The sequence below is a fragment of the Trichoplax adhaerens genome, genomic scaffold (genome assembly GCF_000150275.1).
Source record: "Trichoplax adhaerens TRIADscaffold_7 genomic scaffold, whole genome shotgun sequence".
NCBI classification, from domain to species: Eukaryota; Metazoa; Placozoa; class Uniplacotomia; order Trichoplacea; family Trichoplacidae; genus Trichoplax; species Trichoplax adhaerens.
In genome coordinates, this window is record NW_002060949.1 from 4,512,844 (window position 1) to 4,639,999 (window position 127,156).

Here is a 127,156-nt window from a genome sequence, read left to right on the forward strand (position 1 = left end):
TAATGAGTGTACGACGAACATACGTACTCATTCCCATACAGTCGGGGCCTATAACTCTGATCAGGGCTAATGATTTTACTACTTTGAACAATTCTGAAGTACAATTTAAATTTAGTAGAAATCATTTGTACGTTGCATATGTCGAAAGAGTTGGGGATATTGTTGTTTAGGCGTACACTCAAAAAATGACTTTGGTATACATACGGGGGATACGAAAATACTGTCGTATTTTATTCCAATTTTACTTGGGAAGACTAAAATGTTGGTTATACGCACATTATAATTTAGACTGGATGTATAAATTTAAATCCTTATTGAAGCATATAAGGACGATATTAAAATATCCAGACTGGAAATTTTTACTTCTAAACAATACCAATTCATTTTAACAGGAACTGCTCGCATATTACTTTTTTCTTTCCAAAAATGCTAACGTTGTACGATAGTTGTCTTACTGATTGGTAAAAATTTCGATGCATTCATTTAAAAATTGGAAATTTTTCACAAAATGCTATTATAACTATAGTGGTTAACTTGAGTGAAATCGATAGTAAATGTGAAACTGCAATTGAGAGCCTACGCGTTAGTAACAGCATATTTTTTTTTTTTTTTGAACATATCAAGATACATTTTATATACGCGTATATGGGTCATTTTGCGTTTAAAGCTCTACGCCACTACGCGATCTCAAGTAGGTCATGGTAGAGCATATAAATGTATAGATTGTCAAAAGGGCCACGAACCTCAGAGGCAACATGGTATAGAGTAGTAACGGTACTGTAAGGTAGTATGTACAACAAAGAGGTATACCACCTATGGCATTGTTAGAAACATACCAAGAGCTCTGGTTTTTGGTTGGCAAGGATCTATTGTGAAATAAAATACGTACAGTAGAGTATTGTACTGTTTCACAACGTTGCACCTGTTCTCCGCGGATCATATACCCTCAGTTAGCCAGCGACGGCTTATTCTAGTATCTTACTAGTACTTTCCAATTTCTAAAGTTAACCAATATACAGTTTTATGAATCAGCAATCTGTGATAAATAACAAATATACTACTAGGGCGTTCAAATTGAGTGATGATTAGTTGTGATTACGTCCCACAAGTTAACACGTCATTAAACCTTTAACGCGTACGTTTTTACAATAATGGTATGTACGAAAAAGATCGCACAAGCGCAAACGGTTGGATAGAGGCTTTATGTCAAATTGGAATCTGTATGGTAGTAGTTGAATGGTAAACTTCTAGGCAATGTTCTACTCGTTTTGGATAATGAATCACTGAAATTTATAATCGTATATGCAGTACAGTAGAAATTTGACAGTGTGTATTTACTGTTAGCGACATAGCTCTTACATCTATTACTATGGTTAGCAACATTTATTTATGAATGTTTTTAACTTAATTGAAGCGATTTATTATAATTATAATAATAATCGTTCGTACGCAATTCCGATCAACTGACGGCAGTAGGCTGCTCTAAAATGTACATGTACTGTATTGGATTATGCAGTGCTGAATACTCGTCAGTGCGCGTTGTTGCAGGCCTTCTGCTACATCTGTGCCGTACTGCATCTTGGAAAAGGCTCTTTTCAGACGTCGAGTACTGTACTGAAGAAGCCCTAATCTTTGAGTGAACTGTATGGATAGAAATGGTTGTACTGTACTGTAGAGATAGCAATAAATTTCATTGATACTTTTATTACAATATCTGATACGAAAGTAACATTGCTGTACTGTATTAACAAGATATACCATGCTGATTTATCTTGTCTCTCACAGAGTCTCCCAAGAGTCTCCCAACTTTTCATTAGATTGTTAAAATAGAAAAAGAAAGAAATGAAATGGCAATCTGCCTACCGCAGCTGTACATACAGTACAATGGCGGTGTACAGTACTGGACTGTGGATACGGTATACTGTACTGTACAGTACAGGTGTTACAGCTCTGTCAACTTCTGTGACTTGTGCCCGAATAAAGCGCGACGTGACGGTATCGGTAGTGGTATCGTACCCAACAGACCGTACAGTACAGTATTTCATAAAACTGAGCAGTCTCAAATCTCGACTTCATTCATTGTGAAGGAAACTGTTGCACGGTACGGTACGGGACAGTACGGTACAGTGCTGCTACTGCACAGTACATCTTGTACTGTACAGTACTGTGTACTGTACATTGAGTCGAGTTTCTCTTCTGATAGTACTGTACTGTACTGTACCGTCTGTACGCTACAATCGTTAATGTGCGTACCGTCCGTGGGCACTGTTTGTACAATGTACATAGTTACCAAGGACGTGTGTCATTAAAAAGTCTTTTTATTGCTCACTGTCAGTGAAGAGTGAACACATTAAAATATATACGCTTTCATTTTTGATTAATATAATCGTACGTATAATCTATTGTACTGGGAATACAAGTCCTGAACCAAAATAAATATGGCTGATGGTTGGAAAATTAGAAAAAATATTATTACGGTAATGCTAATTAGAATATTGAATGTTATCATTGAATAACTGACTTGAAACGATATCCAAATACCCATATTGTACTGTATTTTAGTCGATGTTGAACTAGATAGGCGTGCGTTACGGTTGTTAAGTAGGTATACAGTACACTGAGTACAGTAGAAGGGTGTAGAAGATTCGGATGTCGTCGCATAAATTTTCATAGACAAGAGTCTCTGTCAACTGTAAAGCATGCATTTGTCATAGATCTTTGGATTTTGTAAAGCTGCTATCTACAATAGAAAAAGCGCCATATGATATTGCCTTATGACTGTCTTATCGTTCCGTTGATTTCTTTTACTTTTTACTTTTTTATTGTGCTGGATATTTTGGGATATTTTTACTATCCGGGGATTCAACAAACGTGGACTAGTAAGGTTGTACTGTACCATACTGTACAGTACACTTATACAGTGTACTATACATACTACTGTACACTGTACACTGTACACTGTACAGGACAGTATTCTCACAGTGCTGTAGTAAAGAGAGACACAATAGAAATTCTATAGTATTGCTGCTATTTTTGCGTCTACAAGTCAAAAGTGAAACGGCTTGATTTTTTTGTTGTTCAAGTTGGATACTTTTCCGATATTGTTTTAACTATAAGTACAGTATAAGAAAGCAGTGAACTCTACCGACTTGATGGAGATCGATGGATCCTTTTTTGTTATAAATGCTAGTCATAATTTTTAAATCCACCTTTAATTTTGAGAAGATACTGTACTTGTACGGGCTAATCGAAGGTTCTCCGACTTGACTGACTACAATATGCGTAAATGCTGCTCTGACACTATCTTCATAGGCATTGTGTAGGGATGAATTAGACGCGTGCCGTACTGTACATTGTACAGTATACTACCGTAGCGATTGAACGCGAAGTATTCAATTTACTACCATTTTATCATTCTCAAAATCTTTTGCCTTAGGCGGTCGTACAGTATGTATACCTTGATTTTCTCCAAAAGCAAATAGCTTCCAACGATAAACGTATGATTGTAAAGCTTCTACTGGATAGTATAACTGCCATGTTGAATGTGATCGCGATTTGTACTTTTCACAGGCGTGCTATTGTACACTACTCGTATGGACGCGTACTACGCAGGAATAAACTGTTAATAATTATTGAAGATTTTGCTGATGGTGTGATGCAAATACTTCATAATTCTTTTATACACCCTAAAATAGGACAACTGTTCTGCATTTTTATCTAGCCATAGGTTGCTGAATTTTGTCAGTACAATCATGATATGAGAATACCAATAGACTATACTGACTAAGAATTACCAATACAGTACTGAAGATACATGACTAGTAATATAGTGCAATGCCTAAAAGATGCATCTTAGAGCAGCTAGGTTTCGTAATACCCATCGTAAAACCGCTACAATCAAGTTACAATTCACTCACATAACTTACAAACTAGTAGTATTTCCTTCTACTACTATACGACGTGATCCGATACATGGGATATCAAAATTTTTGCATCAATTTGTACAAAATGTATCGCAAATGCATGGTTTGAATATGTATTGGTCTTTGTTAAGCGTTTTACTTATAGTTTTTACTATTCAATCATATCGAAGAAAACGGATCACATTGTACATAATACTGTACAGATACTGTACTAACTACTACACTGCCTACACAACATGCAATATTAAATTTGTATCAATATGTATATACCAACAACGTACTGGAGATGTACTCTGCTTTAGAAATGAAATTTCGGACGACTACGTGTAGATTTTCACTTTTTATTGCCTTTTTCATCCAAGCTCCACCATTAAATATCGCTAGCAATATATTCGTAAAAGTACTCGTATACTGTACTATCGTACAATACTGTATGCTATACCTGTATAGTACAGGTATACTCTTATATATAGTACTGTACATGTACAATATATAGTTTACTTTATCCAAGTATCAAGAAATGACCCGTTTACCGGATAAGACTACGACTAGGAAATCCTTATATTTCTAGGATTTCTCTCACACACTAGTTTACGTGATAGACAGACACTTATGACATTTGTGGTTTTCTTTTTTGTCCAGTTTATAGCGTCATTACTTTTCTTCTTCTATGCTAAGGTAGTGTTACCAAGAAAATGATCTTACGATATCAAAGTTGATCGATGATTAATTAAAAAAAGACCAATAATTTTATTCGACTTCGGTGCTGAGTTATTTACTTATCGTATGTAATTTTCAATCATCCTTTTAAGAGATGAGTATTTCGCAAAAGTTGAGCCTAAAAAAGGATTACCGATATACGTTTTTTTCACTGAACAGCTGTCTGGACTGATGCCAACTTTATTTAATCAGAAGCAGTCGATTACTAAAACGGCGTAAAAACCGATGCATTTTATGTATTGCTTTGTGTCTAACGTAAATTGAAGGGTCAGAAAGAATTGATTCTAGCTAGTCTTTTTTCGATAATAATTGCACTGGTTGTAATTATAAGCAGTTATCTTATTTTATTGCAAATTCAATGTTATAAGATTGCCTGTCGCCTTTGGATTATGCTATTCTTTATCAATTTGAATATTAAAAAATATAATAACGCCAACTTTAATACGATAATTATAGAGGGAAATGTAGTATTAATAGTATTGTATATATCTACATTTTTAAAACATGCCTTGTCATCCGTCTTAGGAGAATAATGGTGCTGCACATTTTTTTATTTTAAACTCTCTTCAGTTTAAATGCCACGTTGACTCTTTAGTATCAAACAATAGACCGTATTACAGTATAATCGTTATATTCAAGAGAAACGTGATATATTTTTCTTAGACTGCTATGTGATGGAATCGCTTAAAATAGACATACACATAAGGTAGCAGTACAAGCTATTCGTATTATTTAACAAATATTAAGTTATGCCTTTTTTGCCATATTTTGTGGTTGTTGAATAATGATCAAGTTGTATAATATGGGTTGGATGCCCTATCGCAATATATACGGTATTTCCCTTGATATATTATATTATATGTAGTATACGCATAAGATTTGCCTTTTTTGTCTTTCGCTTATAATTTATTACTTCCCACTCCTTCATCGTCAATTAATTCAAATTAATAGTAATTCAAGTGTGAAAAAGATCGCTGATTGGAAGATATCTCGAGGGAGAAAATGAAAGTAAAACGAGTGCCGATTGTCTCAATCTTTAAACAATTTAACTGTCGAGGTCTGCATATGAAGGAAGTTAATATAGAGGTGTAACGTAAACATCGAGTTTGTAGGGGAAAAGGATATACCCGTATTTAATATGACCTTATTTTATCGGAAAGGAGGGAGGATTTATTATATGGCATTGAAATAGTACAAATAGACGTTCTATTGGATGTTAAGCTCTACATACCAGCTGTTCGAACAAAATTGTCTAATTGATTAGGCCTCTTACCACTATACAGTATATAACATGACAAATAAGATCTATTTTAGCAGATCTAGTGCTGCAGTTGTACCCTCTGACTTAAATGAAAAAGAGAAACGATATTCCCTTTGAGGGTAAAGATACTTTATCTTTTTCTTAATTGTAAACCTAGTCTACTTTAGGCTATTAAACAGTTATTACTAACTGGCCATTAAAATGAGCGGACATTAATAACTAGTTAAGTCAGGAGTTCATTTTTAACTTGAATTTTTACTCGTCGTCTTCTCTGTGATGGGTCCTTCTCTCACAGTTGTATGGCATTGTTCGGACTAAAATTTTTATACGGTACGGAAATCATTGAATGAATGATAAAAGTACCTATTTTCTGATAATATTATGATTGTTGTGCGATCAAAGATCAAAATTTATTCCAGTCAAATCACTCTTGTAAGAGGAATTTTTTCGATCGTTAGTTGGGTTGATTTAATTATATGTGCAAAGAGGAATTAATATGTCATTTTTCTTATCCAAGGACTTTAAATTGATATAATTGTAGATTGTAATCTTGATATAATATTATCCTGATGGGAAATCTGTTGGTCTTAGAAGTGATTGATGAAGCTGTAAGTGCGTATCTGATAAAGTATCACGAAGCGAGTAATGTAGCATTAAAAATAGCTTTGATGAGGCAAAGGTTTAATTTTTGATAGTAGATTCTCTAAGAGTCCGTATAATCAGGTATCCACCGGGTGTGTACATATATGTTATAAAGAACTACGTACTTGGAGATATGCTAGAGAATTTTCTACTGACAATGATAATTCCACACCATTTTTATCTGTTGACCTCTTTTTCTTGACTTATTCATTTCGACATTTTATGAATATCGAAATACCTGCTTATGTATTTGTACATTTGTATTCGTATGTATGTTTAGTTATTAGATCGGTTTAATTATGAATTTTTTTACTTATCGATTCTTCTCGATACCATTTTTCGACTTTTTAAACAATCCAGATTAGAGAAGATGTAAAAAGATGATAAAAATTTATTATTTCTATGTCATACAGATTTAAATTAAAAGCACCGTATGAGAAAGTAAACAATGCTGACGATATTAGGCCAAGAATACGTATACAAATGTTATGCGCCTAGACATTGACAAACAATTTCATTGTCTATCTTTCACTCTCTTACATGGTAGTAGAGATACTGCAGACACTGACATTAATCAAATCGTATATAAAGCAATACCAAAAAAGAATTGCTTTTAGCATTCAGATTCAGATTTGTGTATATAATATGGGATAATGCACTATACATATACTTTTAAAGCACAACTAATATTGCATTATACTACAGTATATATAGGCGGTTTATCGAAACTGTGTACAGTACGTAGTATACAGCACTGTAGCATGAACTACAGTACAGTTGATGAATATTAAAAAAATAAACGAAAATGTGTTGCCAAGGCAATCGAAAATACCAATACAATAACACTCCATATCTTCGATTTTAGTAGGGAAAGGAGTGCTTTACAATATTCTCTTGTAATCATTTTTATTGTATTTCAAGTACAGTATAGGAGAAAAAGGTCTACAGAATTTTTCTTACTTTTTCTCTCTCGATCGTCGCTTTATAGTATTATCTATCAGTTTATTAGTGACATATTTTATGATCGGCTAACTTACTAGTTGTTGAATTAAATTGGAGGTTATGGATATCAACAAATTTTATTTTTTTATTATCTCCCATTTCATCCATCATCAAGATAGAAACTGATTAAAAAATATACCAAGTCCTCACTGACCTTTTTATCTTGGCATGGTCCTAAGTCATTCAACCATTTCGTTTGACAACGGTAAAAATTTTTTGCAATATTATCTTAAACACTACCAATACTGTAACTAAGTAGGTAAAATTAGGCCACCACATTGAATATTTTTCGAAACCGTAAAGAAGTTTATCCCATTTTTGGAAATTCTTGAGTTTTTTGTGCTAGATTTTGGTATATTGTTCTTGTAGTGTGCCTTTTGTCAAATTTTATTTTATACGTGTTTTTTTTCCTTTTAGCTATTTTCTTTAAAAAAAATTTGATGATAAGAAAAACAAAAAATTAACGTCGATACGACCAAGGCAAATATAAATTCATTTTCTGCCATGTAAAAGGAGCAGAAAGTGTATGCTTTGCATCCCTTAGTCCTGTTAAATTTTATATATTTTTACATTACAATCCTACGGCTATGATTTTACTTTAGCTGGCTTTTTCTTTCGTTTCTAACACATAAATACTGCTATTTATTCATTTCGCCTTATCCTTGCTGCAATTATTAGAATAGTTCTTTACGATCACGAATGAAATTCGTTCAATTTTACTAGAATTTCAGAAATGTGCTATACGTATTCTATTTTTCTCTTTCATCATTACTCCTTACAGCTATTTCTTACTGTATTGCTATTCATATTTGACATCATTTTTCGTTATTGTTGTGCAGTCTAGGATAGTAGCAAAAGTATTTTAATTTTTTATTAGATAAAGATCTCAAGAAACATTTTATATTCCATTAATATCTTTAAGCGTATTTCAATCGATATCGATCTAAAAACGATGACGATAATCGACAATCATAACGATGATAATTTACTATTCGTGATTAATTTCTTTATTATCCATAAATTTAATGTTTAGCGTTAACTTTTACTAACTTATATATTCTCTTAATCCTTGTTAAAAAAAAGAAAAAATAACGGCACAATTAAGTCTATTAATGATAAAAAACAATGACGTTTTTAAATTATCAAATTAGATAACACGAATATTATTTTTTGACATTAATGTTCGATCGGTTTAAAAGGAAAGATATTCATATGAGATTCAACCGAATCGAAAGGACTGTTTAATATTTATACGGACAATTATTGAATCACCTAAATAAGAAATATTTGCCTGCATTGCCAATGTATTGTTAGTCATTTTTCAGTAATTATCATGTTTTTTTATGTCAATTCGACTTATTACCGCTTGTCTTATTACTTTACGTATTTATGTAGAATTTATAACAAAAAACAGGCACGTTAATATTTTAAGATATTGCTATTGACTTAGATAAAAATGTTACGTATAGATGAGTATTCCCTCTGTAAGGAAAAGGGCAGTTATTTATGTGTGTATATGTAATATATATCAAAATTTCTTGATATTCCGCTGAAAAAGAATTGCGGATAATATTATTAATTTCGGCTATGAACGTATTAACATTGATTATATAGTTAACTTAGCCAGTCGTAGACTTAACAACACAATCATAATTGACATTTTTTTACATCTTGTTTTATCATGATCTTCCTCACAACAAGTTAAATAGAACATTGATGTTATTATAAAAAAATTAATCTTAAGGAAAGTGGGTGTAATAGCACTTCGAATCAGACATTTCGTCATAATTTTTGACTGATTTATGAAATGCAGTACCTGTAATTGTAATTTTCTTGATATCGTAAATTAAGTTATATCGATTAGACATTCAGTTCTGTGCTGTAGTAGAGAATTAATAGAGCTAATTTCGAATTTGTGATGGTAAGTTATACGATAAATGAATAAAACTTAAGGTGATTTTCTTTTAAGATATGATATGTACCGTGCTGTAGCTCATAAGTATTTCAATCAAAAATTAAATAGGCATGTTTAAATGTCACGTAAAAATTTTATTTCTTATGCTGTTATGATTTAAAAGATCTGTAGCTCTATATTGCGATATTAACGTTCGCTTATTATTCATTTAAATTAAGCTTTCTTGTTCTTGAATAAGCTTACGATGTAAAATTTTTAAATTTTATTATAAGTTCCTTTAGGAGATTGACTAATCGTTAAACTTTATTTTTTATCCTTATGTGATCCAACTTTGTCGGCGTTGCTTATGGATTGGCATAAAATAGTAAATTATCTCCTACTTCATTTTACTATGTCAGTTGTTACTGCACCGGGTGGAGATGGGCATAATAGCCCGAAAGTGAAACGATGCAATAATTTTTTATGCTGCTGTGTAGTGTAAGTAATCAATATTTATATGAAATCATATAATCTTACAAATTATCATTTCAGCGGTTGTACTCTTTGTATAGAACTTCTGTGAATTATCATGCTAGATTAGCCTTGATTATCATGTCGGAATAGATTAGATTTTAAACAAACAATTTCAGAAAGACAGTTTTCTTAAAAGTAGAAGCAAGTAAAATATGCATTACGCTGTGACAAATATAGAGATGACACTTTGCAATTCAGTACGATTTTGTTTTATAGCACAACGCGTAAGCTCTTAGAACTCCAACAAAAATTTTAATATTAACTTCCTTTCTTTTAACTTTCCATTGCTGTCTTTTTATAGGACTAGTAGAGTAGCAATTGCATTTGCATGATGGTATAATTAAAATGATCTTTCTAACCAAAAAATTTTATCTATAACTGAATTAATGATATAACAACATTACATTCCCAAAGTCCTTTTTATCTATTCTTATGATGAAGTTTACTTTCTTAAAATCAACTTTTGGTATCTAATAGGTATATAATTTGAAATTTATATGAGATTGCCATATAGCTTACGAAAGGAGTCAATTAGTTATTATATAAGATAATCTAGTAGGCTATGATAGATAAATAGAGAATGATAGTATTAAGATTAGATAGCAGCTTTACTGTATGAATAGACAATATTTTAGATGTTATAATCGTAATTCTAATACTTGATTACTTTATAATATCAGATTCTTAACTACTAGATGGGTAGAGATGAGATTACTTATCGATTTTTTCTAGGACGTTATAATGTATTCGATCGTATATATAATTATTGACAGAAAGGGCGATTGAATCACTTCTTTGACGATTCTGGAGCTATGTTCATACGCTACGTTATTATAAAAGTTTCTTAGTTCACTTTCTATTAAATATAGTTAAACCCTTTCGTTGTCCCATATCTTTTAGAAAAGGCAAATTATACAAGCTTTTATATTTTTATTCGAACTTCCAGCCGTTACCAAGGCAACCTGTCGTACATTTATCGATTTTCAAATCACAATATTAATTGATGCTACATTATGATGTGATATCTGTTAATTACTATAAAACTTATATTTAATTTTCTTGCCTATTTAGTACTCATAACTATAAAATGTAGTTGTTATAAATAGTTAACGTTACCCTATTTTGCCGTCTATGCACAATAAAATTTAATACAAGCAATTTACATAACTAATTCATAGTTAACAATAAAAGACACCTATCTTTTAGTAGGGATTGTAGTGTATGAGTTTACTCGTGTTACTTCAGATTACTCCCCTGCCAGTTATATTTTCGTATCTATTGCTAAATTAATTACCATGTCGTTTAATTATTGCTTTTAAAATCTATCATTCTGACATTCATGTACGTACTAACGAAGTACTTTTATATTTCATTAGTGATACATATCAAGTAATGTATTGAATACTTCGATTAGATATTTGCTCTAATAAGATGAAGGATAGTAGGATACATACCAATTAAAAAAATCTCTATTCAGCTAGCAATTACAATATATGTGCAACAATATTAGACTTATCGTCAGTCTTAAAATACTTCATGTATTAGTAATAGTAACGATTATTTAACAGGATTCATTGTAATTAATAGTAAATAAATTTTACTTCATAGATCTTGTTACTTTTGACTTATAAAATATTTAAATTGTTTTCTTTACGGATGTTTTGATAGCTCTGATGATCCTACTCCCACACCACCTTCTCCAATTCCAGAAGTACCTAGGTAAAGAATGTTTATTTGCTGCGTGTGTATCATATATTACAAATATATTATAGATTTGGCTAACCCTGCAATCAATATTTCAGTTAATATGGGGTGGCATAAAGTAAAGAGTTAGAGCTTTTGATAAGATTCTCAAAATATATAGTAATGTTGAATGGACGTGAATGGTCACCGTTGATTAGAGTAGAAGTGCTAGAATCACCAAATTTCATATAATTGAGAATATTTCACCGCTAGTACTTGTTACTAGCAACAGTAATGACTCTTTTCAAATCTTGTTATTATCAGACCTACTCCTCTTGACGTAGAAAGCTGGAAAATATCATTTGATAGGTTGTTACATTGTGCAGGTAAGACAATGATAAGCATTAAGTGAATCTGTTATTTAGAAGTACTTTATGATATTTTTGCTCACAATCGATTAAAATGTACTAAAGAAAATGTCCTTTTCAAAATTTCTAATTCTACCATTAATTTGATAGCATCAGGCAGTTTATCTACTTTTACCACAAATATGTCAAATAAGATCAAGTTAATAATAAAAATGTATTATCGTTCTTTTTTCATACAGCTGGAATAAAGCATTTTCAAGAATTTTTAAAATCTGAATATAGTGAAGAAAATCTGTTGTTTTGGCTGGCCTGTGAAGATCTTAAAGAGGCATCAGAAAATGATATACACTATAAGACTAAAATAATTTATGATAAATTTATTTCAACATCTTCACCAAGCGAGGTAAATTGAGTGTACTTGTACTAATTATTTCTCAATTTATTTAGTGAGATACGATTAAGATGAGCTTTAGGATTTTTTTGATTAAAACTACACTTGTATTTTACCTCAATTTAATATAACCATTGATATAAATGCACGTACTCTTAGTTCACTACCCAAGAGATTGCATAATGATTTATAGCTTGCTAGAGCATATATTGAAGTTAGACATATTGACCTAATAAGTAGAGGCATTCAATCTTATTTCATTATTTGGTGCGATATAGGTAAGCTTAGATGGTCGTATGAGAGATGAAGTAATTAAGAATTTAATAGAGCCTGACAAGAATATCTATGATGAAGCACAGAGACATGTATATATGCTAATGAGATACGATTGCTATCCAAGATTTATGAAGTACATTACTCAAAAATTCATCAAAGCATAAATACAATAACTCTAATTAAAATTTTCCAAAGATTGACGAAGGTAACCTATGCTCACCAGATTTACAAGCGATTAACAAATTTTTAAGATAATATAGCAATCCAGAAGGACAATAACAAGGATAATAATAATAAGAAATTACTATACCGAATAAAAGCGATGCTAAATATCCCGTTGCTGTTGAGTGTTATGAAAATTATATCCGGCTTTTTATCACGGTCTATCATTTTAGTTATTAAATCAAGGAAGAAATCTGCGTTTATAGAAGAAAATTAAGTTCTATGCGTAATATGATTAAGTTAACTTAATTATTCAGTTTTTGCACCTAGTTTAATTTAATAGCTGTTGATCCAAAATAGTATATATATACATATATATGTACATATTGAAAGTATGAAATAACAAGCTTGCACTAAAGTCTTCGAATTACGGTGATTGTATCAAGCAGCAATTATATTATTGAGATGCGATGAATGATTTTGAATTTAGTAGTTTGATTCTATTGATAAAACCTATCTCATTTCTTATTCTAAATCGCGTAATTTAAACGTTATTCTTAGTTATAATAGTACCGCACTGCGTAAACTTGGTTAATAATATGTTGTAAGAGCGTTCGCTTTCTAAAGGGCGATCATAAAGGTCTTTCATTTGTATTTTTATCACTTATTACTTGCTCATAATAACGAATCTTACAGATCTTCTACTAAATGTAATATAACTAAAATTATCTGGTTATGATCCACGAGCGCCAGTATGTGCTTATGTGCGCGTATATTGGTTATCTATAGACTTAATGTTTTATGCGCGTTATGTGATAGTCTTTTAAGTTTATGGTGTTATCTATGAAGATTTGTACAGTACGATTAGATGAATGTGTTACTATTTTGCATTCTTCCAAAACACAGTATTTGCTTGATTCGTTTATAATGTACTGTATGGTTTGTGCTACTTTTAAAATTGCTGTATTATAATAATATCAGATAGTGTGATCATAACTAAAGAGTTAATCCGTAATAATAGTATGATATACAATATAATGAGAAATAGATATGTATTTACTGTACAAAAATCTCTGTAGATTTGTATTGCGATGTTATTACAAATGCGTACCGCATATGAATATATATGTATATATGTATAGATGATATATACGTTCTCTCTATATACAGTATAAACACATATACACTTATACATATTTATAATTATCGGTATCATTCAAATAAGATAGAGTTTCATGTTGTAGACAGCACCGAGGTTACAATTTACGTAAGAGTATGAACATGTTTTTATTATATCCTTAAAGATGTAATAATATTATCTAATAGTATAAAGAAAAGCTTTAGTGTACAGTATAAACATTCAATGGTTTGCGAATAACAAAGAAATATCAAACAGCAACAGTTTTAGTATATTAAAAAATTTTGACTTTCGATTAACTTATACTTGTATGCTATGACAAAAATGTTATGTTAGATCTTGGATACTGAAATTAATGATATAATACTATCCAACTATTTGAATTATAATTTACACAGTTCATGTGCTATATAGAAGAAAAGAAATTAACCTGTTTTTTGTTTTTGTTTGATTACTTGCTCACATCACCTGTTATTGTGTGTTTACATGCATAAGTATGCGCCGTATATTACATGTAAAATATGCGTACATATATATATATATATATATAGATATAGGAATTGTAAGATTCAAGTAATAATATTACAACCACATCAACTAATATTTGAATGACTCACTTTGAGTACATTGTTGTACCACCTAATTTTGTTGTCGTTGTCTTTTAAACTATATTCTTTGTTCCCCTCGCGCAAAAATCGGTTTTGAACTAATATTATAACACACAGACACACACACACTTACACATGTCACGCACGCATATACTTATAGAAACGTATATAAATTTGTTATATATATATATATGCATCACACAGATACACATACATGAACAAATTCAAACATAAACGTTCAGTTAGTTGATGTATGGTGGTTTTATTTAATTTTTGCACACTTGATTAAAAAGATGAGCACCATTGTTTAATTGATTTTACGGATTATAGGCGTACGTGTATTGAAATAGAATTAGATTTAAGAAATGAATGGAAAGTAAACCTGATACAGCATGATGCAGTCTTAAGCATTGCAATATAGAATAATATTCGCCTAAATACTATTATACGCGTACGTACAATCAATAAAATAAAATATTTGTTTTAAGAAGATGATATGAGCATCAAGGTCTATTATAATATCTCGTCACAAAGCATAGTTACAGTACTGTAGATAACGTATTACTTAAATTGTACGTTTTAAAGCCTAAATCACTTAAATTTCTTATTAAATATTGGTAAATTTGAATTATAAGAGTACAAGAATCTTAAAGTTTGTATGAATTTTACTTTTAAATTGGGTTATACTTAGCAAAATGAAATGATTCTTCTATAGCTAAATCTGTTACTACAAAATTAAAATTTTAATCGCCAATACACGTGTCGTTATGACGATATATATATTAGGTAGAAAAATTTGACAATTGAAAGGTGAGGTGAATGATCTAATTGCATAAAAGGTACATTCAGACGGTGAATTTTTTTCAGGACTACCACAACGACTCCAGTCAAATCCAGTATTTTTGTCTTCGTCAAGGACATGCGCTAAACGTGAAACAGTGTAGTAGACCTTTAATGCATGTGTATGTATGTGGTAAGTTTAGCGTAGTACTTGAAACAATGTTTAGCTTTTCTTACGAAGCCTAAATAGTAAAACTTTAGGAATTGTATTTCAACTTACTTATCGATAAAAATGTTCAGTCTACGATTTACGAAGACTTAAAAATCAATCTTTTATCCAATTAATCTAAGACTCTTTGTCCTGACCTCACATGGTTAACTAATAATAATATACAAGTAGAATCCACCAGAAATATTGTAATATTATAATTTATTTCACATAAAGTCGATATAGTACTATTAATTAAATATAAGTAATAATTGCTCAATCACATTATAATTCTAGTAGGTCTATTATAACATGTGCTAAAGTGTAGGTTCTTTCAGAGAAATTATAAACTGGTTAAAAGTTATTCTAAGTTGATAGATTCCAGGTTTGTCACTTGACTAGTCATCGCACCTGTAAATTTGTGTTACATGTACCTAAACACGTACTTGGAAATGCTAACGAAATTTCGTAATTTTAACATAAATAAGATATAGCAATTTATGTAGTTAGTTTTTATTCAAATTTTAAAAGGCAAAGAGCCTTGTTCTATATCTAATACAATTTTAGTTACTTAATGATATCAGATCATTCGAGAACGTAACAAGTGATGAAATTACTTAGTACGGTCAGTGCAATCAAAATTTCACGATAACTATTCGATAAATCTGATTCGAGCTACCAGGACTACAAATAAAATAATCCATAACGGTGGAATGCTTCCATTTATCTCATTACATCATATTCTGCTGTAGATACGGTATACAGTACGATCAAACAATATTTTAAAAGTTAGCATAGAACGTCAAGCAATGAAATCAATGCTACAACGAATGAAAGTCTTACTTGTATCTAAATGTATAATAATGTTCATAAGTATTAGTATAATTTAGTAAAAGCGGCCGAAAAGTCATAAAATGAAGGCTTTTAGCAATTTATGCAGGAAACAAACCCAGCATTATAATAATTCGTGACTGTAAATTACGATCATTCTACAATTTAGGAAAGATGTTATATTAAATTATTATAACATTTGTTCTACATACATATATATATAAGGTCTACGGTAGATTTTATGCTATAAATAATTTTTCTTTTAAGGTATAGCTATCAGCCGAAACGTTACATTTATCATTAAACATTTCAGCTACAGATATACTACAAAACCAATCGCTAAAAACCGCATATTAAAGTTGTACAGTATCGTCAAAAGTAATACATAGTGTGACATTTAGAATACTTGACTACCAGATTTAATGAGTAATACGTTATAAAATAAGAAAATGCCAAACTTGCTAGTAATTAAGATGAATATAATTCAAAATGCATCTCGTAGGTCATAATATGAAATTTACGTAATGATCGTACAGAATTTGAATTTATCTCAAAATTTTTGAAAAAACTTTCTCCAGTAGTGTCATTTAGGAAAAACTAATAGAAAATATTAATTCAGTCATTGGACGTACAGTATTTTATAATAATCCATAAGCAAGTTCGCTACAGTATTAAAATCTCATAGTAGCACGGTATAAATTCAAATATCTACAATTACGTAACATTCATGCTTATTAATCGAATCAAAAATTTGCATGTTTGAGTAAGTAATGGCTTTAACTTCTGTTCCCTTAAATTAATAGGAATGCAGATATGAACTAAATTTAGTAATATCGACAACAACTATATGGAAGAATCTCAAATGTAAAGTAATACCTGAGGGTGCCTCGATAAGTCGAATATTTCTCCAACTCTAGAATGAATAAGAACAAATGTATTCGTTTATAATTTTATCCAATCGGTACATGTTACGTAAAATTTAGTAAATAGTAAGGTAATAATCTTTATTTGCATTTTATTCCAACAATTTAATATCAAAATATATGGTAATTTAGAATAGAGGACAATAATAGTAGTAGCAGCAATGGCTAGCATAGTAATCCAAGCCTATCAACTACGATTGTGAATTTTGCTAACATTCATATCTATTGCGTCACGCAAATGACGTAATATACTACCGTAGATATATGTAAAAATACGAGAAGGCTGATATAAAATCACATAGACTCAAATAAAAATGCGCAATATGTGCGCGTTACTACATATGACACCAAATAACAATCATATTCTAAAATTTACCCTTCAGCCGTAATTCTAAAATTTTCTTTATCAAATTTCAATATCTTGACATTCTATAAATACAGCATTTTAATAGATAGATCGTTACTAAAGCCAATTCAAGAAAATCAAGTGAATTTACATTATCCATAAATTTCTAAAATTTACAGGAAATTCCGACGGCATTAACATATTAAGTAGCATTATGAAGTCATTATATATTGTCGTATTGTCTCATTAATCATTTAAAGATTATTAATAGAATTGCATCATTAATAAATTAAAAATTTTTTATCTTGAAGACTATTGATATTCTTTCAATGAATATGAACTAGACAAAAAAGACATACTATAATGATCAGATGGAGTAGTTATATAGTGCATATCATTAGTGAAGTAAGATGCTAAACTATCAGTGCATATTCTGTGAAAGATATTAAACTTTAAGCTCTTCATTAGAGTATTATCAGTTTATAGAATCGAAAATGCATGCTATTGGATACGAAACATAATAGTACACATAAAATTCGCACACTACAACTTTTAAAGAATTATATCGTATAGATGCTGTATTTGCTAATTTAGGAATAAAATTTTAGTTATTTGCATTGGAAAATAATAATGATCTACTTATACCTTTGCAATAAAGAATGGTTCAGCGCTGAATAGAAAGAGAAATTCGTCCAGGAAATGATAAAGAAGCGATTCTAAGTCGTGGCCTTTGGAATAAAATGGTATTACCAGCAAGATACTGAGAATTGGGTAGATACTGTTCCAGTAGATTTAATTTCAAAAAAACTTTATAATTTTACTGCAGAACTACAATAAACTGACATCAAAGATACCGGAGAGACAATACCTAATGAACATCGACTTACGATATTATGTAATATAATTAGTAGACTAAACCATTGGATAGTAATTCACTTACCTTCAGCTTCAATTTGTTGAGTCTTGATTGGTTCAACGCATCGAAGGTCAGTGATGTAAGCTAACATCCCTAAAGCTGCCTATAAAGACAAGTAAGCTAGCAATTAGCTATAAACATATGAGCAAAATATTATTGCACTGCAGTTCCTTTTTAATCTAGCATTTAAAGTAGCGTGCACAAATCATGTTCTATTACAAAAAAAAAAATCTAATTTATTTGTAAGAAATACAGTAAATACTGGTTTGTTGCACCTACTTGTTCAAATGCTTCGGTTATATCGTCACCCCCTTAATGTAGTGTAGGATAGAGTCAAGGAATAATAGATTTCGCTTAAAGAAAATACATTATCGATATCTAGTCATACTGTGCATTGCTTATTACATAACATCACAGGTGGAATTTATGCTTACAAAGCGTAGCACGTACACATTGTTGATATTAGTAGCGTAGAATTTCTACGACCTAAACTGTCCATGATCTATAACTTTCAATATTGATATGCGATACCATTAAATCTGTTGTTAGTATAGAGATATGAATTATCAATTCAACAAGATTGAACTGCTATGTTTATAATAATGAATACTCTGTTGCCTATGTACCAAAAACTGTTATAATTTATAATACTGAAACGCTACGGTATGCTAAGGTACATTAGTGATTATAATCAAAAACTATCTCCAGTAAATTGTTGGATTAGACATGAAAAAATACGAGCACAAAGCAGAATCCGTATATAGATTGCAGTTATAGACAGAGTAATCAGTAATCAATGATATTGCATATGATAAATATAGCAATTGTTAGCTAGTAAAATGAATTAAAACTTTTACACCAACAGACATCTTTTGAGACTAAAATTTCCACACCTAATACCATCATTTTAAATTGTACTACTCGAAATATCTTACAAAATCCAACAAAATTAGATTATGTGCGTTCTTTTAAATGTGAAAAATTGGAAACGCAACTCGTATTGCATCATGTTAATGTAGTAATTCTAGAAATGAATAAATCGATTTTTGCTAATCCATACATTAGTTCACCAGTACATTTCTATTCTACTTGGAATCGAATGAGAATAAAAACAACTAAACATCTTTAACACCAAGAATAAATGAAGATTATAAATGTAGCCACTGCATCGTAAGACAATGATAACTTTAGATCAAAAGACTATTCAGATGTTACAATAATATCAACTGGATCATTAGCATCCGATAAAGAAAGAACTCTTTTATCATTAATAGCGATTATGCCATCTATCTATTATTTAATTTTCGCTGCCATATAGTAGATTGCTGTTAGCATAAATCAATTATCTTCAATAGCGTAAGTGATAAAAGTAATTTCCTCATCAAGTAGAAAGTATTACTTTGTAGTTGCGATATCACTAGTATAGTGATTAATGTAAGATACTAATTTCAGTAATGCAACACTGATATCAGAAAGATAGTATGACAACATTGATAATGAAAAACATCGATTAAAATTGAATTATCACTTGAATCATAGTTAAACAGTTGCACAACATCTTTTAACAAACATATTTCGGTTGATAACAAATGGTAAGGATACAGGAATGGATCCTATTAACATGAATAAAAAAGCGTAAAAAGTGTTCAATAAAAATATCGTTAGTGAATTGGTTATACATATTTGTGTACACGTTAAAATGTTAATTTTACAGCAATGCATTACTATGATATCAATCATTATAATATTTGTCAGTAGCTGGTTGTGGTCTTTTATAATTATTGATGATTTACTGTACAATGACCGGTTTCATTTTAAGCTCAAAAGCGGTATGAGTAAGAGTTTCTTGATAAATTTTCATCTTTTACCGTAATAATCATGACTACATTTATAAACTATTTCAATTGCAATACAAAGCCAACCTATCCTATCTATTATATCATGAATAGAATAGAGTAAATAGAAGCTATTGTTTTGACTGCTACATAGATAGTAACGTAAATAAATATAATGGCAGCATGGTGGTGTGAATACGTTAGAGGGCGGCCATCTTCAACTCATTACTCTTGCTGAAAGAAATAATGGATGATAAATGATACCATGATATTACCATCAGCGCTAAATGAGCATAATGTAGTATTATAAATTCAAAAGGAAGCTACTTAACATAATTGATCTTAGGTTTTTAAGGATAGCATGCCTGCCTTTAGCAATGTGCTCTATCATGCCGATCGATGTCGGCTTTGTCCATTGATCAAACAACATCTATTTTTAATATGCAATATGTTACAGTGTTTCGGGCAGGATAACAAAGAGCAAGGATACATATTTCTGTCAGTATGGTAACGTTTAATATTTTTAATTCCTTCGCGTACAGTAGTTTGTTATCGCCAAATAAAACCAGAAATAATGTCGATGATAAGATGTAGTACTATATATAGTATGTGCATATCTAAAAGATTACAATAACACTGTAAGAAAACAGCATTAAACTCATGGATTAGTAGAGTTGTAAAATTCATCAACTTTATCACATTAGTCCTGATATCGTAGTTATAATTAATGTACCACCGTACAAATCCATATTGTAACCCGTACAAATTCATATTGTAACATTCTATCAATATGGTTCTTAATTTTAAATGCAAAAAATATTTAAATTCATGCAATATGCAATACGCGTCAGTTGACAGGATACTCGAGCAGCTAGCTACCTTCTCTTCGCAACTTTGGATACAGTATACGCGTAAATTGAAAAAACATTGCAACTCTACGGTCGTACTGAACTTTTAGAACGTTGAACAGGATATAAAATTCTCATACTGTACAGCTCGAACGGCCAGGTGCTATCATGTTATAATTAACACAATTTGTACTGTATACAGTATACGACTCTTGGTAGCATTTACTCGGTGTTAATCAAGATATTATACAGTACATTACAGTACAATATAAAGAATAGTACCCCTATAACATACGAGTATATCCTGTATAATTATTTTTGGATATTACGAAGGTATGTGATTCTTTGCAAATTTGTAAACGGCGTAAGAGATTACTTTTTTCACTCAATAAAATGTACTACCATCTACTAATTTCTGCGAGAATAATAAAGAGTAACTTTACGTCTTGTTGTAAGGGTGATAAATCATTAAAATGGAACCCCAAATATTAGTACCAATGTTTAACTGTAAGGTGAGGTGATCTTTAAAGCGATTATACGTATACTCTATATACTGTACAGTAGGTGTATTTCCATTTAGGTTTTCCATTATTGCTTTACTGGTGTATTGCATCTGATACTATCATTTGTTAATTAAATAGCTGGCGTTTTACTATAGTATCAATAATATATTTATCGTGTTTAAAGCAATGAAAAATGTTTCAAAAGAAAAAAGAAGGATAGCAATTAGGTTCAAAGAAATACGAGAATTCTCACCATATCATGAATTCAACTGGCACTATGATTATTTATCCTGACAGGCTATAAATTTGATCCATTTTACAAACAGATTATTAACTTATAGCAACAATAACTTACTGAATATCTGCAGGATGCTCCAAGTCTGCATTGGGGTAATAACAGCGATAAAAATGATATGACAGGAAAAAAAATTCAAAAAGTCATTTTTAGTACGCTTCAAACATTAGAATAGCAATGTTACTACTACAGTATCGTATTTCTCCACAATTCCGTGCTAACAGTAAATGCACGGATCATAACGCGCTACTAGAACAATTTCATTTCTCCTTTTCATAAAGTTACCATGATAAACCATGAACGTTTTAGATAGCACTAATTAATGAATTTAATTCGTATGATTAAATTAATCATAATTCTACTTCAAGACAGTATGTAGTGAATACTGTACACTGAGTGTACAGTAATGATAACGACAAGTAATCTTTGGACTACTAAATACTTTTTATAAACGAGTTCTTAATTTAAGTTAGGATAGAAATCGTCCATACTATCTACGTAGTAGTTTCATTGCCAATTTCTCAAATGATACTCAATATGGTAGAATTCATCTAACGCTATAAAGATTTAACTGCTATCTGTCCATCTTGTACAGTACTGACATCATTAGCATGGTATGCTAACAATGATTTCTAGTACAGTACAATTATGATAGAATGATGCAAAATCCTTAACGACCATTTGCGGAAGGTTTTCGACGATCATTTTCACCTGTATGCAGTACAGTAGAGACCCTGAAATCTTTTATGCTACTGTACAGTTTTGTATCATTAATAAGTCGGTCATTTCAGTCATTTGCTTGCAGTCCGCCAATTTAACCAGGCACGAATTTACGGGATAATACCCATAGTGAACTATCCTTACTTTGTGTTCATCCTTTTCGTTACCGGTCGATTTACAGTAAATGCATGAAGGCTAGAGCTACTGTATTAGGACAGCTACTAAACACGATTACAATGTATTTTTGCAGTACTGAGCACCTCTTCTAAAACAACTAAGTACAGTATGCTGCATTCACTGTCTATGACAGTAGAAAATTTCACTGATCACTTATCACCTATCCAGTGAAATTTTTTCCACTGTTAATTCAGAAATTCACTGCAACGACTAGAGAAGGTTTCAAATGTTTTGACTACTATTACAGTCGTAATAAAACTAGACAGAAAGAAAGGATTCTAAGTCAAACGATACCTGATCTACTGTAAGTGAACAGAGCACAAAATTACAACTGGAAATTGTTCAAACTTACATTCATATTTGACGGCAGTTTTAGCAGATGCTACCTCGTCCATGTCTTGAAGTCCGAGCTCACTTGTCTTCCTTCTTAGCCTGAGACGCTTCTTGCTTGACTGGAAGTACTGATCGGTTCTCACCAGTACAGTACGTAGTAGGGTGACAGCTCAGTGCAGTCAAGTCGCGCGGATCACTATACAGATTGACGAAAGCAATCTTGATCGATCGCTACTGTACTGTACACTGTAACTACTGGTGTACAGTCTGTACGCTTTTTTTCTTGAATTTTTCTACTAACGAATGGATACTGTAGAAGAAACTTAACTGGTGTACAGTACAGTATAGTCTGTACTCTTTTTTTCTTGAATTTTTCTACTAACAAATGGATAGAAGAAACTTAACTGGTGTACACTGTACAGTATAGTAATTACTAATGTCAGTCTCTACAGTGTACAGTATGTACAGTACAGTACTACTGTACACTACTGTACTGTAGACTGTAGCACCTACGGTACTGTATTACATCATCGTATTCTGCCGCATGTGCGTACAGACGGTATACTGTAGTACTCGAAAGAGAACATCTTTTATCTGGTTGGTATTTATACAGTACAAGAAAATGTTTCAAACGCTATCAAATCAAATACTTATCACGTAGATCTTGTAGTGAATTCTCATAGAAAATGGATGGCATGGACAAAAAGTATTTCTTAGTTTCAGAGAGATAGTACTATTCAAACCAAACATTTCTTCTTGTTGCGTACCTAATTGCTATTTACTGTAAATCTCATTATAGTAGACAGTACCGTAATTGGTATTCACAACGGCCGACGCCAGAGTTGGCTAGTTTTCACTGAAAATAGAAAATATAGCAAACGTATCGAACGGTAGTCCAATACACAACTTTCAGTTAAATCTCTGAGAAAATGGATCACATTCACTGTAAATATCATTAGTTTGACAACTACTGTACCAGTTCATGAATGGAAGCGATTGATCTCCTATCTAAGTACTGTTTCGGGTATTAATTAATATTATTAATATCGAGATCGACTAAAAGGATGTGATAAATTGTAACTTAATTACTCTCACATGATCTACTTACTGTATCTATGAATTCTAGCCAAAGGATCCACCCAGATCGAAGCATCTTTATTCTATACAAAATTTATGGGTATACACTACAGTATAGTCCCTTGCCCAAGTTTGGTTCGCATACCGTATCATATTTTACAAACATAACGGCATTTACTTCCAACATTCTCCCCTTAAAATGTGACATGCGCTTGATTATTTTAATCTAATTTAATTCATACTACTATACGAGTATATTATTAAGGACTACTTCCTGACAAGTTTTACTAGTCTTACGTAAAGTACTTAATTTGAGTTTGCTTTTACAGATTACTACCCTAATCTATCGTAAGATCTTGTAAGAATATTATACGGCTGCTATTTTATTGCATAGGGCACACAAACCGTAAAAATACGCGTAAGTTCGTGCCACTTTCTGATTTGAGCAAAGGAATAAGTAAATTATTAAATTCCTAGTTTAAAGATAGAAGATTGTACTATTATAGTAACAACTCTAAATATGCAATAGCTATCTACTGTGCGATCATACGATATATCGTCCTGTCGCTTCGCTGACAGAGATATCACGTTTCATGTCAGCCTAATAATGTAGAATTCAGCGGTACAATGCCAAGTTCAGCGAAACGGTAATTAATAATGATGAAAATCCGCACGGTCATTATTATCACTACGGAACTTTATATTATTGCTGCTGAAATACAATATGCGAGAAGTATAAAATTATTTAATGTACTGTATATAATCGTATAATACTACAAATAGAATTTACATTTATGGCTGCATGCAGCAGGAATTAATTTCATTTTATTTTATTTATCAATCATTTGAAGACCGATAGAATCTTCATCCACAGATTGGACCCTATTTGCTAGTGTGCATTGCACGCCGAGCCATAATGTTCGTATAGCGTGTTTCCTCTACTCCCACTCGTCGAAGATAAATTTACTTCTTTTTTAGAATCTTTTAGTTAACTTTCACTTAGATTGACCTTATTTCTAGTTTCGTGAGCTATCTATTGGTTGGGAAACGTGCATTTGTCCCGTCTTGGCATTTATACCGTGACATATAGAACAGAATAACACAGAAACATACTGCACCTGAATAGTATGTGCGAGAAAACTAACTTGTCTTGTGAACTACCCACTTTTCTACTCTGTAAATTCTAAAATCTTATTGTAGCCATAGTTGAAGATTTTAAAATTGTTAGCAGCAAGGTTATATGCGATTTAGTAATTCTTGTGCCCAAACATTGAGTAGTCCATGCTAAATGGATAGAGAATGAACGCTATTTATATAGTATTTTTATAACATGGTCTAGTGTATGGGTTAGTGAACTTTCGTCATGCGATACAACTGTTCAATAACGTACATATATGTTTATTTTTTGCTAGTAATTTACAGTTAATGATCTATGGTTTAATCTATGGTATAATGGCATAGGCTGCAACAAGATGATCGAAAAATAAGTTAGTGCTGATCGTGAATAGAAAGCTAATAAATGTTTTAGTCAAAGTTCGAATAGTCTCGTATTAAAAATACTGGTATGTATGAGTACATCCATTCTATCAAATTTACGCTCTTAAAATTGCTATCGGAATACAGTAATAAGACAAATTTCTCCTCCCCAAAAATAGCAATTATTTAGCGAATAAGGCTAACTGTAAATATTAGAGTGCTCTAATTCAGGAAGAAAATATTGTAAATTGATTATTTTACTTGTGCAGTCATAATAACGCGGTATACGCAAATAATTAACAAAATAGATAATAAAAAATTGACAAATGTGTATATATATATACAATGTATATGAATGAAACGCATAGAAAATTTCAAATATTTCTATACAAAGACAATTTCATTCTTGTAAACGCCATCCATAAATTATGCGTGCTGCTATAATTGTTACAATTCGTGAGTGTGGTCGCGTAAGTATTATACTGTAAAGTTACATTCTGCAGCCTCAACAGTTAAAAGTAAAACAGAGGCAAAAGTCAGAAATGCTGTATCATTCTTTCTATTATCCTTCTAATTTATTTTGTTAAAAAACTTTTGGCCAATCTTTTATAGAATAACAGCAATAAAATCGCGGTATTATTACTTCAGTAATTAAAATTGACTGATGATATTACCCTTTAGTACATGTTTTTGCAATTCTTTTAGTAGGCTGAAAACTTTCGATAACCTCTTCTATACTTTTATCCTTTGTCTCAGGTAAGATGAAATAAACCGTGAAAGCAACAATTAGGCAGATACTGCTGAATATCCAAAAAGAACCATTACTACCAACAGAATTAACCATATAAATGTAAATGTAAGACATGATAAAGAATAATGTATAAGAATATGCAGTTAGATAAGGTATAAGATTTCTTAAAAGACTTTTCGGTAGAATTTCAGGCAAGAGCACCCACGATACAGAAGCCCAGCCAAATGTGACAGAGATTGAGTATAATGCACCCCCTGCTACCGATAGCCAGTCTATTTGATAGCCGGGTATATTCATATGTGAAGCAGCTGTTTGAAAATATAAACCAAATATAAAACTTCCAACGCACATCCCTATGCCTGAGATGATGAGAATGATTCGTCTCTTAAAATGATTAATTAACGGTATTGCTAACAAGGCACCCAGAACTCTGGCAAAACATATGCCAAGATTGATTTTTAAACTAAAATCAAACCCCGCTTTAATGTAGATCAATGGACTATATAATAGTAAAATACTTGCTCCCATTAGCGGTACAAACGAAATGATAGCAATCAAAGCCAGAAATGGTCTTAACAGTGATTGTAAGCGTAACCGCCTCCAAGTAATGCGCTCACTTTCTTCAATCTCTTGTTCAATTTTTCTTATTTCTATTTCTACGTCAACATCTTGTCCATGCAATTGCCTATTAGTTTCAATGATGGAAAGGTATACAAAAGGTTATTCAACATTTTTTAAAGTATTTCATCCAGTTAGTATGTAAGTTATAGTGCAACTACAATGAGTATATTGATATCAAACATCTTCTGAATGTTCAACTAGGAATAATAAATCAAAGGTGCCAAATTTACTGTAATTAATTTATAATTTTACTATTATGATTTCATAGCTAGCTAAGATATGCATAATATCTATTGCCACCCACACATGGAACGATATAAATTATAGCAATATGAAATATTCCATAAATTTAGGCGTGATGCCTACAACTTAGGATATAAATGATAACAATAATAATAATCGGATTTATTAAAATATATACAGAACCTTAATGCTTTAGCTGCAATTTGTGGTTGGCCCTTTAAAATAAGCCATTTTGGTGATTGTGGCTGAAGGGATATTCCAATTGCATTGATCAAGGAACACGATGCACCTATTAGAGCCAAGTATCTCCAATGTAAGACTAAGGAGAGGCCACCACATACAGCACCTCCCAACATTGTTGCGACAGCCAGAGTATGAAGTAGAGGGCGCCTACTTGTCTCTGGTGAAACTTCTAACATATAAATCTAGAATTGAATCATTCCAACATATATATAGTACTATAGTCAATAGAAAGTATACACCAGCAATGAAGGAAATTGATTATCTATTTCTAAAGGTTTTAAGTTTTACTACAAATAGCACTTGCATTACGGTTACTATAATAGAAGTTTGTGTTAACGATAGAACATATTCTCTGTTAAAACTTAAAGACGAAACATCAATTTGTAATTCGTCAACATCCGGTTTAATATTTTTAAGCAATAATGTATGCTCGTGTATTGTAATGAGTGTCTATCGTAATGGCTATTTCAGCGATCTCCAGTAGTAGGAGAAAGAACGAATGTGTCCGGAATATTCTGTAACATACGCGTAATTCAATTTTTACTGCATTTTCCCTAACAAGTCTACCATGGCTGTATTCTATGCTATTTTTGTATACCGGTATAGAGCGAAATCGATGAATGAAGAAAAATTAAGGGAAAGAATTTGCTTCTTTCATTTTAAGTTAGTATGTGGTATAAACGGTAGTTACGAAACAAGCCGATAAATAAATATATGGTATAGTATATACAACTGGATTAGGATCAGAATTAGATACTATCTTGATTTAGATTATAATTGATGAGTTTAATATAGTTCATATTGGTGACTAGTCAAAATTTTTAAACTTTTAAAACTATTTATTAGTTTTAGTTATACCAAGTAGAGGGCATCGTTTATTTTACAGCTAAGCACCAATAGCAAGGCTAGTCTGTTTTATAAGACTCTCCTCGTGTAAATTTAACTTACTGTGGCTGCTGTAGTTGTCGTCCCAACAGCAGTGCCAACCATAAATCTTCCGCCAATTAACCACGATGGATTTGTTCCATAAACCATGAATAGCCAGCCAAATAAGTGTGGAACACAAGATAGAATCATCGTTGTTCTTCTACCTATCTGGTCTAGGAAGAAGCTAGCTATGATGGTGCCAATTGCCATCCCTAAGAAGATGATGGCCTAAGAACAAAAAAAAAAGGCTTATTATAATTATTATTGCTTATTGTAATTGTCAATAACGTTAATTTATTGTCGCTATATCGCAATTGATCTAATACTACCGTAGGTTTTAAGACTTTTTTATTCTATTCGTTCCTACATTTTACGTTATGTTCAATAGCATTTATAATACGATAAAAATCTCAAAAGCAACGTTCTTCAGTGCGAATTGCCTCTTGATAATTTAAAGAATAATCACGACACAGAAATCTCTATATTAAGCGCTACCGTAGATATCCTGTTTACAGTAAACTATTCACTTTGTCTAACCGATCTACAAAAAGTTTTCGTAGAAAGGATCAAAGGTACTTTATATGCTAAGAGGGCAAAAAAGTAAAGTAATTGTTTATGATATAGTAGAGAAAAATCAAAATAAAATCAAGAGTCAATTTATTTCGTTCTGAAAGTAGTTTAATACTGAATGTTAACTAATGTAAAATTTTCGGTATGATCATTACTTAAAAACGGGAGTTAATCATTCTTGTCAAGGAATATACATATTAGATTGAAAATCTCCCTTACCGAATACAGGTAAATCGCACTTTGTGACATCTGCACTTGAGCAGAATAATCTTTTTCCATTAATTTAGGTATAACAGGAGCTGAATAATGAACTGCATATCCTTCTAGTAGACAAGTACATAATATAATTGTTACGATCATCCATATCGACTGGCGGCAACAAGTGTTTTGATGGATGGAAAGATCGTGTCCTTGAATATTTTTGTTAACGAGGCGATCGGTATCCGACATTTTTATCGATCACTGTGATATTAACTAGATGATGTAGTAAAAGTGAGCATTTTTAATAGTAGTCTAATTTGATGTAAAATGAATTAGTGTTCTTATATCGCGCCGATAGACCTTTGGAAGTTATTTTCGTTGAATGAGAAAGCTTTATCTAATGGGAATTTTTATTGTCTCTAGCCTGCAATAGTCGCTGCGATACTATGGAAACGTAGGGTAGGTAAAACCCACTGTATTCCCAGTACGGCCTGAAAAAATTAAAAGCGTACAGTACGCCCATCCGCATATTTTACAACTAATGAATAACTTTTTCCCTTCTTGGGACACATACGCGTATACTCGTATATACTATACAGTACTCATATCACATACTGTACATGCAAATATACACCATTGTCATCGTTTTCTTTCTGTACATGCGAATATATGACAAGCTAAAAAATGTCTTATACGGTATTTATACGGAAACATACTATAACACGAACAATAGTTGTCCTATTTGTATAGGCCCATAAGTTTTCCTTTGAAAGTTTTTCACTACTCGTAAATTTGATTACTTTCGAAGTAGCATTAACGAAGTTTATTTATTTCTGTAGTCATACCAAAGCTTACGATTAATCGATTTGTTCCTTAAGTTATGTTTTCTAGAATTACATCATTTACAGTATACGGGTATAAATGATTTAGTTCTAGAAAAAAATAGTTTGAACGATAATTTATATCATTTGATCTTAATCTATCCAATGATCAATCAATCGTTATTATGCAAATCTATAAACTATATACGTAGTCTATACTTACTTTCTACATACAAATATTTATTGAATGAATAATAACGCAATCCGTAATTTAGTGTCTTATAGCGGTGAATTATGTTAATTTACGGTACCGTACGTATGAAGAATCGGTAGCCGGACAGCAGTTCGAGCGTTCAATCTGATTAATTAATGAATGAATGAATTGCCCAGGCAATCTTATAATGGTTCACAGGGATTTATGTTCCAAGCTCTCGTTCAGCGAGTACATTAACTATTCTTAATCATTTAACTACCTTGGTAGTGATTAATGCCGATTTATAAGAAACTAAATAGCAGGTAATCATACATGAGTATACAATTATTCAGCAAAGGGATCTTATACATGTATATGCAACGTACATTCGTATTTATAGTTACAATGTACTGCACTGATGGATAAATTCGATTCTTATTTTAGTTATATACTCGTACAGTACTAATGTTCAAGATTGAGAGCCAAGAGTAGGTAGATATTTCTCCTTTTGTCGTTCCTTCAATCGCTCGGCTTCGATCTGCCGACTAGATGAATTAAATTCCAAAAGAACGCTAAATGCAATAAATTTTCTAGTTCGCACTCTTACTACACTTATAAACTTATTTTCAAGAAACACACGCACCACCTATTGCACAGTCTGCAACAATGAACGCGGATCAAAGTTTATAATTCACTAGATCATTATATCCGTACACGCACACATGTATTCTTAAAGGACAATGTAGCTATTGATAGAGGTTTCCAAACTTTTCGTAAGTTGCGAATGATAACATCTAACGATCATTCAACTTCATATCATGAAAATACCCACGTGAATTTATTATTTACATTTTCAAAAATACACTTATAATCTAATTATACTGCGTTAATCATTCAGGATATCAATTAGTTCATCATGGGCGTGCTAAAAAATCACATTTTAACCGTATGCTAATTGAAAGATAAAAGGATTGCTACTGCTGTTATTACCAGCTCGAGACAATAATACTTACAATATTTAACTTAGAATCTTAGATTAAATTATCATGACATATAGTAACCATGGCACATATACTTTCTTGACCGAGCCGCTTATTTATAAGCGACAATAATATTGAAGACGAACATGGTCGATATCTTTACTACCTAATCTACAAATCGCAGTGGAATGTCAAAGGAAGTCAACGTGTTTACCGATGTCGACAAAAACATTTTAAATTAAATAGACGTCATCTTTGTCGTCAATCATAATTTTGTTGTCATTCTGCATAGAATGTAAAGCCTGTGACATTTCCGTGCCACTGAACTTTTCATCCTCATTTTGTTGATTGTTTACCCTACGACAAACTTCCTCGCGGCTTAAAAACTCAACGTATCCAGTCATAAATACAGCATTCAGAGCAGTTTCAAATATCTTTAACCTGTTTAATATAAAGAAGTTTTTTTAAAAACTAAAAAATCCCAGATTATATTCAAGACCGTAGCTAAATGTAAATTTTCATAAGTTTCCTATAGTGATGTATAAAACGAAAAACAAAGACGAATTCCATACCTATCACTAGATATTGGCTCCTGTGATTCTTCTTGTGTGTCGCCATCTTCTTCGGTTGCGCCTGATTGCCCCTCGGTACGCACAGCATTACTAGGGGATCTCGTTGAGTCTGGTTTTTAATTAATGTATATTGACAGTTAGATTAGAAATACGTAGGCAGAGCATGAATCTATCATCGTTACTATCTTGAATTGGTGGATATACGTATATAAAGTTTAGAATGTTTTACTAACCAATTCCTTCCATTTCGTTATCAAAACTGTACGGGTCATAGGAATCTTTCTTTTGCGAACTAATAGGTGAATTACTGTCAGAATCTTCATCAGAATCTTCATCGGATCTTTTCCTACGACGACGCTTTCTTTTGTCTTGTTGGCTAGGGCTCTCATCATCATCCTCGTCATCTGAGCCTTTCGTGACTTTACGCTTAGACTTTCTTTCAACCTATAAACGGAACGTAAATCTTCAATATCTCTAAAAGAATCATCAATATAGCTAACGCCATGTTGTCATCGAAATACGCTCTATAAGGTATTACCTTCTTGAAGTATGCATACATAATAGCGTCAATAGCAAATTCTGCATCAACCTAAAGATTAGAATGTTGATATAATCTTTAAGATATAACAACTGAAAAAGAGATAATATATTCTTACCTTATCAACCGTTGGACTCATTCTTGCTTTTGCATGAGCAGTAGCAAATCGAATCATGGTTTCTAGACTACGGGCAGTGACTGGTTGCGTCTATAAGGCAATTGTCTATAGTAAGTATTTCGTATGCAACTGCATGATTATATCTAATTCGCAGAGCACGCTTTACCTTAGCTTTGGTAGAGTCATATTCTTCGGTATTGCGTAGCTTAGAATATTCTTCAGCAATTAAGGTAGTAGCTTGCTGCGTTAAAGTAGGCTGAAAATAAAAATTGATCTCGTTAGAGAACGTACAGTATACTAACCCATTAGATTGTACAAAGAGCATAATAATAACAGTACGTAATGCTACAGCCAAGGTTAACAGTTAAAGTGAGGTATAACAGAAAATACCTTAATTTTCTTAGCAACGTGAATGTATTTTATAAGAAAGTCTTTCGAAACAATCTTGTTCTTGCCAGTCATTCGTTTGGAACCATGTAATAAATTGTCGTGTTTTTCATATATTACAGATTTACCACTATTATCCTTGGATAAGATTTCTTCGTCCGGATCAGTAGTAGCTAACATGTCGGCAGATTTATCGATACTTAAGACATCTCCATCCTGCTCACCAGGAAGACGATACCGATGCATTCGAAGCACATGCTCGGATATAGCACGATCATTATCAGGATCCGCCTAATGCAATAGGGAGTTTAGATTATGTACTCCATAAAATTACTAAAAATAGAGAGGTACATATATTATGACTAACCTGGTCAAGTACTACGAATATCAAATCAAATCTTGTTAACAGCGAATCTTGCATTCCAATATTGTCCATCGGTGGTTTAAACTCGTCATAGCGGCCATACACTGGATTAGCTGCTGCCAATACACTACATCTTGCGTTTAACTTAGCATGAATTCCAGCTTTAGATATGCTAACACGTCCTTGTTCCATGACTTCGTGGATGGCTGTACGATCAATATCGCTCATCTTATCGAATTCATCTATACAAACAATACCACGGTCAGCGAGGACCATTGCACCAGCTTCCAAGCGACGCTCACCTATCATATTCAATCCAAATTACGTATTAATTATATTATATAGGAAGGATTTTAGCTGTACAAATGCATATTTAAATTAAGCCATAGGGAGAGTGCAAAGTAAAACGACTTTTACCAGTTTCTTGATCAGTAGTAACAGCTGCAGTGAGACCTACGCCAGTAGAACCGCGCCCAGTAGTAGGAATTGCACGTGGTGCGATATGCAAGACATACCTGAATAACGTGATATAGTACAACGATTAGAAGTTATGACGATATTTAAATAAATTCTTCGACTTGATATCCTCTTACCTTAGAAGTTGAGATTTTGCAGTTGAAGGATCGCCAACTAAAAGTATATTGATATCGCCACGAAGGCGTGTTCCGTTTTCTAGCAATTTCTCGCAACCACCTAACAACATGCATAGGATCGACTTTTTGATATAGTCATGGCCATGAATTGATGGTGCAACTGAATTTGCTAGGATATTAAATACTCCTTTTTGATTTTTTTTGCTAAAGCGTCTAATCTGATCAAAATCCGCCTTGTCCAAATTTGGAATGACTTCTTTCGTTAGCACTAGGACGTTGTTTGCAATTATAATCGTTCTAATAGAAAACAATTTATTTTATGACCGTTATTATGGAATGTATCAGATTACATTCAGTGTAAGTATAGTTTTGATGTTCCTAGTATTAAATGAAAAAATTGATTAATTTGCACTTTATTAATACTGACCTAAAAGTACCATTAGTATAACCATTTTGTTTATTAGGTAAACATCGGTATATACCGATGACCTGAACTCTATCACCAGGTTTGCATGAATCTACTAAATCATCATCCAATACGATATCAATAGATCTTGGTAGCTGTCCCGCAGGAGCTTTTTCAGGCATTTCTTGTATCGTAATGGTTTGATGATCTTTATAAGTTGATAAGCCGTACTCTGTTTCCAAGGGGTTATTATCATCGTCCTGATTGAAGAAATACAATAAAATTATTAAAATTTGGTATATTGCAAATACACATATATAGAAATTTAAGGAAATGTTAACAGTGGAACAATCTTTTTAGACTTCAATTCGAAAACGCTTCTAATAAGTATAGTTAGCTACGTAATGGACGTCGTAAAGTTTTACCCTAGTTGGATAGACCGCAGCCGATGGAAATGCATCAAGAGAGGTCAGGTCGGTATAAGTACGCTCAATAACCTTTTTAGTTACAGGACAATAATGCACACTCCTAACAACTTTAGGTCTAACAAGCGACATTTTAGTTACTATGCCTTCCACACAGACCATATTACCAAGGAAACGTGCTGATAAAGTGCGGGGTGTAACGTGTTTGGCACCAAAACTGCCACGGAAGCCAACAAATAAATCGGGATGTTTGCCAACGTATGAAGGATCTACCATCTCTAGAAATTGTTTCAAGGCTTTCTGAAATGCAATAATTTCATCTACAGCATCCTCTAGTATCCTAGAATAAAATTTTGCAACATACGGTATCTATTATAAGCGACAGATACATTAAATTAATTTAAAATACTGTATTAATAATTCTATAATTGGACTATTTGGACGTTAGTAGTAAAACTGTCGGAAAATGATACTTTCTATAGTAGTGTATCGTTACGATCTCAGTATAGAGTATATCCTATTAGGATTGTGTTCTCTAATTACTTTACCTTGATGCACGTCTAGGCCTTTTAACACGTAGGTCATTCATATTGACGATCAATCTTTGCTGGCCTTTATTAATCATGTCTTTAACCATATTGTGATAAGCTCCCGAGTCAATCTATATGCCAAGAAAATCATATTACTGTATCAGTAAAAATATACAGTAAATACTTTAAATTATTTTTATGGTAACTATTGTGATCAAAGTGATGGTCACATTACAGTTCATATATTTAAATATTTAGCCCTTTTTCGCCATGTACTGTACTGTACAACTGAATCCTCAATCAGTCTAACTGGGAACTGTATTATCTAGATCTACTGTCAATGTGATTTGAAATGCTTGCATTTATCTGCCCGGTTATGAACGTTAGCATTCAGAAATTGTTTAGAATGAAAAAGTTTACCTTACTTAGTGAATGTGAAGTTTGTACATTATCCTATGCAATGATGTTACAGCTTAGGGCCTGCATGTTACGCAGACTACAATATATATCCGTTCCATCGTACGGCACTACAGTTGAAAAATTTTCATTTGCTATTGTGAAATTCAAAGTTAGCAGCATCCTACATAATAAGAGACCAACCTACAGCACAACTAACTACACGCGGATAACATCTAGTAAAAGTAAACCCGATCAATTAAACTATGGCAGCACCATTTGACTGTCACTGAAATTATCCCAAATTCTTAGACTTTCACAGATTACTGGAAAGAAGCCTCATAGTCCATGATGCAGTATGATCTGTTCACAAAGTTTGTTGCTGTATGCTCATTGCCAACGAGAGTAGAATTGTAATGTACGTCATCTTGTAGTGCTAGGAAAGTAACGCTTCGGTGCGGCCATTTCAAAAGATGTCACTAAACTGCTTGTTAACGTCTGGCCAGCTCAATCGCTAGTCATGGCAGTAACTTAAAAATACTAATTCATATAGCAGGTGCAGTCTAACTTAGCAATCCTATTAGCATGTTTAATTTTGAAAGGTCTTTGTTCTTTCTACAGTAAATATCATCAGTACTAGACTAAAAATTGATACAGGCAAAAGAGACCGAACCCTAGCTTCAAACTAACAAATTGGATGGACTAGTTCAACAAGGCCACTATAAAACGAGCTATCGATGCGCCATTATGACGTCTTCTTAAAGCAAGCTCTCTAAAAAATTTCAGCTTGATATCATCAACTTAAGCTAAAATGTTAATTATACTTCCATGCTTACATCGTCATCTAAGAAATTGACATATTCCTGTTGTATAGCGTTTCTTTCGTTATCAGCGGTAATATCCATGATGCAGCCGGTTGAAGTTGGACGAACACTTGTGTTTTGTGTGTGCTAATTTTGATGGGGCAAATGTATTAATATAATTCGATATAGCAGTCACCTATTGCCATGCAATAATGACCAACTTTGGCTGTCAGAATGGCAGAATTAACCTTATAGAACTGGTAAGGAAAGCCCAAAGTAAAGCTAGAGATAAATGTGAAATGCGATCACCTTGTGGACTGGATGCGGACCTTTAATTAAATGACTCTTGATTGTAAGTGGATGTATGGAGATGAAGGAAAAGATTGCGACGTCACTTGATCGATTCGATAGGCACCTTGGTGCACAACAAGAAGTGCTGATAGTGAACTTGATACAGTCTAATCCTTGACTAGTGTATCATGTTCTCTAAAGTCTTGATTGAGTATGAAGTATTCAACATAAGGCGATGTCTGGAAGCGAACTATCTCGCATCAACAAGCATCCAGCGATCCATTCTTCTCTTCGCGCCAAATTGAGTACCACGTGAAGATTAATCCAATCAATGATGGCCAAATAAACGCAAGCGCAGTCATTACACGGTGACCTCCTATTTCTGACTCAATTCCTGTTATTGTTTCCCGCCATCTAATACAATCACATCACGTGATAGGAGTGCTATACAAGCACCTCTTCAAGTGTCATGTCATTGGTTGAATTGATCTGGCGCAAAAATTAAAAATTCAAGACCTAACCACCAATTGCAGGAGCCTGCTGGAGGGTATAAGTTTGGTTGAGATTTGCAAATATATCGAAGAGAGTCGTGATTAGAATGCTAAAATTTGGCTAGATCATACTCAAATTAACTGGCAGGAAGGCGTTGAAGACAAGAATAATTTATCTTTGATAGAGGGCTTACTGGATATAAGTATAGAGGTTTGTAAATTGAGTAAACGTACTAGGTGAGCGACCAAATTAGCCCTTCCTCAGGCTTTATGTATGAACGCTTATGGGATAGTTTCCTCAACGATTAATACACGTATATGAATTATTTTCAAGCTATCCTATTTCAGAACGACCCTTGAAGTAGCAAATTATCATCGTATTAAATAGCTGATATCAAATTTTCAATGTAACTGAATTAATACGAAAAGAAATTGTATTGAAAAATTTTAATATTGGATTACTATTAATATTATTAATCGAAGATTGGACGTATATTACCTATTGCATATTAAGTTAACGTAAGGATGACCTCGAAATCTATCGACGATAGCCATAGTAAATATTCCAATGCAAATGAAAGCATCGATCGTCAGCAACACTGTCAAGACATAGATGATGACGTGATCGATGAAGAGAGTCATCACCAGTTGGTCGATGCTATTACACCCATTTATACTGCTAACTCGATGCAAAAAAATTATTATTATAGTACTAGTACACCTGAATGCTTTACACCGTCATATGTTGAAGACAGTTTCCATAAAAATGATTCAAGTAAGCGCAAACTAGTGGAATCGGAAATTGCAAGTAGTTGCTTGTCTTTCCGTGACAGCGGATATAACAGTCAAAGTCAAGAACTTATAAATAGCAAGCTTATAGGAAGTCGAATTGGCGAAGAAACCATTGACTTTATTACTGAATTAGCTAAAATTAATTGCTTCTACGTTTGCAACAAGATTATGGCTTTCTTGAATGAAAAGGACCTAGTTAGGTAAAAATTGACAAGAATTTACAATTAATTAATTTTTTCTTATTTGTCATGCATAACCATTGCGTATAGCCGTATTTCCGACTTGTTGATCGCTTGCAGCTAAAATATGTGAGATATCACTTAGGCTTGCAAAAAAGGTGTTTAGTATATCATTGACATCGCTAGAACAGTAAAAATACTTCCAAATAAACATTCATCTTGATTATGCCATACTGTACAAGTAGTTCATGCTAGGCTGACAAGATATATTTGCTGAGCAGAAAATAATACGGCGTACCACGATATCAATATATTCGTATACGTCGTAGTATCTATATTGATTGAATAATTCATGCAAGCGCTCATATACTGTACTATAAATTGCTGTCATAAACAACTCGTTTTACGTATTGCTGTATCGTTGATCTACAGGCGCCCTTAGATAGATGATCACTCCTCTAATTATAGTTATCGAACGAATATGAAGAAATAGTGTAATGTTTCATAATAATATTTAATAACGGTGCCTAAAGTATTTTGAACTATACCAATACTATAGATTGTAGAAAGAGTATCGCCGCAAGTAATGGAGTATTTGGATGACCACGAGGACTATTTTAGTAGTAATCGATGGTTGTAACTATTTACGTATCGTACGAACTATGTTGCTCATTTCGACAGTACATCCTTATTTAGAAAAAAAAATTACCTTTCAATGATATCGTCATCAACTACAGTACGAAAGCATCTTAGTATAACATGTAGAGACTATTACGTATGGTGACGGCTTAAGATTATTGCCACATTTGCATAAAAATGTTGGAAAAGGAGTTACCTTATAGTGTGGTCAATGCAGTAAAAGAAGATGATATCCGAATTAGTCAATCATGACTAATCATGACTGCTTTCATCGTCAAAGTTACAATCGTATAGCATTATAGTAAAAGTTATGAAAAACCTTCTAACTGTGAATTAATTCAAAAATTAAAACGACCATGATAACTTTATATGGAGTTTCTACTTGAAATAATTTTAACAAAATTTTTCTGTTATATTGGACTATTCTAGATTTGCAACTGTGAATCGAGATTGGCGACAGGTATGCTTACAAGATTATATAAGCAATAAGAAACGACGATTGTACCTTAGTCATAGGCGCCATAACAATCTTGGTGTAGAGAATTCTTTGGCTCGCATGAAATTATACAAAACACCTCAACCATTGATGACAACTCCAGTTGGAAATGAAAGAACGCCTTTAAGTGAGATACAATATTCGGCATTAAAGGAAAGTTGTACTGTTAGCAGCGAAAGATTTCAACGCAAGCCAGAAGTTAAATCGCCACTAGAAAGTTATCGTCATTGCCCTGGATGCAGTTCACCATCTTTAGAGTATGGCGATTATAGTCGATGCTCTCAATGTAATTTAGAATTTTGTAACAAATGTAGTAAAAATATGAAATTTCATGATCAACATACTTGTACAGCTAATCTAACACCTGGCCAATACTCTAGTATGCCTCAATCTAAATTGGCTAGAGCACGTCCGAAGGGAAATAAAGCAGTGATAGGAAGTAGTATTGTTAAAAAAAGACTTCGTCGTTTGTGATTAGGTTTATATATTTTCAAAGAACTAGCTGACTTTTATACAAAGGTAAATGATGACAGCAAAATCGTAATTGCTTTCAGTAAATATGCTATTTTCTATTGCGCAATGTTTATAATTATTTATATGTCTTCATAATTATTATCAAATTTTATTGTCAATGGTGATTAATTTAAAATAATGTATCATTTACATTGCATATTTTTTTTTCCAAATAAGGAATAAAGGAGCCAACAAACATAATAAAATGAAATTTTGCAATATTGTAGATATTTCATGTAGTAAATTTCTAAAATAATCGCAAAAGAACGCCTACAGTGCATCAGTAGGTGTAAGTAACATACGTGTCCCTGTATTAGCTGTATCTATATGACATTGTGTCTAACGTCGCTCAATTAGGAAATACAATTTACACCTAGTATTGCAAATTGAACTTGCGAGTATAAATATTTTGCATTATACTATATCTTTCATCAAAATCTCGTTTCCTGAGCAAAATAATCTTAGACTTATATATAGAGACCGATGTACTGTACTGTATACTACCATAATAATAATGAAGGGTATTCGTTCAGCACGATTTTCAAGTGCTAGAACTGTTCACAGCTCAGAAATTCTCCAATATACGGTATAATTAATTCTGGCGATAAATTTTCTAGATTTGCTTTAAACTAGAAGTTAGAATTCATCCATGGGATCTATAGTTATATGACGGACATTTTACAGCTTTCTAAACGGTATAATTGCATACTTTATTATAAGATATTTCTAAATCAATTGCTTTCTCGGTTTAATAGTGAATAAAAGTTTTCCTTTACATCAATATAATGAAATCAACAGACAAAAATCTCCTGATATAAAATCGAGTACAGTAATAATGTCGATACAGCATTAAAGATTGAAATTCAACTAGTAGAAATAGCAAAAACTACAGTTTTGACGCAAGAGCACAATATAGTTATGTAGCTCCGAAATCGTCTCATATTTTGCGCGTACATCAAATAGTTGAGCTGCTATTACTTGCAATATTTTCTGTCAATAAATTAGGCGATTGATTCTGTAACTAATACCTCTTTTTTATGTAATAGTGTATGTATATTAACTTTAACTGTGATGTATTAGTATTATCACAATAACTAAAGATACCTAACTTTAGATCGAAACGGATATATGATTAATATCAGTAGCGGAACGATAGCCGTTTCAGCATGAATTTTTTTATCTGTTCCTAAAAACCATATATATTATTTGATGAAAGAAAATAATCTATATAAACATTAAAATAACATCAATCTTAGTTTGATTCTCAGTAACACAGTAGCATATTTTAAATGTTTCTAATTGCTAGAACGTATACATGTGTATCTTACAATACTGATAATAAAAAACTTCTTAACAGTACTTTGGTAGCGGCGGGACCTCTGGCACGGAATACAGTGTAAAGCTATTAGCTAAGTATTGTTTAGTATCTTCTTCAGTGAGCTCAAAACTTGATTGTATACTCGTTTGGTTATTACCAACTGTAGGCTGGAGTGATTGTGGTGAATGGGTAAAATTTGATGGTTGTTGTGTTGGGCTCATCGTCGATTCTGGTTTTTGATTAAAAAATGAGCGATCTTGTTGAAGAAAGGATCCCATGCCTTGTTGCGTGTTATTACTTGACATGGAAGGTTGTATATTATTGACTGGCGTTTGTTGCAAAGTATTAACAGGATTGAAAGGATTGTTCTGTGAAATATTTGAAGAAAACATGGACTGTTGCTGCTGTTGACCAAACCCACCTAAATTTGGCGTCGTCTATTACGATTGTACAATAATTTCAAATTTTAAGATTTTAAAAGCATAGTAGTAAACAAATGAAGTATCCATAAAAACTTGACTATTTTAATATCAGTATGACGTATGACCTGATTAAATGGATTTTCTGATTTCTTTTCAAAGGGATTCTGAAGTAAATTTTTAACACCTAAATTAATTAGGGAACCGATATAACTACTTCGTCAAAACTGGCTACTAAGGTATAATATTGTAAGATCAATAAAAATGAAGTAATTCACCTGTAGTAGGGAATCCCCCCAAACTGCGTTGGTTATTATTATCAAATCTAGAGTTACTATCGCTTTCGTTAAATTTACTAGATCCAGCCAGCTTAACCTGAAACGTAATTCACTAAAATAAATCTGATATCCCTTCATACGAGATATTAGATGAACACAAATAATTTTAAAGGTATTGCAGATAATCTTACAACTCCGTCTTGGTCATTTTTGGGAATATTATGCAAATATTGTCTCTTCTCTTTTACTTGATTCATTAAATGCATTAGTACAGTTTGCTGCGGATACACAAACAATTTTACTATTAGAATCTCTAAGCAACTGCTAGGAGAGTTTATCTTTCCATCAAAAGAGTTCTAGCGCTAAGTTTATTATTTGCATGATATCGCCTTTATCTACATCTTACATATTGGCCAAAGTTGTTACTGGCATTGGCTACATAAGCCTCCCATCGTATCTCTTCCATTGAATATTCTGGGAATTCTAGTAGATTAATTATTCAATCAATCAGAATTGTTAGTACCAGTTGAGAATAGCACGTCCAGGAAACATCTACTTGGCACTAATATCAGACTTATCAGTGTGCATTTAAAGGAGTGTTTTTGTTTCAATAATTAATATACACGTAAAAAATTACCCGCTAAACAGGCTTTAGTTCCTACAAATGCATAGCAACTTAAAGGCCAGACGAGAGATTGATTTTGTTCGTCTATATCTTTCCTGATTGTTTGCCTATTAATCAATAGCCACGACAATATAATTTCTTATAAACGCTTACTTTTGAAGGATTTAGATATAATGGAAGCAGAAAGTAAATCTGTTTCCTATTTGACTTAGTTTTTACGTTGTAGACTAATAGTAAAACTGATATAATCCTACTTGCTGTAGTAACTATGCCATGAAAACACATCTATATCAAAACTGTTAGTTATAATACATAATAATAAGTACATTAACATCTTCACTTACAATACATTTTGCCTAGTGAAAAGTGAGTTGCCCGCAGCATCGTTCCTTTGATTGTCTCTACTATGGTCATAATTCTAGAAAATAAGAAGAAAAACAAATTACTTTTATAACTGTATATCAATATCCTTCTATTAGACACTAAGTCATAATTAATCCGCATACGCTACAGCTCTTTATGCTTACTCTATTATATGTATAGTTCTCGTTAGGTTTCTGTTGCGTGCCTTTGCTATATCCGCCTAGACATGATAACGATACAATTATAGAATTTCTAAGGTTAGACGAACTGTCGAACAGTAATATATGGCGATCGTAAAACGAAATTCTTATGTCGTCATATACTACTGTATATCGTATCTTCATTACATTACAGTAGTTAAATCCATCAATACTTTAGCAGCATTTTTCGAAGCATTGATAGTTTAATTTATTTAGGCTTATACTACAAATGCTTTAGTAACATCTGATTAGAGACGGCCATCACTACTATCAAGATGTTTGATAATAACGATAGTATTTTAATCGTTCCTCTGAGGTTTTTAGTGTACGCGTACATCTCTCAATTTCTAATCAAATCGGAAAACTTGCAAGTTATGCACCATAGTAACATTTTCACTGTTGCTAAATTATTTCATTACGCATGCAGCGGAAGATATTACATGTCGTGAAAATAGCACTTTTTTACTATCATCCAAAGTAACAATTTATACAGTTCTAGAAATCATCAAAATACCAACGTTAATAGGGTTTAACTCTGATTCATTCAGTAAATGTAAGGGTCGTAGTATAAGAATTTCAAATTGCAATTACATCAATAGCCAATGCATAATATAGTCATGCCAGCTAGAAATACTAATATGGGAAGTATTTCTAGCAGTTTACGGGGCGATTACTGCTGCCTGTAATACTAACTGAATATTTTTAAATGACTAGCTATTCATAATGAATAAAACTAGTTTTCATTTTAAAGTAAATGCTTGGATTTATTACTACAGTGCGAGTATATCATCTACTAGCATAGACTGCCACATTCAAGCAGTACCAATCGATGTACAGCCAGAAAAGGCATCGTATAGCACCTTCTATACCACGCCAACTAGTAGCTATCTGATGCTATCAATTAATTATTTATCTTTGCACTATTCTACCATCAGTCTTTTAAGTAGTGATGTACTGCATACCTAGTGATGAAAAGTAGAGTACGTCGATATTGATTAGCTATATCTAACCCTTGCAGCAAAGTTAGCCAATTTTAACGATTAATGATGAATAAACCCAACGAAATCTTATGATGAAAACGATTTGTATTCTTTTATTAAATCTAAATCCTATCCTAACTTATTCTTCATAGTCCTACATCTTTTGGCTATTCCTACCCACCTGGATGCTCGAATTTGCAATTATTACCAAAGCGGCAAAAGCCTCGCATGTAATACTTACATACGGTCATGATCGAATATTACACGTAGGAGAGTTAAAAATAGGAATTTGCCTAAATCAATTTGTAAATACAAGTGGATAGTAGGCCAGTCTACTACTTTATGTGTTATCCAATGAACTTGCAGCGGCCCAAGTCCAATTAATTATAGCAATAGAGGCAGGGACAGTCAATTAAAAGTAGACATAAGTCACTTTTAGCCCACAAAATCGAAACAAAACTCATCCAGACCTCACCGGCTCAAAGTTCAGGGAAATCCTTTCTGGGTTAAAGCATAGTACAGTACATACTGCACTACAGTAAGTGTTGGATAGCGGTTCGATGTACTGTACTGTACAGTGCTGTAGTCAGTCCAACAAACTACAATACTGTCCGCCACAGTCATCGAAAATCAAAGTACTGTACAGTAAGAATGCTACAGCGCACGCGTTACTGGACGACCGCACAGTACTTTTTTACTTTACTGTACTGTACTGTACTGTACAGTACTGTAAGTGTTGCATAGCGGTTCGATGTACTGTACAGTGTACAGTACAGTAGTCAGTCCAACAAACTACAGTACTGTACAGTACAGTGTACTGTCCGCCACAGTCATCGAAAATCACAGTACTGTACACTGTACAGTGTACAGTACAGTAAGAATACTATAGCGCATGCGCGACCGGACGACCGCACAGTACTTTTTTACTTTACTGTACAGTGTACAGTACATTTCACCATACTGTACTGTACTCTACTGTCAAAAACTACGGACTTCCGGCAGTCTGTGACAAAACCAACCCAGCGGCTCATTTGTTGCCTGCGCCTGATTTACTCAGCGCAATCAAGCTTCTTTTTCTAGAAAAACCCTACAGTTTCAAACCTAGAATAATATTATTATAATTGCATACCGTATGACTTTAGTCTCGTACGGTTCTGTGAAATAGCTTAAAACTCACATAGAACAGTTTAGAAATTCTCTAGTCATATATCAATACTCGTATATAGGAAAGTAGCAGCCGTTTCGAACTGTAAGCGTATGGACTACTAGAAGAAAATCTTCTTCTGGTGGTTCACTACTGAATCGCGCTATAGCCTATTCCTATGCGCGTACTCACAGGTATAGGAACTCGGAAAGCTTGAGGAGATAGAGTATAATCCTTGCGCACACACACACACATGGACATAAAACTTTTCTAGATCTATATACATATTTTGATGTAACATACAATACAGGAAAGGTTTTGGCGATTCTAGTCTCGTATGATTCTCATACAGAACAGTTTAGAGATTTTACGAAATAGCGCTATCATCATTCTTGCAATACATGCATTTCACATCTATGTAATTATTAATTACAAATGAATTAAATTCAATAACACAATTCACTATATATGCACATATATGCAAATGCAATTCACTACAAAAATACATTTCTTAATTTACTACTGCTTTACCGCTACATTTATCCGCTAATCAAGTAAAGGATAAAAATAATTTAGATCGTAATACTCGTAGATTTGACGACACGACAGCCTAAGTGAATTGTAATATATTTAAACGGTTTTATTCGTATATAATCCCAAATTAAACGATATCATTGATTTAGACGAACTAGATAGACAATCGATTTATGTTACTTTATTACGGATATTATCTAATTTGGATAGATTATGATAAAAATTTTAATGTAGTATAAAATTTAAAACCAATTACCACCCTTGTCTTGGTTAATTTTTATTTTATTATGCAGTTGTGATTGATATATACATAGCAAGATTGGACATAATATTTATGATGATTTAAATTTCATAATGGACTCGTGAGCTGAGTCTATCCTGCGATTGTACTGACGTTATTATTGCTGCATTACTGTAAGACTATCAAATTAAGATTGTTCTTATTTATAGCCAGTCCAAGGCTAATCATCGCCAGCAATTTATAATAGTTGTTGTTCTATGATCCATAAATTGAAGCAGATTCGAAATAGGATCATCCTGTATAGTTTTACGACTGACAATCACATTAAATTTCGTCAGCTACCCATGAATTAAATCAATCCTCTAGTTATATTAATATTGATTCCCATACTACCGGTCATGAGATAAATTGAATTTTAACTTTTAGCGAATAATTAATAACGAATAGTTCCAATTTTGTTTTTCTATGACCATTTTCGCCGCCTTAAAAGCTAATTCCAATTCTTTTATCCTATCTATAGTCAATTCCTACTATACAGTAGATACTATAAGCGTATATACTTTATAATAGCATCAATAAGAATCCCAAAGTTTATAGACTAAAGCTATTGTTTTAAGATGTTTATTTGCTTCTTCAATGGCATTTATGACATCATTATGCGGCGAGTGTTAATACAATTTAAAGCCTATTGATGTATTCATACCTCCTTGAATATTAATTAAGTTGTTGCTAAGGATTAGCTTGACAACAGCGTTTACATCTATTTGGTAGAGCCTCCTGCAAATTAGTGGTTGTCAAAAGTATATAGCAATTGAGAACGAAAAATGACTAAGATAATCGTTGTGCTTAGTACATCATACAGAGTTGCGTAGCATGATATCAGCTATTATATTAGCAAGAATAGGATACTACTGTAGTTAATCAGAGCTTAAAACACGAGTGCTGACTAATACATACAGGATAAGAAACAACCTGTAGCTAAGCGGAAACCATCAACGCTATCATTTTGTGTCCATTAGCATACAAATGATTCAACCCATATCTACCAGAAGTTACCAATCTTTGCCGTACTAATCGATTTCTGCATCGCATAGTGGGCATAATACTCCTCTCTCTCTATATATTGGAGTGTATGGTACACCATATTTATTGAAAAATCGCCTGGATATTGTTGTATTTTATTGGCAGAAGATTGATACTTTCGTACTATTGGAGTCAATCTCGACCAGTGGCCGGTTTTACTCCATAATTATTTGTTTCATCGAGTCTCTCTTCTTGTTAGTATTCGATACCTTCATTCCAATTAACATAGTTAAGTTTCTATTAAAAGAAGATCTGTAAAGCAATCATGTCAAGCGAAGAAGAAGAGGTTCGTTAATTGTTACTTATAACATAGCATAGTAAATATATACCTAAAATCAAATCAAAATTAATATCTAAATTAAAAGTGTTTGATATAAGTTATCACTATGTCTTTCTTATGTTACTCACGAAGTGAAAAACATGAAAGGGTGAAATAGCATTCGCTAATTTTTATTTAATATTTGAGTAATGATCGAATTATGTCTCGCTAGTCACAATCTTTATACACTAAAAATGAAATTCCGTAATTAAAATCAAATGATTACTAATTAGTGATACTGATAACATTACTGTCTTCTTGGTAAAGTTGTTAAATCGTTACTAACCAATATTCCTTACCATTAGCATGTTTTATGGCCATACTAAGTAACGCTATTTCATAAGGTTAAATCATTGAAGCTCTACCTCTACAATATTTTAAAACTTGTCGATTAGTTTCCTGAATATAGTCGAAATTTATAAAGTCATTAGATATTAAACATACTATGGATCATCTAGCATTAATGATTAATGATTTGAACATTGTTTGCCCAGAGTATAAGCCATTATTTTAACTCCAAGAGATAATTGCCACTTCACCTTTGCAATAGCTAACCAATTTGGTTCAGCAACGACATTAGATGAATAAGTAACATCTATTCAACTCGAAAATGGGGTTTTTAGCAAATTACTTGTATTTTTAGTTATTAGTATTATTTATTAGCAGATTTTTAGGCGTTAACTTATGATTAATAATACCCGATCCTTCTCCAAAATTATGTAGAAGCAATACCTTGTTGACAGTTATATTGATAGAATGTGTATAATGCTATTAAAATATGACAGCTTTCCAAAAGAGATATATCGTACCCCGTAACGTATATGATGGCATCTATAGTATCTCTTAATATTAATAAGCCACTTAACTGTTAACAAGTAAAAATTTCATTGCCATTAACATATATCTGCATATCATTCCGTTGCATACTATAAAATATTGTACAATACGTGCAGTATAGGTAGTATTGACATTTCAATTCAGATAGTCTTCCATCAAACTGTGCAAATAGGATCGTTCTTTGAAAGCTAAAGTATTATCATTAGAAAGAGTCAATGTTATGAGCCTGTTCAAGATGAGAGCAATTTAAGCAAGACATAAGTATAATATAACCCTCTGAGCAATATGATAATGTTACTAAGACACTGTGAACTTATTATAGGCTAATAGTGTTGTGGAAAGCACCAGCAATGACGAAGAAGTGCCTGTAACAAATGTTGATGGTGATGATAATCAAGAAAAACAAGCAAAGCCACAGAATAAAAAATCTGGTAAAAACTTTGATAAAAAGTGATTATTCATAAATAACGATAAATAATACCGCCATCATAAATAATATAATTGATAATTTATGTAAGCTGTCATTCTAAATTGCTAGTATTGCCAGACGTCCTAAGTTACTAAATTCAGTATCCCAACTTGATGTTTTTCACAAAGTATTAATTCATGGACTGTCGTTAGAAATAATAAATTTTTGACTTATGAAATTGATCGTAAATAAGCGATTTAATCATCATACATCTACCAAACTACTGCCTACTATAATAATTAATTCAAATAAATCATAATTACCTTTATCTGATTAACTCATGATAGAAGAATGATGATGAAAATATGTAACATCTATTTTAAGATAAAACTTAAGTAAAAAATGAAATGATGACGTTAATTAAGATTTATAGAAAGGAAAGCAGGACAATATAACATATTATAATAATCATTTATTTTAATATCGCAAGTAATTTCTTTCTCTTAATCTAATTTCAGGTAAAAAAGAAAGTAAACCACTTAAACAGCAAATTATCTCTAGGGATGATTATCATTCTCGAAGTACACGAGCTATGACTAAAGAATTAATCAGCCTAACCAAATCGTTGAAAAAAATGGCTAAAGAAAGACCCAAGACCGATTCGTAAGTCGTCTATAAGAAGAGTAGGATAAAGTCACTGTTTGATTGGTTCCTCACTAACATAATCAAACTCCAATGACTTCTTTACACCGAAAAATAGGAAACCTTTTACACCCAATATTTATAACAATTTGAAACCTTACTATAGTACTGATACAACATGGTTTCTGTTTAAACATGTAAGTTGTATTTTTTAGAGCACAATTAAAATTAATTTTAAAATAGAGAATATTCATAGATGTTATTGCTTGCTACTGCAGAATTTGAATTAGATCACAAATTAATTCATATAATGAAATTGTCAAAAAATAGTTTATAAATTAATTATTTGAAAAACGGTGAATAAATTAAGTGCTTACTGTACGCTAACGTTTTGATCTAGCCTGAACCATTCGAGTTAGCTGGTCATGGTCAACGTCCCACAGCGGTTGGCTTAGTTGGTAAGTTTAAAGAGAAGATAGACTTATTATCAAATAAATTTCGCTATTTGATTAATTCCTTAAACTTGATTCATTCTTTTGCAAAGATTTCAATTTTATGACTAAGCTGATTAAAAATAGATTTAATTTCATTAAAAACTTATTTCCTAATTGACTGATATTTTATCCCATATTCCACAGAACCAAGAATATCATTGAATATGGATATGTAAGTTATTTAAATCATAGTATCAAACAAGGCTTAAACGATTAGATTATATGCTGCCTCAAAAAGTGTTATGAAATTTGAAAATCTTAATATAACTTTAAGAATCGCTATTTAAGTCATTGACAATGTTGACTAATCATAAAAAATAATACTCAGGAAATTTGAATCTGTTGTTCGCACCGTTCATCCACAATATAAACGCCGCAAATCACCGTAAGACAATAATTAATAATCTTATAGATAAGCTATCTTAGTTTACTTGGCTAAGATTAGTATTTTGACGCAATAAGTTATCTATTAATTGATATTGTTAGGCGTAAGAAAGCCGACAGAGTTAATCTAGTTGATGATAAAGAATCGAGGTCTAATGGCGGTAGTAATATTATTCAGTTTCCTAAAATACAGCCAGCGACAATCAGTGTTCGTGGTCGCGGACAATATGTCGATTATAAGGATCTACCGAAGATAAGGTACCGTAATAGATAATTCATTCGAAAGTACCATTAGGTACCTACACTAAGATAAGCTGATATAGGACAGCTTACAGATGCATGGTCTTGTGGGCGTCTGCCGCCTGGTTTTTGTTATTTGATGATTGTTAGAGCGTATAAACATTAAAGAGAATTTTTCGATATTATTTAATGATGATCATTGGTTCATAAATTTAAATGTGAATAGATAATAATTATATCTAAATTTGTATTAATTCGCGTATAATAATTTAAAGAAAATTAATACAATCTCTAAGTTTTGATGAATAGTTAAATATTAGTGCTAGTTTAGCAACATCTTAATTTACTTTGGTATCATGTTGTCTATTTTCTACAGTCAACTAATAAATCGCAACCTGATTTTTTTATTACTGCTGAGCTGTTCAAAATATTACTGCTAGTTTATTACGGTACTTACTAAAATAAGATAGAATAGTATCCAAAATGGCTTTGTGAATGGGCTAGCGTAGCTATTCGGTAATGATAACTTATGGGGTATAACGGTCTCATCTTGGATTGTTAATATTCAATTAAAACCATTTCTATCGACATTATCATTAAAGGTTAACAGGCAAATTGTTGTTTACTTACTAAAAAAGCAATAGCGTAGTCGCTTCAAAGCTAATAGAATCCCATCATAATAGTCAGTATCATAAAGGAGCATTCTATTTTACAATTTGATACTATTACCCAGGGATGAAATGAGACGAGAATACAACCTTCGTCGAGCTAAGCGCCAACAGATTGAAGGCCAGAAAGTCATCGACGATTTTGAAAGATCGAAATTAAACGAATTAAAAACAAGAATATCTGCAACATCGCAAATGCAGTTGAGATCTGCTGTTGTTTCTTATTTTGGGCCACCATCCTCAGCAGGAACAACTAATAGTACGGCAGTATAGATACACTATATTCGAAGCACTATACCGCAGCATGAATAATATTTTTGTGCGTTAAAAACACGTGTGTACATCAACCATAATTTAAGGACTCATTTTTCGCGGTTCCTTTATACATTTTTCAATACTTAGTATATACAGATATGAAATATCCAGTATCTCTTCTCCATTTAACAATAAATACGCTATAAAATAGAGGTCCAGACAACAAATTGCTTTTTGCAACTTAACTCATGAATCAATATTTTCTAACAGCTTATTTTACTGCGTCATTGTACTAATATAATTATAAACCATACATCATTTTTAATCGGATAATGAATACGTACTTGTATAATCTAACTGAAAATTTTCTTGGCTTTAAATGTTTCCGATTCACGAATCTAAGCATTAAATAAGCTTACATATATATATATGTATTTTGTGTAGTTATTGCAGTAGCTTACGGGATATTTTACATACTGATTTGTAAAACTGTAACATTTGTGCTCATCTAATAGTTTGTTGCATAAAGTATATAAAGTCAACTCTATTATTGTTTCTATGCAGTGAAATTTACTCGACTAATTCATCAACTATACAGTCAAGACTAAATAAGCTTAATTACTGAAGAAATAAATGTCAATTAAAGGTTTCTGTACGTTAACCTGTTTAATTGTTTATAACTTCTACAGATTTTATCGAAAAATAGAGATGACAATTGTCAGCTATATGAATGAGTATTTAGCCTCAATATATACAATGTATTTCATATGAATAATACTATCAAGGTGTACTGAGTATTTACAAATAAATTTGGCAGGACGTTAGAGCTTACATTATTGCAATTACGTCAGGCTTCTATTAGTGATAAAGCAAACGAAGCTTAAATGTTAGATCGACTCGTATAATTTACTGTACAGTAGAATACTTTAGTACTGAAACTGAAATATGGAACATGGCATGCAAGACCCTTTAAGTTGAAGGATCTTTACTAGCTCGTTAAATTAATTATGTATAATATACTGTCTACATGAGGGATAGTATACAGTATACGATTGATTAGCAGTATCATAATCCTCATAAGGGTATTCATCCAACTTAGTTTGTTGACTATATACAAGCTTTAACACAATTTTTAATGTGTTTAATACTTCAATTTTACGATAGCTAACGTATTTTGAGCATCCTATCAGAAATGAACTTTAAGAAAATGATTATATTTCCTGATATTTTTCAGGATGTTTGTGCATGTATGTAAATTATCTAGTGGTTTAACGTCTACTATCCATATTTCACTATGATATCTGATCTATTTCTGTAGTTATAATACTTACTACATATTAGGTTGCCATACAACTAGTGATATTCGCACGCCTGTAGCAATGACGACACGAAGGCGAAAATTAAGCCTCTTAGGATTAATTATCTAAGGAACACAATCATAGAATCACCAATAATTCTGCCAATTTAATCTAGATATTGTCTATATTCAATTATAATTTACTAATTAAAAGAGTTTAATAGTTGTTATAATAGCTTGTGTAATGATCATAATTGAGAATAGTACGGCCATACAGTATAAAGAGTAAGGTATTACTACTTGGGTTGGTCTTCAATTGGTAGCACCTGTCTGCGATATGGCAATAATTTAGTTACACGTAGCTTTGATCATGTCATTGCATTAGAATATTATTTATTTAAGCAAGTTAAATTCCACCAGGGGTTGCAACAATAGCGCCTTATAATAGATATATTATGTGAATATGTTGCTGTAATATATAACTTATTCTTCTATTATTTCAATTTGCTAACTAGGGGTAAGATCTCCTATCTTTATTACGATTGTTTATAATTAAATAGTAATAGTCGAGGTTTTTTTCAAATTTTTACAGAGAGTAATTACAGTTGCTTACCACTTGAGAATTAATTAATAAACTTTTCTTTACTTCAATCTAGATATTATCATAAAGGTAATAGTCTACTTGTTTAATATATCTATCAGTAATGGCGATATTACTGAATGGCAATTCTGATCATGACTGCTATTTCCCCAAAGCTGTAGTTTCAATGGCTATGTTTGAATGATTGTTATAAGACATTCTATGTGCGCATATACATGTATATGAAACAGAAACATTGCTTCTAAGTGATGAAGGTGCATCATAGCAATTATATACAGACTGAAATCGACTGAAAACAACTATCGAAGCATAAATTAAAAGTTAATAAAAATATTTTCATTTTTCATTGCGTAATATTTTAAGAAGCTAACTCTCCCGCCATATCAATTTGCATTACTCTGGTTGGAGGAATCTCTAGTTCTTGATTAACCTATATGGAAGATGAATTGATAACTAATTAGTAGGTAATTTATATCCTACTATATCAATGAAAACGGTAGCACAAGTTTAATTTTCTTCAGATTATCATCGAATAAAGCACTTTGTACCTTAGATGACATGTATTGCTGCAATAGTCCTTTTAATTCACCGTTCTAATGAGCCATTGTGGAAATATCAATTAATTAATAATTAAAAAACGAATTATAATCAATTCTAATTAATCCTGATACTAACCTGGACTTGAAGTGAATCAACATCATTTAATAATGTTTCACGAGACTTTAGTACTTCGCTGTAAAATATCAAAAAATGAGATTTTTACTATTATTTAGAAGCCTCATTGCTAATTATTATAATAAGCGTGCTATCGCAATTAACCAAACATAAAGCAGGCATAAGCTTTCGATATAACAGTATAATTACTGCATTTACCAGTATTTTTCTAAGCCAGATTGTAATGCATTCCACTGCAATTCTCTTTCGCGAGGTATAATACGGGCTAAATAATTCCAAAATTCCTCATCTTTGCTATAAAAAGTAATAATATTGTACATAATGCAACATATATCTCTGAGAAGTATTTTCATGAATGCAATGATTATCTAATTTACCTAGCATCTCGAACAGGCATTGTGCCGAGCTTGAATAAATGTCTTTTTAATTGATCCCTAAACGAAAGATAGCATTAATAGCGACAACTCTTTCAATATTTGTAAATATACTACAGTACTGCATAGTTAGATATTCAATATCGATATTCTTTTAATCAGTTACTAGAACTCTTACTTCATGGGTTTACGCCTTTCCTCCATGAATGTGCGTAATATTTTGATGACTTCGTTTGGATGGATTAATTTAATTTCAGATTGCTTTCGTTTATCAAGTTCTCCGCTGTGATCTTCATTAGTCTATAAAAAATTAAAATAAGCCGAGATATAGTTAGAAATTGGATATTAAATAGCAGCATACAGTACGTTAAATTAACGTAGGAAGTGGAGATTTCATGTTACTAATGATAGATATTACCGCCTAATTATCTACTTAATAGAATTTATGAGAAGATAATCCTAATTGGATTATAGGCTAATAAGATAACTGATGCGAAAATAGGAATTGATAAATGATTAAAATAAAGATGCGGCTTTGGTAAAAACAGAACGTTCATTATGCTGTCCGCTAGCTAAAGGATAAGGTTTTATTGTCATAAATCTGGTAAATATCAATTCCTTTAAAAATTTTATTCTGCTTTATAAGGAAAGAATTCATTGGTTTATGATTTGTACATTAGTCTTACATCTGATTGCGCTGTTTCATTTTCCTGATCACGCGGTTCTGATTCCTCATCGGGACTTTCTCGATTTACGTTTTCAGTTGTCAGCTGATCTCCAGATTCGAGTATGAAAAAATCAGCTAGTTTTCGAATATCATTTTCGCTATCGATTCCCAGAGCCTAAATTAATACAAAGAAATAAATGAAACTCTGAATAGATTCTGTTACTCTTTTGACTTAAGTTTGTAATCGTCGATGCAATAGATTTAATATTAGCCATGCGTAAATTTATTTTTCTCACGTTAAATATCGCGTCCAACTGCATCAGTGATCGTTCATCCTTGTCTAATGGCGCTAAAAGCTTCTTTAGTTTAGATTCCACGAGGAATCCCTATTACGATATTATCAGGTGAATAAAATTAGAATTTGCAGTTGAAAGGTTCGAAATTTTAATTGTATAAGCGTATGAAAGTGGATTTCTACAACAACATTAGACTTACAGCTTCATCGCATAATACTTCCAAAATTCTCTTGATTGTTTTAACGGATAACCTCTTAGGAGCATTGGTTTGTGTGCCCGAATGAGTGCTGTGTTTACCTTCGCTTGTGATATCTACTTCTTTGTCATCGATATTTTGTTCTGTTTGTGCTGTACTACGACCTACAATAGGGTAAAACATAATTATAAATGCTTTTTTATCTAAACTATCGTACCGTAATTACCAATTTATGAATAAATTTAATGTACCACTCTCTCTCTATATAAGTAGTTATAGGTCTATATTATTAGTGACGAAAAATTATACAGAAGATTTATAAACTACCATCGCTGTTTTCAGCAGCTATAGCCTTAGCTAGAAATTCAGCTGCAGAAACACCCTGATATTCTTCTTCTGTATCAACGGGCCCTCGTATTGCAAAATCTCTAAAATTTTATATGAATGAAAAGAATTGAATTTTCTTTAGTAAATATGAGAACACGATCGTTTATTCATATGACTGATATGAGCATTGAATCTTATTTTTATAATATAGTATGTAATTTACACTTTAGGATGCATCCACTCCGATCCAAGTTGTTGTTCAGTTATCGCATGATCAATGTCTAGGACTTGTTTGACAAGATCTTTTGCTTTCTCTTCATTCATCATCCATACTTCACGAAATTTTTTAGCATCAATTGCTTGGAAATGTCTGATATATTACAAATGTTAATATTTAATTAGTGTTGTCGATAGAAAGCTTATTTACTAGATACTCATAAATTTTTAAGACAACCAAACGGATAATTACTAGAAATCTATATTACAATTTGGTGTACGGTCATTAAAATAGTTAATAGAGGTAGTTTTGAAGATTGAGCTAGAAATAGGCTTTTAAAGTAATTAGATTTACTAGTTACTATATCTACTACGATTGGCAGTAACAAAAAGGAACAGGTATACCTAGATTTTCTTTGTAATTCCCTGAATTGTTCAGTTAATCGCTTATAATCTTCGGTCAGTTGTGCATTTTCTTCCCTAAAATGAAATAAAGGAATAATATAGCAATAAGCACACCGCAATATGAATCAATTTAAAATTGTGATGGAAATTTAAAATTATCTATTTACTATACTTCAAACTGAACGTAGTCAACTATTATTAAGTCCATTATTACCTGAAGGATTTTTCCTGTTTACTTTGCTTAATTCTTAAATTATTAAGAACATCTTGTAATCTAATTGGGGTAATAAGAATATAAGTTAAATAGAAACCGATATTTTTGCTAAATATAGCTTATAATAGATTCTTTACAGCAGTAAAGTACGCAAATTGTAATATAAACCACAAAAGTAAGCATTTTTGGCTAGATTCTCTTGTATATTAGCTATAATGATCTTGCATGATATACTGTGACATATTTCAACAATCCGCTACACCAATTGAACTCCAATAGCTATTCTAACCTGGTAATCTTTCGCTTTTGTTGAGACTTAGTGACTGTATTCTCTTCGTCCCTTTTTTTCAAGACCTATTGCGAACGAGTATAGAATAATATAGAATAATCGATTTATGAATGAAATATTTCCTAGATTTTACTTTGATGTCTATTCATCAATAATGTAAAATGTTTAAACCTGAAAGTTATATTCCAACTTTTCTTGATTTAGTTGATATGTTGCGCGCATAGCCTGAAGCTGTTGTTCTAGCACTTGAACATCTGTTTCTAACTTTATTTTGACCATATTATATTCTTCAGCATCTTCTACACGTAAGTGCTGCAATTGTTGCTCGTAGTCTTCAACACGCTTTTCTCTCGCTTTCATATATTCCACCTAGCAGATATTTAAGTTTCAAAAAATTTGTAAATGTATAAGGAGACTATGCGTATTTTAAAAATATGAGAAAGTTATACGTCTGTTAATTACTTCTTTGTCACGACGCTGAGTCATTAGCTGCTCCCAGTTCTTGGTGTGAGCATTCATTATATCTCCCCTTTCTGCTACAAATGATTTCTGTGTAAGAGTGATAAGTGAGGTTAGATTTTTTAAACTATAGTAGTCAGATCTACGGGTGTTTACCGTTGTAACTAATGGAGTTAAGTTTATACATAATAGACCACGTAATTTAAAGAAATAATTTATACCTCAATTTGTAACAACTCTTCGCCGTATGCTTTTGTAAGGTTTTTAATCTGTTCCTCCATTCTGGTAATCATTAAATCAATATCTTCGGCCTGAAAAATTGTTATTGAGTGTTTTAGATTAAGAAATGTAAATTGAATTATTAACCTAAAACATGAATGACATATTAAGTAATACGATACCTGCTTACGTAGATCTTTAATATATAGGTCATCCTTTACCTTCAGTTCCTGATACGTTTTCATCGCAAATAACAAAAGTAATCACTTTAATATCAGGCAAAATACAGTATATTGCAATTGTAGAGATAGAAATAATCCTTATACGGTATTGGGCATGTTCAAAGCTTAACCTGTTGAAATTCGCTTATCAGTTTATCTTTTTCTTCAACCATGGCATCGCAAGCTGATCTTTGTTCTTCCAACATCTTTAGATTTTAATAAAATGATAGCTTTTATTACTTCTAAGGAAAATTATGTATTAAAATGTAGAGATAAACATCATAAAAGTATGATGCTTACGATATTAAGCTCCTGAGGAATTTTTTTAGCTAAAGCTACTTCCCACATTCCATTAATCTGCCAAAGTCCAATATAAAACTCTTGTAAATTTTAATTCAACATTTATAACTAATATCATTCGTTTTATGTACTAAATACCTCTTCAAATCTTTCGGATGCTGATTTTGCTTCAGCTTCTAGCTTTTCTCTCCTGTCAAATGACAACAGTTTAATACGTAAGTATTTTCATAAACAATGTAATAAGCACTACTATACATCAAAAATATTGGTATACTTTGCTCTAATTTTATTATCTTCTTCATTAACATGAGTCATTGTTCGGGAATCGGCCGCAATTTTAACATTGGATACTAACTCGGATCCATCAGAAATAAGCTTGGCCAATCTCTATATCATAAAAATGTAATGTTTAACGTTAGGCAATTTTGCGTATAATCCAAAAGGTAAATCTCAAGTAGTTGAATCTACGGTTGTACCAGGCGACTCTGCTCAACTTGCTTTCTGCTAACTGTTTGCTCTTTACTGGAATCGAGGGACTTTTTCTTTTTGCTATCATCCTCTGCAGCTTCTCTAAATAACGAATGATTAGGTATACGTCACCATGTAATAGTGTAAAGTATTTTGGTATTTTTAGTCAACTTGCAATTTATCTATAGTGATCTCGTGCATTAAAAATTTTGTTTAGCTTAGTGCTGTCTATTGATATCTACTTGTATCATAGAGGATTATTGATTACTTATACAGGAATGATACGCTAAACTACGATGCGTCATTTATATTTTATTTTATACTAATATAACTTTACATATTATAAGTAACCTTTTGGCAGCTTCTACTCTGGCTTTAATGCGTAATCGGCGAGCGGCAATTCTTTCTTGTAAATCAGCGGAATCTACGGATGGTCCTTCGAACTCCTTCTCTTCGATAGGGCTTCTTGGAGCGTCCATCTTTCTTCTCTTTTTAGTTTATATTCTTACAGGATACCAGTTGATTGGATGATGAAACTTGATAGCACAGTAGTATACTTGTTAGATTAACCTGATCGAAATTTAAAGCAGTTTTTAAAAGTACAATCCACTTTTTACTAACAATTTTAATATAGCATAATAAGCTCTAACGACTCGTTAGTGAAGTTGTACAACAATTTGTATGCTTTAGCATAGCTCTGTATGTTGTAACTGTCTCTGCTCGATAGCGTTTGGTTGTCATGGTAATTTTGGTCAACCCGTCTGTCCGTCGCTTGGAAAGAGCTTTGCACTACTGAGAGTGTAATGTCTGCAGAAGTGGGTTAGAGTGACTGTACGTTATCAAACGATACCTAATGATATAGCTTTCAATACAGGAAGATATTTTTGATATTCAACTTATATTTTAATAATCGTCTATCCTTTTAGATCAGATTGTGGAGTCTGTAAACAGTAATGTTATTTAACATTAGTCTCCTCTTTGAACCTATATAAGCGATTCTACTCTTTCGATGAGGAGTCCATTAACGCCATACTCTTGTGACTGGATGGGTTATCATTTAAACCATCATTTTTGTCGTTTTCAGGCCATTAACAAGACTTTAGGAGCGGAATACAGTACTTTATATTAGAAAGCGGATAATCTCCAATTATAAGATATTGCAATAAAAAATAATGTTCAGTAGTGTCTAAGTACTCCAGTCTGTCCTAAAATTATCCATTATTAAAATATTGGGATATAGATGCATGGCTAACATTTCCCTAAGAGGCTGACGTCATAAAATGTAAATTTAAAGCGTCTAATACTCAGTGCTCTATCGTCCGATGTTTCGTAATATGTAAATGGTGTTGGCCATAAATGGACGATAGCCCAGAACTAATAGCAATACTTTGGCGTCAATATACGCTATACTACGATAAATAAAATCGCCATTTTTTTTGCATGCTACAATAAGAGCAGTGTCAAATAGTACGTTCATGTATTCTAATCTAGTCTAGAATAGCTAATTATGAAAATATTGGAAAAAATATGTAAACATCAACATTTCGCTCCAATTTGCTATCATGAAAGCAAGAATGCCTCATACTCAGCGGTATATCGCTAGGTGTCATTTGGTAATAGACACTTATTTTGACTGGAATGTAAAGCATAATTGCAAAATGATAGGTAATCAGGCGGACAGACGCTCGTACTATCTTGTCGACGTGGACAATCTAAAGGGTCTCTATTCTCCACCATAGGGTGCTACTCAAGCTGTCGGAGCTTTTCGATTTTGAATCAGAAAGCTCGAACTCGATGTTTATTTATCATTAAATTAACAGTAATATATTCCGTAATTATCGTATAAGACTATTATTTATTGTTCATTGAAATATTAAATATTATCTTGGAAAGATTTAGTGGATATGGCTGAAGTTGCGTACGTATTGAGCCGTATGATGATGCCGGATGATGCCAACGGTCTAGGAAATGTACATGGTGGAGAGGTACTAAAGTTAATGGAAGAAGCAGGCCATATAGTAGCAACAAGGCACTGTAATGCTGGTAATTATAACAATTCTTGCTCACCAAGAGTAGCTGTACTAGCCCGAGTTGAACAGATGGATTTTTTGAAGCCAATGTTCATTAGTGAAGTTGCTCATGTAACTGCAGAAATTACCTATGTTTCACAGCAATCGATCGAGGTCAAGATTAATGTTTATGCAGAGAATATTTTAAAAAATGACCAGCGATTTACAAATCGGGGAATTTTATGGTATGTAGCGGTGAAAGCTGTCGCTTCTACTGAATATGCGGTTAGTACCGTTCCACCCCTTACTTATAAGGATCCTCAAGACGAAGAAGACGGTCGAAAGAGGTTTGAGTTTCAGAAAAGAGATCGTCAAGCTAGTAAGGAACTATATAAGTTGTACGAATCAGGTCAGCCTTTGGTCAATGATTGGAATGGTAGTGGAATAGTAGCTGATAGTACTGAAAAATATACTGTCAAGAGATCTCAATCTACTTTGATACACTCTATACTTCCATCTGATTGTTACTCGTCCAAGTTTTCCACTGGAGGTTCGGTTATGAAGCTTATGGACACTGCTGGTGCTCTATCGGCCATTCGTCATAGTAAGACGCCATGTGTAACAGCATCTATTGATGCTATCAATTTTCATCACCCTATGAGGCAATCTAACGTGATAACTATTTCTGGAAGAGTTACTTTCACATCGGCTAAGTCGATGGAAGTTGAGGTGATTGTTATCACGGAAGATTTAAGTACTGGTAAAAAGCACTTTTCGTGCAGTGCATTCTTTAACTTTGTATCGGTTGATAGCAGTGGTCGAGTACTCCCTGTTCCACCACTTGTTTTAAAAACTGATTCGGAAAAGAAACGCTTTGAAAGCGGAAAACAGCGGTACTCAGCTAGGAAGCAACGTCGGTTATCGAGAGAGACGACCAAAAACTAGATAATTAACTGTCTATTCCTATATTACGAATAAGTTTGTTTAGAGTTGTAAATTGCAACATATACAGTAATACAGAGTGCCTATACGAACAATGTCGAATAATTTATATACGTCGTATGATTGTGAGATTATACAATATCATGATATATATGTGTAGGTACAGTATAGTGTATTATCATGGACAATTATTTACAGCAATGTAAAACTTAATATATCAAGAGAGTTGCTTAACATCACAACGCTATACGATATGCAGTACAATATATTTAAGGTCAGCTTACACTTGCTTATGTTTTCTCGTAGTTGCATGTTTATACCGGCACACTATGTTATATAATATGCAAAGTAAGAATGAGGTGATATGATTTGGTATTTTGATCAAGATCCTAGCATGCAGTATGTTATATATCAGATTAATAAATTATATACCAAGATAAATTATAAGTTGGTTCATTTGGTGTTTCTTTATGTAATATTGCTCAAGCAGAGCTTCATCTTTAGGTATGTGTAATAGAATGGTTAATTATCACTATGAAGGGTGCCATGGAGAATAAATTTATTTTTGTCTAGTATGAGATCCATTCAGGCTTCAAGTATATGTTACATGCTTTAATGGACTACAACTTGATAGGATATTTATTGTAAACCTTTCTATTATGGAGAAATTTTATATCATCAGCTTATACAATATCAGAGCTATTCTTAACTCATTATTTAGATGCCAGATTTGTAATTCTATAGGGATGTTTATTAAAGATGCAGTTGCATTTTAATGGCGTGATCTAAAATGTCTGTCTTACGATATATAATAAACACGCAGGTGAAGCAATTTCAGTTGGATAACAAAAAAAATACTTTATTTACAAGAGAGCAAATTTATAGGATTACACACAAGTATTGTACTGACGTAAATAATATAGGAATTATAAGTACAAATTATAAGCATGATCATTTAAATTAGAGGGCTGAAAGTTATACAGTAAACTTTTGCTAAAAGGAATATCAGAGACAGTTAATTTATAAAGGTATCGATATGTAAATTTTTCATTAGTTTATAGTGAATTGCATATTTTGGGGTGATAGTCATAGTTATGCAAAGTTGAGACCCTCTATCCGTTTTATTTATCGCAGTTAATCGTGTAATCTACCTTATACTATAATTAGATTGTTTCATTATAAATAATAAAACATTGTTACTATTATTATTATCGGAATTTATTTAAAAATTGCTAGTTATGAGTCGGCATATTTTTATGAGTCTGTATACAAATTTCTGTAGACATACTTTACATACATGGAGAATGGATACCAGCTGATTTTGAATTATGCCAAAAATGTATAGTTTAAGAATGCTAGAACAGATCATATACATATATATATAACATATCGAGGTTTTTATTAATAGTCATGCAAAGTCGCTCTATCCGTTTTATTTATCGTAGTTAATCGTGTAATTCTACCTTATACTGTCATTAGATTATTTCATTATAAATAATAAAACATTGTTATTATTATTATTATCGGAATTTATTTAAAGATTGCTAGTTATGAGTCAGCATATTTTTATGAGTCTGCATACAAATTTCTGTAGACATATACTTTACATACATGGAGAATGGATACCACTTGATTTTAAACTATGCCAAGAAAGTATAGTTTAAGAATGCTAGAACAGATCATATACATATATATAACATATCGAGATTTTTATTAATAGTTATGCAAAGTTGAGACCCTCTTTCCGTTTTATTTATCCTAGCTAATCGTGTAATTCTACCTTATACAGTCATTATATTATTTCATTATAAATAATAAAACATTATTATTATTATTATTGTTATTATCGGAATTTATTTAAAAATTGCTAGTTAGAAGTCTGTATACTAATTTCTTTAGACATATACTTTAAATACATGGAGAATGGGTATCAGTTGATTTTGAGCTGTGCCAAGAAAGTATAGTTTAAGAACGCTAGAACAGATCATATATAACCTATACCGGATAGAGGTTTTTATTATTACCTGAAGGGTTAATATACTGCACGTATATGTGGTACAACCGCAATCTAACACAGTAAACTAACACCGTACGTCCAAGCTGCGGGAGTCTGTCTACGCAGGCAGTACCCACATATCCACTATGTAGTATATCGTAAAGTAGACTATCAAGTGTCGTTACGGACTACAGAGGTTAATGGGTGTCCAGTAGACAACTACAGAGCTGCGCTTGCATTCGCTTGCCCACTAGCAACGCGAATTAATCAAGTTAAAGTATTTTATCATCGATGTTATTTTGGATTGGTATTGAAGGAAGAGGATGATGATTAGGAATATTTGTAAGTGGATCCACAGTAAACCGCCATTACTCAATGCATCGTTCATTTCTTTAAACGGAAGAAAACGATACGTAAGTACTGTACATATTGAAATATCTTTAGCTCCTGAAGATATACCAGTTGTGGCTGTTTCCATCTATTTATTTACTGTTCGTTACTGCCAATGTCTACATGCCGATCTACCGAATTCTCAGATAGTAAGCTAAAAGCCTCCTTTACTAGCGAGAGATTATTGAACATATTTTACTATAGAAATGAGACTATTTTAGGCCTAGGCTTCTTCGAGATAAACTGATCAGTCAGGATCTATAAATTATCCTCTATTACGACATTAGAGATGGTACATGATACAAATTTGCAGTAGAGACGTACATTGGGATGTTGGCCTGCATGCATTTTATGTGCTTGTTGATCGGATAGGGGTAATATGTACGAAATTTGTTCGATCGGATAACAATTATACCCTTGCCAAGATAACGTAGCTTCCGTTAAAGCTTGAGGTCATGTCAAGAAGTGATTAGATAATGGGATAGACAGCCTTTCCGCTAGCTAGCAATTTCTATGATAAAGATACATCGCCTAATACACATTATTCGTAGGCAAGTGAACCGACTTAATGTACTCGTATTGTCGGTTATATACTATGCATCTTCAAAGGTAATGTTCGTTGAACTAAGGACAATAAGGTAATGGATACAGTATAGACTAGTGTGTTGTATGTAGGGTGATAAAAGATGTACTACTAAATCAAATGAAACCATAACAATTATAATTATAGTGTTCGATTGATACTAACGCTTTTCCCATCATATCGACACAATCTACTTGTGATAGAACGATTCTAAATGGCTACACACAACGGTTGGCTTGCTACGTAGGGTTAACGAGACCAATAGAGAACCTGCAGAACCTGTCACTTTAGCTCGTAGGCTTGTTCCTGATGATGCTAATGTAGTTGGCAATATTCATGGTGGTCATATTTTACAACTGATGGAAGAAGCTGGACATATCGCTGCAACCAAACACTGTAATAGCGATAAAAAGATGACTGAAACAGATAATACAACTATTTCCAACACTGCTTATATGACACGTCTCGAGCATATGGATTTTCTGCAGCCAATGTTTGTGAACGAGATAGCTCAAGCAAAAGCTGAAGTAGTATTTGTATCGGAGCACTCCTTAGCAGTAGAGGTTAAAGTTACAGCAGAGAATATATACAAGGGAACCCGACGATTAACAAATCGGGGCATTCTGTGGTATGTACACTTCAACGTTGACAAAACTAGCCAAAATTTAGATATCGCCAAAGTTCCTCCACTATCATACAATATTCAAAAGCAGCAAGAATATCGACAATTATATGAAAGTCGAAAGAGGGATAACAAGCTGGGTAAAGATTTTCGTAATACCATAAATGAAAGTGATATTACTTCGGAGAATATTCATCGAAATGAAGCTATCAATCAAATAGAAGGTACTATCGTAGCATCTGAATCTGTTTTAGCACACTTAATTATGCCTTCTGATTGCTATGAAATAAAGTTTGCAACTGGTGGTTGCTTAATGAAACTTATGGATACGGCTGCTGCTATGGTTGGTATCAGACACTGTAAGTCAGCTGCTGTCACCGCTTCCATAAACGATATTGATTTCTATAGGCCGGTTAAGTTGAGTAGTCTCATTACCATCGTTGGAAGATTAACTTTTACCTCTGGGAAATCGATGGAAACTAACGTTCGAGTGTTTGCCAAGAACATTCGTACCGGCAGCCAATACATCGCTAGTAGTTCTTTCTTTAATATGGTAGCAATGGATAGTAATTGTATGCCCCTTAAAGTTCCGCCATTAGTATTAACTACTGATGATGAAAAGCGACAATTTGAAGAAGGTAGAGTTCGTTACGAAAATAGAAAAAAAAGTAGAGTGAATAAAATGGATTAGACCATTTGCGTCACCTACCGTCTATCGTATTGATTGATTGATATAGTCGTGTACTATATGTTGTGGACCAAAAACTTATCATTTGTAAGCTGTTATGCGTATATGTTAACTATCTGTGTAAAGGCATATTTCATGTTGATGCTACAATTATCAATTAATTAATTATAATAAAGGCATATTTGGGTACTGGTACTCGTCGCAGTATCGAGTTGTAGTACGATTTTTGCCTTAGCTTAATGACTTCGGTATATCATAGTTTTATATAAAGAAAGACTTTCTATTTGATTTAATTTTTGTTATGTAATTCTTTAATGGATTTCTGTACAACTTTGGAGATGATTAAATGATGAATTTGACATTGCGGTCATGATATAAATACAATTATTTATTGAATTAAATACAGTTTTAATATTGGCGATAGTAAATAAAAATTGTTATTATTAATTACAGTGAATAGTATGCTATATGGTACCATAAACTGTACATATTAATGATCAAGTTCTCTTGTATCTCCAATAATTATGATATGATTAACACACCCAAATGATATATTATTCAGGATGTGCGCAATATTAACTGTATAGTTTTACTATACAATATAAAACTATCAGTACAATATCGGATTCGCTATGAAAGTTATTGCAACATAGTATCCGACATGAAAAAGAAAGTGAATTTCAATTTGTAAATTTTTGAAGTTGACTAGTGTACGTACATTAACTCTTTATAAAGTAGATTTGGTACGTTAATTATACCATATATAATACGTAAACGGGTACAATTTTGTACTATATCACTTATCTGCTTACGATATCGAATATGTGCACATAATATATGCATGTCTATTCGTCTATAAAAGTAATCCAAGAACATCGCTACGCCAGAAAGGAGACATTTCCATTTAGATTGTAATTGAAAATTTCCAAGGATCCAAATTTATAAATTAATTATTTATAGCAGATCTTAGCACGTATGAGTAAATACGGTAGATTTAGATGTAAAATTTATAACCTATCATGGCAAAAATGTAATCTATAAGGCCTATTACAGTAATTTAAGTTTTGTAAGATTGTAGAACTTTGTAAGTCCGAATAGTAGAGATTATATACCGCAACTCCGATGAGACTTTCTAATATAACATACTAGGAAAATTTTCCAAATACAACTGTGGTACAATATATTAGTTTGATGTAAGTTGATGTACAGAGGTGACATAACTGGACTAGCTTTTAGCAGGCGATCGTGAATATTCCAGTGTGGTTGAACGATATTGTATCGAGTAGTTAGCCAGGTATGAAGAACTTTACTTGACATTAGCATTATGCAGACAACATTGGAATGGCCAGATTCTTACTAGAAGTGACCGTGATACGTTGGCAACAGATTTTCTTCAACTGGGCAAAGCTATTTTATTTCTTTTTAAACATTTTTTTCCTATTTTCATAGCGTATTCTGCCTTCTTCGAATAATCGCTTTTCGTAATCACTAGTTAGTATTAATGATGGAACTTTATCATTCTTTTGTAATACCACAAAATTATAAAAGGCGCTACTAGCTACATATCGATTACTGTTATTAGCCCAGATATCTTCTGCGATAACTTGAACCTGAACTTCCATCGATTTTGTGGAAGTAAAGGTCAGCCTTCCTATAGCAGTTATAAGATTGCCCATTTTTACTGGCTTCAGAAAATCGATATCATTAATGGAAGCCGTTGCAATAGTACCTTTGGTATGCCTAATACATACTATAGCTGCTACGTTATCCATAAGTTTCATAAGGCAACCGCCAGTTACGCGCTGAATTTGATAACAGTCAGCAGGCATAACCATATGAACTAGAACAGATTCTGAGGCTGCTACGGTAGCTTGTGTTTCCTTAGTAGCACCAGTTTGATCGATATTGCTTACTGAAGCTATGTTATCTTTAATGGTAATATCATCAAAACCTTGAACTAATCGTCTGTTTTCTTTTTGTTGATTATATAGTTGAAGACACTTTTGGTACTTGTCAACATCGTAATGTAATAAAGGTGGAACTTTGGCGAGGCTTACTTGCTGACTTACTGGATCCTTGTTGAAGTTTACGTACCAAAATATTCCTCGATTCGTTAATCGTCGCGTTCCTCTGCTTGGGTCTTCTGCTGTTACTTCAATTTCTACAGCTAATGAGTGTTGCGATACAAATACTACTTCGGCTCTTGCTTGTGCTACCTCATTAACAAAGATTGGCTGTAAAAAGTTCATATGATCCAATCGAGCCATATAAGCAGCATTATAGATATTCTGATCGGTTTGAGTTACTCTATTATTATTGTTACTACTATAGCAATGTCTAGTTGCAGCAATATGTCCAGCTTGTTCTGCAAGTTGTAAAGTCTGACCCCCGTGGATAATACCTAATGGATTAGTATCAGCAGGAAGAATTTTGCGAGCTAAAATAATTGAATCCGATTTATGATCATTTTGATTATAAGTTGATCTATTAGGGGAAGTAGATACCCATCTGACCGTATTCTATCAGAAGCGAAGAGAAGGTAAAACGCAATTAGCTTAATCTGTCACTAACAAGTTAGCAATTACACGTATAATTATTGGGGATTGCAAATGTCAAAAATTTTTGACCTGTACATCTATCAAATAGTCCACAACTGAGATTACTGCGAGCAAATGTTCATTAGAATTAATGTTTCGAATTATAAAAATGTATTACTACAACTTGTAGAGTTAGATTAGACATCCTCTCAAGTCGCAATAAAAAGATAGCATTTTCATATACGCGTATATTTACATAATAATATTTGATGTTTAAAGCTGCTATATACTAATACGCATTGATTGGCATTGATTTCGAGTCATATTTACCGAAACTTTTATCTTGTTTGGATTATCCAGGTGTAACTTGATGAATGCCCATCTGGTTGTTATCCATAATCTGCTCAATCTCTGTAAGCCAATATTATTGATCATGATCAATGTTCGAGTCTTGTCAATATACAATATTATTTTTAAAATATGAACATGGCTTTCAGTCTGCAAGTTTATGAAACAGCAGGATAAATTTTGCTGAATAGAAATGTAGATAGTAATGCAGTATCTAATGAACTATAAATTATCATTAATCATCGGACTCGCAGGATGTAATAATTTAAGGTATGAAGTGATTGTGATCGATGCGTCGTTCAATTATAATTAATTATTAACGCAGGATGGATGGAATTGTAAGTATATCCAATGGAAGAGCCACCATATAATCAATAAGAACTGGTTATTAGCATGGTGATCCAAACATAATAATTTAATTTCCTCTTAATATGATTTCATATCGCCATCAACATCTGCAATATAAAAAGATCTCAGGGATTGTCCTCTTCAGTCTTGACAGCCAAGGTCCCCACCTACTCCCATTGATGGTCCACATCCGTCCTGCCGGTACCGGTGTGTACATCACGTATACTATCTATACTACACTGTATGACTCAGGGGGCTGTGTAGTATTATACAGTATAGACTCATGAAATTTTCCAAATCAGATTCCAACGTGGACAGTACTCTACACTCTACAGTACAGTGCTTATCCATCTATTACTGTACTGTACACTGTGCAAAATGAATTGTCATTACCTGAGCGCTTCTTCTCCAACCAATGCAAGTATAACTTGATTAAGATGAATGGCATGGTGTGACAGCTTATTTGAGCATAGTAAATCTCTTATATAGAACGGCTAGAGGTGGTCAGGCTGCATCTGATTTGGAGCTAATGGATGGAGAAGCTCTTGATTTTGAGGTAGTGTAATCCGGTCACGGTAATTTGGTAGTAAGTAATCTATGTCTACAAGATGTGATATAAATTTAACTTCTGCAGATTGAAATTGTTGTCACTGTATTAAGATTGGATTTTCTCTTCATTTGTAACAGTTATGGAATGAATGAGCATTTCAACGAGTCAAATCGATTGATTTACTGTTTGCCTTGTTATTTAAGTAAGAAGCTTGTAAGATTGATTTGCTTGAGGCTTCTGATACTATGGCTGAATGCGAGAAAATCAAGCTCTACTTACTCGACGATGATGCCTTTGTATGGACTGCGGACGGTAACAACCACTTACATTTGATATGTAGTGCTGCATTATCAAATAATGCATTGTAATTTGCAATAGATGTACGCCTATCAAATCGGTTCTATTTATGAGTATACTTCAGCTTTACCTAAATCTCTTAGCTCTCATCAGAAAATAGTATAATTAGTCAGGGCTTAGTCAGTTAATTCTGAATTAAATTGTCTATGAAGACCAGTGAGCAGTAATCATTCATCGTTTAAAACTATGGCGTAACTCTTTTATTATACGTATACAATTACAAGATAATGTTATACAGTCTAAATACAGTACATGACTAGTCTTGTATGCTTTGTTACTTAATGCAATTAATGCAAGACGTTTAAAAAAGTAGATTGGAAGCTATTGCGTCAGAACTACAGGATAAGTTGGCAATTACAAGATAATGTCATACAGTCTAAGTACAGTACATCGACTAGTCTTGTATGCTTTATTACTTAATGCAATTAATGCAAGACGTTTAAAAAGTAGATTGGAAGCTGTTATATCCAAATTATAGGATAGTTGGCAATTACAAGATAATGTCATACAATCTAAGTACAGTACATCAACTAATCTTGTATGCTCTATTACTTAATGTAATTAATGCAAGATGTTTAAAAAAGTAGATTGGAAGCTGTTGCGTCGGAACTACAGGATAGTTGGTCATTTAACTGGTAGTTTACCTCGACAACCAAAGCAAAATACTTACCAAGGCTTACCACTTAAATTACTACGAGAGGAAGCTACGTTACTTCTCGAAAAAGGTTCTTAACAATTCAATATAGCTATGGTATCTGAACACGTTGACAATTTTATATTATAATACGACTATTTATTGAATGTATGATGTAACGGCAACTGTCTTAGACGTCTACATGTGCAGTTATATCAACAGATAAGCCTTTTCACTATGGTAAAAGTGTCTTAAAATTTGTAGTACGCTTATTATTTACCTAATTTTAATCGTAGGTATTGCTGAATTGGTTACATGTAATATACCGGAAATAAATCAAAGTCAAATCGAGTTATACAATCACAATCGTGAGAGTAATATTATGGAGCAGGTTTGTCGCTTCATTAATTATTTCTGTCTTATTTTGGTAATATTTCCAAAATAACTATAGTGACATACTTATGTTAATTAAATGCGAATACTACATGAAATTATACACATACTTTTGCTAATTATTATCGACTTTGTTATCCTATATAGGCCAAGATAATTGCTAAGGAGAAGAACGAACGGGATCTATTTTATCGAGAGCAAAATCATCTACCCTGTATGTACAATAAATGATCATAGATAAGTGTAGTATGTAAGCTACCGATAATGGTCTTTATACTACTGTAGGAACTTGTTGATAACACTACGCTATTCTTAGCACTCGGTATTTTGAAATTGATGTGGTGTTAATTTGCTATACGATAATTCTGAGATTTGAATAATATTGTACTATAATTTATTAAATCAAAGATACCAAGCTTCCTATGCACTTAACTACTTAGTAGTCAACACTATTTTGTTTAAAAGTTTCATCTGCTTATTCGCATTAGGTGATGTCAATAAGGAAGCTAATAAAGATATTTCTGATGACGAAGTATGAAATTAAATTATCAAATGTCCTTTATACGTATACTTGTAATTATAATTGATCTAATATATATTAATCATTGGGATTGACTTTGGTAAAAAATGGTTTTATTGTAAAATATATAAATAGATCAAGAAATTGCAATCGTCAGCTATAATTCATATATCAACGGGTTCGTAAAAGTAAAAATATGCTCTTAGAATTAACAGAGAATTTAAAAGATGCTGGATTGATAAATTGCCTTTTTCAGCAAACCTAGTTGATAGCGTTACTTCGAGCAACTGCCGCAAAATAACCTGGAAATACCCGGATGCTTTAAGTGATGTAATATAGTCGTCATATTACTATTAATTGCCGAAAATTTTAACGAGTACTGCGAAAGGTGTGATCTAACATTGTTCTAAATTACTATAAATAGAAATTTCGATATGCTGCGTATCGTGATTTATGGTATAAAGGATTCTATATTACACCGGGAAGAAAATTTGGTGGTGATTATCTTGTTTATGCAGGTTGTAGATTTATTTTGATTAAAGTATCAACATACGTGTATGATGTAATTATTTAAACTGGTACTAATCTAGCAAAATTTGCTAATTCAAAACAAGATGATCCATATCTTTTCCATTCGCGGTATGTCGTTCGAGTAATACCATCTGAAAGAGAAATCAGCACGTACGACATGATTGCTTTCGGTAGATTATGTACAAATGTCAAGAAGATTGGAATATTTTGTTCAGTAGTGGAAGATAAAGTTAAATATTTATCTGTTAAATGGACCGGAATGGGTTGAAAGTTGCTCTTTGCTTAAACAAGAACTCAAAAGAACTCTTCAAATTATTTCCTAGTCTATGATAGGTTATTTTCAGGTGGATAAAAATATCAGATGTATATTATATTCAATTTACAATTAGAATAGATTACACTCGTATCCACAGGAGTATACACGGTAACAATGTACTGTATATGGTGGCTCTATCAAAGATTAGTATTTTCTTTAAGTTATATCAAAATATTTCTTAATATATATTTGACAGTGTTATAGGCTGTACATTTAGAGAAGACATTAAAATTCATTTGTGTATACAACATTAAACAATATAAACGATTTAGCAGTACTATAAGAGTTTAGTGTGTACTGCATATATTAGCATGATATTCTTCTGCACAACAAGCTGATACAGCAACTGATTCAATCATTTTAATGTTGCCAATATTATCAGCTACTGAGCTGGAATTAAGGCGTATCTAAAGCTATCATATTGACGTACATCGACTATCCAAGACGAAAACTCTTCTTTAGCAAGGCATTCCTTTAAAACTGTGTCGTTCTATTAACATTTAAGAATTTCGATATATTCATTAGATTATAAATGCCTGATTTTGTTCTTAATCAAGAGTAGATAATTTTCTCAGCTATCAATTAAATAAAGTAATTATACGTATATACGCACGATATTTCCTGTTTGTTGTGCCAGATGATTAAGACTTGTAGGATATTTAGGAGTGCTATTACGACGGAATAGTGATTCAACCTCTGAGAGTTTGATGCTACGCGTACAATTTAGATGAGAACGTACTGTTCTTTTATCTTCTATAAACATTTTAGCCATATTAAGCTAAACATGCAATAGGTAATTAGTACAATTTATGCAAGCAGATTTTCTCGATAGAGTATAAATAGCAATTTTAAAGTACACCTACGCGCTCGAAAAATAGTTTTTCCTCTGCGGTATCCTATTGTTGTAGCAAAAGCATGTATAAGTAATTACAATTTCTATGATATTGTTTCATAATTACAGCCATGTATCTGCATGATTACAACATTGGATTATGCTTTTTACGTTTTTTCGTTAGTAGTATATTATTAATATACTAGTACATTGAAAGAAATCAATATTATAGTTAGCTTTTAGGGATAAAATAGTGATCCTAACATGATTCCTACCAAATTTGACTATACGTATTTTGAAAGATTGTAGATTAAAGATGTAATTATCTTTTCAATAACAATAAATTTTAGTTGACGAGATTACTACTGATACGTCGTATAATTTTAAACGCAAATACCAAAATTTTACGGTTAAAGCGAGATGACAAGGCGGCAACAGTATAACAAAGATAAAATAAGGCCTAAGCAACCAATATATAATACTGTATTGTATAATCTTGAATTCAACAGTCTCATTAGCGTACTTACGTGAATAATTAGGCGGGTAACTTTCAAGATTTTGCTTCGCTTCGATGCATAAGCTTTCGTTATCACCTTTTGGTCATCATAGATGTAGTAATCCCAAAAAACTATTCTGTCAACTTCTGTGAGATTAATATCTTTATTTTGAATTTCTTCCAGAGGAATAAAAAGTACTGATTGACTGTGTATAAATACAGAGCAATAATTTATAATTACAAACGATGAAATTATGTTAAATTCTGCTATGATTATTAATTGTACAGTATCTAGAGTTTGCATTTTAAATATTGAAGGCATTTAACTTATTAGAATGTAGCATGATAAAGTTGAAATAGTTGATGTAATTGTACTCATGTAGGTAGTAAATCTTAGTAAATTTCGACTTTTACCCTTTATATAGCTTCATAGCATTTTCATTACTATTTTGCGTTGTTTTTTGCCCAATTATTAAATACTGGTGTTTGTCTAGGCCATTTATCTTTGAGAGTATCATTTCAAAAATACTTAACACGTTATCATCTTGGAGACAAAAATTGTAAACAACGACAATTTTTTCGGAAGATGATAAACATAACTGGATTAAACAGTCTAGAATCAAGTATTTACTACAAAGTCCGGCTATATCTGGACTTGTAGCTAATTGATTATTTTGAACTTTTGGTGTTGAAGCAGTTAACCAGATAGAATATAAATTTCTGTACCATTTTTGAATATCTGCGTCAGCTGTAAAATTGAAACATCAAAGAATGTTCGTTTTTCAATTATAATGATCAGAAAATTTGAAATATAACTAGCTAAATATATTAATGAGATAGATAAGATTTGTATAGTTGTTAAACAGCCTGCATAGTGCCTTTATAATCATATATCTGCTTCGTGAATTCTAAGACAGGTTACTAATAAAAATCTTACTGGCTATACCTTCCTGTCCGGTAATTGAAGGACGATTGAGAACATCATTGTACAGTTGTGTTTGTTCGTCATTTAATCTCAGAAACACTACATGCTCTATCTTTCGATGGATACGGTATTGCGTATCAGTTACACTATACACCTAAATTATGAAGACAATCATATAATGTTTAAATCCGTGTGCATAAAGTGCCAAAGCCTGAGAATGTATTTAGCGACGTTTGCTAAACCAATCAACTAAGTATTGAGTAGATAGACAGACACCGTAAAATCTTACAATTTTTAAGTAGATATAATATAACCATAATACCTTAATAAAGTAATCTAGGAGAAGATCTTCTCTAGCATCGTTGGAATTATGAACTTTCAAGGCGTCAATTATGTTATTTTGCACGCGATGAATCGAATTATGTGTAGGATTGACAAGAGCAACCATTGTACTAACTACAGTAAGAGAATAAGAAGCGGCAAATTATGATTTTCAAGATGATAAATTACAGATAATAAAACATTTGTAATTTCTGGTTCGATATGAAATACTAGTAAAATAACAGTAATACTATTTACTAAACTGACAAGAACGCTTACACTTAGTAATATCATCGCCATAAATATCAGCCAAAAAAACTCGTTGTCGAGTGTTTACTTTTGAAACCAGATCAAAAATGGCCGTCCAACGTTGTTCTGGTAAGAAGTCGTCATCACATATTACAAGATCAGATCCTACATGCCAGTATCAAAATAAGTTTTACGAATGACGAACAAATTAATTATTAGCTCTTTACATTTACTTATTACCTGGTGATTGGAGGCAATTTTTCATCTCTTGTAATTGCTGTGATTTTGAGTGAAGTAGCTCAGAATATGTATTATAACTTAGTAGAAGTACTCCTGAAATCTGCTTCCATTGCTTTATCGTTGCATAATTGTCTTTTTGGATCGTTGCATAATTGTCTTTTTTATCAGAATTTGGACGTAGATAGTACAACTATCAAGAATTTACTAATGTTAAGAATTGTACTTTCAAAAATCTTGATAAAATAAAGGAAAACGGGGAAAACATTATTCAAGTACCTTTAAGTCAGTCCAATCCCTTTTTCGACGCTTATATTCGTGAAACCATCTATTTAACTTCTTTTTCGAAGACAGTAAAAGACATTTTCCTTTGTAAGACGTTAGAAATGTTAAAGTCTAAGAAATAAAGATGTATAGAAAATTAGTATGTGTTTTTTGTTATTAAATTATATAATATCGTATTTGCGGATTAGTACAATATACCGGCAAGTATCTTCCCAATTCTTCTGGATAAATAAAGACACAACCTTGTTTCTTGTAAACGCAAGCATGGTATATGTCGATAACACATTCAGCTTGATAGCGACATAATTGAGTGGCTAAATTGGTTGGTATTGTATTCTCATCTGATAAGATAATATTCGTAACATTATCTGAACTGTCATACAGCACCTTACTGGAAGCTTTCCGATCTAAATCCCTCTGTCGCCTTATAATTTGATTATCAAGAAATTTATGGGCACTATCAACTATCTTGTCCATTTGATCTACTGATTTAGCTCTTGAATCTGTCCTTTTACGTTTTCTAGTCGTGCTACCTATTGGCTTACATGGTGAGGAATTACGTCTGTGTACGATCTTTCCACCATTACCAGATGCAGTGACTGATGTTGATTGATTCTTCGTATCACTTTGGATCGGAGTAAATGATGATTTGAATTTAAGATCAGATTTTACTGAGTTAATAGTAGGAGATAAGGATAACGAAAGTGGAGACTTGTTATTGGAAGAATTAATTTTATTAGACTTTGATGCGGGCTGTTCCATCACAGGTAGGGTCATATTTGATATGTTACTTTCCTTATTTAAACCTTGTAATGATGGCATTTTGTTTTTTAATGAAGCCTCATGATAGGACCCTTTAGGTATTGTTTTATTCCGAGTATCGAAGATTGGATTATCAGTAAATATCGCTGAGGAGCCTGCGCCAGAGATATTACTTCTCTGATTTATATCTTGAGATTTTGATTGTTCTTGCGACGGCTTATTGCCAAATGATCCATTTGATGGAAATAATATGGAACCATTGGATAACAAATCATCATTGTCAAGTATAGTAAATAAGCTTATATTAGAAGTACTGTTGCCTTCATTTTTACATTGTGATTGCATTTGTTCAATTACCGATGAACCACTACTCGGCTTAAATTTGCAGCTAATGGAAATCTCGTTCGATCTAATTACTTCGGGATCGCTATAACATAAAGCTGTGTTGGTTTGTATTCGCTTAGAAGAGGGCAACATCGATTTCTCTGTGGTGTGAGAACTTTCTAATAGCTCTCTGTGATATAATGTGAAACGTTCGTCATAATTATCATCGTCATCATCGTTGCTTTCATCAAATATAATTGACGAATCATCATACTTTTCGCCTAATTTCTTTCTGTGTTTTTTACAAATATGGTACCTGTGATAAATATCCAGATGGTCTTTTGAACTATTATTTCGTTTCGTTAGATATTGTCTTAATTCCTATATTGCCATGTAATTATATTCAGGAATATGTTCCGTTATTGACCAGAAAACGAAATAAAATCGGGTAACTCTATCCTTATTGTTACTCACATTGTATTCAGACAAAAACGACTGTTTTTCTGTACCATTATCTATATCTTGCAATTTTTCTGTACTATTATCTATATCTTGCAATTCGTCCTAAAGGTGTCGAAATTTTTATCCTATGTTAGTAATTAGAGCACAGAAAAGCCAATAAGTCTGATACTGACCATAACAAAGTCTGAAGTTCTATAAATATCTTGATCTTGACTAGTCAATTTTTGCATGATAATGTTATTATTGATTTCATCGCAGACAACTCCTATTGACACAATTCATATCCGAAAGTTAATTTATAAAATGCGTTCTTCTGTTTTTGTGATAATTATAGTAGGATCGCGAATTGTACCTCGGTAAATCAATTCCTTGATGTATGATTCATCCAGGTTAGTTTTTGATGACTGATCCCAAATACTTTTACCGAGTTGTAACAAGAAATTTCGATGTTCACAAACATTCACCGTTGAAAGGTCTTTAATTTCAAGATACCAGGCGTACAAGAGAAGAAGCACAACCTAAATTTTCAACAAAAAAAATGAGATTTGTACTCCGTTAGATATGCCATCTACAGATAATTGTAGAAGTCTAGTTAAAACAGTGACTTGCTATAATAAGTACATCAGATTAATAGTAATTGCGATTTTTTAAATCAATCTAATTTCTGAAGTGATTAAAATATTCCAATTTATAAATTTAAAGTAAAATAGTGCACATAATATATCGACTAGATTACTAGTAGTTATAAATAGACTACACAGTCGTTGTCACTTAAGCAGATACTAACTTTAGCAATTTCCAACTCGTCATTTTCTAAGTTTGTCAATTTTATCACCCCTTCGAAAGATTGGTAAGTGAGATCTGTAAAAAAAGTAATATAGCTTCATTTTTAATTATGTAAACTTTTAGCAGTATAATTTGTGTAGTTATGATAACGTATCATTTAAGGTTATAAATATCGTGATTACCATATGATTAGAATTAATTTTATAATATCAACAAATACTATCGTAGTGTAAGTTGGCGCTAAAACTTTTATTTTTTCTGATAGTAAAATTTGTGGTGGGTACAGAAATCAGTTATCAAAGGACGTGGTATATAGACAGGTAAATATCTTTCTTGAGCTGACTACATAGACAGTAATAATAAGCTAGCGATTACCTTTAAGCGTTATAGAATCGACCAGCGATACTATCATTTAGTAGCAAATAAATTTTGATTCAACAAAACTCTATATTATCAAACTAATCTACGGTGATGTTCTTTGTTGCATTTGAAAAGCATGAAGAGTTAAACAAGAATATTTACGGGCCTGTATTCTACTTGTGTACCTTCGAGATAATCTATAATTCTAGTAAATCGTGATCGAACCGGTAATTTTACTAACGATGCATAGTCTAGTCCATCCTCTTCTTCGCTATCACTATGACGAACATTAAAGAAGTGAAATTACGATTAAAAAAGATTGACCTTTAAGCCATGTTACCAATGTATGATCTGATATGTGAACTGTAGTATTAATAAGCGTTGATTAATTAAATTTGTAAATGTGACTTTAAGGAAATATGGATAAATTTATTTCATAAACAATTATAAAAAAAATATTAATTAAAAATATATGTTGATATATTTCTTACTGTAACAGTTTTTCAGCTACGAAACATAATCGCTCGCTATTGGCAAATTGACGAAACGACGTAACTCGATCTTCATGATGGTAAGTGTTGACCTTTAGGAAACAAAAGTACTCGTAAAGAGGCAATATTATTAATGAATGTAATTGTTCTTATTTGAAAATAATTTAAAAACAGCACAGGGGTAATAGATTAAATCGTAATGTGAATATCCCTTAACTAAAGGTGTCATTAATTTTTGAATTATAATCATAATAGTAATTATGATTTCTTGGAAAGTACGCAAAGGTATAGATTTACCTTACGTGCGTTTAGAAAAGCTGGTAATGATAATGGGTTTATGATCCAAATATTACAGTAGGACAATTATTCCATGCAACATCAACATTTTCGGCTTAACAATGTCTTCGGATACAAATGTATACCATAGTATAGTAAATAGCGTTTTTGTCATAATCGACTCTTTGCTACATTCGACTGCGTACTAGTATGTTAATGATGGAAAAGGCATGTAATACCGCAATAAATAAGTCCTATTTTTTACAGTAGATCTTGTGGCAGTACCTCAATTCATCTACGTATTAACCATACTACTATATTAGGTATCGTGTGTAAAATACTGTGCATTAAAAAGGCTTGGTATTGATACCGTGTAAATTATACAGTATGTTCTACTGCTGTCCTTACGCGTATGTGTCATATCTCGCCAAGAACAATAATTATTATTATTACATTATTAGTCATTTCTGCTATCAATTAATGATAGGCAATTATGCGAATTATGTTATAGGAGTGCCTGAATTCAACATCTAATTAGCCATACTTACAGTATAACACTGTATAGCAAATTGAGAAAATTTCTAGGTTTCCTGTGTTTTCTAAGCTAATTCAAGCAAAACATAGCCGATAAAGTATAGAAAATATTTTTACTGTGGCACGGTGATTATAATGTGAGAGACGGCACAAATTAAGTTTATTATCCAGGTAAACCTTTAGACTTGAAGTAGGTTGATCACAAGATGATAGACTTGAAAGCTTGATACAAAATCGGTATCATATATACTGTATAGGCATTGCATATATACGATATATATAATATATACAGTATAAATGGCGCGATTGGATACATTGCCTACAATACTCGCGCCAGTATCACTCTAACCAGGGCATGATGGTAGCTGGAAATGACGAGAACTGCTTACGAGTAGAACACTGTCATCATTAATTATTATCATTGAGTAGAGAGCAAACGTAGACTGATTTGTCCATACCGACAGATGTGCATGCTTATAGGCGGGAATTTCCCTACAAACATTACACGTAGGGCATAGGAACCCTTACTAAGGCAGTAAAAGAAGAAAGCGGACACTTTCCAATAACTTCTTGCTATCGATTTGGATATTATTTGACAGTCGTAGCAAGAGAATATAGTCATGTTTAGCTTTGGCATCAAAAACTTGCGTCTGTCCAGGACAGGACATCTGCATTATGGCATCTATGGTACAGCTCTTGATGCAATAGCTCTTGATTAAGTTATTATGATTATTATTTTAAGAAGAAAGTGGCGTTTGGTAAATTTGTCGTTCTTGCTCGTTGACAATTCATTAATCTGTATGCTAATGGAATAGTAAATGAATATTTTATATTGGAAAGAAGGAAACTTACCCACTTGAGTAAATGCTTCTTCACTTGATGGTTCATACCTCCTTGAGTAAGTTAATCTTGAATGAAAAATGAAGCGTCAAGAAATACTAGGGTGATTTTTGTCATGAATTCTTCACTTCTTTTTGCATGTATTGATCAATCATAAGCATACTCAATCGTCATAAGATCTACAGGTTGGAATCGCTGATTGTCCTCTCCAATTTCCTTTATTCAGAACATCATGTCAATCTTTGTCCTGTATTATTTGATTGTTCAGAAACTGGACTGTCTTTGGTATTGACTGGTAGAAATTTGCAGATTATTTCTGGATAATACCGTGCTTGCTCAAGCTGTATATCAAGGAGTTCTCTTGTAAGGTGCATTGATAGCAGCATATATATCTGATATTTATTCCACTAGGTGTGGTGAAAAAGCATACAGGCATTACAGGGGCATGCCTTCCACATTAACTTGGCTGCTGTAACCATGGAGAAGTTTCTTACCTCACTAAATTGACTGACCATTAGACCTGAGTGACCATGCAGTATTGAGTAATTGTGCTGTAGTCTACAGTACAGTACAGTACTGTATGCTCTACAGTCTACAGTGTTTTTACTGTTACAGTACTGTACTGTACTGTAGTTCTTGCACGCAATGCACGGTGTAGTTGGTGCATAGACTGCAGTTTAATCCTCTATTATTTCTAGACAACACTGTGTTAGCTCAAGGTGGATATCAAGGAGTTCTCTTGCAAGGTGCATTGATAGCAGCAGCATATACTGCATATCTGCTATTAGTACCTATTACTACACTACGTAAAAAAGGAAAGAGCATACAGGGGTATGCCATACACGTTAACTTGGCTACGCTGTAACCATGGAGAGGTTTCTTACCTCTTACCATACTGTTCAGTATTGCGTAGTCTATGCGTTATAGTCTACAGTACAGTATGATCCACAGGGCTTTTCCTGTCCTGTTACAGTACTGTACTGTACGCGTATTAATGTACTGTACTGTACAGTGTACAGTACTGTCGCTCTTGTAGTTGTGCATTAATTGTGCATGGACTGCAGTTTCATCTTCCTGAGTGCTAAAAGAAATTCTTTTAGGATCTCTATTGAAGCTTTATAACTGAGATGAGCCATGGACTACTACTGTAGAAAAAGGCCTTGCTCTAGTAGTCCAGGTAGAGTACTGTATAGTACAGTACAGTATTGCAGTCCAGATAGAGTACCGTACTGTACAGTACAGTATCTGTGACGTCATTCGCGTTGAAGCCTACAGTACTGTACAGTACAGTGTACAGTGTACAATACAGTAAAATGTTCGTACTTACTACTGTAGAAAAAGGCCTTGCCTACAGTACAGTACAGTACAGTACTGTAGTAGTCCAGATAGAGTAGAGTACAGTAGAGTACAGTACAGTACAGTATCTGTGACGTCATTCACTTTGAAGCCTACAGTACACGCACGACTAAAGCAAAATGTAGCTCAAAAAAGCCTGTCTCTGAGAGTCACAACCATAGAGTAAAATGAAACAATTCCTTCCTTTTAACTCTATATTCACTAGTATGGTTTCAAACCAAGCCTTGAGCAGTGGGGCCCCGCTAGTTTCCCCTATATTGAGCAGGCGTAGAACAGGTTCAACAGGCAGCATCGTTTTGGCATTCTGACTGATCTCAACGCAATAAAAATGGCTACGGTTGTAGGCCTAGCGAGAGAGGATCGCGATTTACTCCAGCATAATTACAATAATCTACTCAGCAACTTGCAGGCAAAAATTGATTTTGTCATTACTATTGCGTATACTAAGAAGTTAATCGATGGATACGATAAAACTACTATTGAAGGAGAAAGTGATGCTTACAAGTAAGTACAGTACCATACTGTAGGTCATGATAAGCATAACATGAAACTGGATAGGATCGATGATGTTGAACGTAGTCATGTAGTTTTACACTGTTGCTATCTTGTTCAAATCTTGTGTTTCTCTCACTCTCTCTTCTCTTGTTACTGTCAAATGAATCAGCAAAAATACCGTATTAATACTGTTGGTTATAGTGGTCTACTTTTTACTTTCTATTCGATAAAAGTCTTTGAACTGGATCGACGGTAGTGTGAACGCTGTATTGATTATTTGCAACTTTATTGTCATTTTTAGTCAGTTTCCGTAGCGTTCAATAACACATACTGTAGCTGACATGCTTGATATTGACACTTAATTTTGAAATAAACATCCATTTTCAACTTAATATTTTGGGAAATTTCTCAACATACTGTACAGTACTTTATTGCACTGTGCTGTAAAAGCAATAACTCTACTACGGTACTGTACAGTACATTAATCTACACAACAGTACGACAGTATATTGAAATTGATCAAACTCGTTTACTTTCTATTTTGGTATGTGAACGTACATCAACAGTTATTCTTATTTAGGTAAGTATTAAAGCAGGATAAAAAACATGAAAGACAGTACAGTACATGCTTTTTTTTTAGCAGTACACCAGTAATACTGCCGCACTGTGCCTCGTACGTTAGTTTTAGTTTTTTTTTGATACAAATGTACAATCTTACGCAATAGCTATTACTGATGCCGTATTGCTAACATCAGTCTGTAAAAGTAGACATACTCGTACGTATTCGAAGAAGAAAGGTAATAACAGCATCAATCTTCATCAACGCACTGTATCTCATACGATAGTTTTATCATCTTACAATGCAGCTCAAACTGATACATTAGTCTGCAAAAGTAGATATACAGTAAATATTTGGACAAGCAAAGGGAAAAATGACATCGATGCTTATCAACACAGTACTATGTAATAATACCCTACTGAACTACCTTACTGGATCTCATAGCTTACCTTTATGATACAGATTGATAATCTTACGATACAACTATTACTTATACTACTAAGATCAATCTGGAAGAAATAGCCATTCAACTTGAAGACTAGCTGTTCGATTTTTGAAGTTGAATAATAAGAATACAGTAGTATATCTAGGTGTCTAAACAGTATAGTACAGTGCAGATACGTCAAAATATTACGAGTGAGATGTTATACTTGTTCTGCCAGAAAAAGTAAAGACTGGGCTAATGTCTATCAATACGGTATCGCACTGTAGACTCGTATGTTAGTTTGATCATACAGATTGATAATTAATCTTACGATGCGGCTACTACTTACTGTGCTCTGCTAAGATAACTCCGGAACAAGTAGACATACACGCACTTGTTCTAAGAGGAAAAAGTTTAAACTACATCAACGGTGATCAACCCTATTTTAGAAAAACGCGTAAATTCTTGGATATCGTACCTTCTCGCGGATCGAAAGCTTTAGAATTACTATTGGAAGTAATTGATGAAACGGTAAACCCAGCTGTCAGCAAGGATATACGAGACCAGAGGAAGGCTAAACAACAGTCGCTTAAGCCAGGTAAACAGCAGTTAGACAATTTTAATGGTATAAAAATGCATCTAATTACTTTATTCCTCTGATTTTGTAAACAAGTGAGAAGATTACAAAATTTAAGGCGATATCATGAATAAATAATTTGTAGGCTTACCTACTACAGTATACTACCTATAGCAACACATAGATACGAATACAATCCATTAACAGGAAAGATGGCAGTATTATACTATAAAGTATAGTACAGTACAGTACAGGACATACCTCAGTACAATCAAAATCGACCTACCCCGTTTCTCACAATAGCAAAATATTGATATTAGACAATAAATATATCGACTATATTATTAGTTTCTAATTTTAAATATTGTCTCATTTTAACCTAACTAATGTAAATGAGGTATTATTATCTTGTTACATATTGCAGCAAATCGTAAAGTGACTCCGAGATCAACAAATGAATCAGATTCTTCTACAGTTTCTACAGCTGAAAGCGAACAAACTTCAACCATGGAAATAGGTATGAGAATAGCTACTATGCTGTGAGTTCATTGTAGATTATTGTAAACTGTATAAACTGTAGATTGGCAGGTATATAACGTAGAGCATAAGAGAAATCTTATCACAGCGATCTATGCGTTATTTTGTGTCACTAGTTAAAATTTTAACAAATATTGATTCAACTCTACTACTACATTTATAGAAATTACTATAATATTAATACGTATCCAATTTCGAAATCGTCCTTGATTGGTGTTATTGGAGATCATTTTGGGGCATTCCAAACTAAAGTATTCAATTCTGTAAATTACTATTGCATTTCTAGTTGATCCTGAAAGTGGCGGTGGTACGATATCACTATATGATGATTTTGATTCTGCACCGATAAGAAGAAGTCCTATTCTTAGTGAACAATATTTGTATAAGATGGAAAATAAGCCGCTTGGCTATGCTTTGATTATCAATAATAGGTTAATGATCTACGGTGATACGTTAGGTGTCATATTTTTTGTATTTATAAACTATCAATCATTAACCGTATACAATTTTATCTCTTTATCTTGTTAATAACTAGAAAATTCATTGGGATGCCTGAACGTAAAGGTAGCGATAGAGACGCTAAAGGTATGCAAACTCTATTGGTAAATCTAGGCTACAAAGTAGCAATAGGCGACGATTTGAGTGCAGCTCAAATGAAAGATGTATTACAACGATGGGCCGCCAAGGATCATAGTACTTGTGATAGCTTCGTATGCGTGTTATTAAGCCATGGCGAGCAAGGTAAAATATTTGGCACTGATACCGACGTGGATATCGAAGAATTACTTGGACTGTTTAGAGGTAATCGTTGCGCTTCACTGGCTGGAAAGCCAAAGTTATTTTTTATTCAAGCTTGTCGTGGTACAAACTTTGATGAAGCTGTCGATCACATTGACGGCGTTCCTGATGAATCAGCACTAAATGCAGAAGGTTATGAGGATGAAGTTGATGCTAAAACTCGACAAACATTACCATCTGAAGCAGATTTTTTAATTGCCTATTCGGTTGTTCCAGGTTATTATTCTTGGAGAAATTCTACAAATGGCTCTTGGTTTATGCAAGCAGTTATTGACATTTTTACTAAATATTATAAGCAACTGGATCTTATAACAATGTTAACTATTGTTAATAATTCAGTTGCAACGGTCGAATCTTCAACAAGTGATCCGAGATTCAATAATAAAAAGCAGATCCCTAGCTGTGTTAACATGCTACGTAAGCTAGTCTACTTTAATTCAGAAGCAGTCAAAAATCACGGTATTTTTGGTTAAGTACAAACTGTTAACCTAGAGAATAACTATAGAAGATTGTGATTCTATACTTTTATTCGATGTACTACATTTACACGAATCCTTGACTAGTACTGTAGAACTATAACCTTAAAACAGTATCCCTTTTTTACTAGCAGTATCTGTGATTATAATCGGAAATTTTTATCTATTGTTATGTAATCTTTGTAATGCGTTAGACTAACATTTTCTATTAAGCTTTTAATATCTATCTTCAACGTAAATATTGGAATTGTGTTTTGTAAGTTCATTTCATGGTTGTACTGAAAAGAAATGTTTTTATGCAGCGGTAATCTAAACTACTGTTTATTTGGCTTACATCTATAAACCCAGCTGATGACTTATAGATAGTTCCTCACTTACCTATTTCTGATGAAACCGTTTCAATAAAGTATACCTCCATGGTGAAGTATACGCGTACAGTAGTTAGACAATATGCAAATATACGTTAAGCATAATATTAGATATTGAACCCGGTATATTAACTTTAATAATTTTTATAACAACTTCCTAAACTTAAACGTTTAAACCTCCTTATCGTTAATCATTAGAATGTTGTCATTAAGTAATTCCTATTGGAATTCCAAAATCGTTCAATAATTGCAGTAATTATGCCAATTATTTAGACTATCGACTAATAAAGTTTTACAAATCTAATTTTAAATTCATTATTAGTTTTCTAGATACATTGAAGCTATCAATTCTGTAGATTATGTTTCTATAGTTCAATTAAAGATACTCTTTCTCTTTTAACTTAAATGTCTAAATCTTTGGTTAGGTGTCTATAATCTTTGCAGTTTATTACTAATTTATATGAGTTAAAAGATCGTGTAATAAAGTATGAACTATGGATTATAATAATTATTGAGATTTGTCAACTAATAAAGCCTACTGTTAGGCATAAACGCAGTGCATTGATTGTTATTATTCTAGCTCGTCTACGTAAACGTAAATTCTGTTTGATGACGCTACCTTACGTTACTATGCATTCCTTGAAATACTCTAAAGACTGTCACCTTCCTACTACTTTATATTGCTACCATTGATAAATTGACAAATAAAAGCGCTGTACTACAAGATTAGCAGATTTGAAGCACGTCTACATAGGACAGATTTGGATGATATTGTGGTTTAAGCACAAGGCCGTTGACCATATATTGTGTGAGAAGAAACAGTAGTTCAGCGCAAAAGAAAGAAAGAGTTATTAAAGTTTTATGAAATTTTATTGCAGCATTTCATTCTCTGTTTAATTAAAAATCCTCTTTATTCAAAGAAATATTATAAAAATAGAAGAGGTAAAAATTCTCTAATGCAGTATGTTAATGCATGTAGTAATTATCATTCTGGAAATTGATTTTAGATCCTTAGCTAAGATAGTACGATAACTATAAATCTGAAATGATGTTAAAGGTAAAAACTTTAATTTACGTTGTAGGCCAGCTCGTCTTCTATATAGGAATGAATGTTCATTGTAATACAATACGAGTCCAGTAAAGTATATTAAAACACTCCAACTTACAAACTTTCAATTTACGTTGGACGTCAGTTCGTTTCTATGTGAACGAATTTTTACTCCACTATTCAAGCAAATAGTAATCTTCTTTTACTATTATCATTTGTGAATACGTTAGTTACTGTATGCTCCAGAATTTCTGGCAGCTTCGATTGAAAAAAAAAGATCTCGACGAAGTCTAGATACAATAGAAGGGATTTGTTTTTTGCCTCGATACATTAAATTATTAGATTGAGATTCTTTTTGAGCAACAAAACAACACACTCTTGTTAACATTCTCAATAAATCCATGTGTTGGTGATATTGTTCAAAGACTTCAACAACAGCCTGGATGAACCAAGAACCTGCACTATTTCGCCAGGCAAAATAACCGGGGGCCGTAGCATATGCAAGTAAGAAATCGCCCTCAGATGGAAGAGTACTACCAACAAAATCAGTCACGTCTTCTTCCTCCGTTTCCTTACTAAGCGTAGAATCAGGTACATCTGCACCTGAATCAAAATTTTGACCACGACACGCCTGTATAAGTTTGTAAAATGGTATTCGTTAAGATAGCGGTATATGAGTGTTATGTAATACAATCATTTTAAACAAGAGGAGGTATTTTCAATGCAATCTATCATTACAGTAACGACATGAATATATAATTATAACGATGGAGTTATATCTATTACAGTAAAAACCTGAATAAAAAATATTTTTGGTTTTCCTGCAAGGGATCTACATTTATCTCCACGAAATTTTGCAAACATCTCTTCTAGATTTACTTTACCATCCTTTCCATAGATGAAATCGTGTTCCCCGTGACTAAGAAATGCACATGCGAAGCTATCGTAATTTCGATGATCTTTTTTGCTATAATCACTTAATTTAGCTACAATTTTTTGAACTGTAAAGTTATCGCATCTATCCACGATATAATTTAGTCTTTTAAAAAGACTCTCGAGTTTATCAGCATCAACCGCACTTCCATCTCTAGCGTTCATCCCTGTCTGTTGTGAAAATTTTCTAAAATTTTTACAACGAAAACGATATTAGTACCCATTTAACTAATGATACATTTTATTAGTATACGTCTAATAAAAATGTAGGTACAGTATAATAGATGCATTAGGTGCTCTATAGTGTACATTTAAATTGGGATCGAAAGTGAAATATCAAAATAGTAAAATTTAATTTGTTTAATACGAAGCTTACTCCTGATTGAATATCACCATGTATCCATGAGGTTTCTTACTCATTTCATAGATTAAATTGTCCGTTTTTAAAGTATATTTTGCAGTAATTGGTACTTTCTTGATATCGAGAGGCGGATAAATGGAATCGATCTCTTCACCAACTACATGTATCAAGCAATATTAATGAACGCTTATTAAGGATCCTTCTGAAATCGATTAAATACCTACAATGTTTACTCATATTGTATATACTCTCATTTTAGACTTATTTATAATTCATTAGCATAAAATATAATAAAACAAAATGCAATTTTACAAACCTGTAACGGACTGTACATCAACATCTATTTCTTTAGGTAACAGGAGCAGTGTTAACGGTATAAATATGTGACATACATATATACATGATTAGAATGACAATGATAAAGTTATTGTAATTATTGTTAAATTTTAGATCGATACTGATAAAATTTAAAATTTAATGAGCTATGAAAACATAAAAATTAGTTATTATATAAAGATATGAAATTGCTACCAGGTTGTTTTTCGCTAGTTGGCTCTATAATATATTGAATTGAAAACAAAAGCTATGTGTTAATATAAAGTCGAAATATCCTTGCAAGTATGTACGCGTACATGAAAGACTAAGTAAATGCTTTATCAGACTTTGCCATAATACGAGTATATGTATACAGGGTAAAGAAAATATTAATCAAGCAACTGTTTTGCTTGAAATACTGCACTTAAAACAGTATATAAAGATTCTTTCATTAAACACTTGAGAAACTATGATTTAATCAACCCTGGCCTGATAGCGGTGATAACTAGCAAAATCACTTGGACTAGCATTAGATGGTAAGTGTAACCTAAATAAACTGTGCTCCGTCAATTACTGTACTGTACTGTACTGTACATTACTGAACGTGCCTGTAGTGGATCGATTTCCCTGTGACCGTAAATGAGCGGATAATTCAGGATTGATATCAGCCAGAGCATCGCAAAATTTTCCGAAAGCTTGACTTCCACATGTTTTAATTTGCGTCAACAGTTCATCCACTTTTCTATGAATACAAAATTGCAGAATTATTACGCTGTACTCTAAAGTTGATTGTATTAGAACTCCAATCAGACTACCAAGACTTCAATGCTCATCAACTTCGATGAGTTCAATTTACAGCATTTTTCAAGATTGCTTTATACCATCAATTATATTACCATACGTTTACCGAGTAGTGATATCCTCATTTGGCTAACTACTGCACCTTGTACTAGAGTACGTTTGCACGATTGCATTTTGCTGTGTTGGTAAAATACGTAGACAAACAAGCAGATTTTAGTTCAGTCTTTGATTGTGATCCGTATACAAAATGCTCCATGCGTGATTATTTATCTCCCACTCCACTATTATTTACCATGTTCATCTTTATTTCAGATATTTTAATGCAAATGTATATCAAAGTTATCGCTGTGTTCTAAAACATGTTTTATGTCTATGTCATACAGTCAGTATACAGTTGCAGTACAGTTTTATGTTAGTATAAAACGCTCTATTTGTGCGTTAGCTTTAATTCCATTTTTCCTTTTTTTTATACCTGAAATAAGTATCAACACGTTGTACTCTTTTGATGATACGAATGGTAACTTGTTCTACAACATGCACCTTGCGCGAATAGTTAAAATAGAATCGACATACCGAAAGTGAGATCTTTGATTTCGAAGCGCGATTATAGAGTAATCATCCAAGACTTTATTGGCAAATAACCTATCACATAATTGTTCAACTTGCTCTGATGACAAGTTGTTTTGGATGTTGATTAAGTTCTCTCGCAGCACATCTCGATGTTCTTGCGACATTCCAATAACTTTCGCCATTTTTACTTTCAGTTCTGCCCGTTTGAGATTTTTAATGTCTGGCTTCTTTTGCCTTTTGCCGCGATAGATGTCAAATGTGAAAAGTTAAGCAGAAAAGATAGCAAATTGCTAAGGTTTAGTATGGTACCGTACGGTTTATATAGGCCATACTACTGGACTACACTACTGTTAGTAATTCATGAATCAGGATACTCTATAGTATTATTATTAGACTGATAATATAATTATAGTAAGAGACTATAATGCCCCAATGCAATTCTACGCAATACTATACTGTTATTAAAACGTACCATATGTGGCATACTGTAGTGAAAAGGACAAGTAAAACTAGAATATCGTAGCATTTACAATCGGTTAAATGATGGACTTAGCAAAATATTGCTAAAAATTGGATCTTAACCATCACGATGGGCTACTGGAAATTACTACCAGTAATTAACCCTTTTATTTTCGAATGGTTCATGGCCTAACTCATACTTTCTAGCCTAGGGCTCTTGCTTCATGATTTAGCTATTTCTTATAGTGGTCTTTCAACATTCTGCATCACCTGCAGTGCCAAACTACAGCTTGTATATTAATAGCTAGGCTGATTACTAATTAGATATAAATTATTACTAGCCATTTTGCTGGCTGTTTCCTCTGTCTTTACAGCTAGTGATTTGGTCATCTTGTAAGGTACAGCCTATCACTCACACAATATCCTCTTACATCTTCTGATTGCATGATATAAGCATTGATAATATAATTAACTAATGAGTAGACCCTAATATCAACAAATGGATATCATTACTTAATGTACATAGGCATGACCTGATAGAATAAGAATAATTAGAAGGCTTTCTCTGATCTTATTTTCCATCTGCAATTTCACCCATACTCCTCTCTTCTAACTGTAACTGCAGAGTGTTATTTTACTTGCGTTTAGATTACTATTTTGTTGTTTTGTAGAAATTTACCAGAAATGTTATCAAGGTAAAAGTGCACCGAAATATTAGTCGAGATACTGATACATACTAAACACATTCTACAGCACGTGTATAGCACTGTAATATCGAAAATAAAGTTAGGTAAATGGCTGGCTAATCAGGGACTGCAGCACTCCGCCCCAAAATTAGTGTAAACATGAAAACTCCTCTCCCCCGTACAAAATTTCTTCATATTGTAGTGGATTATATGTAAGTCCACATACCATAAATCGCTCCGATCTGTGTTCTACTAGATGAAAAGGTTACTTTTAATGTAGAGTATGTGTAAAATAGTGTTGATTCCATGAAGAAACCAAAGTGTAAAGTAGAGTAGAATATTTGCAATAATTAGAATGTCAATAAAACATGACAACCTGCAGGACAGCAGTATGATGATGGAACAAGGAGAAACTTGCTGCCAGTTACAGTACAAGCTACACTAGCAGCTACCCAGACATGTGACAGCTACATATAGTACTGTACTGTATTGCACTCGGCTCCTCTTCCTTCCAGTAGTCCCTCTAAATACTTAGCAGATTATGGCCTATCTCCTGTAAGGTCATGGACTACTCGGTTTCAGCTTCAAACATGGAAATAGGTACGAGAATAGCAACTATGCTGTTAGTTCATTGTAGATTATTATAAACTGTAGATTGGCAGGTAGAGCACAAGAAATCAAGAGAGATCTTATCACAGGGATCTATGCGTTAGTCGATGTCACTAGCTTCAAAATTGAACATATATATTAATTCAAATTTTATACTCTGTCTTCAACTCTACTACTGCATTTATAGAAATTATTATTATAATATTAATACGTATCCAATTTCGAAATCGTCTTTGATTGATGTTATTGAAGATCATTTTGGGGCATTTCAAATTAAAGTATTCAATTCTGTAAATTACTATTGCATTTCTAGTTGATCCTGAAAGTGGCGGTGGTGCCATATCACTATATTATGATGATCTTCATTCTGCGCCGATAAGAGGCCCTATCCTGAGTGAACAATATTTGTATAAGATGGGAAACAAGCCGCATGGCTATGCTTTGATTATCAATAATAGGTTAATGATCTACGGTGATACGTTAGGTGTCGTATTTTTTGTATTTATAAACTATCAATCATTAACCGTATACAATTTTATCTCTTTATCTTGTTAATAACTAGAAAATTCATTGGGATGCCTGAACGTAAAGGTAGCGATAAAGATGCTGAAGGTATGCAAACTCTATTGGTAAAACTAGGCTACAAAGTAGCAATGGGCAACAATTTGAGTGCAGCTCAAATGAAAGATGTATTACAACGATGGGCCGCCAGGGATCATAGTACTTGTGATAGCTTCGTATGCGTGTTATTAAGCCATGGCGAGCAAGGTAAAATATTTGGCACTGATACCGACGTGGATATCGAAGAATTACTTGGACTGTTTAGAGGTAATCGTTGCGCTTCACTGGCTGGAAAGCCAAAGTTATTTTTTATTCAAGCTTGTCGTGGTACAAACTTTGATGAAGCTGTCGACAACGTTGACGGCGTTCCTAATGAATCAGCACTAAATGCAGAAGGTTATGAGGATGAAGTTGATGCTAAAACTCGACAAACATTACCATCTGAAGCAGATTTTTTAATTGCCTATTCGGTTGTTCCAGGTTATTATTCTTGGAGAAATTCTACAAATGGCTCTTGGTTTATGCAAGCAGTTATTGACATTTTTACTAAATATTATAAGCAACTGGATCTTATAACAATGTTAACTATTGTTAATAATTCAGTTGCAACGGTCGAATCTTCAACAAGTGATCCGAGATTCAATAATAAAAAGCAGATCCCTAGCTGTGTTAACATGCTACGTAAGCTAGTCTACTTTAATTCAGAAGCAGTCAAAAATCACGGTATTTTTGGTTAAGTACAAACTGTTAACCTAGAGAATAACTATAGAAGATTGTGATTCTATACTTTTATTCGATGTACTACATTTACACGAATCCTTGACTAGTACTGTAGAACTATAACCTTAAAACAGTATCCCTTTTTACTAGCAGTATCTGTGATTATAATCGGAAATTTTTATCTATTGTTATGTAATCTTTGTAATGCGTTAGACTAACATTTTCTATTAAGCTTTTAATATCTATCTTCAACGTAAATATTGGAATTATGTTTGTAAGTTCATTTCATGGTTGTACTGAAAAGAAATGTTTTTATGCAGCGGTAATCTAAACTACTGTTTATTTGGCTTACATCTATAAACCCGGCTGATGACTTATAGATAGTTCCTCACTTACCCATTTCTGATGAAACCGTTTTAATAAAGTATACCTCCATGGCGAGGTATACGCGTACAGTAGTTGGACAATATACGAATATACGTTAAGCATAATATTAGATATTGAACCCGGTATATTAACTTTAATAATTTTTAACAACTTCCTAAACTTAAACGTTTAAACCTCCTTATCGTTAATCATTAGAATGTTGTCATTAAGTAATTCCTATTGGAATTCCAAAATCGTTCAATAATTGCAGTAATTATGCCAATTATTTAGACTATCGACTAATAAAGTTTTACAAATCTAATTTTAAATTCATTATTAGTTTTCTAGATACATTGAAGCTATCAATTCTGTAGACTATGTTTCTATAGTTCAGTTGAAGATACTCTTTCTCTTTTAACTTACATGTCTAAATCTTTGGTTAGGTGTCTATAATCTTTGCAGTTTATTACTAATTTATATGAGTTAAAAGATCGTGTAATAAAGTATGAACTATGGATTATAATAATTATTGAGATTTGTCAACTAATAAAGCCTACTGTTAGGCATAAACGCAGTGCATTGATTGTTATTATTCTAGCTCGTCGACGTAAACGTACATTCTGAGTGTGTCCATTTTTGTTTCAGATACTTGTATATGGGAATTATTGCTATATTCTATAACATGTTTTATATATACGCTCGTACAGTTGCAGTAGAGTTTACGTTGGCATAAAATACTATATTTGTGCGTTAGCTTTAGTTCTATTTTTTCCATTTTTTATAGTTGAAACAAATATGAACACGTAGTACTCTTTCGATCACACGAACGATAACTTGTTCTACAACATGCACCTTGCATGAATAGGTAAAAATACAATCAATATACCGAAAGTGAATTTGTGAGTTCGAAGCGAGCTTATAGAGTGTTGATCCAAGACTATCGGAAAATAGCACGTCGAATAATTGCTCAAGTTAGTCTACTGACAAGTTCTTTTGGATGTTGACTAAGTTTCTTGCAGTACGACTTGATGCTCTTTCGACATTCCAATAATTTTCGCCATCTTTACAGTTAGTTCAGCCCGTTTGAGATTTAATGTCTAGGTTCTTCTTTTGCTACGTTGGAATTCGAATGTGGAAAGTTAAGTACGATACAAATGTTAGCGAATAAAGTCGAAATAGGAACCGTAAGATCATAACGAAAAGCGCTTAAAATTTGACAGTGCTCAGATCAGTTTCATTAACAAATACTGATACAGGCTAATCACGATTTTTGTAATACTGTTTTCCAGTCGACTCTAGTATACCTACGGTATGATAGTTCATTCATTATCTTACAACGTGGATGCTATTGCTGTGCATCGTATGTACTCATTCATGCGTACAGCATAACATCAACGAATAGATATCATTACTTAATGTGCATAGGCATGACCTGATAGAATAGGAATAATTAGAAGGCTTTCTCTAATCTTATTTTCCATCTTCAATTTCACCCATAATACTACCTTCTAACTGTAATCGTAAAACGTTGTCTTACTATTTTGCTGTGTTGTAGAAATTTACTAGAAATCATTATCAAGGCAAAAGTGTACCAATATATTAGTGGAGATACTGATCCATACTAAATAGATTGTATAATACTATAATATGGAAAATAAAGTTACGTACGTGTACGTAGATTGTACTTTGGTACTCCAATGTTGGCTACAAAATTTCAAGTAAATTACTTTAATGGATTGTACTAAATTTTTCAATTAATCATTGGTCAACAGACCAATGCATTTCTACGAATTATTTCATTATCCATAAACAATTGCATTAAGCAATAATCTTTCTAACAGAGACGTCTTATAAATGCGTTAAATCTTTTATTTCAATTCTGTTTGGGAGTATGAACATCTCCAATGATTAATAACAGGTCATAACATTCAGCCTGTTCTGGTCTAGTTGTAAAAATTAAACTATGCCAACATCCGCATTCACCTGGGTAATACCTTACACAGCAGCAAAGAGAGTAGCACGTAAGGGTTGCGGACGATAACGAATCGCAGAATGTTTGCATGTACAGTATGTCGTCGGTTAATTGAAAATATCTCATAAGTAAAATATGTAGCCGCCTTTGGTGTATTCTTAATTTGAAATGTATTCTTTATTAATACTTCTTCCGATCAATAGACGTCTGATTTCGCTAGTACCAGCACCAATTTCATAAAGCTTAGCATCTCGCAAAATGCGACCAGTTGGATAATCGTTAATATAACCATTCCCACCTATAGCGCAATTGCAGATCGAGAATTTTAACACGACAATCTATTTTAAAATAGCTCTCTTGACTCATTTACTTATTTTATTAGCTTACCAAGAAGTTGTAGAGCATCAAGTGCAACTTTAGTAGCGGCTTCGGCACAATACAGAATCACACCAGCACAATCCTGCAACGAGATACAAATAAGATCTTAAAAGTCACATCGAGAACAATATTACAGAAATAGAAAAGAATATAAAAGTAGAGCAGGTTATTAGGGAAATGAAGTTATCTTAAGAAGCATACCCTGCTGACGATTCGACCTGCATCACAAGCTCTGGCAACGTTGTATAAATAACTTCTACAGGAATTAAGTTTTACGTACATGTCCGCCATCTTTGCTTGTATTAGCTGCGGGAGATTAGAAGCACGAGCAGTTTGAGATCCGATATTATATATATACAATAACTCTACAGTCACTCATTAGATCGTGATATTGACCAGTGCTGATTAAATAAATGAATCCTATACAGAGCTTTATATAGGATCGTTTTATTTTTGATCTTCTGTGAACTTTACGTAAGGTCTAAATCTATTTCAAATAATCAACAGTACTTTATACTAAAGATTATCATCTATTAATTTAATAAATCACGAAGTCACCTTTACCACAGTAATAAAATGCATTATCACGTATTAGTATAGTAAGTAGCATAATATAGTAGTACAGTATAACGTTAAGCTTTTTTATTACCTGAAATTGAGCTATTTTTGTATTAAATTGTTCACGCTGATGAACATAAGGATAGGCAACATCAACTGCAGCCTGCATCAAACCTACAGGTCCAGCAGCAAGGACCAAACGTTCTAAATCCAATCCACTCATTAATACGTAAACTCCTGTCAAAATGATAGTACAAAATGGATTTTAGACATTCGTCAAAACTTAGCTTTTGACTATATCGCAATTCAATCATTATAATTCATTGCAGTTTACCTTTTCCAGATCCTCCCATAATTTGCGATTCATGTACTTTACAGTCTTCAAATATTAGTTCGCAAGTATTTGAACCTCTCATTCCCAACTTATCTAACTTTGGGGCTGTTGAAAATCCTGGCATATTCTATAACATCAATTTGTGTTATTATAATAGTACAATATGTACAACACAACGCAAAATAACAAAAAATTTATCAAGGATACAAGATCCCATACACTACTGAGAATTTATACTTTTTCTATGAGAAAAGTGGTTATTCCGCGCTGTTTTGCGGATGGATCGGTTTTAGCATAAACCACCAATACGTCAGCATCCGGCCCGTTGGTAATCCAGAATTTACTTCCGTTTAGGATATAATAATCCCCTATTGGATGAATGTACAAGTTATGTTCACAAATCTTTCAAACAGAACAGTTTTTAGCAAGTTCGATCGATATTGAAAAACGAATTCTTATATCGGTGCTAAAGCATGGCATTAACGATGTTACAGAATGAAGAGAGTTAGTATGTCTCACCCTTTTTTTCTGCTTTCAGACGCATAGAAACAACATCGCTACCCGATCCAGATTCACTCATTGCCAACGCTCCAATGTATTCCCCGCTAATGAGCTAGCAATTGTACTGTATGTTATTATTCTTGAGTTTAAACAGATTACTTAATACTCGAAATGTAAATTTTAAGTGCTTTAAAGTCGTACAACTATACGTAGAAGAGTATAGGGATTTGATCATTTATTTTTTACTTCATGAATTGTTGCGATCGATACCTTAGGGAGATACTTTGCTTTTTGTTCATCCGTCCCATTCCTCACCACCTGATTAACACATAGATTAGAGTGAGCACCATAGCTAAGTGCAATACTGCCACTGCCACGGCTGATTTCTTCCAATGCAATACAATGATGGAGGAAAGTGCCAGCCGTACCACCGAATTCTGCTGGTGCGGTGATACCTAGTAAGCCCATATTGCCAAGCTTTTTCCAAAATTCTCGAATTTGTGAGAAATTATTGTTGCTATCTATTTCCTGTGCATATGGAGCCAGCTCTTCATTGACAAACTTGCGTATTGCACTTCTTAACTGTCAACAGCATAGTAATTATTCGGAATCAAAACGAATAAAAGTAGTAATAATTAATATTACCAATTGATTATAATCTCAATACTTTTTTTATTATTATTTTTTAGGTAACGTTCTTTTATTTGTGTTTAGTCTGAAAGTTGCAATATGTGTAGTCAAGTAGAATTTGAAATGAAATCTTCCAATCAGTAATAGTAATAATACTGTCTTTTATTTGTGCTTAGTTTAAAAGTTGTAGAGTCAAAATGAAGTCAAAATTTGAAATCTTTAAATCATTTCAACCAGCTGTCAGCACATCAATCAACGTCAACCCATTCAACTGTTTACGATACTGTACGCTACTGTACAGTGTACAGTAGCGTTGCAGGCTTGCTTTCGTAAAACTCTTTGAAACATCGATTTGAGAATTGGAGGCGGTAGCTTCTTAATTTTAACTTCAACAGGATCTATCCGATGTACGGACCTCCTGTTGCCTTGTCCATAAATACCTAGGTGAGATCACATCGTATCTTCCTCTTGCCAGTCTCAAACGCGATGTCTCAAACAAGTCTTTACATTCACGCTTTACCGAGCTATGCTCAAAGTAGCACCAAGTTGATCCCGACCTAGTACAAGATCAAATCTGATAGCGATGTATGGAGATTCATAGAGTAATGGTTGAAACTCTTCATTCATATTACTAATAGTAACCAATGCTTGATTTTTGTTCTTGCGATCAACTATCAGTATTTGTTTGTAAATTCGATTGCAACTGAGGATACGCGTAAGCAAGTATGGCTGCACACTCTACGTACAGTAAACCGAGTGTAGCCAGTCTGCACACTATGCCTAGTGCTTCTTCTAAGTACAACGACTATGTCAAAATAGTAGGCCATTCTTTAGTGTTTTACCTCTTTTTCTTCATCTTGAAGGCCATAGAGATCATCGTCGACAGGAAACGCGGCAGCACAATACTTCCTATTAGCCACTGTTGGTCTTACGATGCCATGAAGTAATTTCGAGAAGGTCACTGATCGACGGCCGACGATCGAGGACATCTTGACTACCAGCTGGTGTTAAAATAAGAAGTGACGGCTTGCACTGGCTGACTTATCATTGCGAAATCCCTAGTGTACACTGTACAGTACAGTGTCCAGTACGTCTGTCTATCCAGATAGTGTAGTGTAGCGCTAGTATACCTGACGTGCTAGTCACTCTGCAATACCGTACACCGAGTGTACAGTGTACAGTACAGTACATGGAGTGAGTACACTGTACTGTACAGTACTGTACTGTACTGTAGGTGTCTGTCGGACTTTGGAACTACAGTACAGTACATATAAAAGTCCATGCTGTGATACCAAAATATGGACGAGTTTTAGTAGTCTACAGTATGACCAGACTGCGTTGCAGGAATTTCTTTCTTGTTCATACGGTACTGTAGTACCTGACCCTGTGACCTCGCATATACTGTACAATGTACATGCGAAGTAGGTTACTGCAGTGGGATTCTCCTGTATCGATGTATCCATAGTAAGATACTGTACTACAAGCTTAAACGAGCTGATCAACTTTTACTCACTGGCTAATTATTCAGTAGCTGCAACCAGCGCTAGGAATCGCCAGGATGCATCGCATGATCTCGAAATATGTCAATCGACCTCTTTTCAGTCGATCCTTTATCCAACGTTATTATCTGAGTAATGTAGCTCAAGTTGATGATGCCTTATTTCACCCGACTGAAGAAGAAAAGCAGGTACTTCAAGTTATATGCATACAATGTGTCGTAAGCTGCGCGTGCTATCATTCCGTAGTAACTTCTTTAGGGCAATCCAAAAGTATATGGGTCTATTTTATACCGTTCATATAATACAATCATGAGAGATTATTCCTTCATGTCATTTTATGATACGAGCAATGATGAAATGTGAAGTTACAATTCCAGTTATAGCAACAATACAGTAGATCAGTTACATTCTTCGCCGTATCCTACAACCGTAAAGTAAACTACAGATGTTTACGTACCATGTATGGACGTGCGTATGTTATGACGTAGACGATAGGTGTTACTTGCTGGAAATATTGGAGAAATACCGAAACCTAAACTTGTCAAGATCGCTTTCATGCAATTAAAATAGATATGTCATGACATATATACAGTATAGAACTATATACTTATTGACTATACTGAACATGGCTGAAGAGCGTACTGTTCGGTATGTCCACATAGGATACAGTAACTCAATCAGTTCAATTTTGTGACGGTAGTCAATTCTCTGGAACAACTTACTCTCAATAATACGTACACGCAAGTTTTGAAAATTTTACAATTTATTCAACGTGATCGATCAGCGGTAATGGTGATTTATTTTAGTTAAGTTACAGCTTACCCTACAGTCATACGTTTTACGTCAAAAAGCGTAATTGAATTGTGCAATATAGGTAGAAGATATAGCATGTTAGATCAGTGTATCGGATCACTATATTCACATGCTTTCTTTGAGGAAGCTTTGGAGATCTGAATAAGTACTACACCTTACTGTACACTGTATAACTTGGGTATGAAGTCGTTCTGATGTGCATATCATACTCGTATAGCTTCGACAAACTATTTTCAAATTCGCCCAAGAAGAGCTAGCCCCTTATGCGGCTGAAATCGATGCTAAGGATGAATTTACAGAATTACGATCGTTCTGGAGGAAGTTAGGAGACATGGGTTTACATGGGATTACAGTACCAGAGAGTGAAGGTGGTGCTGGAGGAAGCTATATGGACCATTGTATTACAATTGAAGAGCTAGCAAGGGCTTCCCCATCAGTTGGTATGAGCTACGCTGTCCACTCTAATATGTGCATTAATCAGTTGGTCCGAAATGGAAATGCAGAACAAAAAGCCAAATATCTTCCCAAGGTACTGTCAGCATTTCTTACTAAAATAGTATATGGCCTATTTCTCTGATAATTATAATCAATACTACTATGCAAGTTTGATATAGGCAATCAGTCATTGTGCTGTCAATTTTATTCTATACCATCTCATATCTTATTATTATGTTTGCTTTGTTTCTGTTGACATCAAATATTCCACTACTAAAGCTGATAAGTGGTGAATATATCGGTGCTTTGGCAATGAGCGAACCAAATGCTGGTAGCGATGTCATGTCCTTGAGACTTCGCGCGGAAAAACAAGGTTAGTACGTTGTGTTGCTCCTATGCTTACTAACCAATTGCATCCGCAATGCTTGGATTGCAACACATGAGTTAGGATTTATTCACCATAAAGGTTAATACAGTTGTACATAAAACATGATGCGATCAATACATTTTTACGAAATATCCTTTCTACTGTTATCAATATGTATCAAATAGAAGAATGGTAAATGAACTTGATTGATATTTTCACAATTTTCTTCACTTTAGGGAATCACTACGTTCTAAATGGAACTAAATTCTGGATTACCAATGGGCCTGTTGCAGATATTATCATAGTTTATGCTAAAACTGATCCTGCTGCTCACCAACATGGAATATCGGCATTTATAGTCGAAACGGTACGCAATCATTAGTCGTGAAATAAAATTAGCCTTGGCTAAGTGATTACTTAAACAGATATAGCTATTGATAGCCTAACACCATTTCCGGTATATGTTACGTAGAAAACACCTGGATTTTCGATCGCACAGAAATTAGATAAACTAGGTTTAAGAGGCTCAGAAACTGGCGAATTAGTATTTGAAGATTGCAAAATTCCTGAAGAAAATATTTTAGGGCGTGTAAATAAAGGTTACTTTGATATATTATATACAAGATATTTTGATGAGAATAAAGTTGATTAATACGATAATCCTTTCCCTAGGAGTTCAAGTCCTGATGAGTGGACTTGATTTGGAAAGAGGAACACTGGCAGGCGGTGCTATTGGCATAATGCAGTCGGTTGTTGACGTTGTCTACCCATACGTTCATACGAGGGAACAATTTGATCAGAAAATTGGTCAATTTCAGGTAGAATGACCACCTCGCTTGGATTTAAGTTATTTTTCAAGGCGAATTGATCAGACTACTGTCACAGTCAATTCCTGCACAAGATTTTTTTTTAATGTATAGTCGTGTGAATTAAAAGGAATTTTTTGATTTCACTTAATTATTCCATCTCGATGATCATAATCGTACCGTGTTTAAAATTTTTGTTTTCCTTTCAGATGATTCAGTCCAAATTGGCCGATATGTATAACACCTTAAACCTGTGTCGTAGTTATCTGTATAATGTTGTCCGAGCATTTGATAGAGGTGTTATTAGAAGCGCAGTGAGTATAGCTATATAACTTAAAATGAACTGTACTTCTGCGTATCCCTGTAAGGTGTAAAGATTACTTAACAATAATATCTTGTTTACTTTATTAAGTTGCTTCTTTCAAATTTATGATCCTAAATCTATCAAAATCAATAATGATCCGATTTAATAGGATTGTGCAGCAGCAGGAATTCTGGTTGGAGAAAATGCTACACAAATGGCTTTAGATGGTATTCAATGTTTAGGTACGTCTGGTCTTTAGAATAGTGAGCTACCATTGTAGTATACAATACAACTTGTAAATTGGCTTCAACTGCATATCATATTTCTGTTTATGTAATTTATAAAATCACTATTCTCTCAATTTCTTGTAATTAGGTGGCAATGGCTACATTAATGATTATCCGACCGGACGAATGTTGCGAGATGCTAAGATATTTGAAATTGCTGGTGGAACTCAAGAAATTAGAAAGCTCATCGTTGGTAGAAGCATTAATGCTCACTACATGGGAAAGTGAGGCTTTGAATACCTCTTATTAGTCTCGTAGATTTATATTATAACCATTTCTACTATGGATATTTGATGAGAATAACTATCTTGTGATTACCGTACAGTGTAATCATTACTTTAAATAATGCTAAGTTTATAAAATGCAAAACCTGATCAAGCACAGAAAACATTTAAAGGTAATTAAATTCGAAAGCTTTATCTGATCAATATTTCAAGCATATCAGAAAAAAATTGGGGGAGCAAATCTGCAGTTATTATTTTTATAACTGTAAGATACATTTCCAATAAAATTGCAATATCTACTCATTCAATGACACAACCAAGTGTTTGCGCTTATCTGTGAATTTTTAAAGTCAATCAATAAAATGAAGAAACATATGCAATCGCCACCATGTTACTTAATATTATTGCATAATACTGTATAAAGAATACTACTACGTAGAAATACGTACGTAGCAAAGTTCATAAATATTTTCTCTCCTGATCACTATCACTTTCAGTTGGAGAGTAATTTGGTAACGATAATCAATGATACGCTTGGCCTGTACCATAGAATATTAGGAATAAAGCACAATATTGCACAATGGTAGACTAGGCTAGACATGTAGAGGAAAGTATCTGATTAATTCGATTAAGTTCATACTTGCGGAAGTATACCATTGAGTTCTGATATGAGTCATGTATTTAACTTGTTGCAATTACTACTTTAGCGTAATGTTAGAGTATGACTTATAAGTGATCTCTATAATTATTGAAATAGGAACAAATCAACCTATACTTGACGATTTATTTTACTGCGATAGGTCAATCTAACCTGATCTAACTATAGTAACCTCTAGCAGCAAGTAGCAAAATGTGCGCTTACTGCATTTGTTTATACTCTTAGTCTGTGAATAGCTTAGAGGATTGGTTGTACACTAAATTCAAGTCATCTTTCTATACTCTTTTTGTATACCTTACTGAGACTGATTTGCCGGTACATTATCTAAAAAACAACAAAGTAGTTTCAGCAAAATATTCGAAAAGAGTATACGCTCGTATAGTATTGACGATAATTTTGTATAATTAAATTTATTGTTCGCTAAACGCGTATATCTACTTGTGTCTAGCGATGTAAGCGGTTTATGACTATACTAAATACTAAATATGACTTGGTAAGAGATTTTTAAAGATCTTATAAGGTATTTCAGTATAAATATTTATATTCATAAATGCTATAGTCTAGGTAATGAGACTGATAGCGTAGTAGAAATACAGTACTTTATTGACTGAATTTATTCAAAAATAAATTATAGCAATGCTATTAACTTGAAATTGCACTACTGTACACTGAGTGTACAGTGTACAGTACAGTATAATGTATTCCGTGGAATTTTCACGGGTTTCGCTAGATTAAAGATATGCTCCTCTCCAAGATAGGAGTCAATTTTGAGTTTGAGCACACTTTCAATCTAGATGTTTTTAATTTTTCCATTTTAACTATTCATAGCTCAGCTGATCGATAAACACACAAAATTGCCCATCATTTCGTGCTATTACCCTTGAAAGAAGAAAGGAAAGTTAATTTCATCCAGACTGACAGACAGACGACCGATAATATCGATGATGTCATGATTTACCTGTACGGTAATACAGTACAGTAATGTACTGTATCGCCTCCCGTACAGTACCGCTACTGTACAGTAAAGTACAGTACAGTACTGCTGTACAGACCGTACAGTACCATGACTTGTGACGGCTTAAAAAGAATAAAAAGAATCTCCACAAGTTTTTGCTCGTCCTTTGAATCGAGAATGCAACAGCGAAGAGGTTGAGAAAGGTGATTTGGATACTGTATCGAGCGAAGATTGGGAATAGAAATTATTGAATGTAAGTTGGCTTTGTATTTAGACATCAGTTAGCCTTTGGCCATTGATTTAGAGGACTAACAAGATTCTGCGGTAGGCGGATAGTGTGCTCATACAAGCGTAGTGATCGTCTTAAACCTCATTTAATCGTGCAGAAAAGGTGCCAAATAAATAGTGCAGTGTGCAAAAAAAGAGCAACATCGCTTAGAAGAGGTATACTGCCAAAGAGTAGGATAACCATTGCTGCGAGAATCATCGTCTATCCCACACCATTGGATAGTAGATAGGAGATAGAACTGGAGGTAGAGCTATAGCACTGGCTTTCTCTGACTTGCGATTGTATAGCGGAGCTGCTACCTAAATCAATGGATGAAGTTCATACTACCAAAGTGGTGCTACTTGGCCGAACAGGCTCGGGCAAAACTTCCTTAATCGTTCGCTACATATCATCTGTTTTCTCAGAAAATGTTAAACCAGTAAGTTAAATAAATGAAACGTGATCATAAAATTGGATATCTTACTTATTTTGTGCCATAAAGTAATTCAAAATTCAAGGCAGAGTAGTTAGTATAACAATATTAACATATTCTATCTACGATGTCCGTATTGCCTCTCAAAATGATTTACAGTAAGTGTACAGTACAATACAACTAATCAATCAAGTACCGTCTTTGGACTATCATAAATGGATTTACCAATAGCATATATGTTCAAATAGGATCTTACTACAAAGATCGAGATTATATTAGAGAATTTAAGACTTCAAGAACGTGAGATAGACGGTAGCTGGGCTAAATGGACAATGCAGTATAATTTTATACATTGTTGCAATATTATAGTATACGATTATACCTGTCAATACGGTATACTGCATGTGCGAAATATCATCCTGATTTAAAGATGCACAGTAGATGCTAATAGATTTATACAGTGAATGCAGATTAAATCCAATCATTTGGTATCATTGCTTTAATAATTACTTTATTGTGACATCTTAGCAAGCTGTCAGAATAAAAGTTTTCAATAGCCGGGTTGAATAACCCCAGCTGCTACAGCTATCATCCTCCACTTTCATTCGTACCTTGAGTTTTCACCATTCTAAAAGTTGTAATCTTATGCTGGAAGGAATTAGGCTAGCCATAAAACATTTTCGAAAGTCGTACTGAAGATTCAAATCTTGTTGCTATAGTATTGTAATATGCTCTTACTTTCCTTGATTATACTGTTCTTTAAAGTTGCACCACCTGGTATATCGATGTAGACCTTGTAATTGATTCCATGTTATCAATGTTGATGCGACCTAATAACGCATGCATTTGTTGATTTCATGCAATGGTAGCTTAGTGTGTTTATAATTCTGTAAGCTTTACAAGGCAAATTTCGCTAGAATTAATGCTACCTGCTACTAGTATGATACAAAAATTTTGCAGAGATGTCTAACAAGATAACGGATATTAACTGAATAAATGCTATCAACGTACTCGTTCTATGCCTATTTTATGTTAGAATAGCAATTTGTGGTAAAGTCATCACAATCATTAAGAATACAGTCTAATGATCCTAACACCCAGCTTAAGTAAAATGATACGGCAGAACATTTCGATCCTATCATCATTGCTTTTATGTGATAGCCGTAGTGTTAATTATAACAGCTAACAATGTAATAACTTTCGATACTTCGTGACATTTCGTTCAACTATACTTTAAAATCAACGGTATACGTGTAGTCTAGTAGAAAATATTAATATTTGTAATTGTTATGCGTAATTGCTCTTGGATAGGATAACTTACATGTGTAAAACAATTCGTACAGTATCATTATTTACTTTGGAAGCATACTGAACGTCAACAACGTATAATACTTTATTACAGACCATTGGAGCAGCTTTCTCAAAAAAGACAGTACAATTGATACATGGAGAAGAACGGAAACAAGTTGTATTGGCTATTTGGGTAATTAAATCGAAATATGATAATATTTAAATTAAATCATATTAAATTTAAAACGATACAATTAAGATGCTGTCAAATACGATAACAAATAAAATTTCTATTAGAGATATGGTTTTTGACTAATATTCGTGTATATCTAATAACCTCGATCACTCGAAATCTTTGTGCATACAATACGTCGCAAACTCTATGGTGTACTATCTCATAGTAATTTATGACTTCATTAACAGACTGTCCTATTGTCACATTTTGGTTTAACTTACTTTTAAAGGATACTGCTGGCGACGAACGTTATGAGTCTATGGCGCCTCTTTACTATAGAAATTCATCTGCAGCAATTATCTGCTTCGGTAAATAATTATGTACTTTGTTATTTATACCGGTAAAATAGTGACATCAGATCTCATCAATGCATTTTAAAGTTTTTATTATACTTTTTACATGCGTGACAATAGTGACGTTGTTACTACACTTGTTTTGTTACTACGCTAAGTTGTTATAAACGTGGTCACTGAAGAGCAGCTTTTACCTACTCTTCGCGAAATTATTAATTTTGGAGAATACCAATATATTTGCAATATCTATTGAATTTAGTAAACATTTTAATATTACAACATTGAATTGACAAAACAATTTTTATTTTACAGATTTAGCAGATCGGCAGAGTTATAATAAAGTTGATTTCTGGGTTAAAGAACTGGTGGAGAAGGTTGAGGTACGGGTTAACGTTTGTGTGTGTAGTCAGAGTTGTAATTGGTTACATTTACAATCACCGATATTTAGCAGGCTTAGCATACTAAAATTGTAAAGAATTAATGCAAAATAAATAGCATCTCTCACAGAGCTATTATTCATTTCATTTAAGCAGAACTGCAAATTATACATCTGTGGGACAAAAACTGATTTATTGGCGGAATATGGAGGCCCCCTGAAACGTGCCGTTGGCCCAACTGAAGTTATGGCTTATGCTAAAAGTGAGTGCAATATGAGATTTACTATAAACTAAACGAATTAATTGATTTGTGTTGCGAAAAACAAGATCTACTAAGCAATAATAGCACTCATGTAAAAATTTGATGAGACCTACATATTTCATTCTACTAGTATTAACATTTCCGTATAATATATTATATGTATCATTTATTCCATATTGTAATAATATTTATTTGTTTTTACGTTATCAAATGTACTGAGCTGTATATTATTTTGCATAATATTGCCTAATTTTATTTCGATATTATTTCTTATTCAGAGCTTAACGCAAAATTTGTAGAAACGTCAAGCAAAAGTAACTACGGAATTGGTATGTTTTGAAGATGTTATGTCACTTACTACTTTAGTAATGCAACGTGCTACATGATTTATTGATTGATAAGCGAACTGGTGTGATACTTATAAGAATTGACTTAAATTTTACACTTGTTTATTCGTTATTTTTTTTATTTAGATGACCTATTTAAATTAGTTGCGGCAGATTTTGCAGGCTTTACTCTATGTGAAGGTATGGAGAAACGGAATTTATTAAATAGGTTTTATTATGTATCACCATGGCTACTATAATAATTTGGGAGGAGAAAAATAGATTATCATTAATTTCGAGATATTGGTATTGCATTTATGCAAGTTTCATATAGTATGAAAGGAAATTGAATGGAATATTGCAAACTTTTGCTATAGATATACAAGTAGTAAACTTTTGTACAATTAATACCGTAATGTACTTGCTAAGAGTTAATCATAATTTATATTTTGATTTGGCTTGGGTATGTCATCTTTTAATTATAGCATGTACATTATTAACCTATGTAATAAAACATAGCGTAATTGTCTTTTTCATCTTTTCATTAGCTCCACCTATTGAAGATTCCTTACGTCTGCAAGAACCTAATCAAACAGATGTTAATGAAAAGAGTTCCTGTTGTTTTTAGACACTTATTTATAGGATCCTTCATTATTAGCCTTCTAAATACTTTTCTTTACCAAATCTGCAACTAGAGTCTATGCAGTTTAATCACTAAAAAATCTTGTAAATTCAACGATTTATTTCAGCCAATCAAATCGTCAAAGAAAAATATTAAGAAAAGCACACCTTTGTGTATAATCGCAATTTTCCCAACTGAATATCTACACAGTATTTGTTAGTAATAGATAGTATGATATAAGAGTATAATATATTTATAGACACGCAAAAATCATACTGAGAAAGTTGAAATAGCATAGGAACATATCACGTTGCATTATTAGATTTTATTATAAAATAGTACAGCTTCTTAGACGAATAGCGTATAGTGAACGTTTAGTGTGGTTTATAATACTCATTTACTATTTCTGCGTTATGTTATAAATTGTCAAGATTTTATTTGGAGATTATTCTGATTTACTAGGGTGGTTACTGATACATTATGAATTAATTCTCTATGATTTAGCTTAGTTAACTTTAATTTTATAAAGTATAATTTAACTGTTCCTATTAATATAATTATAGATATTTCGTGTGAAATTTCTTTGCATACAATCATGTATTTATAATATATTGAGTATCGATCTTGAAATACAATCATGTAATATTTTAGTCACAAACAGTAGAAATATCGTATACACTCTGATTACCGCCATTTTTCTATAAAGAAGTACAGTATAAGAATTTAATCTATAAATAAAAAATGAAATTGCCAAATCATATCACCGCAAAGTCAGATAGACTGCATGCTACATCATTTACCTGAGTTATTCAATGAAGTAAATTAATGTTCAATGCCTTCATTCTCACTTGCTGATGTTTTTACAATTGAACATGCCGATCCATTGCCGTTAAAAAATGGAATCAGGTGCGATGATAACAAACTCATAACATACAGCTTATAAAGTAAGTGATGTGAGAATGTTATACGTATGCGTGGGTATTTCAATGATCAGCAATAATGTTTTAGCGATTGTAACTGTTAGTAGAATATTAATACTCAATTACTATGTTGAGTAGCATATTCCCATAGGTGTTAATGAATTATTGTCGTGGTCATTCTTAAAAATGCTGACTGATCTATTTATTCATTAATTACGAATAGCGCTACATAAAGGGATTATAGTATTTATAGAATAAGAATACAGAGTAATACTAAGTTGAACTGTAGCCATGGCTTTAGCTAGCCAAAGTAAAATTGTATGCGTTAATCAAAAAGTTATCCGTAGGATGAAAGGAGGAGAACTATCAACAATATTAGTACAGAAACAAATATTATGCGATCAGCTTAATTAACAATAGCTATATAGATTTATGTGGTCGACCAAGGAAAAAGTATAATTATTTTACATAATTTTCATGTATTACAATCTCGGCCGTAACATTAGATTTTCCTGGTTTCTTGCGCAATAAATTTGGCCGTTGGTGCTACGAATGAGAAATATTATTGCTAGGATTAAAATGCATTGGAAGTACTCGTATATAGGCAAAGGACACCCAGTAAAAATCGATCACTCAAGCTGTTTAACCTCTATGATTTAACCCATTATCGGCGCTGGACTGGATTCCTGCCTAGGATTGTTTGATTTATTATGAATATTTCACGATTGGTATAGTTTCGGGAATGACTGACTACTGATATCGCGACTAGACAATATCTATCTTGAATTTTGTGAAATTTCTTTAATAGTGTTATATACTGAAATTTTTCTTTATGAATGTGCATCAGTAAACATATATATAATAATTGTATATTTCGTTACGAATTCATGCCGTTATAAGTAAATACTTGTACATAAATCAATTACTACATGCTCTGATTTTCAAGTCAGTTAAATTTTCTCTAATATATATCTAAAGTACCTACTTTTCTTCTTAAACTGCTATATTTAGACTAACTAGTGAAAATATTCGGTAATATAAGCTATCCATACTCGAAAAATTGTACTCCCTTAATAATTTGATTGTAAATAGGCCTATATAATAGATTACTATTCTATAGAGTAAACTTCGTACACTAGCTCCAATTACACAAATAAGTAACATGTTTTTAAATATTAAATTTTGTTTTTATTTATTTCCGTCATATATCTTCGTATATAATTATCCCATGCGAGGATTAGCTCTAATTAATTGAAGTCTACTTTAGTTCCTGTTATATTTAATATTAGATTTATTATTACAATATGGCTAGTTACTATGAAAAACGGAAGGTGCTATAAATAATAAGCTAGAAATTTTATTAAACAAGTAAATAAAGTAATGTTTATCTTTTTATTGAAGTTTCAAAATTTTATCACTCTAATAGCGTGAGAATAGTTACAATGGCAATTATATATTTGATATTCATCGAAAAACATTTCCTTGAAACTACCTAATTTCCCCATATGAAAATTATTTTAGTAAAATAGTTAAAATTTTACGTTTTATGACCGATATCATCACGATCTATTTTGCGAGTTTTAGGTTCTAAATTAAGAAGTCTATTATTTTTATTTTTATCAATCGATTCGATACCAATACTGAATTGTAATTTAGTATGAATCGTATGTGCTAATGACATAGTTCTATAGCTAATATATTTTTCTCATTGAAAGGGCAATATAACGAATGTAATCCAATTCCCAAATATGAAAATAAAATTTTAAGCTGAAATATTATTTGAAGACTTCTGTGTATTACACATTTCGCGTAATTCTTTGCGTAGGACGAAAGCACTTTAAAGTCTAATAGTGCAAATATCAACCAATGCTTCGGTTATATTCAAAGTCAATCTTCTTCAATTGAACGTTATGGGAGTTTTGCAATGAGAGAGAAGATCATTCTTTTAGATTCTAGTTGAGAATAACGACTGGTTGGATAAACTAACACAAGACAGGTCTAATTACTGTATGTTGCACATTTTTAAACTAGCATGTCTCATGAAATACACCGTGAGTAGGTTGAGTTCGAGATTAGCATTTATTAGATTTCCAGTCCCTTAAATAATAATCCATTTTCGTGTAAGGCTTAGGGAAGTGGACACCTTGCATGCACGATTAAAGTATGAATTACTAAACATATGATATTATCACGTATTAATTTATTGACTATATAATGCACACCTACTAGCTATAGTAATAAATATATTCCCGTACTAAAATATGTAACTCCGTCTGATTGTAAATTAATTTTAAATTTAAATACCTCACAACATTTATAACACTATGCAATGAAGTGGCTACAAGTCTTATTATTTACTATGATAAGTGTATCGATAAGAATGTGCTCTCGTTACAAATAGTCAGCTTTAGGAACTAGCTATGAGGCTGACATTACACCAGCTAAAGACTTGATACTTAGTCTAATATAAGAAGAAGTCATCTTCTGTTTCCCAATACACTTTCCAACATCAGATGTAGACATTAATCTTAATTCAGTTTTAAACGTTACTATAGATTAATAATTGGTATGCTATCTTTTCTTTCATTAAAATGATCAAATACCGGTGTCTGAGTTTGATAATCAGGTATCAGTATGTAAGTTGAATTACTATATAGGTGTAGGTACATTAATAAGCTTCAACGTTTTACAAAATTAAGTTATATATTTAGTTTAATTGTGTCATAAAGTATCTTTAAAATAATAAACAAGAACTCCCTTTTCTTGAAAACTCTACTTCATTACATAAATCAAGTTCGTCTTACAACGGCCAAGGACAATCTGGCAGCAATCAGGCCATTTATCTTTATAATTTTAATCTTAAGCTAATTTGGATCTGCAATGAATATTGATTTTAATAATTATTATGATTTTGACACTAAATTATAGAATATAAAATGCTATGCGACATTGTAATCTACTATAAGTACATCAAAATAAAGATAGTATTTAGTATTTTATTATCTCTAGGACATAGAAATATCGTAACGACAATTATCATATAATTTATGTCAAAGAAATTAGAGTTTGTCGATCAATAAATTATAAAATATTAAGTCATACAATGACATAACTATAATAAATGAATGTTAACGTCAGATTGACGTCAAACAGCTAAGATAATTGATAATATAGAATAATAATTTTAAAACGAAATTTCGCTTAGTGTAGGTGTGGCTAAAATGTAGATTAAAAGTTATTTCTATTCAGGTTTTAGTAAGAGCATTATACTGCTATTCGCGATATGTTGAAGTAGATACACAATTAGTCTGATCATAGCGTCAATCTTTTTATCTATAGATTACATTGTAACTAAAAGATACCGCTTTTGTATTATTTTTTATTTAAAAATGAAGTGGAATTCTCATCTGATCTATAGTTACTCTGTCTTCAGTCTTAAAACTAATAAAAGAATGTAACAATTTATGAGAATTTCTCAGTCATTCCGGTGAATAATGGATCACTATTGTCACCGAATAGAATACGAAGAAAAATCAATCCATTAGGAATTGCGTTTACGACTCGGTGGAAATGTTGATAATGATTAAAATGATTTATTCAATAACTATTCGTAAATCGTATAGTTATGTGTTTGTATTTTATGTTAATTATCGTAAGTTTCGATAGATTATGTAATTAATAAATTGCTCTTTAATTTATTTATACAACCGCAATTTATAATTAATAATAATCAAAGAGAATATACAGTAGCAGTTTATTGGAATTAACTCACTGATCAATCTTTCTGTCTTGGCATCAATTAAATATTTACCGTTATTTTTAAATTATTAATTAAGCTTGATCATCGAAAAATAATTTTCTGAATGCTCCATATAAAATATATTGTTATAAACTTTGCTATTTTCTCATAAATTATAATTTTTTAATTTACTGAATGCATATATGATATGGTGGCTATAGAACACACTGAAATACTATTTTAGAATAATAATTATAGATAATGAAATATTTAAATTAATAAGTTACATTCTTTAACTCTGCCAGTCAGCATGATCCAGTTTGCCCTGCATTTAGCTGAGCTATTTAGCCTTGTATTTCATTCAAATAAACCTAGAGACATATGATCTTGAACGAAATAGCTTTAAATATTGTTTAATTACATATTATACGTTTATGAATTAGTTTTACGTATATCAACGTTGCAAATAAGGCTATGCAGACAGTATTCTCTCTTTAGTCGAGAATAGTATCCTTATGTTTATATAGCTAGTGGTAATATAAAATAGTACGTTCTAGAGTCTTTATTATAACTGATTTCTCAAATTGATAGGGTGAAGTAGCTATAACAATATTCTACGATCGTGATTTTAATAGATACAACTGAGAGCTGATTGTTGTAAATGGAGTATTTCAGGCATTAAATAAATTTACTCCAAGATTAATATAGATTTATATATTATCTTTTGCGCTAATCTATACATCTTTTTGTAATTATAAATGGATATCATATTCATAGCGTGACGCTGCCCCAGGACGTTCTCATGCCTTTGTATTTTCGCACTAATTTAAGATTCTTTAATTTTTGTTATATTACTACTTATGGCTTTCTAGATTGATAGGCATCTACAATAGATGGTCAAAAATTTCAATTTGGTAATACTGATAATGATTTAATAACTTTAACAGATACTTATTATACTATTGGAGTTATAGCGACCGTTACTTGCATGTATAAACATTTATTTATTATTCTAAGTCGTTATCTTAATAGTTTTTTTATATATCGGCAATATCCTGTTACGATAATTTATTTAAGGCCTGTCTAAGATAATGTTGGAATGAAATTTCTAAATTTTAGCTATTAAATGGCAGGACACTACAGATTTGAATTAATTGCGTATATTCAAATGATGAATTTTATTGCACTAGCACCTCCGAAATGTTCCACATGTCTGCAATATCTATATCAATTACCAGTAAGTAAATGGTATTAGTATTGTAGAATATGTCCTACAAAAGTATTTGCTCGAAGAGTCCAGGATTGATTCTGTAAAAAAATGCATATACTATCATTTAGAATGATTTAATTTTGACAAATTATACGACGTGCAACTAATTTGATTGGTTTTGATATATCCTGGTACTTAGATAGAATACTAAAATGAAGATTTCCGCTAATAACTTTGTATTCTAACTGCATAATCGTCGCTTTGTATCACGCCTAATTATAACTGGTATCTTTCAGCATTCATTACCTTCAAAGCATTCTATCGCTAGATTATTCAAATATCAAATTGCTATTATTGTAACTACAATATATTTTCACAAGAAAGACCTATTACTCGTTCTAATGCTTTGTATTCTAGTTTAAAAATGAAGAATGGTGCTTTGATAAAGAAAATTGCCTTACTGACACTGGTATTTCTTAATAACTGAGTGGATAAGTTTAAATATTACATAATTCAATCTCCTTATGGCGTCAGCGATCATAAATTAAAGTATAGAGAAAATACGTCTCATATTTATAGGTGTATACTGTATAGTTCAACTATCGACTACGATAACTCACTATATCGTCTAAATTCATGGTATTCTTATACTATATCACTAAGATATAATCTCAATCTGAATGTATTGAGCAGCATAGAAAGATGCAATAACTCATTTAATCTAATCTAAGGTTTACAGTATTCAACACCAGGCCACCATTATAGTTGACTATAAGAGTAAGTGCATTTCGTCTTAAGTTTATATAATACGGAATGCTTTAATCGTTTGAAAGGACATAGTCGAGATTGATACTGTAATTCATACCTATTGATGACATGATAAGATATGGTGGTAGTATTACTGCTCTTTCTCATCAATATACGCGTATAATAGCATTTCAATTTATCGGAATAGTAACTTATAAAGGATGCTTTAATGGAAGTTTACAATATAACTATTGTTATCTACAATCGACTATGAAATAGTATGGCGTCTAAAGATTTTCCTAGTTTCCAATTAGCTATTATAGTAAAGTTCATAATTTATCATATCGCCTATTATCAATTTATTAACAATTTGATGAGATGACGACAATTTTTTTCCTTTAATTATATATTTTATAAATTTTGATGTTATTCTATTTTATTAAGAATGTAGACTAATTGAGATAAAATAGTTATAAGCCAGCGTCATTGAATTTTTGATTGATTAATGTAGCTTAATTTAAGTAATTTAGCTAGATATGAGCAAATGGTAGATGATTCTTTACTAGGGCCTCATCAACAATAACATCAATTATATTATAAACGCTAGTCTAAATGGCACTAGAAGAACATGGAAAGAACTCTGTTTAATCAGGCTAATTTTAATGAACCTGTGAAATATTGAAATTTTTATGGAAAAGGATTGATCATTATTTCAATAAGACGAAGAATAGGTTGATACTGTCATGAAAATCGCTAAGTTGATATCGTACCGTAGTTGACTTAGCTATACAGTATACCCAGTATGGGGCCCTATATACTATACAATTATAATCATTTATGCACATTTAGAACTAGATAAATATTCTATTTCTATTACGATACAATGCGATATCGAAGTTTGTAAGATAAATTTATTGCTGGTGAAGGAAAAACTTTGTAGTATTACCTTGAAGCTATAATTATCATGAACTATTATTTATAGTCGTCATAAGTGATAGCATTAGCTACGACAGCTCTGAAGAAAGAGTTCATTTTCATTCTCAAGGAATAATAATCATCTTGCTAAAGATTGGCAATTTTACTATACGCATATTATTATTTTACTGTATTGCTTTTTTTTCTATCATCAATTTCTTTGACTTGAATAGAAATTAGAATTTATTTTTATCAAATCGTTAAATCATGTTTGAATGATAATATGTTGTTATTCTTTTTTTTATTGAAGTTACATCTTTTAAGGAGGTCAAATAGACACAAAAGAGCGGTATTTTAATGAACTATCAATCTACAGGCGAGCCTATTATTCAGTAATTTTTATTTGATTATTCTGTCCAATTGATTTATCACTGTAGGCTGATGTTTTTATTCCATATTTAATTTAGCATCATCGGATAGATTTATCTATATACAATGTTAATTAAATAGAGAACAATATATCAGTAGGAAGAAGAATAGATGAGAGATCTTTTCTTCGTCAATTGTATAGAATTGAATAAAGTAAGAACGTATAAGACGTTAGTTGTTCCCTCAAACCATTTGACAGTATTCAAGCTACTATTGTTCATCAATTTTACTATGGATTACTATTGAATGTTTTCCTGTTATCATGTATTTTTTCCTTCCTTGCTCTCTTTTTCTCTATCGCCTTTGCCGTTATTAATTTAATTTTTTTTTTAATGTCCCTGCTAAGACAGCTTAAGCACTTTTTCTATCGATATTGTCTGCCTTTTAGCGTTGAACTATGCTAGCGCTGTTATCAGAATATGTATTGGCTTGATAATTTTTATTTTTAAAAGCTATCAAAGAGAATAAAGAGGATTATTGCTGAAATTTTTAAGATCCTTGCATTCCCCACCCCCTCCTATCTGATATTTCTTGTTGTTAAAATCAGTCTATCGTCGATGATGTAGATAGTATCACTGAAAATAGGCTTGCTTTGTTATCTTTATGACTTGTCAGTTTAACGAGGTTTATTTTTGTATGATTAATTAGTTGACCATGAGACATTGCAATATCATCATTTTAAGCTATCACAATTGCATATTATAATTTATTCAGGACATCAAACACACATCGAATTATTAATTAGGCTATGATAGAAGGTAAATTGGTATTACACTCGACAAGACTTTGCTTTTCTAGGTAGTTTAATGAAGAAGATCTTGATTTTTGATCTGTGCTATCTCTCCACAACTATAATCTATCCTCATAATTTATTTTCGACACAAGTTGCATTGTCTGCTATGCCTGCAAACTTGACATGTTTTGCAGTTTACGGCATCTTCTTGATTCTTATCCTTGTCCTACCTTTTTTTCCTCCCCCTATAATACGTATACTGTACCGTACTGTATGTGTAGCGTATATTGTTCTGTGAATAAACAATGATTAGCTTACGTAGAGCATTATATTGATGATTCGAGATAGAGTAGGATAGAGAGATTTTAGAGGAGGGAGTTTCTCCTACCAGCAGCATCCATGCAATTTTGGCTGAGTTGAGGCCATTTTGTCGAGGATTGGAAACCAATCCTCGACAAGCCGCCATCCTCCATACTGCGACATGCGATAGTAATAATAATAATTAATAAATAAATATACAACGAATAGGGCTACTGTTTCGGTACGTTTAGTCCAATCCAGTCTAGTAAAGGCAAGTTCCTGTCGTAGGTCCAGTTGTTGTCGATACAGTGGTACGTACCATGGAGAACTGACGCATCGTCGTGTTCACCGTCATAGGTTGTACGTTTTACCGTACATCAGCGCAGTCTTGACGTCAGTCGTTCCACGTCAGTGATTCGATATGTCGTACAGTACAGTACGACAAGACAGTAGTACAGTACAGTATACTGTAATCATGAGACAAAAGCGCTCAAGTCTGGCGGTCATTTCTGAATGTACAGGACTGTACCGCGAAACCATATACAGTAATAGCGCACATTACCGCAGTATCATTCGTAGTAAGTCCAAATCTTTGGCGAACCGAAGACATCGAGCAAAGACAGAGAGTTACCTTGCCATTTTTTCCTATTTTTAAGACTTTTGTTGAACTCTTCTTAACTTTTCTGACTTGATCTATTTTCCTACTCATTATTTTCAATTTGCTCGGCCATTTATTTGGGTAAATTTAGACTTGATCATCTTGGCCGTAATCAATGTCAACTCAGTGTAAATACATGGATCATACGCATTCATAGCGCTGATACGATCGATTCTATGGATATAGTTAGCAATGACTGATATTTTTGAACTGCAAGAAAGTTAAAGAAAAATACATTGATTGGTAATTACATTTGAACAAGCAGGAAATACCTCGATAGAATCCTCTTGTTTTGCAGAAAATTGAAAAAGGAAAGTCTTTACTCATAAAAATTGGCAGTAAAAATTGGAGTTGAAAGAAAAGGATATCTTGCTAGTGATACTATTGATACTACTGTGCTATCCACTCCTTCACTGTGATAAAAGAAGCCTCTTTCAATAGGTATGTCAAATAATAAAAACGAATATGTATTACTATAAGAATACAATAATGATAGGAAAAAACAGCAAGAGGAAAATTCACTGAATGACATCTCGCAATCCAATTTCTCTCAACCTTGACATATTGATGTACATTAGCGCAAAATGGCTCTATGACATGACTTTCTCTATCGAAATTGAATTGAATTCTCACTGCAAGAGTACCCTAAATTGAGTCAAAAAATAATTCTTGAACTGGTTTTACAGTTAAAGAAAAATAATAATAATAATAATCATAACAAAGCCAGTTAGTACAGTATATTTACAGCTTGTTATATTCATCATGTTGATAAAGAATAGCGTTATTATCGGCCATAGACTTTGTAGACCAGCTAATGACAGAGACATAAGATAAAATGATTGACTTGTACTCCACTGTATACTGTACAGTACACTATACGTTCATATAGTGTACGTCGTATACTATACATTTTTACCAACGTGAGATAACGAAAATAATTTCCACAAATTTATATCGTATAAAGCTATCATTGACAGGGTGATCATTATGTGATCTGAATTAGACCAGTAGGAACTTCTCAATAAAAACTTACCAGCATAAAAAAGTGGTAAAATTGCTATTTGCCAATCAGAGTAAGATAGAAGAGTTTGAGAATAACACAAGACAACCTTTCAAAAATTTTTTTTTCCAGTAGTGCGCTATTAACGGCAATCATATCCCAACATTGCTATCATTGCAATCGTCTACAGCGGAGTTTTATAATAATATAAACAGCATTCGAAAATTAATAAAATAGTGTGCATAAATATAAAAATACTAGTTGGGAATTTGATGTTTCGCAATTGCAAGGTGTCACTTTTATATATAATATATAATTTCGTATAATCAAACCCTCTTTCATACTTCCTTCCTCTTTGCCATCCAAAAAGTCATTCATCAACATAATTAAAATTAAAATTCATGGTGTATATTAGAGTATATAAGTGGAAAGAATCCTGATTTAAATTACTTTATCCGTGGTGAAACTAGTAATTGCTTTTGAAATATGCGATTTACAGTTAGTTAAGTTAGAGCCCATCCCATCTTTAAAAATATATAAGACCGCTGAACACCGGTTAGGCATACTGTCGATGATACTAGTCATAGTACTGTACGCTAACATCAGGTGAGTACACGCTATACGATATCATCATTTTGTACTGTCATTCTAACTCTTTTCTCCACTGGAAATCTTAATCCTTCTTCTTTTCACGCGTGCGATTTTTTTTATCTAATATTGTAACATAGCTACTAGACTACAATTTAGAATCCTAATACCCCTTAGAAGCTTGCAAAATCTTGCTCTACATAATTTATCTATTACAATTAAAAACAAAATTTCTTTCTTTCTATCTCGAGATGATTTCATGCCGTACTCTAATATTAACGTTCTGTGACGCGATATGCCACTCAATTACGTGTTAGACAGTCAATTTGTTAATTACCATAATAATTTAAATTTTAGTTTTTCCGATCGATGCATAGTTGAGTAGTGACTATGAAAATCTTGGAAACCGTAAAAAAAGTTGTCATTTTTACTCCTAGCCATGATTGATATGAAGTATTTCATTTCTCATTATCTTTTTAACCATATAAATTACTGAATTTTTTAACTTAGCTTTGTATCCTCGACTCCAAGTCGATATCTTTTTATTGGTAGTGTTTACATGTACTAAGCAATGAATACGTATCTCTAACTCTGTAAAGTACAGTGTACTGTAGTTATCAAGATACGACAACACACATTTTTCTATATCCTAGATATTTTTAGGTAATGATACTACAACAATCCACTACTTTTTATACTCAATATTCTTCTATTCGGTAATATTGAGATTTTAATATACAGTACAGTACAATACCATTACTGCACTGTGAGTACTTGTGTAGTTGATCAGTTATGATCGTTATATCCTACAGTAGCCTTGAGGATAATTACATACGCGTATTATGAACGTGGACTTAAAGATAGAAATTGTTCATTTCTTCTCAGATCTTTCTTCAATAAATCTGGCATTGCGCTAAGGTTGTCGTGTGTACGTTGTCTTTTTAGTTATACTGTACTGTACTGTATACTGCTCGTTTTACAGCAACAACTTTATAGCTACCCATCGATTAAAGATAATGTACTGTACAGTATAAGACTGATTTACTGTGACTATATATTATATATTGTATTATTTCTAATTCGATTAATATGTTAGATTACGTTATTTTTGGTCATATGGTTTTGATATTTCCTTCCCCTTTGTCAAGTCAAGTATAGGCGTCTTTTCGTAACCGATGTACTAGCCCAGACCTCCAAAGTACACCGGGTATACTGACTGTACTGTATGCGAACTGCATTCAAATTAATTAGTCTTTGACTTTGACTGTCTAACATATCATAAAAAACAAGGAATTTTTAATACTTGGGATATATTTGAACACTTGGCATATACTGCATTTTATGTTATTGAACTATGAGTTGATTTTATAATTTTTTTTTATCGTCCGTACAAGTGTGCAAGTACTGCAAACTATTTGTATCCTACAGTACATGGAACAGGATTATCTTTGTACTCTTTTTATTGATTAGTATATTACGGTCAATCTTGAGGGAGGGGATATATTTACTTGAGAGGCACCTGATCCTGGCATAGTATAATTGGTACTGCCTAGAATTCCAAATATACGCGATTAAGAGACTCTAGCAATTGCTTCATAACGCTAAATCAATCAATCAATTGCAGTTATTATTGTATTTTTTTATTTAGGTTTATTTTAATAGATAGATTTGATAGTCTATGATGCAGACTGGATTAGCAAAATTTCTAAATTTATTGATGAATCTTGCATCACAACTATATTTGCTTATCCTTGGTATTGGTGTTCTAAAATTTCTTATTTTTAGTAAGAGCTGGCTTTAAATTAATAAATTACTATCCTTCTGATGATCATGAGGCAATAAAATCACAAATTTAGTAGTCTACTTTTTTTTCTGATACAGTTAGTAGATAGTAATATTGGTGACTGATAATGCTACTGAAAGGAATATGCGTTTACAGTATTCTTGAATTTCACTAACTGAAATTGCCGTTCTTCTTTGCTGAATTTAGAGTTATTGAATTGAATTAAAGAATGAATTATAGTTCTTCACTTATTTATATCAAGTTTGGATAGCATAAACGTTACTTACTCGCGGCAGAAGAACGCAAAAATTCAGAAAAGGTAAATGGCGTTGAATAATATCAAGTTGACCTCAATACTTGCGTACGGGTGTATTACTACGAGTATTAATCGGCTATTCGATAACGGCGACAACAAGAATGGGAGCATTCTTGTTACTTATCATGAATCTACTATTGAGTTAATATGTAGGAATATTAATTGAAACTTAACTTCACTCTTGACATCTTGCTTGTAATGATACTAGTTCGCATTACTATTGAGATTGAGATTGAATTCAGTAGACTAACTTATGATTGTCACATTATATCAATACGCTATGCTAACGATTGGATGCAATTAAAGGCTTTCTTTCCCTTATATACAATTTACTATAACTACTCTTTTAACTTAATATCATAATAGCGTAGTTATGTTTATTCTACCTTTATTTTTATACCTACTGTACGTTTCTAGAGTGTATTAGCTAAACTGTTGAAGTTTCCTCCAACGTAATAGTTCTATTCCAAATCATATTCGTAATATCAGTTTGATTTAATTTTATAATCATGCTATCTGTAAACATACACTAACCTTTAATTATAACTAATCTACCTTACTATTAGTATAAAAAAGTAATCTTTTTATCTAATGATATCCAGGTAAAGCTAACAATTTTCATTTCTTAAATTTAGTTTATTACTCGTTAGGCAATTGGAGGAAGTTTGGCTTTTATTAACAGCAACATTAATATACGTATATATATTTACTAGCCCAACAGGAGATTCGTAGCGGAGTAGTATCAGATTAACTAAATTGAAAATATTTCTATCAATAGCGACTTACAAGTATCAAGGTAAGAGGTTAAAAAATCGAAATAAAGCATAGCTTATATTTTTCAAAGTTTTACTTTAATCGATGAGATGGATTTATAGAGAATAGGCTGTTGTAAAAAAATTGTATATTTTGAAATTTAACTTTTGACCATCTCAATAATTAAATTCATAACAAAGATTGTAGATCTAAACTAAAGTGTAAAGATCGAAAAATTAATCATGGGAAGTGGATCATCGACTTGCGCAAGTGATAAATCGGTTGAGATAAAATTAAAAATGAAAGGCAGCAGCTCCATACCAATTCGTAGACCGTCTGCCATCTTAAATGCAGAAATTAATACAAAGCATTTAACTATTAACCCTACCACGGCTTATCGATTAGCAGTAGCAGCTCAAGGCGGTACTGTGAGCACTACCAATACTGGCAATAACTTACCTAAAAAGAATAAAAATCGGATAGTACGTAATCAAAAGTATCAAAAACCTCATTTTGAAATCTTTAAAGCTAGCAATGGTGAAGAATACACTATTTTTGTGAGAACTGACAGTCATAGATTCTATATCAATTGCATTACTCAGGTAAGGAGATAATAAAAAAATTACGTGCAATAGCTATCTAAATGAAAGACGAATATTGTCTTAATTTACGATATTAAATATTATTTTGTCTATGACGATGCCTGATATCGTAAAATCATACTTATTGCTTTCAGCTGATTACATTTTTCACACAATCCAGTGCAGTAGAACTTCTCATCATATATAAGTAGTGGCTTTTCTTATACACAATACTTGTACATTGATATCATACAAGATAGTACTGTCCACAAACATGCGATTTTGTTTTTTATGCGCATATTTTATCAATATAATGTAATGCACCTTTATTGCTGTATTTATTTGTTATATTATATTCATTTACTGTTTAATTGTATTGATTGTTAGATAATTGCTTTACTGCTAAGCTTCCATATTTTTATCTCTTAAATATCAAAAATGGACCGAAGGTTTTATCTGCATACTATAACATTAGAAGAACATAGTTAACTATTAATCAACAACTCCACAAGTTACAATTATCCGTATCGAAACAATTACGCTAGCATCTTTGATTAGCGGCAATTTTTTTGAATTCATCGTATTTTTCTATCCTATACTCACATATCTAACTTCCTACATAAGAAGCTATGATCAATTTCTATAATTAAATATACCGTATATCGCTTTTCGCTCTCCTTATAATCCTTTATAATACAGTCTACCAGCTATCTCTTTTGATAATTTACAGGTACCAGCTGTATTAGAATAACAAATAAGGATTAAGTTACCTTGTTTAGTCTACTATTATTTTCTGTACTCTTCATAAATCCTACTCCGAATGCCTAGTATTTTCAAAGATTAAGGATTACGGTTTCCAAAGTAGTATCTTAAGTTTTATTGATAAATGATCTCCATGACTGCATATAGGTCTTTATTGAAAAGTCTTTTCATCTGTTGTCAAATACTGATAACATGACAAATTTAATAATACAATTTTTCTTTATTGACTTTTAAAAGAATACTCCGCATCATTATCAATCTACATTATAAAGGAACATTTTTTTACGCTTTAAAGTAAATTAATGTCCAAGACTGCATTTGCCAATAATTTAATTGCTGATTAGATAGCTAATTGGAGTTAAAATAAGATAGGCTTTAGAAGGGACATTGGCTCATACATCGATTCATACATTTACGTATCTCATGTAGCTATCAGGCTGTAATGCAAGAGAATACTTTTGTACGCTTGAAATTAAGTCGATATCAAAAGATTGCACAGACTATTAATTTAACTACTAACTAGAGAGCCGACAGGAATTAAATAAGATCCGTAAATTAACTTTAGAACGGATATTGACTAATTAATACTCCTGAAGTACAACAATATAATAATACAGGATGTACAACGTAGTCTTGTTAATGTTTGTTTTCATCTCTTTAAACTGCTATGAAATAATTCTATATGTAAAAATTTTAGTCAAAAGGGAATTGAAACGTATTCTTAGTTTAATTTATGCAGTTCATTATCTAAGCTTATTTAATGATATTAGAGGCTTCTAGTATACGCGTATGGATATGACACGTATCTACAAGAACAAAAAAATTATAATATACAGTACGTGTTCTTCGTACACTAGGCTTGATGAGTTTGTAGCCTTTGTAAAAGGTATTTATTTAATCATGCATCTGTAAAGAAAAATAAAAAAGTTATTGTTTTATATTGGATTGATAATAATTTAATTAGATCATGATGATTGATAAAAACGGATTGATTTTGAGATTTCTCTTCTCGAAAGTATTGATGGCAATGATGTAATTAAGAAATTAGATAATGATATGAATATAATATGATTGGAGTTGAGACTGTGCGAGAAGTTAGCTCTGTTGCAGCTAAAGACAAATTTTATTAAGTATGATAAAAATGATCACTTTCCTTATGCTTTTAGGTACAAAATACACGCGTGTATATGTATGTACATACATGTACTGTTTGTACGCCTATTACAAGGGTACATTGATGATTGCTAACAAAAAAGTAAATTAGTTTATTAATTTAAGGAGATTTTATTTTATCCACTGTGTAGAGTATTTTAATACTCTGGGTTCTAGTAATTCGAATGCAAAATGCTTAAATACCATTTTCCTCGCTTGTATTCCATTTGTTCAGCTTAGATTTTGCGTTACGTTTAATGATCTCTATAATTCATTACGAAAATTTTTAATTTGCAATCTTTGCACGATATTTATGAAATTAATGAGCCTATCGCACGAATTAGTCATTTCTTGAACTGTTATGGAGTGAGTAGATTAATTTATCTGATCCAACGTGGTATAATTTGTAGTGAAAATTTCTGTCTAGGTTGGTACGATACACTCAATTTTTGGTTAAGGTGTTATTTATCTAGAAAAGATGCCTGTTCATTTATATATTGTTATCAAGTGATTGATGAAGATAGAAAGAGACTCTTTTATTTTGCATGCTTTTATGGTTAAATAATAGATGTAAAAATTACAAGGCTAGATTTTTATTATGGGAATCATTTATTTTTGTGCCGCTTCCGGAATGAAGAAGTATGTATCTAGCATGGGTTTTATAGGGTGAATACAGACTATAGAATGATTTATTATTTATTAACAGTGAGATCAAAGGTAATAACTACAAAAGTGTACTTGAAAAGATTTTAATTGGAGATGCTATTTAATTAAACGAATCGAGACAGCCGATTTGACTTTTATTTTCGTTCAGTTTTGCACGAGATGATCTATTGTATACTTATCTTCATTACCTTCGATACGGACTGGTATAATTGGCTGACTTAAATAGCGGAGAAAGTAGTAATTAATTTATTGTTAATTACACACTACATCTATACCGATAAATGTATTTATGTAGCTACCCTTAAATCGATGAAATAATATTCTGAAAGGTCTGCGTGAATATTATTTCAAGATTAAATCATTTCATACAATGCTAAATGTTGATATATTTTTAGTTTACCAGCTCTTTTTGATCATAAACTAGTGTCTTGACTATTATCAGCACTGCAGATATTGCTATAAACATATAAGTTACTTGTATAGTAGTCTTTTAATGTTTATAAACCTATATTTCGTCTTTTGATAGGAATGGAAACCTATTGACTCGTCATGGTATGATCATGGGACATTTTTTGCCTGCGAGCAACATGAAGCGGAGGTAAAGTGACTATCATTTACGAAAAATGTAATTATGATATCATTTAATGGTAAATCAACGACTAGCATAAATATATAGTACATTATATGGCTTATTATCCTCTTCTATAAGGAATACATTGTATAAATTTTTACTGAACCATAAAGTGGTCGCGAAATTTATTAATACCCTAGTAACTATCTTAAGTCATTAAATTGCGCCAAAATCTGATGCTACGGGAAATTTTTTAGTATTGTATAACGAAACTAACTTTAAAGAATCCTTGAAATTTTGGATAATACTGTCCTAGACGTGATCTAGAAACTGTCAAATTTTTTAGTATTGTATATCGAAACTAATTTTATAGAATCCTTGAAATTTTGGACAATACTGTCATAGACATAATCTAGAAACTGTCAATCTTCATTGTTCGTCAACTGACTGCCTGTTCTTTATGATATAGTGTAGTAGTTGCTGTAATATCTTATTTAAAAATAATTTAAATTTATGAGGTGTTGGCATATCTAGAATTTAAATATCATTAGTTATTCACTCTAGCGTTAAAAATTAGATAAAACACTCTACATTATCATTAATTACTTCTAAAATATTGAAAATAACGTAGAATACTAGTAGTGTATCACTTGTGAGTAGCTAAGCTTTAATAATATCATGATATACGAGTACGCAGAATACTATTATTATATTAGCCATTATAATGGTATTTTCTCATTGTTGTTGCTTTAATCAACAATTGCGGCTATTCATTTTAACATGAACTCCTTTTATTTCAATGAAGCGATAATGTTATTTGTGTCGTGGAGGTTACTCTACTTTAATTTTAGATTATGAATTATAAGGCACATTTCGTAGCACGTATTGATCGGTTATTACGGTGACATGAAAATATGTGAATAACTTTGTTTG

At 32.4% G+C, this 127,156-nt stretch overlaps 20 protein-coding genes across 20 annotated transcripts; 11 read left to right on the top strand and 9 right to left on the bottom strand.

The window, feature by feature from the left end:
- Positions 1 to 11,984: 11,984 nt before the first annotated feature.
- TRIADDRAFT_27441 (uncharacterized protein) lies at positions 11,985 to 12,858 on the top strand (the record flags this gene model as incomplete). Its single annotated transcript, XM_002114103.1, has 3 exons — positions 11,985 to 12,045; positions 12,267 to 12,430; positions 12,697 to 12,858. Coding segments are annotated over 3 exons (387 nt in total), but the record flags the coding sequence as incomplete, so codon positions are not given.
- Positions 12,859 to 17,121: 4,263 nt separating this feature from the next.
- TRIADDRAFT_27346 (uncharacterized protein) lies at positions 17,122 to 18,706 on the bottom strand (the record flags this gene model as incomplete). The annotated part of the gene is made up of 5 exons (XM_002114420.1): positions 17,122 to 17,211; positions 17,298 to 17,334; positions 17,721 to 17,773; positions 18,336 to 18,418; positions 18,631 to 18,706. Coding segments are annotated over 5 exons (339 nt in total), but the record flags the coding sequence as incomplete, so codon positions are not given.
- A 7,834-nt stretch (positions 18,707 to 26,540) lies between these two features.
- On the bottom strand, positions 26,541 to 29,675 carry TRIADDRAFT_58298 (uncharacterized protein; the record flags this gene model as incomplete). Its single annotated transcript, XM_002114421.1, has 4 exons — positions 26,541 to 27,306; positions 27,669 to 27,910; positions 28,677 to 28,883; positions 29,445 to 29,675. 4 exons carry the CDS (start codon positions 29,673 to 29,675, stop codon positions 26,541 to 26,543), a joined length of 1,446 nt encoding a protein of 481 aa, XP_002114457.1.
- A 1,978-nt stretch (positions 29,676 to 31,653) lies between these two features.
- On the bottom strand, positions 31,654 to 36,654 carry TRIADDRAFT_50536 (uncharacterized protein; the record flags this gene model as incomplete). The annotated part of the gene is made up of 14 exons (XM_002114422.1): positions 31,654 to 31,861; positions 31,993 to 32,101; positions 32,226 to 32,436; positions 32,531 to 32,581; positions 32,649 to 32,738; positions 32,815 to 32,904; positions 33,039 to 33,326; positions 33,403 to 33,701; positions 33,817 to 33,914; positions 33,993 to 34,289; positions 34,420 to 34,658; positions 34,824 to 35,163; positions 35,372 to 35,484; positions 36,586 to 36,654. 14 exons carry the CDS (start codon positions 36,652 to 36,654, stop codon positions 31,654 to 31,656), a joined length of 2,502 nt encoding a protein of 833 aa, XP_002114458.1.
- Positions 36,655 to 37,859: 1,205 nt separating this feature from the next.
- TRIADDRAFT_58300 (uncharacterized protein) lies at positions 37,860 to 39,914 on the top strand (the record flags this gene model as incomplete). The annotated part of the gene is made up of 2 exons (XM_002114104.1): positions 37,860 to 38,326; positions 39,374 to 39,914. 2 exons carry the CDS (start codon positions 37,860 to 37,862, stop codon positions 39,912 to 39,914), a joined length of 1,008 nt encoding a protein of 335 aa, XP_002114140.1.
- Positions 39,915 to 41,303: 1,389 nt separating this feature from the next.
- On the bottom strand, positions 41,304 to 44,387 carry TRIADDRAFT_58301 (uncharacterized protein; the record flags this gene model as incomplete). Its single annotated transcript, XM_002114423.1, has 7 exons — positions 41,304 to 41,708; positions 41,819 to 41,857; positions 42,375 to 42,451; positions 42,606 to 42,700; positions 42,938 to 43,011; positions 43,121 to 43,176; positions 44,318 to 44,387. The coding sequence occupies 7 exons, from the start codon at positions 44,385 to 44,387 to the stop codon at positions 41,304 to 41,306; spliced, it is 816 nt and encodes a 271-aa protein (XP_002114459.1).
- Positions 44,388 to 47,403: 3,016 nt separating this feature from the next.
- On the top strand, positions 47,404 to 51,404 carry TRIADDRAFT_58302 (uncharacterized protein; the record flags this gene model as incomplete). The annotated part of the gene is made up of 9 exons (XM_002114105.1): positions 47,404 to 47,424; positions 48,617 to 48,725; positions 49,222 to 49,366; positions 49,464 to 49,542; positions 49,746 to 49,803; positions 49,984 to 50,011; positions 50,168 to 50,224; positions 50,326 to 50,481; positions 51,197 to 51,404. The coding sequence occupies 9 exons, from the start codon at positions 47,404 to 47,406 to the stop codon at positions 51,402 to 51,404; spliced, it is 861 nt and encodes a 286-aa protein (XP_002114141.1).
- A 5,704-nt stretch (positions 51,405 to 57,108) lies between these two features.
- TRIADDRAFT_50537 (uncharacterized protein) lies at positions 57,109 to 59,089 on the bottom strand (the record flags this gene model as incomplete). The annotated part of the gene is made up of 10 exons (XM_002114424.1): positions 57,109 to 57,312; positions 57,406 to 57,492; positions 57,624 to 57,713; positions 57,804 to 57,851; positions 57,974 to 58,048; positions 58,143 to 58,199; positions 58,281 to 58,332; positions 58,417 to 58,529; positions 58,619 to 58,712; positions 58,962 to 59,089. The coding sequence occupies 10 exons, from the start codon at positions 59,087 to 59,089 to the stop codon at positions 57,109 to 57,111; spliced, it is 948 nt and encodes a 315-aa protein (XP_002114460.1).
- Positions 59,090 to 60,514: 1,425 nt separating this feature from the next.
- On the top strand, positions 60,515 to 61,564 carry TRIADDRAFT_58304 (uncharacterized protein; the record flags this gene model as incomplete). The annotated part of the gene is made up of 1 exon (XM_002114106.1): positions 60,515 to 61,564. The coding sequence occupies one exon, from the start codon at positions 60,515 to 60,517 to the stop codon at positions 61,562 to 61,564; it is 1,050 nt and encodes a 349-aa protein (XP_002114142.1).
- A 2,316-nt stretch (positions 61,565 to 63,880) lies between these two features.
- Positions 63,881 to 65,843, top strand: TRIADDRAFT_58305 (uncharacterized protein; the record flags this gene model as incomplete). The annotated part of the gene is made up of 2 exons (XM_002114107.1): positions 63,881 to 63,970; positions 64,734 to 65,843. 2 exons carry the CDS (start codon positions 63,881 to 63,883, stop codon positions 65,841 to 65,843), a joined length of 1,200 nt encoding a protein of 399 aa, XP_002114143.1.
- Positions 65,844 to 67,252: 1,409 nt separating this feature from the next.
- TRIADDRAFT_58306 (uncharacterized protein) lies at positions 67,253 to 69,521 on the bottom strand (the record flags this gene model as incomplete). The annotated part of the gene is made up of 3 exons (XM_002114425.1): positions 67,253 to 68,359; positions 68,745 to 68,788; positions 69,467 to 69,521. The coding sequence occupies 3 exons, from the start codon at positions 69,519 to 69,521 to the stop codon at positions 67,253 to 67,255; spliced, it is 1,206 nt and encodes a 401-aa protein (XP_002114461.1).
- Positions 69,522 to 70,551: 1,030 nt separating this feature from the next.
- TRIADDRAFT_58307 (uncharacterized protein) lies at positions 70,552 to 71,545 on the top strand (the record flags this gene model as incomplete). The annotated part of the gene is made up of 4 exons (XM_002114108.1): positions 70,552 to 70,705; positions 70,911 to 71,005; positions 71,155 to 71,221; positions 71,496 to 71,545. The coding sequence occupies 4 exons, from the start codon at positions 70,552 to 70,554 to the stop codon at positions 71,543 to 71,545; spliced, it is 366 nt and encodes a 121-aa protein (XP_002114144.1).
- Positions 71,546 to 72,126: 581 nt separating this feature from the next.
- Positions 72,127 to 80,602, bottom strand: TRIADDRAFT_58308 (uncharacterized protein; the record flags this gene model as incomplete). The annotated part of the gene is made up of 18 exons (XM_002114426.1): positions 72,127 to 72,189; positions 72,805 to 72,864; positions 73,114 to 73,152; positions 73,734 to 73,908; positions 74,117 to 74,450; positions 74,649 to 74,781; positions 74,950 to 75,083; positions 75,228 to 75,362; positions 75,438 to 75,627; positions 75,714 to 75,830; positions 75,918 to 77,186; positions 77,280 to 77,369; positions 77,441 to 77,532; positions 77,620 to 77,785; positions 78,055 to 78,128; positions 78,599 to 78,690; positions 78,905 to 78,996; positions 80,567 to 80,602. 18 exons carry the CDS (start codon positions 80,600 to 80,602, stop codon positions 72,127 to 72,129), a joined length of 3,291 nt encoding a protein of 1,096 aa, XP_002114462.1.
- Positions 80,603 to 85,050: 4,448 nt separating this feature from the next.
- Positions 85,051 to 85,773, top strand: TRIADDRAFT_50539 (uncharacterized protein; the record flags this gene model as incomplete). Its single annotated transcript, XM_002114109.1, has 1 exon — positions 85,051 to 85,773. The coding sequence occupies one exon, from the start codon at positions 85,051 to 85,053 to the stop codon at positions 85,771 to 85,773; it is 723 nt and encodes a 240-aa protein (XP_002114145.1).
- A 1,645-nt stretch (positions 85,774 to 87,418) lies between these two features.
- On the bottom strand, positions 87,419 to 88,320 carry TRIADDRAFT_27764 (uncharacterized protein; the record flags this gene model as incomplete). Its single annotated transcript, XM_002114427.1, has 3 exons — positions 87,419 to 87,754; positions 87,788 to 87,823; positions 87,988 to 88,320. Coding segments are annotated over 3 exons (705 nt in total), but the record flags the coding sequence as incomplete, so codon positions are not given.
- A 4,178-nt stretch (positions 88,321 to 92,498) lies between these two features.
- On the top strand, positions 92,499 to 93,185 carry TRIADDRAFT_16213 (uncharacterized protein; the record flags this gene model as incomplete). The annotated part of the gene is made up of 2 exons (XM_002114110.1): positions 92,499 to 92,843; positions 92,892 to 93,185. Coding segments are annotated over 2 exons (639 nt in total), but the record flags the coding sequence as incomplete, so codon positions are not given.
- A 2,518-nt stretch (positions 93,186 to 95,703) lies between these two features.
- Positions 95,704 to 98,935, bottom strand: TRIADDRAFT_27663 (uncharacterized protein; the record flags this gene model as incomplete). The annotated part of the gene is made up of 9 exons (XM_002114428.1): positions 95,704 to 95,843; positions 95,933 to 96,005; positions 96,125 to 96,229; positions 96,573 to 96,718; positions 96,816 to 96,942; positions 97,053 to 97,183; positions 97,335 to 97,428; positions 97,587 to 97,898; positions 98,789 to 98,935. The coding sequence occupies 9 exons, from the start codon at positions 98,933 to 98,935 to the stop codon at positions 95,704 to 95,706; spliced, it is 1,275 nt and encodes a 424-aa protein (XP_002114464.1).
- A 569-nt stretch (positions 98,936 to 99,504) lies between these two features.
- Positions 99,505 to 102,685, top strand: TRIADDRAFT_58314 (uncharacterized protein; the record flags this gene model as incomplete). The annotated part of the gene is made up of 9 exons (XM_002114111.1): positions 99,505 to 99,633; positions 100,476 to 100,787; positions 100,973 to 101,066; positions 101,297 to 101,427; positions 101,533 to 101,659; positions 101,733 to 101,878; positions 102,076 to 102,180; positions 102,340 to 102,412; positions 102,546 to 102,685. 9 exons carry the CDS (start codon positions 99,505 to 99,507, stop codon positions 102,683 to 102,685), a joined length of 1,257 nt encoding a protein of 418 aa, XP_002114147.1.
- A 2,205-nt stretch (positions 102,686 to 104,890) lies between these two features.
- Positions 104,891 to 108,406, top strand: TRIADDRAFT_58315 (uncharacterized protein; the record flags this gene model as incomplete). Its single annotated transcript, XM_002114112.1, has 8 exons — positions 104,891 to 105,001; positions 106,398 to 106,478; positions 106,750 to 106,828; positions 107,126 to 107,193; positions 107,344 to 107,452; positions 107,731 to 107,781; positions 107,926 to 107,979; positions 108,327 to 108,406. 8 exons carry the CDS (start codon positions 104,891 to 104,893, stop codon positions 108,404 to 108,406), a joined length of 633 nt encoding a protein of 210 aa, XP_002114148.1.
- Positions 108,407 to 122,733: 14,327 nt separating this feature from the next.
- TRIADDRAFT_58316 (uncharacterized protein) lies at positions 122,734 to 126,376 on the top strand (the record flags this gene model as incomplete). The annotated part of the gene is made up of 3 exons (XM_002114113.1): positions 122,734 to 123,093; positions 126,179 to 126,250; positions 126,362 to 126,376. 3 exons carry the CDS (start codon positions 122,734 to 122,736, stop codon positions 126,374 to 126,376), a joined length of 447 nt encoding a protein of 148 aa, XP_002114149.1.
- Positions 126,377 to 127,156: the final 780 nt, after the last annotated feature.